At 40.4% G+C, this 144,179-nt stretch overlaps 1 protein-coding gene across 1 annotated transcript; it reads right to left on the bottom strand.

Annotated features, from left to right (window-relative positions):
* Nucleotides 1-27,355: 27,355 nt before the first annotated feature.
* Nucleotides 27,356-136,666, bottom strand: ELOVL6 (ELOVL fatty acid elongase 6). The gene is made up of 4 exons (XM_089527071.1): nt 136,327-136,666; nt 48,014-48,145; nt 34,138-34,289; nt 27,356-28,908 (listed from the first exon to the last, which is right to left on the bottom strand). Exons 1-4 carry the CDS (start codon nt 136,413-136,415, stop codon nt 28,484-28,486), a joined length of 798 nt encoding a protein of 265 aa, XP_089383197.1. The 5' UTR covers nt 136,416-136,666; the 3' UTR covers nt 27,356-28,483.
* Between the last annotated feature and the right edge of the window lie 7,513 nt (nt 136,667-144,179).

Here is a 144,179-nt window from a genome sequence, read left to right as displayed (position 1 = left end):
ACATATGTATATACAACATATATATATATATATCTATAAGAAACATGTGAAATATGTAATAAATAGAAAACATGTTATATATACACACACACACACACACACACACATATATAAATGACATCTATATAGATTAGTAATATCAATGTTTGTATATATAGATAACTGGCAATATATATGTATATTTATATATTATATCTATATTACATATATGTGTGTGTGTGTGTGTGTGTGTGTGTGTGTGTGTGTGTGTTTGTCTATATGTGTATATAAAAAATCAAGGCAGTGTTTGAAAACAATTTTTTTCTGGGAAATCCTTTCCTTCTGTACATGTGGTACTCATGGACAATAATACACTGTATGTCATCTTTATGTATGGTCATAAAGATGATTGTAGTAGTTTTTTTGCATTAATGATTAGTTGTCACAATACATGATGGATGAGGTAATAAATAAAACAATGTGGTTGAGGTATCATTTCAGTAACAATGGGCCAAAACTTAGTACTGCAGCAAATAGGTCCAATACGATCAAAAGCTGTATTACTGGTATGTTGTACGTGGTGCGTAAAATACGTAAAGTGTTGATGATTGTTGACTTCTTATCTTGCACCTTTCTTAGATTTTCATGTCATCCATAATATGTAACCTTATCTTAGTAGTTAAAAAGATCCTGACATGGAGCTTTTTGTTAGGAAAGTGAAATTAACTAAATTTATCACAACAATCCTCAAGATGAATTGTGTGTTAATGGATGGTCATGACCATGGTATTCCCTGATGACATGGATCAGAATACTATGCTTTCATTTGAAAAATGGAGTTTTTTGCATGTCGAGGAGGGAATATAATAATGTAAGGTTGAAAAAACATGAGCCAGCAGAGGCCGGTTATAACAAAATTGTATGGGGACGTTATATTTTGTGTCTTTTTAATTCTTTCTTCACATCCATAATGAAGCATTTTCTAGCATCGTGGAGTAGGAAGAGTCCACAAGGGCCATCCAGTCCAACACCATGCCATGCAGGAAATCACAATCAAAGCAACCCTGACACATGGCCATCCAGTCTCTGTGGGAAGAACTCTAAGGAGAGTCCACCACACTTCATGGGAGTATGACAGCCCTTATTGTCATGAAGTTACTCCCAATGTTTAGGTGGCCAGGTGGACATCCATGCGAGACAAGCGGTAATATTTACATTTCCACCGCCAGCTAAAATTAACAATTTTCTTAAAGCAGCTTTTCGTTGCTTCAAGAGAAATAGAGTTTTTGCAGTGTGACTTCTTCTCCTCCATCTTTGCTCTTCATCAATCTTTATAATACTGCACAGTAGCTCCAAAAACACTTCCTTAGACGCCATCTTTACACCCCACAAAAGGTCACCCGATTCAGTTCCGGGTGAAAAGGAACAGTAGAGTGATTACGTCATCATTACAAGGTCCTCCAAAATAAATACGCATGCGCGAATATTGAAACGTTCTCATACTTATCACGCTTCCTATAAGGACAAATGCGGTAAATTGTGTTCCCGTTACGTTCTCGGAACGCTTTACATTTTCGAATGCGATAATATCCGTTCCCATAACGTTACATCTTGAAACGTTTTGGGAACAGAATAGAAACGTTTCAGGCACTGGTGCGATAACCTTCAATGAGAACAAGAACAGGCACATCCTATAGGAAATGCATTCTCCATGCGTTGATCCTCATTTGGCTGAAATTGCAGTGTCTATGCACAAGAGGGAATATGTAAGCTTTGTAGAAACTGAAGATATGCCAAAATATAGAATAATATTTACGGGGGAAATTAAAGCATGGAGATAACTTCCAAAAAGTTCTGAAAAGACTGATTATTCTGACTAGGATAAGAACTGTTGGATCATAACCATAGCATTTTTATATGTTGCTGCCTTGCATCCCATGCTTGGAGAAAGGCATGATATAAATAAAGTAAATAAATAAGTACATGTTTGTTAATAGCAAGATAACTTTTGTCAACCATTTTGGGAAAAGGGCAATATGATCCATGCTCAAGTAGGATAGATTTAGGCTGGTTTCAAGAAATTCTTGGTAAAGCTAATTAAACAAAATTGCTGTGGGAAGGAACCCACCCAATAAGACAACAACACAGAATTGGAGGAAAAGGCCACAACTTTATTAACAAACAGCACAAAGGGTAGGTTTGGCCCAAAGCATAGGGTCTGGATCAGGAAACATCAATCAGCACCCCGGTTGATTGATGTAACGTTGCTTGATTATGACCAAGCATCAGGATGCTGTAGGGGCAACAGAAACACCCTCTTGCATATATGCAACCGGTCAGTCACATATTCCAATAAGCCCCAAGTCACCGAGAGATGTTCACTCAATGTGGCCCCCAGAATGGCCACACCGCTTGCCCTCAGTGCTCCCTGGTCTAATGGACTCCAGATCCAGTTCTACGGAGCCCTGGAAACCATGCCCACCAGAATCTAGCTGAAAACAAGATACTTGGGAATTGGTAGTACATGGGACTTTTATTTGTAACTACACTCATGTTTTGTTTCACAGAGGAGTGCTTTAGAAGCTGTAGGGAACAGTAAAATAGCACCTTGAAAAACTGATGTTTTATTGCCCAGGTTCTGAAGGTTTAAATATTAGGAGTGCTTTTTTTGCCTATAAGAAGCCTGATGAAGTGTGAATTCCTGATCTTTCTGAAATCTGCAAATACATACCATATGTGATGGAAGGAACACAGGCTGCTTTCTCAGGATGCTGTTTGGGGTCCAGATGCAACCTGCAGCAGGACTGCTTTACAGATCAATTTCTCAAGGTCATAAAAAAATAAATGTAAACATTCTTGCAAGAGTCTGTTAGCATTTGTACCAATGCATTATGCATTACTGTTTTCCTGTCAGGGCATGGATAAACTTTGCTAGAATCCATTAGGTTTTGCCACTTTATGTTGCTGAGAAACAGTTCGAAGTGGGAAGCGCTTATTGTTTCTCAGCCTTTTATAGGAAAGTTGTAACCAAATGTTCTTTCCAGACCATTTTGATGATGCAGTAAGAAGTGTAACTTTCCTTGGAGTCCCATTCCCAAACCACCCAAGGGCCAAACCAGGTTTACTGTGAGGAATCTGTGTTTGATTTGTAAGACAGCTTCTTTTAAAACTTTAAAATGGGCACAGTAGGCTACAAATTTGATTGGATCATTTCTCTTTGGTTATAGAAGCAGGCATTAAACTCCCTCCCTCTCATTTTGTTATGAAAGAAATAAGACCAAAAGAGACAAAAGAAGCAATACAAAAATAACATAACCTTTGGGCATCAGTTTCCAAAAACATAAATATAATATCCAGCAAGGTGATTCTTTAACCCAGTTTATCTTTCTAAAATTGATATTGTTATTGGAGGGGAACATAGGAATATATCTGTCTAGCTTTGCTCACATATGTAAAAAAAGAAGTCCGGCTCTAAAGGAAAATAGTCTTGTGATTGATCATTCCTTGCTACATTACCTGTTTCATAAGTTTTTTCCCCATTAACACCAGGTTCCATAAATTATTTCACAAACATTTAATTTTGGGGCATTCTTCTGAGTAACAGCTATGCATGGCAAATGTTCATGCAGAGTCACTTGCACAGATACCAAATATTCTTAACAACAAAAAGATATACAGAAGATCTTTGCATCTAAGGGTGCATCCAGACCAATTAAAAATACCAAAAATCTCCAGATTTTGTTCATGTTCTTTCCCATTTTTATTTGGGAGATCCGTGCACATTTTCTTTGGTTCCAAGACTCCATGTGGATATCAAAATCTGTGGAAGCTCAGGTCCCATTAAATACAATGACATAGTAAAATTGTGTCCCTTATATAAAATGCCAAAATCAAGGTTTGCTTTTTGGAATTTATATATTAAAAAAATATTTTTAAGCTGTATATGGTTGAATCCATGAATATGGAGGGCCAATTGTATGTTTTTCTAGCTCTCAGTACAGAGACTTTTCCCCAGATCAGTTTATTTTCACCCAATATAAATCAGAAGGTATCTAGTGTGGTGTACAGGTTTATGTGATGGACTAGGACTCTGGAGATCAGGTTTCAAGTTCTTGCCTAGCTATGGAAACTGACTGGGTGACCGTGGGCAAGTCACACTCAGTCTCAGAAGTGGCAAAGGCAAATTCCCTCTAAACAAATCCTGCCAAGAAAATTCTGTGATAGGCTTGCCTTAGGGGTGCCATAACTTGAAAATGACTTGAATGTGACCAACAACATAAAATCAGAAAGAACAGGGAAAAACTCGGGAACTTTTCAATCAGAACATATACATACCAGGTGAGATCACCCATTTGGTGTTGTTGTTCATATACTTCTGCTGTATGTGACCCTGGCCAAAGAGATTTTGAATGTCTTTGCACTCAACAATATAGCTATCAATCTCAGAGATATGTTTTCACAGTCACAGTTTTTCATGTTAGCACTTTCTAAAAGCAACATCTTTTTTGGCAGCAGGTAATGCAGAGAGATGGTACACACTTTAAAAAAATGCTACAAAAAACATTTCCCTACATAGTCTCAGAACAATTTCTGCAGTCAAGGGGAAGAAAGATTGCTTGTATACCCATAAATGTGGAGAATCTTTCAAATATACATTTATACCCTATATAAAATGGAGAAACTAAGGCGGGTTACAGACTGCCGAAAAGTGGCAGCCTGTACCCACCCCTTTCCCTGGTGTATTGGGGCCTCAGTGGCCAGAGCGGCAGCCGCTGAGGCCCCGATCCACCACTTTCCGGGCTGAGGGAAGCGGCAAAAGGCCCCTTCCCTGCAGCCTGGAAAGGGGTGTCCTTGGGGCTTCAAGCCCCAAGGACACCCCGCAGCGGCGAGGAGGAGGAGAAAGGGGCCGCTTGGCCCCTTTCTCCTCCGCTTTGCTGGCGCAGCCGTCTGAAGGCTGTGCCCAGTGACGCAAAGCCAAGAAGGAGCTCCAAAATGGAGCTCCTTCTTGCGCTGCGTAAAGGGCGCTCTAAGCGCCCTCGCGCAGCGCAAGGATGTCACGTCCACGCCACCTTGTTTGGAGGCGGCACGGTCGTGATGTTGTAATGGCGGCCCTTTCTAACCCTAGCATGTGCGGAGCGCACACTTTTAGGCCTGTTTGTAATGGGCCTAAGAATACTGATGTTGCATGGGAACAATGAGAGACAGCATGGTGTGGTGGTTTGAGCATTGGCTAGAGTTGTTAGGTGCCTTCATGTCATTTACCCTAAGGCAAACCTCCCTGTTTGGAAACACACTGGGTGACCTTGGACAAGCCACACTTTCTCAGCTTCAGAGGAAAACAAAGGCGAATTACATCCAGATGAACTACATCCAAGGGTATTAAAAGATCTGGTAACTATAATATCAAAACCATTGGCAATAATCTTTGAGAACTCCTGGAGAAAAGGAGAAGTCCCAGCAGACTGGAGGAGGGCAAACATTGTCCCCATCTTCAAAAAGGGGGAAAAGAGGATCCCAACAATTATCGTCCAGTTAGTCTGACATAAATGCCAGGAAAGATTCTAGAGCAGATCATTAAACAGAGAGTCTGTGAACATCTAGAAGGCGATTCCATAATCACAAAAAGTCAACATGGGTTTCAGAGAAATAAGTCATGCCAGACAAACCTGATATCTTTTTTTAAAATAAAATTACCAGCTTGGTAGATTAAGGGATGCAGTAGATATAGTATATTTTGATTTCAGTAAGGCCTTTGACAAAGTTCCCCATGACATTCTTGCAAACAAGCTTGTAGAATGTGGGCCTGACAAGGCAACTGTTACATGGATTTGTAATTGGTTGACCAATGCAATTTTAGGCTGCATCAATAGAAGTATAGTATCTAGATAAAGGGAAGTAATAGTGCCACTCTATTCTGCTTTGGTCAAGCCTCACCTGGAATACTGTGTCCAGTTCTGGGCACCACAATTCAAAAAGGATGTGGAGAAACTGGAGCGTGTCCAAAGGAGGGTGACTAAAATGGTGAAAGGTCTGGAAACCATGCCCTGTGAGGAACATCTTAGGTAGCTGGGGATGTTTAGCCTGGAGAAGAGAAGGTTAAGAGGTGATATGATAGCCCTGTTTAAATATTTGAAGGGATGTCATACTGAGGAGTGAGCAAGCTTGTTTTCTGCTGCTCCAGAGATTAGAACGTGGAACAATGGATGCAAACTGCCAGAAAAGAGATTCCACCTCAACATTAGGAGGAAATTCCTGACAGTAAGGGCTGTTTGACAGTGAAACACACTCCCCTGGAGTGTGGTGGAGTCTCCTTCCTTGGAGGTCTTTAAACAGAGGCTGTATGGTCATATGTCGGGAATGCTTTGATTGGGAGTTCCTGCATGGCAGGGGCGTTGGACTGGATGGCCCTTGTGGTCTCTTCCAACTCTATGATTCTATAAACCTGCTTTGAGCAAATCTTGCCAAGGAAATCCTGTGATGGGTTTTCCTTAGAGTTGCCATAAATTGGAAAGGATGTGAAGGCACCCAATAATAATGGGAACAGTGTTCTTTTAAAAATAATTAAGGAGTGCAACAAAATTTATTGAGTGTCATTAACTGAAAAAGAAAGAACAATAAAAAGAGAGAGAAAGAGACAGAGAAATGGTGCTCCTTCCCTTTTCCTCTAAGTTATACCACCAGAGGGAGTACATGCCCTCCTTTTAGAAGAAGGCTATAGCACATGGTATATCATTTATAGTGATCAATGATCAATGTCAGCAAAATGAACGTTTTGTCACCCTAAAGACTGAAAGGTTTTTTGTGACACTTGTCTTCAAGGTGTTCCAAGGCTCTTTGTTGTTCCTGCTGCTACAGCCAAATATCAGAAGATCGTAAGGTCAGAGGGTGTTTTAATAGTTCTTTCCTTTATTTCCAACTCCAAGGATGATGAGCAATGTTGATCATTTGTAGGGGAAGCAAAACAAACACTGTAACATCTTGAAAGCTAAGGCTGTAATACTATGTGTCTACTTAGAAGGAAGTCCAATGGAGTTCAATGGAAGTTGTTTTTTTAATGTTTTTAATCTGTGAGATGCCTTGGTCCCCTTCTGGGAGAGGAGCAGCATACAAATGAAATAAATAAATAAATAAACAGCTGACTGCAAGTCAATTTTTACTTATAGCAACTCTATGAATGAAAGCCCTCCAAATCACTCTGTCCTCACCAACCCTGCTCAAGTCCTGCAGACTCAGGGCCATGGTTTCCTTGATTGAGTCTATCCATCTGTAAGGCAATCTTCTTCTTTTCCAATTGTCTTCTACCTTGTTGTTGTTGTTGTTGTGTGTCTTTAAGTCACTTCTGACTTAGGGCAACCTTAAGGTGACCCTATCATGGGTTTTTTTTTTTTTGACAAGATTTGTTTGGAGGAAGTTTGCCTTTGCCCTCTCCTGAGGCTGAGAGTATATGACTTGCCTAAAGTCACCCAGTGAGTTAGTTTCATAGCTGATCTGGGAACTGAACCCTAGTCTCCAGCATTGTAGTCCAGCACTCAAAACACAATGGCTTTCTTCATTACCAAGCATTATTGACTTTTCTAGTGAGTCATACAGTATCTTCTCATATGTATGTATGTACGTATGACATCTCAGTTTAGTCATCTTGGATTCTCAGGTTTGATTTGCTGCAGGACCCATTTATTTGTTTTTTCAGAAGTCTGTGGTATCCACAGAACTTTTCTCCAGCACCAAATGAGTTGATTTTCTTCCTATCAGCTTTCTTTACTCTCCTGCTTTCACAACCAATTGGAAATACGTTGTGATTATAACCCTGTAACGTACCACCCAATTGTTCTGATTTGGCAGGGACAGTTCCAATTAATCTTCCATCGTCTCACTTTTTCAACTGCTTTTAAAATGGAGTGTATCTCATTGGCTTTGTTCCTGTGATAGATGCAGGATGTAACTTTAAGAAAGTGGATCTTATCATATTTCCCTGTCGCTGGGGCGTACGCAGCTTGTTTGCAACCTGGGCTTCTCCAGGCTCCTCCTGCATCTTTTCAAGAATTGTGGCCTAAGGTATTCTTGAAAAGATGCCTTATTAAAGTCACATCCCACATCTATTGCAGGAGCAAAGCCAATGCAATAAACTCCACAGTCCCAGTTTATCTCTCTTCCTCCCACCTTTCCTGTTTGTCCTTGTTTTACTTGCTGCAAAGTAAACACAAAGTGCAAAATTACCTTGCACTCATTTAACTCAGCAGGAGGGGGAGAGAAGAGAAAGGGCAGAGTCTTGTTCTTCCCATTAGACCCAGGTAAATGCAAACTGCTGAAGTATCTTGTGTGTTCTTCCTCATTAAGAGTTTTTCCCATCCTGACTGCAGTTTGGTGTTGTTTGACCACACACATCCTGGTTTTCAGCTGTGAAATGTTGTTTGATTTTGTAGTGTAGAAGAGCCCATGGTGTGAGGTTCTTCAAATTGTTGATGAATGGACATAAGTCCCAAACTGGAGAAGAATGGTCAGGAGCAACTTCAGATTCAGGTCTAGCTGCAGGGTACTCAAGTCCAGCTCCCCTTGCACATGCAGGGATGCACCTGAATGTTATCTAGCTTGTGTTGTATAGCCAAGAAAAAGAGTAGACTCTCATCTCTCTCAGGTCCTCCTGGTTGCTCAATGCCAGCTGGATGGCATCCAAATGCAGCTCTGCACTCTTGCCCCCAGTAAGCTGTACAGGTGTGTCTAAGACTTACCTGGCTTGTACTGTGCAGCTGGGAAAAGGAGCCTTCTTCCTCCTGTGTAAGTACACTAGTAGAGTTTTCTGTTCCAATAGTATCTTGGCCAATGTTTGCCTACTTCCTGTGTGAAGAAGTGGTTCCTTTTCACTGTTCTGAATCTCTTACCAGACAATCTGGGCTGACTATATTGTAATATTTACAAACTAGTCCTTGGATGGGTGGAATACAACAGGAAGCAGAGACCTAGATTTCTGAGATAATGGTGCTGGTAGGAAAAGGGGGAAAGACCGCCAAAATGAAACATTGAATGGCGAGGCTATGTTTGGGAAAGTTGCATGGCCATACTGCTGGGGAATCCTGGGGACTGTAGTCAAAAAATAATGCTTTTCTGGGCTCTGTAATGGCCTATATTAAAATAAAATGAAATGGTAACAACAATGAACAACAATAGTAGCAGCAATGAAATAAAATGAAGAGCAGAGAGGATCCTCTTGGAAATCTCAGGATTAATTGTGGATTCCCTGGAACTTGAAACAAAGGGCCTTTCCAATCCCCTCTCCCCCTTGGGAGATACCTTCCTGGTGGCTTGAAGGCTGCTTAATTATTGACACCTGCATTACCTTAGCAACTTGGGAGGGATTTCTTTGAAGGAACAACTGGCATTACAATGGCTGGAAGCTCAAGTGAGTTTTCAATTAGCCAGAGTGGTTCTTTGATACCAACGAAACCAGTTTTCCTCACACATGTTTGACAAGGAGGGCAGTAGCAAAAGAAAGAAAGGGGAAAGCTTTGTTCACTGCATAAACCCTTTTCAGGAAAAGTGACACTTTTGTAAAGAATTGTTTGTGAATCCAATTATTCCCAGTGGTAGAGTAATTCCTGTTTTGATGTGGATCAAAGTTAGGCCAAATTTGTGAGGTTCGTTTTTTGAAGGGAATTATAAGGAACATGAGATGCAGCAATTTTATTGCTGTTTAAAATTGGAGTTGTATGGATCAAGGTGAAAGACTTCTGTCTGAAAGATTTATTGGAATAAAGATAAATGATATACATATGTATGCACTCATATCTGTGCATGGATAGAGGCCTCACCAGGTCTATCAGTGAGGCAGTGGCTTCAGTGGGAGATATTTGAAGGAAAGGACAATGGTGAGGCTTTGAAAGACAGAACTGTTTTTGCAGCCTGTCCTGTTTCCACTAAGCCAGATCTTGGGAAAACAACTTTTTCTGACTGTAACTCACACAGAGAGGATTCTTGGAGCTATAATCCAAAAAGCTCTGGCTATGGCAGCTATTGGTCCCTTGTCAGTGAAAAGAGTACTCTAGGTTTTAATCTGAAATTTACAATATCTATCCAAAGGACCAAACCCCATCCCCAAATATGTTTGGCATCACAAATAGCCTCTTTACAGTTTGGACTAAAACACAGAGTTGATTCACTGGAGTTGATTCAATATGGAAACCACCAGCTGAACTGAGTTTAAAGCTCCTTTACCAGCCACTGAGACCTATGCATTACTGTGGAGTGGCTTTCCCTAAAAGACTGCAGTGGAGGATTCTGTTCCATCAACAACGTAGAAGCAAAATTAATCTGTCACTCTAGACAACCTGAAGGAGAGGCAGCTGCCACTTTCTCCTTGAATCTGGTATAATTAATCTCCCTCCTCACCCTGCTCCCTTTCTGCCTCCCCCACCTCTTTCTGCCTCCTCTTTTTGGAAGATACTAGCCCAGCCAAAAGTGATCTTGAGTGATCTCTGAGATCATATGTCATAAATGCTGGAAGAAGAGGTTTAAACCTACTCCTAATCCCTATAACTGGAGAATGCAAAATTATTGAAGGATTTTTTTGTGGGTTTTTTTGGGTTATGTGGTCGTGTTCTGGAAGGGTTTATTCCTGACATTTCATCATCATCTGTGGTTGACAACTTCAGAGAATGCTGGCATGGAAGTGAGTGGGATCTATATACTGTGTGAGCCTTGGTTGAGAGGAAGTGATTTACATGTTAATCTTTGTGTTGGTCTGTTGTTGAAAGGCAAGGCCTCAAGGTGTCTATTTAATTAGTGATCCATTGTCTGCTGGGAATCCCCCCTGACCCTAGATGGTTTTTATTTGCACTTGCTGGGTCTTGGTTTTGGTGTTTTTCAGGGCTGGTAGCCAAACTTTATTTACCTTAAGGGTTTCTTCTTTCCTGTTGAAATTGTCTGGGTGTTTGTGGATTGCCAAAGAAATGACAATATTTTCTGTCATTCTTAATGTAGCTGATTAAAATGATCAAGAGAAAGATCCAGATAGAAATATGGTCTGTAGTCCCAGTCTTTGTATAAGAGTACTTTGTTTCTGTTTGTCAAATGACAAACAGAATGAGGCAGTGAACTGAGTAAGAGTGTGCCATCTATCCCCAGGAGGACTGTCGTTTTGGATAAACATTACAGCAAATATTACAGCAAAGCATATATTGCTAGAGGCACTTTGTATCTCATACAATGACCTTGGAACTGAGCCTGCAAGGCATTTGATATGATTTTGGGATTGTTCATTTCAAACACTCATGGTAGAAAATTGTCAGAGCCAATTTCAGTGGGCAGAATATCCCTATTCTTCAGTTCTTCAGTTGTACCATTTTTTTTAAAAAAAAACCCACACATGTGCTCTATCACATTAGAAAAAAAACATGCATCCTTGTACAGGGAAAAGTAGCACGTCAGGGAGTGGACTGATCCAGCGGTGGTCTCTAGACTGGTGCCAATCTATGAACCATTGGCTGATGGTCTGCAGCAAGTTTCTATGAAAGAAACAAACTGTCAATGGGCACAAATATCGTGATAGCCTTTGCCCGACTGATTAGTAGAAGAAGATCTACTCCCAAAGCCTCACTGAATTTAGTGGGACATACTTTCAGGAAAGTATGTAAAGCCTTCCTTTACATACATCCCAGCATGATATGTACAGTGATTTGAGTCTTGACTATGACTCTACAGATCAAGGTTCAATTCCCTGCTCAGACATGGAAACCCATTGGGTGACAGAAATAAAGTCAGAACCATGAATGCAACTTAGGGACAAGGAGGGCTATTTTAATAATCAGTGCAGAGATCTGAAGATGAAAACAAAAAAAAGGAAGAACATTAATGCTTGATAAAGCAGAAGGCAGTAAAAGCACTGTTAAACCGTTGTTAAAACACATAAACATGACATATTAAAAATAATCTGACATAAATTAAAATATCTTAATTTAAAATTCATAGTTTAAAATTGCCTGGGTAGGCCTGTCAGAAGAGATAGGTCTTTAATACTCTTTTAAATTCAGACTGCATATTTAGCTGTCAAATCTCACTCAGCAGTTCATTCTACAGTCTAGGGGTGGCCAAAGAAAACTTCCTCTGGATGACAGTGGCCAGTCTAGTTCTGGCCACTTAAAGTAGATGTCTGCCAGATGACCTGAGGGTACAAAAGGAATTATATGGGAGGAGGGGATCCAATAGGTAACCAGGATCCGGACCAATTAGAGCTTTAAAGGTAATAATGAACACTTTGTACTTTGCTTGGCAGCCAGTGGAGTGATTTTAATGTTTTTGTGGTATGATCACTCCTAGATGTACCTGCAATCAATCTGGCTGCTGTCTTCTGAACTAAGTGAAGTTTAGCAACATGGCACAAAGGTAACTCAGTCATTGCAAAAGTCCAGCCTTGAGGTTACCAGTGCACTACTATCTTTAGGGCTTCCAATTTTAGGAAGTAGCTCAGTTGGCATATCATCCAAAGATGATAATAAGCACTCTTGGCCATCTCATCTATCTGGACGGACGTTTAGAGAGACACATTCAGCTGCAGACACAGTCTTTCAAGGGGAGTGTAACCCTATCTGGAACTGGTTGACACACCTCCAAACCAAGATTAGTAAGCACCCCCTAATAATAAATACCTCTGTCTCATCTGGATTCAGTTTAAATTTGATTTTCTTCATCCAGCTCATCACCTCCATTACTTTACGGATCACGTTACATTATTACCTACATTATGCTGAAGAAGTGTTACTTGCCCTTGCTGAAAAATGATCTGTTACTGATGTAAAAGGACAAGTCTGAAAAAAATAATAATAAGAAATGCTATTTAAATAAGGATCCTGTCCCTCATGGTTTTCAGAAAGAAGACACAGGCACAAAGTTTTTTTAAAAGAGTCTGAATTAAGGGGATACATTTAATTTCAAGGTAGTGACTATGTAGGTCCATGTTATTGCAGGAATTTGGTTTATCATTTTGTCAGTGTTAAAAGAAAATAATCTCATGGTGCTTCTCTTTATACAGATTGGCCTAGGTATTATTCCAGATACAGTCAATCCTTGAATCAGTTGTTGGATGATGAGTCATAGATCTACTAGTCAGATTAACTACCTAAAAATAGGATGCAAGCCATTGTTTCTTCTATTCAAGCTGTTTGTGAAGGGAATGACTTTGATCAGTTACAAGGTTTGAAAAAATACAGATGAATTTAGTGGCATGAGATGGTTGCCGGGGGTGGTGGTGAAGATGTAGTATCACCAGAGATGGACCCAAGGGACCACCAGAGATGATGCTAATTGTATGCTCTCTTTTTTTACCCAATGTGGAAGAGTGTTGGTGGTTAGATGGTTGTTGCCTCAGCTGCCCCAAACGCTGGGTGAATTATTGAAATATAGTCCAAGAAACAGGTGACAGCAAGAGAAAAAAAAGTGGAACACAAATTTGGCAGTGGCAGCGGTGGGAGAATATGTCTGTTGCCTGGAGGTCTGCTGACTGTAATAAAGGCTTTGATTGATTGATTGAATAAGTCTGCTTAGCTCTAATATTGGCGTCTGAAGGAAGGGGGGGGGGTATGGCACCAGTGCATGCTGGGAAGAATGGCTTGAACAATTTCTTGGAACCAGCAGTCTTCTCCTTCCATCACTGCTGTTTCTTGCTTCTCTGCATGAGTACTGAGTGAATAACAGTGTTCATTTAACAGACTGCTTTGTGAGGAGTGTGCCTGTCCACATAGATATCAACTTCAAAAAGGAACTGCCTCTACACTGCAGGATTGACAGTGTAATATATAAGTATATTCAGTAATCAACACCATTTTTAGTCCAGTGGGATGTCTGTTTGCTGGTAAATGAACTGCAGCTTGAGAATGATGTTGCTATAATCTTTTAGGGGGTGAGTTGAGGAGATCTTAGAGTAAATTAAAAGAGGAGAAAATATAGCTAGTTATATCTGTTGCATGATATTGGCATGAATCTATATTGGCTAGAATTCTGTAAGTGACACACATGCACATAATTTAGTATTAGGCATGTGCATCATCTTCTTTTATAGCTTTTGCAAGGATCAGTCACAGTTTTGCAAGGGTCTGTCCACTAGCTCCTTGTGCAGTACCTTCCATCCCAATCCCACAAGTATGCTATAGAGGGCAAGTGCATGCTCCTTGGGTCATTTAGTGGCTGGGTGGAAGGCCGTACCAGGATGCACCTGGGAGAAAAGAGCAATCATCATCCTCTTGAATCCCCAGTACTTCCTGGAAATCCAGGAGGGGAACAGCTGTTTTTTTTTGCTCATGGCTGCACAAGTCAGTCAGTTGTTGCTTGGATGCCCTGTGCCCCCTTCTGGCTACTTATTAAGCAGGCTGGTGTCCATGGGCATTGTAAAGGCATTAATGTGCTTTATTTATTGGATCTGTACACTGCTTTTCTAACCAGAACTAGAACGCAAAGTAATCCACATTAAATATGAACAAAAAACCCAGTTAAAAACACAGGACAGTTTCAAATATTTAAAAAACATTTGGATTAAAAATACTATTTCAAACACATAAAAAAAAAAAGAAAATACAGCCCTGTCAGATAAAAAGCTCATTCCTCATCAACTGGACATTTGCTAAAAGCCTCTTCAATAAAATGGTCCTTGACTGCTAGCAGAATGACAACAAGGATAGTGTCAGCAATGTGTGTATCTGCACTGCATGGTTGTAGTCATACCACTCAGTCATGGCTCCATCACACAGAATCCTGGGATTTTAAAGTTGACAAGGACTTAGAATTGTCCCTGTAGACAGACACTACAGCTTTCTAACAGAGAATTTAATTTCCTTCCCAAGTTGCAAATCCCAATATTCCATATGCTCCAGCCATCACACTTAAAGCAGCATAAAACTGATATAACTATTTAATGCAGGTACACCCCTAGTCTCCTTTGTAAAATACTGGGAAGCTGAGCAGCAAAGTATCTTGTGGCCCTTTTAAAAGAAGCACATTTATTCTGGCATTGTCTTTCATGTGCTAGAGGCCATAAGCTTCTAGTTAAAGTTAATGCCAAAATTTGTTCATCTTGAAGGTGCCACAAGATACAGGCATGAGTTGGTTATGGCTATAATGAATAATCTGTCTCAAATGGAATACCCATTCTTGTGATGAAATAATTATGTGAAGAAGATGCATACTAAAGGATGCTTACTTTGGAGTAACTCTGTTTAAACAGTGGGTTTTACTTCTCAGACACAAACAGGATTGTATTTGAGAGATTCAAACAGAATTAGTAGTATAAAGCAATTATTTAATACAGGGGTAGGCAACCTTTTTGAGCTGGGGGCCGGGTTGCTGTCCCTCAGACAACTGGGGGGCCGAAGCCAAAAAAAAAATAATTAAATAATTTTTTTTTTTGAGAATGAAATAAATAAATAAACCAGGACAAATGTAGGACAAAATTTTCAAATGGAGGACACTTTTTTTTTTAAAAAAATGGAGGACACGTGAAAAAAATAGCTGATTTTTAAATAAATGTTAATATAAATGCATATTTCTGAGGCTTCTATAGACAATTGCCCCCCTTGCCCACCGCTTGCCCCCCCTTGCCCGCCTCCTCCTGATAGGCCAAAGGCCCCATGCCCTCATGCGAGAGGCCAAAGGCTCCGGCGGCAATCGGCAGCAGGACCAGGCGGGGGCCGGTCCCAAGGCCTTGCCGGGCCGCATCTGGCCTGCGGGCCGCAGGTTGCCTACCCCTGATTTAATAGCTTGAGTATTGTTTGAGTGTCCCATTCAGGCATAGTGAAATTAAGTGCCCATTTTCCTTTCACTTCAGGACAGTAAAATTCAGGTTTCCCCCCTTTTCCTTGGCCTAAAATATATCTTGCCATGGAACTGTATTAGGAACCTGGAAGGATCATTATAGAATTCTGTTAATGAACTTTAATAATTTGAAGACCCAGGTTTACACTGATGGAGTTAATTTCTCTCACAGCTATTCCACATTATTCTTGCATTCATATTTTTGTGGTGGATTCATCTGGTGGTGAATGTTAATGGCATCTTTTGTTTCTCCCCCAACAATTTTTTCCTTAGTTGCAGTCTCCAGAGTACCTGGACACAAAAAAAACTTTCCTCAGCAACAATGTGTTCTTTGGAATTGTCCCTGCTTTAATCAAAGTAGTAAGGGTGGCCTTAGCTTCAAAATGAACAATAAATAAACACCTATTAGCTTTTCAATACAGCTGTTTGTGGCAGAGATGAAAACTGGTTTCTTGAAATGCAGCAACACATTTCCAAGTGTTTCTGGACTTTACTTGCAGATGTACCAATAACATACCCCCCACCACCACTTCATAGGTGAAAACATGTGGCTGAGCAACATTAGAGTGTGGTCAAGATGGCAAATATTATTAATGAGGAAGAACACACAAGCTAGGTAGGAGATGTTGCAGCAGTTTGCTTTTGCCAGACTCTGCTGTAAAAAGCAAGATTACACTCTCTCCTCTCCTCTTCCCACTGCTGAAATAAATGAATGCAGATTACTTTTGCACTTGGGAGTCAGTTTACAGCAATTGAAATAAACTGAGGACAAAGGGGAAACACGAAGGAGAAGAGAGGAAGGTGGGGCATTTTAAAAGCAGCTGAAAAACTGGGATAACAGAAGATTAACCAAGATAGTTCCTGCCAAACTGAGACAGTTGAAGGTTATGCTGTATGTCATCATGGACATGCACACTTCAGAAGTATACCAATTTCACTCTTGCTCCTTTTCTTGTTGTTGAGAACATAGAGACAGGATCAGTACAAGTTTAACTCAGGACTCTATAAAACTTAACACAAAGTCCTTCCTCCAATCCATGTGTATACATATGTGTATACACATATGCAGGCACAGGATGTAGAATGACCCAAAACCTTTCGTTCTCTTGCAGCACAATACTAAAATTCATTCTGTTCTGGTTGAAATGTGTATACCATATCAGTAGTCAGTTAAAGTAGCAGTGAATCATCAAACAACAGAGCTGTGTGCTACGTGCTTTTTGGTTTTGCAATGAGTACATTTGGTTTGCTGGCTGAAAAATGAAGGGAGATAATGAGTGCTCAGTGTTCTCTGAACTCATGTGAAGAGAATCTTTCAGCAGAGGGCAGCACTGCAACTAATCTTTATTTATTTACCAAATAAGCTGTTCAGCTCTAGCAATTAGTCCAATTTCCTCAGTTAATGGATGCAAACAGATCTTTTACTGGTGATCTCAGTTCATCAAAAAAGGAGGTGGGTGGGAATTGCTGGGGGAGTACCAAATACTGAAGGACTTTCAGTATTTCCCTTCTTGTTTGTTTATCAAACTGTATAATATGTCCTACCATTCATGTTTGGTGCTGGCAATAACATTCATCACCCTTCTAAAAAACACAAATAAATATGTGCTTCAATTTTCACCTGTAAAATGCCACTAAATGAGATTGATTCACAGTAGCTAAATACTTAGCCCAGATTGTTCTGAAGCCTTTGTATGTTATGTAGAGCCTCCAGAATCTATAAAATACTTTTCCATGTGCCTTCAGCAACCATTCTGACGGTCATGGTGGATATTTTAAATAATGTGTAGTTCCATATTTATAGTTTGCTGTGTTTTATTGAGATGCTTTAATAAGTTGCATACTGTCTTTTGCCCAAGAGGTGGCAGGACAGGAACTCATTCACTCAAGGATGGAAAATGTGGCTGTGACCCTCCTGATATTGGATCATAGGTTCCATCAACTATAGGCAGTGTAGCCAAGGATGAGGGATGATAGCAGCTTCAGTCCAGCCACATTTAAATAGTGACACATTAGTCCATTCCTGAGATATAGGAACAAATGTATTGATACAAAGAGCTGATGATAACTTCTAAAGGACTTCACAGCTCAGGCAGTATTGTCTGATTTGGGATCCTCCTCCATACATTTCCTTTAATGCCAAAAGTTGGTCATGGAAATGGCAAAACTATGGATTCTGTAGCCAGCACAGAGTAGTGACTTGATTGTTGGATTAAGACCCTGGGAGACCAAAGTTTGAATCCCTTACTCAGCTATGGAAACCCAATGGGTGACCTTAAACAAGTCATATTCTTTCAGCCCTTGGTGAAAGCAATAGCGAACCTCCTCTGAATGAATCTTGCCAATGTAATAGGGTTGCCATAAGTCGTTCTTGATTAGACAGTGCATAACAACACAATAACAACGGATAGAAACATGGAATTGGGACACAGGTGTTATCATCTAGTCCAACTGCCTGCCATGCAGGAATGCACAGCTAAAATACTCCTGAGAGACAATAATTCAATCTCTGTTTAAAGATTTCCAAAGAAATTCTGAGGCACTATATTCCACTGTTAAACAGCTCTTATCACCAATAATTTTTTTCCTAATGTTTAGGTAGATTCTCTTTTCTTATAAATTTGATCCCATTGATTCTTGTTCTAAAATTTGGAACAGCAGACAACAAACATGCTCCATCTTCTACATGACATCCCTTCAGATATTTAAAGATGGTTATCATGTCACCTCTCAGATTATGTGGCTTCAAGACTTCCCTTGATGCACCCCCCATCTTTCCCAGGGGAGAGTTTCTTGTGGGTTCACTTTGAACTCAGTTTGCAGCAGCTGAAGACAAAGTGGAAAACTGGGAGGAGGAGAGAGAACTGGGACATTTTAACAGCAACAAAAACTGGAATGACAAGGATTAATTAGGACAATTAAACTACTGACAAATATTATAAGCATTTGACAAAGCACACTTGATCTTTGGTATAGGAATTGCATATCTTTTTCACTGAGATGAATAATTAGATGTTCTGAAGAAACATAGTTGTATCAAGTCTTGTATCAAGAGAAATCTTGCTAAATTGGTTTATACACAGCTTTTGAATACAACACTCATGAACATCCATATATATATGTATATCATGAACATGTGTAATGAGATGACAGATTTATCATAATTCAAGTATTTGAGTTGATCGATGTGGAAAATTCACGTTATCCTCCTCCATGTTACTTGCTCTTCTGCTCCACTTAGGGTGTGGGCAGGGATGTTGAATAGACTGGCAATAGGGTGTTAGCACAGGGATCAGAAGTGCTTCACTGAGTTAATGTGTAAATCAGAAAGATACATAATTATGGCCCCATACAGACAGGCCAAAATAAAGCTGCTTCAGGTCACATTGGAGGTATGCTGTTTAAATGATGCATGCATCCTAAGAGTCCGGAAGCCGCACCAAAGGCACGCTCCAGTCCTTAGGACTGAAGCATGGCTTTGGCATGGTTTCCAGACTCTTAGGATGCATGCATCATTTAAACAGCATACCTCCAATGTGACCTGAAGCAGCTTTATTTTGGCTTGTCTGTACAGGACCAATGTTAGTAAATACCCTCTAAATATCCCAGTTTGGTAGAGGCAGTCCTGATTGTCATCCCACTTTTTTTTAGCTGCTCTTAAGATGTCTCAATTTCTCTCTCCTTCTCCCACTTTTCCCTTTGTCCTCAACAGTGGCTTCACTAGGGTTGGCATCACACAGTGTGGTAACTCATATTGTCACCCCCCCCCCCCACTTAATCCTCCCATACCACACCATACAGAATCCTTAAGTAATGTTCTTTGAAGCCTTCTACTTCACATTCTTTGTCCTGTTACTCACAAATTGTATTTCCTATATAGCACCGAATGTAATGGTAATAGTTGTGATATAAACAACCAGCAAAATTAAAACAATACCTTTAAATTACAATATAAAATGCATAGCCTAAATGTATTTAAATGTACATAGTTCCATGTGGTTAAAGTGAACTTTTGGTAAGATGTGATGCTTTTAAAGAAAATTTAAAAAACATTTTTTTTATTTCAAGTTTTAATTTAAAAAACAACAACAACAACACCTGGATCCTTTCTTCTCTCCTACCACTTGAGCCGCACCCCAGTCACACCATCTCTTCAGTATTTTAAAGTGATTTAGGCAAATGCCACTGCCTTCCTGCTTTGTCCTCAGGGAGCAAAGGTAGTTTGTGCTTTACTCAGCAGGGCAAAAGTACAGGAGGGGGCAGAATGTTGTCTTTTCCAGTAGGCTCCAGCAAAAGCAGCTTGTGCAGCCTCTCTTAGCTTGTGTGTTCTTTTTCACTGATACCATTTGCCATCTTGACCATACTTTGATGTTGCTTGGCCACACATGTCCTGGTTTTCATCTGTGAAATATTGGAGGATATGTTAATAAATTGCCTAGGCTCTCCAGGCACTGACAAAATGTTGTTTAGCATCACTTTATCACAGGATAGATGCATGGAGGTCACTTTTACAAAGCAGCACAATTTCTCCTTATTTCCAACAGTGTACATTTATAACAGGTGGCTGTTGATGGATTCCCAACTCTGTCTTTTCCGACATAATCAATTATTTATTCGATTTATATTCTATGTTTCCCCCCAAAAATTAGACTCAAATGATGATAGCAAAGGGGTCAGCAACTATAGTGGAGGTAGGGGACAATTTCTTTTAACTTTGTGTGGTGGTGAAATGTTGTTAGTCCTACATCAGCTGGATGTGTGCCTAAAAATGAATTCTTGGTTTGTACTTCCTGGGTTTTTTCCCCACCAGAATTTTTTTTTTGCCTTTTTATTTTATGTGGGGTAGGGATTGATTTAAAGGTAACTGCTGTTCTACAGTAAGAGTGTTGATTTGCCATCTGGAGGGTGCTTTTTTGCCTAAAAAATTAAAAAGAGGGGTATGGGAGTTGTTGGAGGGCTCCAAAAGGGGTGTGTATGTACTTTTTCCATCCTTGTCATAAAAGATGGAATGCAACAATATTTATAGAGCCACACATTGCCCATTATGGAAGTCCTTTCACAATGCATAATTATAGCACTATGATTCCACTGTAACTGTCATGGCTGAATCCTATGGAAATCTGGGATATTATTTGAGGCACTAGAGGAGATCTCTGGCTGAGAATTCTAAAACACAGCTTCCTAAACTTCAAATCCCAGGATTCCATAGGGTGGAACAATGACAAGTGGAATCATAATGCTATAACAGTGTCATGTGAAAGGCCCCTAGGTGTATCACAACCACATTCGTGCAGACATTAATTTTACATAGCAACAATAATAAAAGAGCAGTTCCACTCTGAGATGAAAAAGACACAGAATGTTTGTGTAATTTTAAAACCAAAATTTGACATTTTATTTAGAATAATTCATATACCAAAAATAAAATTAAAATCATTTCCCCTCTTTTTTGGGTCATGAAATATCCATATTTGAAAGCAATAAAATAAAACTATCCCCAGGCATTACCTCGTAGCTATTTTACAGAACTACTTGAATCTGAATGAATATCTAGCTCAAGCTTTAAGACACTGATGAGCCTAAAGCACCAAATGGTTCCAGAGAAAGCAGATAACTGAGGACAAGAAGGTTTGTATGTTGCTATCCAATAATGTACTTGTAATAAATATGGCATTGAAAGAATTAAATGGTACCCGTAGTTCCCTCTTTGATACCTGGCTATAGACTCTAAATGAAATCAGTCATATCAGAATTTACATATGCTACTGATTTTTTGAGTTGTGGGGGGAACTGACGAAGAACATAGTGTGCAGAAGGTCAAACCTAGTGAGAGTTCCAGTGCAAACATTTGCAGAACCCTCCTGGTGCTGTAAATAACAGAGTTGGGGAAAATCTTCTGAACTACATCCCCCCTCAATCCTGCCTGTTTGTTGGTGGTGAAGGAAGGTAGGAGTTGCAGTCCAGCAACCTTTGAAGGAGCGCATGACCTCCCAGCACTGCTTCAAACCAAGTTTGGAAAAGATACTTTTTGGAATACAGTACCCAGCATCGCCTCAACCAGCATGGTTAGTGGCTGTCCCAATTATAGGATCGTGGGGCATCCAGTACAAAAAGTATTTTTTTCTAAACTCTCTGAAGACAACATTTATACAGGTTAATAGACCTATCTGAGAGTTTGTATTGAGTAAGACTGGGAGATATCAAAGGGGAAATGAATGACAAGTGAAGCCCATGACTTTCTTCTGCCCAAGCTGGTTGTGAAAACATGTAGCTGCTTTGGTACAAAATATTTTTTGTGCTTCAGTTGCTAAAACTAATCCAAAGGATTGGTATGCATTTCTTCCCTCTGCAGGGAATAAAAAAATCTAAGTGGTACTGAAAATACACTCGTCCCCCCTGATTCATTGAGGATCTGTTCCGGACCCCCCCCCCCCCCCGGTGAATCAGAAATATTGTGTATATAGCCATTGGCTATAATGGTGGCACGCCACTGTGTGCCACCATGCATGTGCCATGTCACATGCATCATTTTGTCTTTCTGCGCTTGCCATCCATGGAGGACCAAAACCGTGGATTCCAAGACCACGAACGGGGAGGGATGAGTGTACTAGTATTCATTATTTCTCTCTCCCTCTTCTCTTGCTTTTACACACACAGAAACACCACACATACTGTATATTCAAAAACATGAACTGGCTTCCTGTAAAACACTTAGATGGATCTGATTCTTGTGAAATCTGAATGCCAAGAAAAATAGGGTGCTCATCTTACTGACCTGTACTTTTTAGCCCCCCAGAACTAGTGATTTGGTAGTATCAATTCTGAAAACTGTTCACACCAGATTCTAAAGAAAAGGGCATTTTACTTATACATTGTTCCACCACTTACCCCATGAATTCTACAGGTGATGTAACAGCTAATGCAGGGAGATGTTAAAATAAAATGTAATTTTTGAAAACAAAAGGGCAAGTTAGATGGCCTATTGCTGACTGTGTGTCTTCACATTGCTTCTGATAAGGTGAAACTATCACAGGGTTTTCTTTATGAAGAGGAGGATTGTTATTGTTTTCCTCTGAGACTAGGAAAGTTTGACTTGCTTGCTGCTGCTTAGTGGGTTTCCACGGCTGGACTCTGCTCTCTTGGAGTCTTGATCCTACATTCAAAATTATGTGCTACATTGGCTTTCTATAAACAGCCAAGTTTTTGTTAACATGTAATTACTCCTTAGAACAGGTGTGGGCAGCTGTGGAAGGCTAGGGGGTGCATTGGTTCCCCAGACGACCTTGGAGGGCTGCAACCCTCCTAAACCCACTGGTGAAAAAAATCAAAATATTTTTTGCCCCTAAATGCACTCAAAGGAATATGTGAGGATGTGTTCACCATGTAAACAACAGGAAACCAGTAGAAGTCACTTCCTGTTCATATCCCATTTTAAAAAGTTTCCCCTGGAATATAAATTTGTCCAGGGGGCCTGAAAATGTGGCAAAATGCCCTCCATTGCCCACATTTGGGGGTAATTTTTGGGGAAATGGCAAAATGTCTTTTTGACCCCTGGGGTAAAGGGTCTCCAAATGTGGTGCAACTGTCCTCTACATCTCCAGGAGGCAGCAAGGATGATGATGATGAGGAGGAGGATGATACCACCACCGCCTGTGGGGCGGCTGACGGGGACCATAAATCAGCCCAAGGGTCCATGGGCTGTCTTTTGCCCATACCTTCTCTAGAAAGTTTGTAAGTGTGATGTTTTTGCTTACTTCAGCTCATTGAATTCAACATACATAAGCATGCCTCTCTGTTGTAGTTCTTGGGTTTCTGTCACATTGTTGCTCCTCAGCTTGAAATCTCTAAATGTATTCTAGTTTGTATAAAATGATGTTTCTGTACCAGGAGGAAAACTCCAGTTACCACATGCTGTGTTACTTGGTATGATACACTATAAAACAACAACAACAAAACAACATATAGATGGATGTACTATCTATCATGAGAGCAAATACTATTATTGTGTGCTGTTTCAGATGTAACAGTATTGGTTGGCACTATTATTTATTTTTGTTTTCAGAGAAATGATATTTGGAATATGATTTTGAGATGTGGTGCTTCATTCATTTTTCTAGTATCTCTGAATGAAGAGATGAACACATTTACTCTTAATGGTGTGGTGACAGAGCCATTAGGGCAAGAGTAAACTGCTGCACCCATTCCTTGAGAAGTCAGATCTGGCTAGGGGAACATATGCCTTTATTACATCCCATTTGGACTATTGTAATGTACTGGATGTGGGGATGCCTTTGAAAACTGTTCGGAAACTTCAGTTGGTCCAAACTGCTGTGGCCAGAATGCTGTCTGAAGCCAGGTATAGGAAGCATATAACTTCCTTGTTAAAACAGCTTCACTGGCTACTGGTTTGTTTCTGGGCACAATTCAAAGTGCTGGTTATAATCTATAAAGCCCTAGAGGCCGTGCTTAAGTCCAGACTACTTGAAAGACCTTCTCTCCCTATATAAACCTACCAGAATATTAAGATCCTTGAGAAGGCTTACTCTTGGTCCCACAAACATCACAGGTCCATCTGCTGAGAACACAGGAGAGTGCTTTTCAGTGGCTGTTCCCATCCTGTGAAATTGGCTTCCATGGGAGGCTAGGTTGACCCCTTCCCCACTCTACTTTTATTTAAGTAGGCTTTTAATGACCAATTGTTTCTAGAGAACCTTCTTATGAGGGGCCTGGGGTACTCTAGTTTTAACTTTTGTTATGTTTTTTAATGATTTTATATTTTAATATTTGTTTAATGCATATGTAATGCATGATTTTTTTTTAAAAAAATGGGGATATTTTAATTGTATTACCATATACTTTTTAAAGCTAATTTCATTTTATTGTTTGTGAGTGGCAATGAGTCCCACATTGGGTCAAAGGTGGTACATAAATGCAATAAATATATATCAACTCTATGGCTCTCAAGATGTTGCTGGATTGCAACTCCTATTACTTATAGCCAACATAGTCAATGGTAATGAATGCTGGGAGCTGTAGTCCAGCATTTCGAGGGTTGGATACTGTTGCTACTAATTTTGCAATGATGCATTTTCCAGAAAATCATTTCCAGAAAAATGAATGAGGTTATATTCCTGTAACACTTTCCTTGGAGGTGGATTCAGTCTTTCTGAGCAAATCAGGGTTCTGTTTCTGAGTAGACCTGTGTAAGAACAGTTTCACAAGTTATAATAATAGCACTTTTCTTTTGGTCACTTTTCAGTTATTGGTGCAAAAGTCAAACCTGCAAGAGGGAAAACATCTATAGATCAGCAGTGCTAACCTATTTATGAAGTTGCTTGAAAACCAAGTTCCAGAACATCAAGCAGGACTACTACTAAGTAAATATAAACAGGGCTTCAGTCCCAGGGCATGTCCTGCTCAACACAGCCTGCCACTCTTCTTTTCAGAGAGAAGAAATTATAACACAATTCTTCAGTTCCCTTGCCATTTTCATTTATTTCAAGAGAGGTGGGAGAAAGAGAAAGCTGATCTGAAAGAAATCTGAGAGACCAACTTGCACAAAATTAAAAAGAAATGGGAGACACAAAATAAATGGCACAACTGAGAATGTTCCCCAATAATTTTGCATTTCTATAATCACTGATTTTGGCTTGTTCCAAATAATGTAGGTTGGACGAGGGAGGAAGATGTTTAAGAGGATTTTTTTAAAAAAGAAAGGTTTACTGTAGAGTATAATCTACTCCCCAAACAGTAAAATAACATCATTAACATTTTAATTGATATTTCCATTCATACAAGAGTTCTATAATTTAAGGTCATGTCATATGTTCCACTGAATATAACATTTTTTCCTGTTATTCTTGTACCATATAACATTGGCGGAACATCTATAACTTAAATGAGACAAATATAAACTCTTCCATTTTTTCCCCACAGTCATGACTTAAGCCCCAGAGAGCTTTTTGATTTGGTTCCCCTCATTGTTAAGAACACCACTCACACAATACAGAATGTAGCAGTTTTACTGCACATAGTGAGACACTTAAGCCCTTGTTATGTCTAAAAGGATATTACATCCGCTCTGTGCTATGAATGACAGACAACAGAGTTGAAGCTAAAGTGAGGGGGGACGGGGACACTTTGTATTGTACAGTCTCAGATTTAAGCAAGGAAGTTGATGATATTTTACATTAGCCAGAACAAAAAGAGTGAATCTGCCCCTCAGCTTAAATTTTGGACAACTCACAAAACAGGTGTTATGGGTGTAGTTTATAGGCATGTATGATTTTCTATGTAAAACAGCAGTTCTTAATTGGTTCCTCTAGCTCTTCTAACTGTTTAAACTACCAAACTGATACAATTGAGAGTACTATTATGTTAACACAGTTATAACATCAAGTTTACATACTTGTTTCTTTGAAGTACTAGGAACGGTTACACATTTTATTTGGCTTTGTAAGGACTGAAATCTTACAGATAATACAATCTACTTTTCCTTGTAGAAAATATGGCTCTTTTCAGCTAATTCTCTGAGGTTCAGAGTGAAATATTTTGTCCTTATATCTGCAGCTGACCGAAGAACCAGATGTCTCTTTAAGCGATCAAGAATGCTACAGTGTATTTTTTTCTACAGATTCAGTTTCTAATGTAACAATAGTTCTCTCTGGACATTAGAGTTAATTTGTTGCAGCACAATTACTCTAGTCAAGCTTCCCCCCATTTAAAACTTCCAATATGATGATGCCAGGTTATATCTTCTATTGTAGTATCTCCAAGTGACCAGAGGAGGGCACTTTAAACATCTTTGCATTGCTTGTGAGGCAAACGCAGAAGCACAGTGTTACCTAAAGTCACATAAAGTCCTGCAGAATGCTATTAAGGTTGCAAATATCTATTCTTTGAAGTTCATAAAAAATATAAAATATCTTCCACTCCACAGGGTTTTTTTCCCTCCCCTGGAGTTTCTATCCAATACTAAAACCTCTCTAAAGATACTTAGATTTTCTGTTTAATCTTTGCACCTTTCACTCAAATTGCACTTAATGCTGTAACTTCAGGGCTGTGTTGTGCTTAGGGCAGTTTATTGTTTTCTTCTGTCTGAGATGGCTCCTTGGAGTTTTGCTTGCATTCATTTGTTAGGAACAGAACCTGAAATTTTGCACACACCCTTCCTTGCAGACAAACTGGGTTGTATGATAGACTTACACACGCGTGCACTCATGCACGCACACCACAGGTTCTTGATGACAATAATTTATTGGTCTTGAATTGAGAGCTATGGGATGGGGGAAACAGGCAGAAGAAAAAGGGAAGCCACCCCAAGCACAGAGTCCTTGTGCACTCGTATTTGTTCCAAAGGCCAGTCCCTACTGTAATATTTGCATTTATGAGATGGCTTTGGATTGATTGCTGTAGATTTCTACTCAGAATCTGTCCAGCTTGTCAGTAGAGACTGCATAAGCAGGACCTCCCTAACTCATGCAACTGACTTTGGACCAGTGTTGTTGAGAACACATTACAGCTCAAATTAACCCACAGCAATCATATTTAGTGATACCTTGCACACCCCCCCCCCCCAAAAAAAAAAACAACATGCTAGAACTGATCTTTGGAACAACAGTGCCCCTCAGGAGGGCCTTAGAGCACTTTGAGAACTGGTGTGCTCTGATATATTGTCTATAACTTAAACCCTTCATTCCTTTACCCTGCTCTCATTTATTATTAACCCCAAGCAAGACTTGTCGATTGCATATTAAACTGTTCTCTGTCTTGCTTTTGACAAGAAAATGCACTTGAACCAATTCTCTGATATGCATCTCAACAGTATCTAATCTCAGATCAGTATCTTGTATAAGATCTTTAGCTGACAAATCAGATCTTCTCACAGCAGAGTATACAGAACACGCAAACAAAATATCAACCATTTCCTCTCCATTTATTCTTTCAATGGAGTAATGGCTATCTAAAACAGACACTCCAGATTAACCTTTCAATTTCATGTTGGGGCTTTTTAGTGTACAGCTCTTTTGAGAAGAAAGGGTTTTGTTTTTGTTTTTTTACTTTGCAAAAAACACTGAGGAGCCACAGCTCAGCAAAAGATCAGGGAGGTTACATGCAGAAGATGTCAGTTTTCATCTCTGGGCTCTCCGGTTTTTAAAAATGAGATCTCAGGTTGCAGGGCATTTGCCTGAGATTTTGGAGAACTGCCACCAGTCAGAATAGAAAATAAGGGACCAGATCCTCTGACAGGTACAAGGCAGCTTCAAATGGCATACAAAACAAACTTTATGTTTCCTCCACTTAAAATTTGTTCAAGTTCTGTATCTCAAAAACAAAAGTTAGAAAGGATATATAAATAATTACTTATTTTTAATAAAAGTCATCTATGCTCAGGGAAACAATGTGTTTTAATCTTTTATTTTGCAAAAATCCTCATCTTCTTTTACTTTGCTTTCTTTCTTTTTTAAAAATGTGTGTTTTAAGAGCAGACAGATGCAAGAAGGAAGATATCTTACAGCAGCCTTTTGAGATCACGCAGTGAGCCCTCACCATGGCAGGATCATAAACTTACTGGTTTGAACAAACCTAGCTGTTCCTTGGCTGCTGGGTTTTAGTTGCACCACATAAAACGTTTCCTTGTGCCATTTTTTTCCTTTGTGTTTGTTGGTTTTGTGGATGACCTGAGCGGTGGCTTCTTTCTTCTATTCTAGCTTTACTCAGCCTTCCTTGCTTTTCTGGCTTTGCCAATGTATGCCTCAAAAAAGAAATGGCAGAAGAGCACAAAGTAGCTGAGGTACATGAGAGAACACCAGACAATGTTTGAAACATGAGAGTGGCACTGGCCTTGTTGCATCCAGGCGAAGACTAGGTAGTTGATGATGCAGCCCATGAACATCTGGGTGATCTGCGACAAAGTGATAAACATGGCAAACTTGCGTGACACTCTGAAGCCAGCAGCCCGCAAGGCATAGTATGTGTACATGACTGCATGGACACCATAGTTCATGGTCATAAACCAGCCACCACCAGCCACCATGTCCTTATAAGAGTACCAGGAATAAAGCAGTACAGTAATGTGGTGGTACCAATGGAGGAAGATAAGCTTCTGTTTCCTAAGAATAATAAATATTGTATCTCCTGGCAAGAAAACAAATGAGAAGAACATTAGAAGTGAAACAAATTTGTGCATTAAACAATAATATAACACATAGGATGGAAACCTGTTGGCCAATTCCAACTAGAGTAGACCCATTTGATGAATAGTTAAATGGTGAGTCCACAAATAGGTAAATCCAATTTATCCAATGGCTCTACTCTAGTTGGAGTTAACAGCAAGATTTAGGGCACAAGTGAACACTTCAGCTCATGATGTGTCACAATGTCAAAACCCATCCACAATTAGGATCTATTCTCTAACTACCTTTTGGTCTATTGTGGAATGAAGGCACTAGAGATATTGTAAGGAAAATACCTGTTAGTGTCAGGGGAAAATGGAAGCGATATTCTAATAACCTATTATATATCTAAGCACAGAGAATGGCTATTCATCTAGTGTTAGCACAAGTGAAATGGTAGCTAAATATAGATGAAGACCATGCATATTGATCCAATGCTCTCTGAGATCATTAAATTTAATCTTGCCTATATGTTCCAACACAGATGACCTTTACATTTACAACCTATGGCCGAGACCCTGCATTAGAGAGGAAGCTACAGTATTGTAGCTATGTACCATCTCTTGATCCAAAAACCCACCTTAAAAGCCATCTGGCCATCCATAGCAATGGAATTCTGCAGTGCTGACAATTGGGCACTGCAGGATGTCATGACCAGCCCCATCTTGCTAGTGAGCAACAGTATGTCAAAGCACTGTCACTGGTATTTGGGAGAAGACTGGTCATGACATTGTGTACTGGCCCTCTTGCCAGTCCTGCAGAACTCCATTGCTCAAGATGAATGACTGGCTCTCAAAGTAGATTTTGTTGGGTACTTAGATTTTGGCAAGGGTATCCCAATCATAAATGTGAATAGGAAACAGTTATGTATGTGGTTTAGGTCTAACTTACAGCAATATAACTGACTGACAGGATGCCTGCTATCATATTATTTTTTTATTATTCATTTTATTTATATCCCATCTTTCCCTCCTTCAGGGGACCTATAACCTATAGAGATACAAATACATGTACAAAAGGAATCAAACCGTTGACCCTTATGTGTGAACAACCTATTCCTTTGTGAAGAGGATGAGTAAAGAGGGCAATCCCTGTGCATCGTAGTTCTGAATGTTAGTCCCACTGATTTCAATGGAACATGGAACATTAGACTAATGGCAAAGGTGGTGCAGCCTTTTCACAGGCATGAAACACCTCACTTGGGAGATGCTCCTTTGAATTGGCTTGACTATGTGAAAACTGTGTCCATACCTAAGGACACCAAACTGTAGGGAAAGACTGACAATTAAGAAGACTGCCTTTAACACTGATTCTATTATTCTTTCTATGGTTCTATGTTGTAATGTTGTTGTTAACTGCCTTCAAGTTGACCTCTTGATTCTGTGAATGAAACATCCCCAAGACAAGCTACAGTATTCTCTGCTTAGGTCCTGTCCTCCATGTCAATCTATCTGGTATGTGATCTTCCTCTCTTGCCCCTGCCTTCTACTTTCCCAAGCATTATTGTCTTTCCTAGTGAGTTAAGCCTTCTCATGATCTGGTTGAAGTATGTCAGCCTTAATTTAGTCAACTTGACTTCTAGGGAGAATTCAGGCTTGATTTGTTTGTTGGAATATAAATCCCAATTTTAAAAGAAAGGATTTTTCAAAGAAGATTCATCCTATGGGTATACTGATGCAGTAAGGTCCAGTAATGGGCTAAAATACCCAAGACAATACAGTGGGTCCCTGTTATCCACTGACGTTTGGTTCCAGGATCCCCCATGGATAACAAAATCCATGGATGCTCAAGTTCCATTAAACATAATGGCATAGTAAAATGGAGTCCCTTATATAAAATGGAAAATCAAGGTTGGCTCGAATCCGTGGATAAAAAAATCTGTGGATAAGGAGGGCCAACTGTAAAAACATAAATTTTCAAATCACTCCCTGTGAGGCAAAGATCCAAGCATTTACATTTTCACTCAAGTTATTATCTGACAGTTTTTAATCACAGTTTTCAATTGACACTTAAAATACTGTGGATTTAATATAAAGATTTTTTGGAAAGAACATACTTCAAAACACAAAGCACAATCGGACTAGATAAGATACAAGCTGTCTCTTCATTATTCATACCCCAATTTCAATCACATGTTTATGTGCAAATCTGTTTGGTGCATTTCCAGCTAAGTGTTGAGTGCTTAGCTTTGTAGCCCAGATCAGCAATAAGGCTTCTTGCTTCTTCATTAGCAGCAGAAATGCTAAGTTACATTTCCATATACAATTGCAAAGAAGTACAGCTAAAGCAGTAGGTTATCACACATTTCAAGCAGCAGGAAGTCAGAGACTCTTGACATATAAAAGCTAGAGATATATTATTTCCTCCTGGCTTGGGCTACAAACCAGTAATTCATTGAAAAAACACATCCTTAAAATTCATCATTATTTTGAACTGGCAACCCTGCACAGTTTTCTCAGAAATGAGCTCTGGAAATTCTGTCAAATCATTATTTCTTATTTCCAGATAGAATCATCCTAATAATCTGAGGATAAACATAAATCTGTATGCAAATTACTAGAGAAAAGGATGGGTTTGTTACTGAGAAACTTTCTAAAAGTGCTAGAGAAGAAACTCTTTAGGCAAAACTTTATAAAATGCATGATGACAATTAAGGTCTGCTGAGTTGCATTCATCTTGTAGAATTCAATATTATATGTCTACCAAATGTTTTATTGGGGCAAAGTGAAGGAGACAGAAAACAGATTCCTGGAAAAATCTGTGTTACCATGGCCCCATACAGACAGGCCAAAATAAAGCTGCTTCGGGTCACTTTGAAGGTATGCTTTTTAAATTATGCATACGTCCTAAGAGTCTGGACAATGCGCCAAAGCTGTGGTCCAGTCCTTAGGACTGGAGCGTGGCTTTGGTGTGGCTTTTGGACACTTAGGACGCATGTGCCATTTAAACAGCATACCTCCAAAGTGACCCAAAGCAGCTTTATTTTGGCCTGTTTGTATGGAGTCCATGTTTATTTTCCATTTTTGAGGGATAAGATAAAAACAGCAAAAAATTCTCTTCTGCATATATGGAAATAAACAATAGCTACAGCAACTATTTAATTCATTAGTTTGCACAGGGCAAACAATAATTATTTCCAGGTGAGTAGATTGTTTGAACTATAGACTGGCTTGTCCTCTGCTGCAGGCTTATGAGTGGACAAGTAATTTTTTTTTAGAACTGAATTAAGTAAACATAAGTGTGACATTTCATTAAAACAATAAGTGTTACAGATGGCATGAAGCTTTGCTAGTGACTTCATGAGTTTCAATTAAGTTTATGTGAATTTACTTCATGAAAACAAGCACTGTATCAAAATTTTTAGCTACATCTCCCAACTGTGTTTGGCCTTTATACGTGAATGCAGATATCAGGAGGTAACATAGCACAGTGTGCATGTAATTATTGGTAACTCATATTCATTAGGAATGATCTGAACTGGTGAGAACTGTACCACACTTCTACACAAGTGGCCCTATGATTCCACTTAATTGCCATGGCAATATCTCATGAAATCCTGGAGTCTGTAGTTTGGTGAGGCACTAAACTCTGGGTTTGAGAATTCTAAAAACTTCTTCCTAAACAGCAAAACCCAATATTCCGTGGTAGTTAAAATACATTCTTAATTATGCTATAATTGTGTAGTGTGAAAGCAGAGGCATCACTAGGGGGTTGTGGGGACTGTGAAACGCATCGAGTGACATTCAGACACCCTGCAGCAGTGTGTGTGTGTGTGTGTGTGTGTGTGTATGTATGTGCTATGTAGAAATGTCCACCATAAATGGATAAATATGCTGTTCTGTTATAGCATTGATGCTGGCAGCACCCACCTCTTGTCTGCTGCTGTTACTCTCGCAGGTGAGCACATACCCCTCCCAGTTTCTCCACTGCCCTGGCCAAGGGAGCCAAGGCAGTGGAAAAGAAGGATTGGTGGTATGCCCCTTTTGGCTTCTCTGTTGCCCTGGCTGTCTCTGTGCAGTGCAAAAAAAGGGAAGCGCATATACCTCTACATTTCCCTGGATTTCTTCACCAAGGGAACCAAGGCAGTGGAGAAAAAGGAGTAACATGTGCCCCTTCTGCTCCCTCCCACTGCCTTGCTTGTCTGGTTGTCCATTTGTGTCCTGGCAGTGCTTTTTGGGTTTGGGCAAGTGGAAGCCAGCCAAGTGGCTGGCAGAGAAGTGAAACTGCAGTAGGGGAGGAAGGGAGGGCAGGGCTGACCTTTCTGGGTCTGACCGAAGAGCTGTGGGAGGCAAGCAGGAGGACAGCCCCTTTCGGGCACCCATACCAGTTGACACCAAGTCTACTTAGGCCCTTGGTGAAAAAGCCCCTTATCAGAGCTCCCATGAGGCTGCATACTGATAAAATTCTCATCAAAGATGTTCTAACGCATTTTACACATAGTTCCATGGACAGAATGGTATATCTTTATAAAAAGGGCAGGGGAAGTCATTGCACCTGATGCTCAGCAACCACAGTCCACAATGAAATGAAATTGCCAGATATTTTAGTGTTTGTTTTCAATGAGATTAAGTTCCTAACATGTATTTCTAGAAGTAAAAACCCATATACCATGGTAAAATGCTGGAGCTCCAGTTGAATTATGTGAAAGGATCCTGATACACATAATATTCTCAACAGTTAGTTTCTGGGGCTTTTCCCTACAGTCCCCAGTGCCATAAGATCTTACTGGGAAGGCTGTGTTTGTTATCTATGCAATTCTGATTGAACTACTCCAGAATAATAAATAACAATACAGCATCACCATGAGAGATAAAATAGTATAGCACTAAAGATTTTGCCTGTATTGACCATTCACTGGACTGGTGAATAGTTTTTTGTGTTATTAATGAACTGTCACTTTCTAACTTGGGGAAGTCTGAATACTTTAAATCAAAACAGCATGGGTTAAGGATAAATATTTCCAAAGGGTTTTGGTTGTCATCTTGCTTGCTAATATTTTACCATTTTGTTCAGGTGAGAAAAATCCTTTGGGATCACAAATATGAGAGGGATGGGGATGGTTAGTTGATTAATGTACTGGCTGGCTGCAAAATTTAAAACACATTTTTGATCGCTAAGCAGAAAGATTTTTCTGACTGTGCTCTTTTGCTTCAAATGTACACATGAAGTGAAAAAAAGAGAAGGCACTCACCTAGTTCTGGTGCTTTGCTTAGCACAAATGCATAAGCCCAGAATTTGCTGACAGGTCCATTGTAAAAACTCTGGTCGCAAACTGACTGCTTCAGTCCTTTGGTCATCAAAATGTACACCATATAAGCACCCGTTCGAACAGCACCAAATATACTTCATGAAGAGAAAACAAAGAACAATGAGTTATCATCAGAAAAGAGAAAGCTAAAATTTACAGAGGCCAAGTTAGCAAACTTGGTCAGAATTTTTGCCCCCTTTCTTGTTTATTTTAAAGCTTACATATAGAGGTGAAGGGGGGGGGGGACCCACAACACTCATTGTTACTCTACATATTCTGTGAACTATCTAGCTTGTTACCAATAGAAGGAAGGAAGGAAGGAAGGAAGGAAGGAAGGAAGGAAGGAAGGAAGGAAGGAAGGAAGGAACACAGGCCTCATGAGCTGAACTTATCTCCTCTTTTTCTCTGCTTGCTAATATGCAAATATCTGTATTTATATCTGTACAAATATCTCACTATCTGTTTGTTATGTTACACCTGGCCATCTTTTGAGGGCAAATGCTAAAGCCATAGACCCATAAACAATTTTATTGTCAAACTACTGTCTTAAAGAGATCCATAGTTATTAATGGATGCATTTGGATTGATCACTTTGAAAAAGATGTGATTTCTTGTGTCAATATTGTACATTTTAAGCACAGCACTGACTGTCTTGCTACCGGCAAGGGAAGATAACAACACTTAGAATCATAGAATAATAGAGTTGGAAGAGACCGCAAGGGCCATCCAATCCAACCCCCCTGCCATGCAGGAATCCAAATCAAATCATCTCCGACAGATGGCCATCTAGCCTCTGTTTAAAGACCTCCAAGGAAGGAGACTCCACTAAACTCCGAGGGAGTTTGTTCCACTGTCGGACAGCCCTTACTGTCAGGAAGTTCTTCCTAATGTTGAGGTGGAATCTCTTTTCTTGTAGCTTGCATCCATTGCTCCGGGTCCTAGTCTCTGGAGCAAGTGAAAACAAGTCAGCTCCCTCCTCAGTATGGCATCCCTTCAAGTATTTAAACAGGGCTATCATATCACCTCTTAACCTTCTCTTCTCCAGGCTAAACATCCCCAGCTCCTTAAGTCGTTCCTCATAGGACATGGTTTCTAGACCTTTCACCATTTTACTTGCCCTCCTTTGGACACGTTCCAGTTTTTCAACATCCTTTTTGAATTGTGGTGCCCAGAACTGGACACAATATTCCAGGTGGGGCCTGACCAAAGCAGAATAGAGTGGCACTATTACTTCCCTTGATCTAGATACGATACTCTTACTGATGCAGCCTAAAATTGCATTGGCCTTCTTAGCTGCTGCATCACACTGTTCACTCATGTTCAGCTTGTGGTCTACTTGGACTCCCAGATCCCTTTGACACGTAGTTTCATTCAGCCATTAGTCTCCCATCCTATATCTGTGCATTTTATTTTTCCACCCTAAGTGCAGTACCTTGCATTTCTCCCTGTTGAAGTTCATTTTGTTAGCTGTGGCCCAATTTTCTAGTTTATTCAGGTCATCTTGAATGTTGATCCTGTCCTCTGGAGTGTTAGCTACTCCTCCTAATTTGGTGTCATCTGCAAATTTGATAATAATGCTTCCAATTCTGTCATCCAAGTCGTTGATAAAGATGTTGAATAGCACTGGGCCCAGGACAGAGCCCTGTGGGACCCCACTGGTCACTTCTCTCCAGTTTTTTTTAAGTGGCCCATTAAAATCCAGTATTAGAGTTAACAGTGTGGTGTATGTGGGGAACTATGGACACTGTGATTAAGGGACAGTTAATATTTGGAGAAGAAGCTATCTGCCTACCAGGGCAGTCTGGAAAGAAGAAGCCTTCTCTCTGTGGTTAAGGTGACAGCCAGACTAACTGGCTACAAATGTGTAACTACCATGTAAAACAAGCACCAAGGGTTTCTTTCACAAAAAGCCATGTCAATCCTTGATGGAAGCCAGAGAAGACCTCTGAATTTGTATTACAAAAATGGAGAGAATGTTCACATTGGCCCTGGGAGACCTGGTTTGAAATCCTTGCTTATGCATAAAGCTCAGTAGTTAACCTTATACAGGTTTCTTGATAATTGTGGGGTGGGGTGGGAAATAAGGTAACATCATCAAGCTGTTTTGAACTCCTTACAAGAAAGATAAAATATAAATTAATAAATAAACAAGACAACTGGAAACAGAAAATGAAACTGTGATTTTTAAAGAAAATCAAAACACTTCATTTAAAATTGTAAGCTCCCACACAATTAGAATAATAGAATCATAGAGTTGGAAGAGAGCTCAAGGGCCATCGTCAAATCCCCTGCCATGCAGGAATACACAATCAAATGACTCTCAACAGATGGCCATCCAGCTTCTGTTTAAAAACCCAAGGAGACTCCACCACTCTTTGAGAGAGTATGTTTCCATTGTTGAACAGCTCTCACTGTCAGAAAGTTCCTCCTAATGCTGAGGTGGAATCTCTTTCTCTGTAACTTGCATCCATTGTTCTGTGTCCTAGTCTCTGGAGCAGCAGAAAACAAGCTTGACCATCTTCAACATAACATCTCTTCAAATATTAAACAGAGCTATCATATCACCTCTTAACCTTCTCTTCTCTGGACTAAACATACCCAGCTCCCTAAGTCACTCTTCATAGGACAAATGGTTTCCAGACTCTTCACCATTTTGGTTGCCCTCATTCAGCTTGTCAACTTCCTTTTTGAATTGTGGTGCCCAGAACTGGACACAGTATTCCTGTACTAAGTTCCACTTCACTCAACTGGGCTTAATTCCTAGCAAGAATTTACAGAAGTACATGACATGAGACTGATAATGAAGACTTAACCATTTTCTGTATGTCACATCCCCCAAAATAAGACAACACAATGTAAAATCAGAACATATTCCTATATGAAGGGATGTAAAATCCAGGAACCAATGATATGTAAAACAAAACAAATGAGAAGATGAGCATTAGAAGAAGCTGAAAAGACAAGAAGGATATTCCTCCTCATCATTTGTTTAAAGATCCCCTCTACTCCCTCCCTTCCTTTCCAGTCCAATTTACTTTCTCTACAATTTGCTTTCTTCCCAGCAGGGAAATATTTCCTTTACTACAGTAGAGAAATTCTCAAATACTTGTCTTTTCTTAACTCGGGCTGTTACAGTTTTTTGGGTGTTTGAGATTTCCTAATAGCGTTACAGCCTTTAGCTGAGGAAAATCCACTTCTAACAAGCTACTCACCTAGAAATAATTATTATTTGCCATCACAATCCTTACAGTCGACCAGGTATAACTATCAGGTTCATAGCAAATGTAGGCCCTACCAAGATAATATGCATGACTTAGAAGTTCTTAATGCCTTCCTCTTATTAAATGAAACTGAAAGATCTGCTTAGATTTCAGCTGCTAAGAGAAAGGGAAAATTATCTACTTGGAATATTCAAAGAGGACTGAATGTTTAGTTTTTAAGAAACTCAGGGCTCTACCAGTTAGTTTCAGTAAACATCAGGCTCTTTTGTTTCTGGATTTGACATCCTATGACAGGTTACCACTTCTGCATCCAGTTATGCCCTAGATATATACCAGGGTATCCTCCACTATTTTCTTCCTGCTTGAGATGTGGTTAACTTTGATGTGGAATAGCTTTCCTTCTCCCTCTTCATCACCTCCCATGAATCCCCCCCCCCAATGCTCCTCCACCAGTATCCACATTCCCTATCTTTCATATGTAATTTTAATAAATGTTTTGCTCCAGTCATAATGTTAAAGTGTCATGCTACCTGTAAAAGAAAAAGAAGCAAAAGCAGAAGGGGAAAGGGGGAAATAGCACAACATTCTGTCTGGTAACTGGAAATGTAGTGAGGTAAGGAAGGCCAGAGGAAAACCTACATGTCAAAGACCACACCTCCATTCAACATGTCAACATGCTCAGGAATATAAAAGGAATTGAGACAAAAGGATACAGGCATGGGAACCTAGCCCTGTTTGTGCTGGAATTTCTCAGGACAGAAAACAACAACAACAGCAACAACCAGCCCTTGCCCTGGATTTAGGCCTGGGTTTAAAAAGTCATGGCTAGTCATAGACATTCATGAGAAATAAACCAGGGGAGGAGGCACATTATATGCATTTATTTTATTTTTTTAAAAAAAATCTCAATAAGGACCCATTCAGCTTCTGCCTGAATCCTGAGACCTTTAGTGAGCCTGAATGAACATAGACTGTAAAAGTGAAGTGGCTATTTTCAGTGTTTCTGAACGTTTCTCTATCTGCTGCATTTAATCAGAGCTTTGAAAATTGTTTTTGGCCTAAAACTCCAAGGAAACCCTCCTGGCCAGGAGATTCTAGAAGCTGAAGGCCAAAAAGTAACTTTTCCAAGTTAATTTGTAAGATACAGGTTCAATATTTAACGTGGGTGTCTCCATCCAGGTAACCTACGGATGTGGCCATGTCACCGAGGGTAGCAACTGGTTCTTCAACAAGGCTCGGGTTCATCTAAGGTTATTGGCTTGAGAGGAGTTTTCTTATCTGCAATTTCCAAGCTCACTTATTTATGAATGAGAAGAGTCTTTGTATCAGACTGAAGTCACAACTGCCTTTGCTATGAAACAGGGATTATCCTACAGCAAGGTCAGCCAAGATATTTTTTTCTGCTTCAGTTGAAAAATAAGGGCTACCATTTCACCTAGAGAAGTTGACTAGTCTGGCATCACTGATTAATCTCACATCAACTTGGTGATGGGATACCATCCTCCACCACACCAGACAGTATTAAGGTAGCTTCAGGGCCCCAGCAGGCTGTCTTTACCAATAAAGAAAAAGGCCAGTGAACTATTGCCAAAGTCTCCGACACATTATACATCATATCTGCTACCTGAGGCAACCAACTCACTCTTTCTGAATATAGGACCAGTTCTGCATTCCAAGAAGCAAGACAAGACAACAGCAATTAGGGATCGATGACAAAGACTTGCCTGCACAGGCCAAATAAAACAGCTTTTCGCTATCCTCTCAGCAAGGAGACTGGATGATGCAGGGCCCAAATCCTGGTTCTGGTGCAAACAGACATCTGGTTCATTCAGCACCAGAACAGGATATAGCCCTATTAAAGTGTAAAGTCCATTCCAAGACCATTCTGGGCATCTGTTTAAAACACATCCTGCTCTATCATCTGGTGCTGCTGTGCATCACTCACTCTGAGGTCAGAATAAGGTTTCCACCTATGGGATTTTCACTGGGCCCCTTGTTCTGACCTCTGAGCAAAGCAACACTTTGCAGTTGTAGTCATACCATGCAGCACTACGAGATGCACATATGAACAGCTGCCCAGTTTCAGAACAGAGGGCCGAGGTAAAAGTAGGTCAGAGCAGCTCTGGGGCCAGGATACTTCGGGTTGCCTCAGAGTATCCTGTCCAGTGCAGACAGGACCAAAGACAGAGATATGAACCATGAGACAAAATTGATTAGGATATCCTCCCAAGCATTTTGCATTCATAGCGACAAAATCTGAACCAGACAATGTTCTATTAATACCCTTTGAAGTTCCCAGCTTTAACTGTGAACTAATTTTCCAGGATAAATGAGCCCATGAAGATTTGCTGAAGATCTTAATACATGCAGACAAGTGTCATGGACACCCAACACAAAGCTCCAGCTTAGGTTCAAAGGAAAAAGTGGAGAACAGGAGATTATCATTTCAAAATAGGAAAAGGTTTTTTCTTAGTCCAGATGCCAGCCTACTTTCACATACAGCATTCACATATTTTTCTCCACCCAAGTTGCTTGATATCATACCTACACACAATGGGATGGTGTGTAAAGGGACTCTTATCATTAGCCACTTTATCCGTGATCCAAACGATTGGGATGGAGGACTTTTTACCCAAATTCTCTCGTGGGAAGAGACATTTGTTGGCCTGGGATTCATCTTTAGCAGGGGCAATATTAAAATGGCCTCTTTATTCATAAATACATTTTTTGTTTGCTGGTTTTTGCTGTCACTGCCTGTCCACCAACTACAGTGCCCTGGACCTTATAGTGTCCTGAGGCATTGTGTGTGTGGGATGGGGATTTAAATGGTCACTTGAAACTCTCAGTGAGTACTGAGAGAAACCTCTGTCAAATGGCTATCTTTGAGGAGACAGGAAACATAAATATCTCAGAACACCTTCCAAGGAATTTCAGCTTCACTCTAGAGCTGATATACAGATCTACACTTAATGTAAATCCAAGGCAATCACTTGTTGAATGACCACCTGTTGCACCTGTTTCTTGAGGCACTTATTTCAGTTTGTACTGTCTCTTAGTGCCAGACATCTACTTTTTAGTACTAATTCCAGCTAGAAGCAATGCTCTAAAATGTCCAAGGAATATTTAGGGGGAGACCCATTATCAGTAATCTGTTCTTAAGGTTACCATGTGATGGATAATCATGTCCAAGAGCTCTCTGTCAAGTCTTAGATGGTAAAAAGTGTTGTATGCTCCAGAGGCGAGTCATCCCGGGGGGGGGGGGGGGTCAATGAACTGCATGCATACAACATTTATGTAAACACTCAAATACACCCTAACCTCTCTTTTTATTTACAGTATGTGAAAAAAGATTATATAGTTATACTGTTGTCTTCTACATTTGGTTTAATACCAAATTGTAGCACAATGCTTTGGCAATATCAGATTGTTGAATATATTCTTTCCTTCACAAAAAAAGAATATTGAGAAAGTGACAATTCTTCACTGGGAAGAAAACCAGTGAAGTGAATTTTATTTGTTTAAAGCAAAATTGACATAAAACAAATTTAAAGAAGAAAAATGCAATACAGACTTTCTTTTACAGCTGCCTGAGAATGCCAAATATCCAAATCCAGTGTAGCATAAAGTAGTTTGGGTGCTAATTAATTAATCTATTCCTTTTAAGGTGTTCATTCTTCCATGCATCTATTGTTTTTAGGAAAGATGAAACGCTAATGTGAACTGATTATTTTGTATAGTGCAGTTGAGAGTCATTGTCATTCTTCATGAAAAAATAGTTCAGTTGTGAAACAGGGAGAAATTTAGGGACTACATTTCTCATTCACCATTTTGGGTTTGGATTTCATGGAAGTCCAGATGGTATCCTCTGCCTGTGTAAATTAAAGAGTTTCTAAATTATTAGACCTACTGAACAATATTTACCTAGGGCACATATAGTTTAACAATGAAAGAAAGGAAGTTTAATTATTTAAATACTATATACCACCTATATAGTAACATATTATTTGGCTTTCAGGTATATATAGCTAGTTTTCTTGGTCAGAGGTGGTCTTATGTAACCCTAAACAATCTATAACAACTATTATCCTGTCACAAATTCCCCCTTTGGGTCAAGGGACTTGAGAAGGTACTGCCAATTGAACTCCAGAAAATTCTAAAATGAAATTAAATCTTAACCATTTCAATCCAGCTCTAATGTGTGGTTTGGCACTAAGATCACTTTGGTTGACCTGATGGGTGACCTCTGTTGTGAGAAAGATAGGGTACATGAACATCTGTTGGTTTTTCTTCACCTCCAGGAGGTTTTTCTACTACTGTCCATTGCATTTTCCTGGACAGTCTTTGCAGGCTGGGGGCCACCTCTGCAGTTTATGAGTAGTATTCATTTCGACCCCATGGCATCTGGTCTGTAGAATTGTGCAGTGTTCCATTTTACCTCCCCCCCCCCCATGATCTTTAACATCTATCATATAATTTGTTGTTGTTGTTGTGTGCCTTCAAGTGGCAACCGTAAGCTGACCCTTGCAATGTCTTCAGAGGAGGATTTCCATTGCCTACCCCTGAGATTGAGAGAGTGTGACTTGCTCAAGGAGATTCGATATGAAAACTAAGAATGTAAGTTTTCATTTATTAAAGTACTGGTTTTTGTACAAATGGAATCTTCACAGGAAGTACTGAAATCATCAGGAAATGTACAAAGGCTTATAATATTGCCTGACAGGGGAGATTATGAAATTCATATAAGGATGAAATAAGTGAAGATTTGCATTCCTAGTTTTGAGAACAGTTTCCTGTTATGAGCTCAAGTTTCCTTCTTGGTCCATTGCAAGAAGAAAGGAACACATATTGAGACTGATTAGTTACATAGGATTAATGTCTGTTAACCTGAAATGCATCTGATACTTATTTTACTTATACTTATCTAATATAATATATACTTATCTAATACAATATATTTATTGTATTCATTACACTTATTTCTTAGGATTGTGGAAAGAAGCTTATTTGTTTTTCAGGGACAAACTGTCTACATGTTTTTATTTTGAACTGCTCCTTTTGAAGCAGCAGCAATGCAATTACAAAATAATACTGGAAACCCAGGATAGGCATTTAAAAATATGCATGTTAACAATACAGGATTCATCATAGTTTACATTCTTCTAAGGGATTCAAGTGGAATTAAGTGTGATCAGGCTGTTATTTTTAACTAACTTGTACCCCAGCAAACCACTTAACAACTTTAAGAATCGGATTAAAATAAATAGAATGAAGACATGTATTTACATTTGCTTCCTTTCTCGTTCCAGAGACTCAGCATAAAAACATTGCTTTAAAATGCACACACAAACACACAAATCCAAGAATATCCCTCAACTATTGGCCTATCCTTATGATTGCCTGAGAGGATAGCCATACAACTTATCTTTATTCAGTTTTGGATACCAAAAAACTGATGGTGAATTTAGTATCTATTTAGTATCAAATCAAACATAAATTAAAACAAGACCTATTAAACTGCTGGAGAGGTCACTCACAGTGGAGACCTCCATGTGTGCTCCAGTGCACCTACAAAAAAAAATCATTGATCAGGACATTTGTCCCTGTCATCTCAAATTACAAAACCCAGGATTCCAGAAGATGCAGGTAAGGTAGTTAAAGTGGAATCATAATGTTATAACTGTGCAGTGTGAAGGTGCCCCAGGCATTCCATTGCAAATATGTTCAAAGGATTGGTAGGCACTGAATCACTAACAACAATCCCTATCCAAAGAAGACATTAATCTCCTGCCTGTGGCAAGTGTAACCAAGATCTAATTTGCACTAATTTCTAATTTCTGCACTGCAGAAATAATGCAGTTTGACACTGCTTTAACTGCCATGGCTCAATGCAATGGAATCCTGGGAGCTGTAGTTTCATGAGATATTTAGCCTTCTCTGTCAGTCTGGTGCCACAACAAACTACAAATCCCAGGATTCCATAGCATTGAGTCATAGCCATAAACTGCAGTACAGATTAGATTTATATTGCCTGCCTATGGCCTGATCCGCAAGATGGGGATACTTCTGCTCTCACTCACTAGTTTATGACCAACCAAGGCCTGCGTGTTGTAGGTGCCGATGACTGCGACTTCTCATGTTTATTTCACTGCTTTACTGCTTCACTCAAAACAGTAGTTTACAAAATTGAATCTCCAGCTGTTTTGGACTGCAACTCCTGTCATGCCAACCAGCATGACTAATGGTCGGGAACAATGGAGACAGCCAGTGTGGTATAGGGGTTTGAGCATTGTACCATGATGAGGAAGATCAGGATTCAAATCCCCACTCGGTCATGGAAACCTACTGGGTGACCTTAGGCAAGTCATACTCTCTTGGCCTCAGTGGGAGGCACACCCTCAAAACAATTCTTGACAAGAAAACCCACTGGTAGATTCAGCTTGGAGTTGCCATATGTTAGAAATGACTTGAAGGCACACAACAAGAATAACAACAGTCCAACAATGGGCTATGTAGGACTGAGAACCATTATCTTAAGAAGATTCTGAACAACAGAACTCCAAAATTAAAATGCAGCACCATATCTTTTCTTCTGCATTTCCCATCTACCAAATAACTCCTAGAAATTAATCAATACTGAGTTTCACTTTGTCTTGTTATATAAGACAGAGCATGCTTACTTTGCATCATTCCTATCTTTTGAAATTGCTTATCCGGTCTGTTACACTTGGGTGAGTAAATTCAGCACTTACAAATAAATATATCAAAGCTTCTACTTATGTCAAGATCTGCATAAGGCCACAGTGAGACTTGAGAATAAGAAACAATTGATTTAATTAACAGATGTCTTACTTCCACCATTATCTGCCCAGAAGACTGGACAGCATCCAGATTTTGTACATAAAGAGAATGTTCAATTTTTTGTTTAAATTCTATATTTGGCAAGAAATCTCCCAGGACCTAAGGGAGCACTCAGGAATCTCTAATGTGGCCCAAGAGGAATTAATAAGCATGGCATAACATTTAAATAGTCCTTAATGAATTCTTTGGGGACATAGTCCTGTGATAAAATGGGAGGGGGTAGTATTGCCAGACTAACTGAAGTAATCTGGAGATTTGAAGAGTAATCCAAACAGACATAATGCTTGTTTCTTAAGGATACTTACAAGATCAAAGGTATCCAGTTGTTATAGCAACTGGAAGACTTAGCAGTGAAAGGTATATATCTATTCAGATACAAAAAATTATCCTAGACAAATCATGTGAAAGGAAAGCAGTAGGGCAAATCAATTAACCCAGTAAGCCTAACTTTAAAAAAAAATCTTCAGAAAATAGTTTAAGAAGATTACAAATGACAAAAAAATTACTAGAAATAAGCTTAAGAGTTGTAAGAAAACTAAATGATGGGAGTTGGGGTAGATATTCTCTGGTCCTCAGTGTGCTGGAATCCATCCTGCCAAATGTTCCAGGTCCTCAAGACTTCCAGGAACAATCTGCCCCTGTTATCCCTGCTCTCATTGGGACCTGATGATGTTGGGGTTTAGGCACCCTCCCTGCCATTTGACTTTGGACCTTATCGCACTCACAATTTTCAACATTTTGGGGAAGGAAGAAGGATGCTCGTGTGCGCATGCGTCTTGCAAAAAACGGAGTTTATTGCACACGAAGGCGTCCTCCAAGAGGCCCCGTTCCGCCCCCCGGCGCGCACCCATTCGCGTCCAGTCCTGACGGGTGTGATTTTTGCCTGACGGATTACTTTCCATTGGCAAAAAATGGCGCCCATCAGGCCTGGACGCGAACGGGTGCACACCAGGGGGCGGAACAGGGCCTCTTGGAGGACGCCTTCGTGTGTGATAAACTCCGTTTTTTGCAGGACGCGCGCGCACACGAGCATCCTCCTTCCATCCCCAAAATGTTGAAAATTGTGAGTGCGATAAGATCCTTACTCACACCAGGACCATAAGGTGCCACAATTGCATTAGTGTAGGAAAAGCAAACATGCCAGGTTGGGGACAGTCATTATTGCACCTCTCTTCCAAATCACTATGGTGCTGCTTCTGTCTTCTACATGACAGCCTCCACAGCCCTGCCTCCCTGTCTTATGCCCTTCCCAGGATGCCTTTTGGTCTGTATTTATTTTATGTATTCTTATTTTCAGTGCAATTGCATGATTATGTAATCCAATCAGTAAAAAAGAAAGGGGGGTGGAGGAGAAAGAAATTTTTTTAAAAGAAAAGAATATCATAATTCTGCAGTGTAAATGTGCCCCAGATGATAGACAGCAAGGTGGAGTGGGGAGATGAGCATAATCATGCCACACACATCATGTGATTGCCCATATCTCAGAACTGCTTCAAAAGGAAATTATCCCACTACAACAGTAGAAAAGCAGTGCAATTGGGAGGCATTGGCAGGCTTTGCCCCATCAATGAGAAGGAGCGCTCCATCAACAGATGAACCACAGATTAGCTATTGGACAGACACAGCATCGTATGATATAAAACATGACCACAGATGCTACTATCTTGCTCTAATTCCACTTTTTAAGCCATGTGTGATAAAGTCTATCATCTGGGGCCCATTTACACTGCAGAATTATGATGCTATCATTACACTTTTTTTTGCACTCTTGAGTTTGTCCGAACCTCATGCATTCTTTCTTTATTTTAAATATTCATATACTGAATATATGAATAACTGTATTCACAACGTGAGTTCACAATGTAATTATAATGCACTACATAATCCCAGCTAAAGTAGATCCCAATCCACTCTACTTGCTTATGTCTAGTCAGATTTAGGCCAATGGAGGTATTATAAATTGCAAAAGAAGTATCAAAACTTCAAAGAAAATCACTCTACAATTAACAGTAAAAAAGAATAAAATGAGCATGAGCAACATTTTAGTGTGAGGGAAAATCTGACCAACACATTACAGCTGATCTGTAAGCAGACTTCAAATCTAACAAGTATCCCCAGTGAGAGAGAAAAATATAAAATAAAGTTCTGAATTCTGAGCCAGCTTGGGATTTATGAGAGGGGTTTATGTGGTTAATTAATTATCCTATCTTTCTACCTGCACAGGATCCAAAGCCAATCCTGCTATTAGGCAGAGGTGAGGCAGCTGCCCCAGGCAGTAAAATTTGGGCCTCAGGAAAAGATAGCAAACTTGTAAGTTACCAGTTCACTGCTGCTGTGTTTTTACTTCTAGAGAGATAGATGTTTATGGGAGATTTTGTGCTCGGATGCCAAAATAATTTGGTTGGCTTTTAAGCTCAGAAATAGCTTGTTGAAAGTAATGATGTTACTGGTTATTTTTTCAAGCAAGAACTGGCAGCACTGTTACTTTTAAAGACAACAAAGCAAATATTAGATACTTTTTCTTTAATGGGTGATGTTTATTATTTAGGACTTTTGAATACTTTTTTTTGGTAAAAATAAGTTGCAACGTGTTATCAGTGTCTTACGTTGCACACTACTCATAAATGTTAATAACTAATAAGAAACAGTGGTTTCTAAAGCAATTACTGGATTCCAAGCCCTGGTTGACCTTGAAAAATAATACACAGTTGGCCCTCCTTATACACAGATTTTTTAATACACAGATTCAAGCATCCACAGCTTGAAAATATTCCAAAAAAGTATAAATTTCAAGTATCAAACCTTGATTTTTCCATTTTATATAAGAGACACCATTTTGCTATGTCATTGTATTTAATGGGACTTGAGCATACATGGATTTTGTTATTCATGGGGATTCCTGGAACCAAACCCCAGCGGATAACAAGGGCCCACTATATACTATGACTGCTGCTCCATCTCAGGGGGAAAAATGTCCTGGATCCACTCTGCCTTTGGCCGTATTCTCTGATGGCCACATCTACACTCTGTAGCCTTCTGTAACAGATGGCAGCAGTGCACTCTGTTCAACACAGGATGCCCTGCAACTGCCATTTCAATTTCTCATAATGCTTATGAGGTGAGACTGCTGTGGACTGTGGGGAAATTGTAGCTTTTGGTCCACTTTTAGTGGGAGCTCCTGGGCAGAAAGAGCAATATACCCTAATGAGCTCCAGTTAAGAGTCCAAGATTGCTATAGTATGATGTATCTAATGAAAGTGTTCTTTTAAAATTACTCATTATGTCTTAGTACAATAGTCATCAGGTTTGATGTAAAAATAAACCAGCATTTTAGACTTTGAGGGAGAGGTGTCCAACCATCTGGAATGTTTATCAGGTGCTTTTCCCTATGTGGGACATACAGGTGCACATTTCCTCCTCATTTGAACTGAGCATGTTCCCAGTGGAATCTTTCCACTGTGGGTAACAACAGAATAGTGAAATCTTCAATGTTGGGAAATTTGTGCAGTACAATGCAATTTTCTCCTTTATATTTTACTTGCCCTCAAGATAGTTGCTTTCCTTGCTGTTATGATTCTAGTGATATGATGGGAAAAGCAATTGGAATATAAATTGGATAAGAAACTTCAAATTCCTAAAGGGTAACATAAACGAAAGGGCATTCTTACTGAAGCCTGCTAATCATGTTTTTTTTAAAAATAAAAATGATTATATTAAAAACAACAACAACAACAGCTTACCTGAAGACTGCAAGGCTCAGAGACCAGAGCACTAGTGGTTTCCTTAATTCAAATTTTGCTCGTTTGTTCATTAGATGCCGACCACCAAATATAAAGGCAGCATATAGAGCAGAAAACAGAAAAGATTTTTTCCTGCAAAAGAAAAAGAAAACAGTTAAATAATATCCAGGCATTCTTTGTGCTGAATAACCCATGCCCCCCCACATACACACTTTATGTGCATATGCAGATTAAGTACACAAACATACTACTATATTTTCAAGGCTTTTGCTCCGAAATAGTTTGGAAGAACACTGCCTTAGGGTTGATGTATACCATATGATTTTTTATCTTTGAAAGCTGTCCAGTATATATCTCCGGTTCATGTCAAAATCAATGGCCATTTCAGATGTCATGATCTCCATTTGATAAAGCCCAACAATAATCTTGGCATGCAAACTGGAATAAAACTCTGGTCTGCAATCCTTGTGTATAGTGAAATCGTTAATAAAAGACTCACTGTTTGGACTTAATAGAAAACTTGAATAGCCTAAGAATTAAGACACACACAAAAAGAGAGGAGCATGATCATTCTCAGGCATATAGCATCCTGTTGGTGGTATACAGTATTTGCAGTTTGGGGACGTGTATTTAGAATTCTCAGCTAGAAATCTCCTTTAGTGGCTCACAAAACTACAAACCCCAAGTTTCCATAGCTTGAAGCCATTAGCAATTAAAGTGGACTCATACTATTAAAATTCTTCAGTGTGAAAGGCATCTGGTCATTTTAATTAAAAAAGGTAACATTTTCAGACTCTGGTCATTATAGTGACTGTCCTTAAAAATAATTTACATCAAACGAGGGCCAATATTTCTGCTTGAGAGTGTAAATATATTATGAGTAGAAATATTTTAATTACAGGAGACATTTTTTAAAAGGCATTTGGATCCAAACCACACAGGCTGTACAAATGATTCTTGGGAGTCACATGTAAGAAAGAGACCATATGTTGTTTAAATCTGCTCTGTGAATTATATTTCACCAGAGACTTGTAGTCATCATACCAAACTCAATCTAAACCTAGTGATATCTATTCAGCAAAGCACTGGAAGCATATGCATTCAGTGTACCTATTGTTTGGGGTGGGGCAGGCTAGCAAAGGGATGGCAATGGAATTTTGTATGTCTTTTTGGATCTCCTTTCCTATGCACCATGACATTCCTCTTCCATGAATCTATGTTTTTACATTATATGTAAATATGTTACATTACCATCTACTGCAAAGCATATCTTACTTGCTTCTTCTAGGAGCATGTTACAGTGGGCAATTGATGTCTGCAGAGGTTTTGTTCCAGGACCCCCTGTGGATACCAAAATCCATGGATGTTGAAGCCCCATTAAATATAGTGGCCTAATCCAAAATCCATGGATACTGAGGGATGATGGTATTAATATGGATGTTCAAGAAACATTAAGACTGTAATCCTATTGGTGACAAACACGGGTAGAACATTCTGATTATACAAAAGTGAACAACTTTTTGGACCAGTTGGCAATGGCAGCAGGGGGATGGAAAAGAGAGCCATCTCCATCACCAGAGAAAGCTGCCCTGCTGACTCTTGAGCTCAGCAACCATTTGGACAGTTTTCTCTCTTGACAAAGACATTTTCCTATGCAATTCCCATCCTCCCTTCCATCACGATTGTGCCTGCAGCCATTTTACTCCTGGTTGCTTACACTGCTACTACTACAACCTGCATTTATGTTAAGAGGACTGCAACCCAAGTGTTCTGATAAAATGACATCAACAACAGTGTAATATAGCCATGTATATGGAGTAATCAGTTATAAATAGCTGATATCATAAAAATAAAGCCAAACATAGTGATACAAGCGCACTTTACCTTGATCCACTTGGAAACTGGTCTAGTTAACACTGCAGAAGTAATGCAGTTTGACACTACTTTAACTACCATGTCTCCATCCTATGGAATTCTGGGATCTGTAGTTTGTTGTAAATTGGATAAATCTGGATAAATGTTGTAAAATGGGTAAATTCTTTTGGCACCAGAGCTCTTAGACAGAGAAGGCTAAATACCTCACAAAACCAAAAATCCCAGAATTCCATAGCACTGAGCCATGGTACATAAAGCAGTATCAAGCTGCATTGTTTCTGCAGTGTAGATTAGACCACTAACTGTATTAGAAAAGAGCCCACATCCTCTTAAACCCTGTTATACACCAATATCTTTCTGGCAAATTATTCAACCAGCAATAATTAGGATGTTGTCCGAACCTACATGGGATATTCCTCTTCGTTCCAGATACTGCTAAAAATATTATACAGTAATTTGGTCTAGCAGATAGACTAAAAGAGCAAAACATCATAGATTTTTTAGCGACAAACAACAGCAAAAAAGAAAAAGAAAAAAATCATTTATCTGGAAGGATCTGTAGTAACCTAAAGAGAAAGCCATTGTGATTCAGACACAAGAATAAAAATACATTTCTAGGTCACTCTGCCCTCAAACTAGATCTTAACTAGAATCACACAGTAATGCAGCTTGCAGAGTTGCAGTGCAGGAATTCCAATTACATGTTTCCAAAACAGCATGTATAATGCAGATTCAGGACAAAATCCACCCTGAGCATTGGAGTTACAGAAAAATAGGTTTGCAGCCTGAACAACATAATCTAGTTAGTCAAAATGTTAAATTAGATCCAGTGTTGGCTAGTATGTCTCTTGATGAGCTCTGAAGCTATATTTTTAATCTCCTTGCTTCTTCATGCCACATCAGGTGCAGCACACACAAAGGACCCATTGTAAGCATGTGCAGTCCTATAGCTTATCTATTTTTTTTAAACCCTCTTTGATTCACACTGTATGGATAGAGTTATTCTAAAAGACTGGGCATGACTTCTAGTCACAGCTGAACACAGTAACAGAAATTAGGCCATACCACGGTTACGAAGTTCTTAAATCTACATTGTTTTTAATGTGGATAAATTGTAATTGTACAGGTTATATAAAGAAGAGGAATGCAACAAATTTATTCAAAAGGGCAGAGGCTTCCACTGTATTATCACAGAACCAAAATATAGCCAAATGAAATTCTAAAAAGTTAAGATTATTAAAGACATACACCAAGCAACAATAGCTAACCTTCTAGACTATGGGTGGGAATCAAACAGGCCTTCAAATACAGCTGGAATGCAACTCCCAGCATTGTTCACCAGTAGTTAAGCTGGCCAGGATTGTGGGAGTTAGGTTATAGCATCTAGAGAACCTCACAGTTTCTATTCCTATTCAAGGCACAGGGAAATATACAAATTCTCAGTTCTTTGCAGTAGTATAGAGTGCCTAAAAGCAGGAATGGGCAACAGTGGCAGGGCAGGGGGCTGCATTAGCTTCCCAGGAAACCTTGGAAGGCCACATCCCAGCTGCACTCACTTCTGCAAAAAACAAAACAAACAAAAAAACCCAACCAAATATTTTAAGTATGATTGATTGATTGGCCTTCCCTCTAGGAGAGAAGGAAGGCCTGTTCATCATGTCTTTGAGCCTTTCAGGGCCATTTTAGGCTCAGAGAGGCCTTTCTTTTTAACAAGTGGAAGTCACTTCCGCATTACTGCCTGTCTCACAAAAGGCTTTGCTTGGACCTGAACTGGTTCAGGTGGGCCCAAAATGTGGTGGAAATGCCTCCCACATCTCTAGAAGGTTTTTGTGGACAAAAAATGTTTTTGAAAATTTTTGGAAATTCCTCAGTTGTATGGTTTCTCAATTTTTTTAAAAGTGTGGCTGTTCATGTTTATCAATATTTGTGCATTATTATTCATTCCAATAATTGTCAAAAATAACCCACTATGAGATGCATGCAGATTGATTGAAAAATCCCTGCTTCTGTTCTTGTTCTTTCCGATTTTGTACAGGGTTAAAAATCAACCAACCTGGGGAGCTGGCGTAAAAGTCTCTGACCCTACTGGAAGCTGACAGACAATATCCTGAGATGAACAAAATATGTATGGGTCACTAAAATAAAATCCAAAAGAGCAGGAACAAAATCTGGGATTTTCTAGTCTTTTTAATCATGGTGTGTGCCCCAATATACCAAGGAGCCCTGATGGCACAGTGGTTAAATGCTGGTACTGCAGCCACAAGGTTGTGAGTTCCGTCCCAGGGGCTCCAGGGTTCCATCCTTCCATCCTTCCATAGGTCAGTAAAATAAGTACCCAGCTTGTTGGGAGCAATTAGCTTACAGATTGTAAACTAATTAGAGAGTGCTGAGTTCACTGATAAATGGTATAGAAATATACATGCTATATTGCCATTCTTAAACTTAAATAAAAATGAAAAGAGGGGATAAGAAGCTGCCTGCATAAAAGGACATAAAAAAAGTCAAAGCATTTATTTCATGGAGTGGATAATCTTTGCTGTATGAGTAACCTAGGTCCTGTCTGCAGCAGCCAAATACAATGGTCTCCACCTGTTCCCTCAGTAGAGAAACTGGACGAAGCATATCCCAAAGCCCAGTTCTGGTATGAACATACCAAACAACATCCAGGCCACTTAGCACCAGAATTGGGGTTCACCCCTCTTACCCTGGATTTTAATAATGCATCTATCACTCCAGAACTTTGGGAACATCCGGAGCATTCCGTTCTGAAGCAGGGCAGCTGTTTGAAACATATCCTCCTGAGATGCTCAGCAAGTCTGCTGCTGCTGGTTGCTCACTCTGTGGTCAGAATGAGATGCTTGGCCATTAGGCTATTACTGGGCATCTTGTTCTGACCTCAATGCAAAGTGATCCATGGCAGCAGCGAATACACCAGGCAGCTTGGCTTCATAATGGTAGACTTTGCAATGGAAGAGGATCAGGCAGCTCTGGAGACAGGATACTCCAAGCTACTTCACTCCAGGGTAGACAGAGCCCTAATTAATTATTACATCAATGCTGTATTTTATCTTGTTGTTGTTGTGTGCCTTCCATTCGGTCCCAACTTATGACAATCCTAACGTGATGCTATCATAGGATTTTCTTTGCAAGTTTCTTCAGAGATGGGTTTGCCATCGTCATCCTCTGTGGCTGAGGGAATGTGACTTGCCCAAGGTCACTCAGTGGGTTTACATGGCTGAGTCAGTATTTGAATCCTGGTATCCATAGCTGTAGTCCAATGCTCAAACCAGCTGGCTCTCGTAGGTTTTATCTTATATTTCCTGAAATCACAGGGTCATATGATCAACATTTGCTTCTCAAATAGCCCCTTAATGCACTTAGGCATAGGAGCCTCTTGTACCTCCTAGCCCATGGATTGTTTTAAAATTCTGTCTCTCAGTAGGTTTGCTTTTTCTCTTCTAGTCTAAGGCACCGTTGCATTTGGATTTGAGGGGGAGAGGTTCGCTCTAAACTCGTGGACAGATGTCATGATGTGGAGTAGTTTTCAGCCACAGTAGCCAGTTAAAAGCACAGATTTGTTTACAGCCAATGCTACTCCACTGTTAATTATATACAATTTATATACCCATCAGTAATATTACTTAAATTTGATCAGGAGGGCTTTAAACTGAGTTTTGTAGCGGGGGGAGACAATATTAAAGAAGGCAAAAGGGCTGGAGAAAATAGTCAAACTGACATAGAGGAAACAAGACAAATAGTGCAAGGATCCAACAGTGGGAGGCAAAAAAAAAAAAAAAAAAAAAAAAAAAAAAACCTGCATAGGCAGCAAGTAAAGGGGACCCATGGTCTGCGATGTCTCTACACTAATGCACAGAGGATGGGAAATAAGCAAGATGAACTCGAACTCCTAGTACAAAAAAGCAAATATGATATAATAGGCATCACTGAAACCTGGTGGGATGAGTCACATAAGTGGAATGTAGAAATAGAGGGGTATAACCTATTTAAGAGAAATAGGCCAAACAGGAAAGGAGGAGAAATAGCACTATATGTCAGAGATATTTACACCAGTGAAGAGATCCAGGACATCAATACTGGCAGCCAGGTGGAGAGCATCTGGATAAAAATTAAAGGGAAGGGAAACAACAAGGATGTTATGGTGGGAGTCTACTACAGAGCCCCCAGTCAGATGGAGGAATTGGATTATGGCTTTCTAGAACAGATGACCACACACCCAGAAAGGAGAGATGTAGTAGTGATGGGTGACTTCAACTATCCTGATAGTTGCTGGAATTCAAACTCAGCAAAATCCTCAAGGTCTAGCAAATTCCTCACTTGCCTTGAAGACAATTTCATTGTCCAAAAGGTGGAAGAAGCAACAAGGGGGTCAGCTATTTTAGATCTGATCCTAACCAGCAAGGCAAGTGGTGGGATCATTAGGTGGAAGTGACCATGTTCTCCTGGAGTTTGTTATACAATGGAAAGGAGAAGCCAGGCATGGTCAGACACACATTCTAGGCTTTAGGAGAGCAGATTTCAGTAAACTTAGAGAAGTATTGAGGGTGATCCCATGGTCAGAAATACTAAAAGAGAAGGGAGTTCAGAACAGATGAGAGTTACTCAAAAGGGAGATATTGAAGGCACAATTTCAAACAGTTCCAGTGAGAAAGAAAAATGGGAGGTGTCTCAAGAAACCAAGATGGATGACTAAGGCATGTTACAGACCACCAAGAAGCGGCAGTCTGCCACCGCCGCCAGTTGCAGCGTCCGGGAACCGCAGCAGCCAAACCGCGCAGTTCTCGGACACTGCACAGAAGGAGCGTGAAAATCGCGCTCCTTTCTGTGCCCTGGAAGAGACACCACAAGGCGCTAGTCGCATACTCATGGCGTCACTTCCGGGGCAGGATGTGCGGACGCAGAGCGTCTGTTACATCAAGATGGTGGCGGCCGTGTGGAACGGCCGCCGCCATTTGTTACAGACTCAGTCCATGCTAGGGTTAGGGGCATCTGGAAGAGACGCCCCTTTCTAACCCTAGCACAGACTGAGTCCGTCCTAGGGTGCCCGTCTGTAATGGGCCAACGGAACTTTCAACTGAGCTAAGTTTTAAATGGAACATGTATAAGAAATGGAAAAAGGGGGAAATCATGAAAAAGGATTTCAAAGAAATAGCAGGCATGTGTAGGGGTAAGGTCAGAAAAGCTAAAGCGCAGAATGAACTCAGGCTTGCTAGAGAGGTTAAAAACAATAAAAAGGGCTTTTTTGGATATGTCCACAGCAAAAGGAAGAAGAAGGAAATGGTAGGGCCACTACGTGGAAAAGATGGCAAAATGCTAACAGGGGACAGAGAAAAGACAGAATTACTCAACACTATCTTTGCCTCAGTCTTCTCAGAAAAGGAAAAGGGTGCTCAACCTGAGTATAATGGAGCAGAGGACAGAATAGGGGAAATACAGCAGAGAATAAGTAAAGATAGTACAGGAATATCTGGTTAATCTAAATGAATATAGGTCTCCAGGACCTGATGAACTACAACCAAGAGTATTAAAAGACCTGGGAAATGTAATATCGGAGCCATTGGCAATAATCTTTGAAAACTCCTGGAGAACAGGAAAACTCCCAGCAGACTGGAGGAGGGCAAATGTTGTTCCCATCTTTGAGAAGGGAAAAAAAAGAGGATCCTAACAATTATCGTCCAGTTAGTCTGACATCAATTCCAGGAAAGATTCTAGAGCAGATCATTGAACAGAGAGTCTGTGTACATCTAGAAAGCAATGCCATAATCACAAAAAGCGAACATGAGTTTCAGAGAAACATGTCACGCCAGACAAATCTGATCTCTTTCTTTGATAAAATTACCAGCTTGGTAGATGAAGGGAATGCTGTGGATGTAGTATATCTTGATTTCAGTAAGGCATTTGACAATGTTTCCCATGACATTCTTGCAAACAAGCTTATAAAATGTGGGCTAGACAAGGTAACTGTAACATGGATTTGTAATTGGTTGACCAGCTGAACCCAAAGGGTGCTCAATAATAGCTTCTTTTAATCCTGGAGAGAAGTGACCAGTGGGGTCCCACAGGGCTCTGTTCTGAGGCCAGGGTTATTCAACATCTTTATCAATGACTTGGATGACAGAATTGGAGGCATACTCATCACATTTGCAGATGACACCAAATTAGGAGAAATAGCTAATACTCCAGAGGTCAAAATTCAAAATGACCTGAATAGACTAGAAAGCTGGACCAAAGCTAACAAAATAAAATTCAACATGGAGAAATGTAAGGTACTGCACTTAGGGTGAAAAATAAAATGCAGAGATATAGGATGGGGGACACCTGGATTAAGGAGACAACATGTGAAAGGGATCTAGGAGTCCAAGTAGACCACAAGTTGAACATGAGTGAACAGTGTGATATGGCAGCTAAAAAGGCCAATGCAATTTTAGGCTGCATAAATAAACATACAGTGTCTGGATCAAGAGAAGTAATAGTGCCACTATATTCTGCTCTGGTCAGACCCCACCTGGAATATTGTGTCCAGTTCTGGGCACCACAATTCAAAAAGGACATTGAGAAACTGGAGAGTGTCTAAAGGAAGGTGACTAAAATGGTGAAGGGTCTGGAAACCATGTCCTATGAGGAACGACTTAGGGAGCTGGGTATGTTTAGCCTGAAGAAGAGAAGGTTAAGAGGTGATATGATAGCCCTGTTTAAATATTTGAAGGGATGTTATACTGAGGAGGGAGCAAGCTTGTTTTCTGTTGCTCCAGAGACTTGGACCCAGAACAATGGATGAAAGCTACAGGAAAAGAGATTCCTCAATATTAGGAGGAACTAAGTGACAATAAGGGCTGTTCAATAGTGGAGTGTGGTGGATTCTCCCTCCTTGGAGGTCTTTAAGCAAAGGCTGGATGGCCATTTGTCAGGGATGCTTTGATTGAGATTTCCTGCATGGCAGGGGGTTACACTGGATGGCCCTTGTGGTCTCTTCCAACTCTATGATTCTATGATTCCAAAGGTTACCTAATTATCTACAAGGTAGGTTATATTTAAATATAGGTAATATTTAAAATACCCATGTAACTGTCTGGATCTTTATCTCTGTGTATCAAATTCAAGCGATAACCCAAACAAAATTGTTCAATATGCTCCAGTTTCAGGTAACTGAATTAACCCAAGTTAATGCACAAATGCACTTTACTTAAGAAAAATGGCATCTGAATTATTCCTGACATGACTCCTGTGCTCAAACTACTTTAAGTGGGTCAGAAAGTATATTTATATACATATATCAGGTCACTACACTGCTTTGTAATTAGCTCTTTGTTTCTGACTTTTGAAGGTCACAATTTATCCATACTATATTAGTAAGATGTTACAGCATTGGTTCTCAAATGGTAAGGCAGGACCCCCGGGGACGTGGGGAATGCACAAGACTCAGAGGCTCTGATCCCTCCTCTTCCTCCTCCCAACATTTTTATTTTATGTGTAAAACTTACACATGCATTGAGTTAAATATTGAATTTACTTAAATAAACAGTTGTAACTTGAACAATGTTATTTTTTATAAAATGCTAAAATATGAATATATATGAATGTGCATGAATGTGTGACTGAAAATACACAAACACACATACACTAAATACTGTGTTTAGTGAGGTGTGTGTGCTGTCCACATATGGATGTAAATGTCTCAAGAGTAAAAAGTTTGAGAATCACTGTGTCACAGTTTGCTAACATTTTGAAGTAATCTGACATCACTACAGTATCTGTCTATCTAACATCATTTGTGCAAGAGTCTTCACGTCACTGGCAATATATTTTAATAGCTGAACAAATGAATGGACCATAACAAACTAAAATGAGTTACAACATGACATTCTGTATTTTTTTTTAAATGAGGGCATTTCAAAAGCAACAAAGAAACAAACCCCACAATAATTATGCTGAATACAGATGAATGGTTATCAATAGGTAGATGTATAGTAGCTAGCAATCTTCTCATGTATTTTGTCATCCATTGGCGATAATGACAAGAGAAACCAAAAGAAGACAAAAGCACGATAAATGGGCACAGAGACTAAATGAAGAAAGAGGACAGCTCTCCAAGCCCTCCCATGAGACACAGTCTCTTGGGATGGAATATGCTCATTCTAGGAAAACCAAAAAGCAGTTCAGAAAGAGTGGATCACTTGGGGAAGGTAGCAGAATGATATGAAATAAAATAAAAACCCAAGAGGAATAAGAAAAATAAAGAGAGAGCAAGAAAAAGTGAGACCAAAATAAAGATAAAGACAGAGGCTGAAAAAGTTACTTTTTCATTCTACGACTTGCAGAAGCTGCCATCCACCCTGGTTACTGACCACAGAATTCTGGGAACTGGTCCAAAAAATAACTTTCCAAGCTCATGGATAAAGAACTAAATAAAAGATTGTTACAGTTTATATAGTAGTATCAGTTGAATGGTGCTTTACAGAGTACAAAGAAGACAGATCATGCCCCAGGGTGTTTACAGTCTAAAACTGAACACTGAAGAAACGAGAGAGAAATGGAAGAAAAGCAGAGGAAGGGGAAATTTCTGGCTGCAATCCTACATGGCTCAGCACAGCATAGTTGTCTATGTGTAGATCTGCAATAGGCTGAGCAATATCACATCCCTTGATTTACTGAACAGCCTCAGAAGCCCCCCTCTCCATGGACATTCCCCACTTTGTGAAGAGAGAGCATGATTGTATAAGTGTCTGGCTATGTTTCCTAACCAGATAACAAAGTGATGACAATAGAACTGAGAGCTCCAGATGACTTTCTTTCTTTCTTTCAAGGATTTATATCCCAGCTTTCTCCCTCAATGGGATTCTAGTATATGCTGGTGCTATCATTTCATGTCTACCTGTGGGATATACTTCTGTAATCTTGCAAGCCTCCCATGAAATAGGGAATGACCATGTTGGGGACTTCACAGGGGGAGGGAATCCATGGGCACTGTGGAGGGAGGAAGGAAATACCAACTGCTGCAGCTCCCAAAAAAGGGCATATGCATGTGTCAGAGAAGGTACCTATGTCCTAACAGGATGCTAATCAATGTCTTATTTCTGCTTTTGGAAAAACATTGAGAAAATCTATGCATCATGTCATTGGTCACTCATGAAATATAACTCCCATTGGTTCTCCAGGCATTCACAGTGTCTCTGTGTATCTACTCTTACACCAGTTTAACTGAACTGAATAGGATTTTCTCTCAAAATAAGTGTATTAAAGTCTGTGGCCCTTATGGCTGTCTCTTCTCCCTTGGAAACAAATACTGGGGAGCATTCAATAAAATAAGCAGAACACAAGAAATGTGTCCCAAAGTACTTAACGAATGAAAGAGTTATTAATAAGAAGCCCAACACATTTCAGCCTGCATACACTCTCAAAGACCTTCTTCAAGGACTTTCTGAAACTGAACTTCAGAAATTTTTGGAATGGCTGTTTTTACACCATTTGCTGGACAAAATGAAAAAACAACTGAGCTTCACAACCCGCTAACCTAAGAGTGACAGGTGGATCCTATAGCTTCTACAGGGTGTTTGGGTGTCCTGACCTCTCTGAGACCATTCACACCACACAGTTATAGCGCTACATCCCTCTATAACGGCCATAGCAGCATCTTATGGAATCTGGGTTGTAGTTTGGGGAGGCACTAGAGCTCTCTGGTGGAGAATTCTAAAATCCCTCCCCTGCATTGCCAGTCCCAGGACACCATAGTATGTTGCCATGTTATTTAAAGTGAAATATTGCCCTATAACTGTGTAGTGTTAATGAGCCCTCAATCAGCAAATTCATGCCTGCCATCCCACCTATTACTTTCCCCATCCATTTCATACAGGTCACTCTATCCCTGAGAAAAGAGAGATTAGGATTGCTGGGGTGAGGGGGTGGAGAGAGGTTTCTCCATTTTCTCCTCCAGAGATCTTTATAAGATCTCCTCCTACATGCAATGAGGCAAAGCAGCAAGCAGAGCAGAAATGCTCAGACATGATGAGCCAGATTTGTGCTCTGGGGGAAGGGGAGTGCAATATCATCTGATCTGAGCCATTGTCAAAGCAAATCCTTCTTTTATTCTACAAGTAACACGACGAAATCCCTCAAAGGAGATTTCATGTGTGTAAATTAGACAGCTCTGGCAATATGTAAGCTAACAATGACATAGGATATAAGCAGATTTTTTAAAAAAAACCCTTTCATCTGTTTGACAACTAATTTAAGAATAGCAAGAGATGCAAAAAAGAAAGGGCAAGAAAAGCATTGATTTAATACGTGTGAACAGCAGCAAGCTGGTTTCCTTCTATAAATGAATATCCTTTGACTTTTATATTTAGAGCATGAGCGATGTGATCACGCATACTGGTAAGTGCCCCCATTAATACATTTCTCAATATGCTAGAGCAAAGCATGTGTTTAATAGCGCAGACAAATGTGCACAACCTTGAGGCAACCCTCCAGAATATTACTATTAATTGCTGTGGATTACCCTAGACATGGATATGGCATTAAATGTTTTTCTACAGCTTTCTGGACCAAAAGAATGGGTCAGGGATGAATTTAGAGGTATTACTTGGAATTAAATTCTAGCTATCTAAGAAGTGGCTCTAGGCTCATTGGTCATGACCACACTGTGAATTATGCAGGGATATTTTAAAAATCCTAGATCCAATTAAAAGATAATGGTCAGGATTCTGATTCTCTGCCTGTGAACATAATAGAAATGTGTTCTTGAGATAATCTCCCCTGCTTTCCGGTTCACTCTGCAACTCCCAGGATCCATAGGTACTTAGCTGAGTACAAGTGAACCAGGAGTTGAGTGAAGATAGAAATTCCAAGTAAAATAAGGGTCTGCAAGTAATGTATGAAAGAAATGGGAAAGTAGAAGTTGTTGTAGAGATAAATCCTCTGGCAACAGATGAAGGCCTGAATCAGACTGAGAGAGGTCACATTAGACCAGTTATGCAGGCAATAGAAGGTGATACAAATTGGCTTGTGATGAGATGTCTGGATCAGGAGAAATGGGAAAACAATAAAATATCAATTGACCCAATATGTCTGCAGGCAGATTTCATTTGTCCTCTGACAGCTAATGTTAGTAAAATGAACTCTGTTATAGATGAGGTGGTATGTTCTGATTCAGGAAATGAATATTCTTCTTCCCAGACAGACTTGTTCAATGGGATGGAACTTTTTGAAAGGAATTTTCCTCTGCCAGGCTCCTTTATCTTGCCTCAATTTCCCTATGGTGATACTACAGCACTGAATTTAGGCTTCTGGGTTGAGTGGAAGATCTTTGAACAGTACCTGGAAAAATTACTTTTTCGGTTTTCTTATCCAAGGAATACTCAGAGGAGGTTTTGCAAGTTCTTTCCTTTACAACATCAACTATTTATTGACAATCTCCCATTTAAGTACTAGCCAGAGCTGACCCCACTTAGCTTCCCAGTTCAGGCAGGATGTGATGCCTCTAAGGTATTTAGGTCATATACAGAAGATGAGACCTGGTTAAATAAATAAACACTACTGTTGCTTATTTCTTTATTTGTTATATTTCAGTATAACATATGCTTAAAAATAAATCTATAAAATTATCAAGAAGAGCTTGCAACAATATTAAACTAGTCTTTCCTACCTGTTTAAAAGTGTGAGGTAATGAGGCCTAAGTGAGTGTACCTCACTTGGGAGGCTGTTCCAGATCTTGGGTGCTACAAACAAAAAGCCCACCTGCTTTACCTTCAACAACAGGAGGGCAAATGAATGAATGCAATATAAATAGCACAGTGTAAAGCAGGGGTAGGGCAACTGTGGAACAGTCTGTTATTATTAACTACCTTCAAGTTGACCTCAACTCATGGTGATCCTGTGAATGAGACATCTCCAGGACCCCCTATTCTCTACTGCTCTGATGCAGGTTCAGGATCACAATTTTCCTGATTGAGTTTAGCTATCTGGCATGCAGTCTTCCTCTCTTTCTACTCGCATTATTGTCTTTTCTAGTGAATCTGACCATGATGTGGCCAAAGTAAAACAATCTCAGTTTCGTCATCTTCGTTTCCAGAGAGAGTTCAGGCTTAATTTGTTCTAGGACACATTTGTTTGTCTTTTTGGTAGTCCATGGTTTCCTCAGCACTCTTCTCCAGCACCACATTTGAAATGACTTGAGTTTCTTTCTGTCTGCTTTCTTTACTGTCCAGCTCTCACATTCATACATGGTGATGGGGAATACCATAGCTTGGATTATTCTGGCTTTAGTGTTCAGTGGTATACCTTTATACTTCAGGATCCTGTCTAACTTTTTCATAGGTGCCGTTCCCATCCTTAGTCTTCTTCTGATTTCATGACCGCAGCCTCCATTCTCATCAATGTTTGATCCAAGGTATGGGAAATCTTTAACTATTGTGGAAGGGTAGGCCCTCCCACCCCCGGGAGAACCTTGGAGGACCACACTCTCCCACCGCACACCATAAAATAAAATTAAAAAAATGAAATATCCCCCACCCACTTTCTAGGGGACATGGGGGCATTATCACCATGTTTTGGGGCATTCTGGGCCATGTCAGGTACAAGAAAAGCCTTTTTTTTAAACAACAGTAAGTGAACAAAAGTTATTTCCTGATAACTTTTTTAAAGGCCTTACCTGGATATAAATTGGCCCCAGGGACCTCAAAACATATCTGAAATGCCTCCACATCCCCAAGACAGCATTTGAGGAAACAGCATTTTTTAAAAAAAAATATTTGCAAAAATTTGCAATTTTTTTAATTGGCTTCCAAATGTGGATGAAATGTACTCTATACCCTCTAAATGTCATTTTGGGTTATTTCTGAACTTTTTAAAATCTCAGAGCTACCAAAACTGCCCTGAAGCAGTCAGATGTGGCCCATGGGCTGCACTGTCCCCATCACTGGTGTAAAGGGATTTAGTACAAAACAGGTCCAGAAACTGCAAAATGCACCAACCAGCACCTTCTGTTACTAAATGTTAACACACACACACACACACACACACACAACAAAACCAAAAGGACAGTTTAAGACTCCTTTTCTCCTCTTTTTCTTTTTTCTCTTTCGGTCCCTATGTCAGAATCAATACATTTTTTAGTAGAAATTTCTGCTTCAAGTATCGCTGAAACATCATTTCAGCAAATTCAAGCTATGCTGCTGGTTGTATTGCTGCCAGTTCAACAAATGCACACTGAGCTGCTAGAGTGAACATTAACTCCATGAACACGACAAAAACTGGACTTTAAATGTAAGGGCTTTCAGTGCAACAGAGGACTCCATTAACCAACTGCTAGCAATAAATTAGCTAGGCAACATATAAGCTACATTGTTCAATCTTTACATTCAGCTAATAAATTTCCAATTGCTCAGGAAATATAATTATGGATTAGGGCATCAGTGAAAGATGTATGGCTCTCCAGATGGAAATTTGATTGCAATTCCCAGAAGTCAGCCTAGACAATCCAGCATCATCTGGATGGTCAAAGAGCTTTTACCATGGACTAGTGATAAAATTTGGCATTAATAACAAATTCTCTCCCATGTATCCCCCCCAAGCCACTTATTTGTCTTGGAGAATAGGAGAGTATTTTAGGAAAATGCATTTGGCTTTGGATAGGCAACTGTTCTCAGAGGTTGTCATGTGTGGTTAACCTCTGAAATTAAATAATAAAGGAGAACTGAAACAGTAGTACCACAGAACAAGACAGAGCTTTGAGAAGTTTCCTTTTTGGTCTTGCTCCAGCTAGCATATTATCTGGCCACGGAGGATTTCTGGGAGCTGTAACTTTTCCAAACTCTTGAACAAGCCTACATGATTTGTGATTCAACAAACTGGATATGATACCCAACAAGAGCGTGATAAAGTTCTATTTTTGTTGCCTTACTGAGGGCCAAAACAATATATCAATCCTCAGGGAATTTTCAAACTAACTAGTCAAGAGCATATTTTTGGCAGGCTGTGTTTGGTGGATCACACAAGTTGTAAAAGTCTAGGTTCAAGAAAGAAAACTCAGGTCATAAGATAAAGACACTAATGTTATCAATCAAGCCATGAAATGGAAACTTTAGGGTATACAGTTAAAGTGTAACTTTGAAAGAAGCAGTGAAAAAAGAGCATTCTTTAAATAAAGGGTAACACGATCTAAGATGTGGTCAATGGAAAAGACAAAGGCAAACTAATTAATTCTTGACCATAGGAGAGACTTGCCAAGATGTTTTTATTATTCAGGAAAACAGCATTTCCACAAAAGGTTAAATATATGACCTGCATTGCAAAAACAATCATATCAAAAACTGGATTAACTCCAGTACTGAAAATGAAGAATAATATTTTCAGAACAGCCTACACTCTTTTTATTGTTGTGTGCCTTCAAGTCATTTCTGATTTATGGCAATCCTAAGGTGACCCTTTCATTCCCATCTGCCCCAGCCACTAGTCTAATATTCAAACCACTACACTTACACTAACTCTACAGCACAGTAGTACAGTACTACAGGTGTAGTCTTCCTTATCTGAAATGTTTGGGACCTGAAGTGTTTTGGATTTCAGTGGAGTTCCCCCCCCCCCCCCCCCCGGAAGACCTATATTTGCATGTATGTACATAATGAGACATTTCGGAGAGGGGACCCAAGTCTAAGCACAAAACTCTTTTATGTTTCCAAGGAAAAATTAATTAATTCCTGATCAGAGAGACTTGCCAAGATGAGATATTTTTAGGAAAACAGAATTTCCACAAAAGGTTAAATATATGAGCTGCATTACAAAAGCAATCATACCAAAAACCAGGTTAACTTCAGCACTGAAAATGAGGAATAATATTTTTACAGGAATTATATTTTACATTCTTATTGTTGTTGAATACCTTAAAGTGTACCTAATGAGGAAAAACAGATTGAAACTGAATCCAGACAAGACGGAGGTGCTCATGGTAGCGGCCCCGAAACCAAGAATTGGGTTGCAACCTCCAGCCCTGGATGGGGTCACACTCTCCTCCAGTGACTGTGTTCGCAGTCTGGGGGTGCTCCTTGACTCGTCGCTCCTGATGACAAATCAGGTAAATGCGACGGTCAGGAGTGCCTGTTATCAGCTTCGGCTGATACACCAGCTGCGCCCTTTTCTGGAAGTAAGGGATCTCGAGACGGTTGTGCACGCGCTAGTAACCTCACGCCTTGACTTCTGTAATGCGCTCTACATGGGGCTACCCCTGTGCTTGACTCGGAAATTACAGCTGGTTCAAAACATGGCAGCCAGGCTTGTCTCAGGAACATCTAGGAGGGACCACATTACTCCGGTTTTGAGGTCCCTCCACTGGCTGCCTATCATCTTCCGGGCCCAGTACAAGGTGTTGGTTATCACCTTTAAAGCCCTAAATGGCTTGGGTCCAAGCTATCTCAGGGACCGCCTCCTCCCGTACAATCCTCCCCACGCTCTCCGGTCCTCTGGGAAGAACTTATTGCAGCCTCTAAAATCTAGGCTTGCGGCGACCTCCCAGAGGGCATTCTCTGCTGTCGCCCCCAAACTCTGGAACGACCTGCCAGATGAGATCCGTCAGTTGACATCATTAGACAGCTTTAAAAAAGCTGTCAAGACGGATCTCTTCCGGCAGGCCTTTCCAGATTAACCATCCCGGCCCAGGTTCCCTGATTCCCTCATTCCTCCCGTGGCCCCATCTTAGTGATGGTTGAGGATCAACAGAGGGCTATCAGGGGTTTTAGTTTTTAATTGTTGTTTTTATGCTTTGATATTGTGTTTTTAATATGTTATACTGTTTAATACTGTCTTAAGAGGGGGAGGGATAAAGTGTTTTTAATTGTTGTATTTTATATTTTACTGTTGTCAACCACCCGGATTGGTTTCCCATAGGGCGGTACACAAATAAATATTATTATAATATTATTATTAGTCATTTCCAACTAATGGCAACTCTAAGCGAATCTATTATGGAGTTTTCTTGGAATTTTTGTTCAGAGGAGGTTTGCCTCTGCTTCTGCCTTCTTTCGAGGCTGACAGAGTGTGATTTACCCAAGGTCACCAGTGGGTATTCATGGGGATTTGCACTCTGGTCTTCCAGATTTTTAGTCCAGAACCTAGTCCAAGTCAAATCATTGCACCACAATTTTAAGAAAATTAGTAACATTGAGATATAGTACTGGAGTACTGTAGTTCAACCTTTGAAAGTTTTGTGTTGCACTTTTGGTTTGGTAGACAACTGGATTCAGGCTGACTTTTTATGATTGTCAATACTAAAAAAACAACAGTAGGCATACAACTGTTTAACAATTTTAAAAAAGCACCCATAACTCCTGCTGCAGTCAAAGTATGAGAGAAATGTGACAGGCACCAATTACACCAGACCTTAGCTTTCAAACACGGTTGGGGGTATTGCTTCAATCTGTTGATGAAAAAAAATATTTCATGTCCAAACAAACATGTTGTTATTGCAGATCACCTACATATACACACTAAAGCAGTGCTTCTCAATTATTTTCTGTCATGCCCCCCCCAGGAAGAAGAAAACATTTCGCGCCCCCCGCACGACTGTAAATAGTATCATTTGTCTATAAAATGTCCCCCTTTACGGAGCCTCGCGCCCCCCCTGGGGGGCCCGCCCCACTATTTGAGAAGCACTGCACTAAAGCAACATTTCCTAGGTTTTTAAAATTTGAGTTAAACTGGATTTATGGAGTGTCTGAGGCTAGTTCTGGACCAGCCAGAATACTCTGTGCTGTGCCTGGAGTATTCTGGCCCAGAATCTGCCTCAGAATCCCCCCATTGCTTCTGCATTCCTGACAGTGGGTGGCTGTCTACATACACCTGGGGCTGCCAATGCTGGTCTAAGTGGCTTCCTTTGGGTCGAAAAATGAGGTGTCCAGCTTTGATCACATGACTAAGTACCTTGTGACCTCAGGAGTGACTCGTACCAGTGGCAGTGGCGTCAGGTGGCACAGTGGGACACTATGCAAACAGCTGCTCGGTGTTGCTCTGGAATACTCTGGATTTTCTTGGAAGATCCAGAACAAACGATAAGTCTTTTCAATGTGATTTAAAACAGGGATGGCCTGGATTCAATAGCCTCATGTTGTGAAGTTTGTTCACAGTTGAATTGTGCTTTGGCCTTGTATCATATAGACAAGATACGGTGAGGGCAGAACTTAACTGGTTCATATGACCCATGTAGAGATGCCCTGAGATTCCCTGATTCAATTGGTTTTTCCTCTTTATATGATTGTTGGTTGTCCTAGGAATAGTAATATTGAAAGTCAAAGGAGAATATTTAAAAAAATAAATAAATTCATATTTCCAAATATTTCTTTACCTATTTCTTGAGACTACAGATCATACTCGTTTTACATCATGGGCACTCCTACCCTGGTCTCTTATTAGTATAGGGTATTTTACCCTTTTACATACTGAGTGCAATTTATCTCCTAGCAGTTGCTGATACGGCTATATTTGTCATCTGGCTCCTCAGCAGGGTTCTGTCCTGGGCCCAGTGCTATTCAACATCTTTATTAATGACTTGGATGACAGAACTGGGGGTATACTTATCAAATTTGCAGATGACACCAAACTAGGAGGAGTAGCTAATACCCCAGATGACAGGATCAAAATTCAGAATGAGCTTAACAGGTTAGAAAGCTGGGCCAAAGCTAACAAAATGAATTTCAACATGGAGAAATGTAAGGTACTGCACTTAGGGAGGAAAAATGAAATGAACAGATATAGGATGGGTGACCCCTGGCTGAATGAGACTATGTGTGAAAGGGATCTGGGAGTCCAAGTAGACCACAAATTGAACATGAGTCAACAGTGCGATCTGGCAGCTAACAAGGCCAATGTGATTTTAGGCTGCATCAATAGAAGTATAGTGTCTAGATCAAGAGAAGTAATAGTGCCACTCTATTCTGCTCTGGTAGGCCCCACCTGGAATACTGTGTCCAGTTCTGGGCACCACAATTTAAAAAGGATGTTGAGAAACTGGAACATGTCCAAAGGAGGGCGACCAAAATGGTGAAGGGTCTGGAAACTATGCCCTATGAGGAACGACTTAGGAAGCTGGGGATGTTTAGCCTGGAGAAGAGAAGGTTAAGAGGTAATATAAAAGCCCTGTTTAAATACTTGAAGGGATGTCATATTGAGGAGGGAACAAGGTTGTTTTCTGCTGCTCCAGAGATTAGGACCCAGAACAATGGATGCAAGCTGCAGGAAAAGAGATTCCACCTTGACATTAGGAAGAACTTCCTGACAATAAGGGCTGTTTGACAGTGGAACACACTCCGACAGAGTGTAGTGGAGTCTCCTTCTTTGTAGGTCTCTAAACAGAGGCTGGATGGCCATCTGTAGGGGTGTTAGTGTATATTTGTGGTGAAAATGTTCAGATGTGACAATGGTTGCTAAAGTTTAAAATTGGTTACAGCTGAAGGCCAAAAGCCTTGGCCGCAGACAGAATGTCCAAGGACAACGGAACAAGATGAAATGTAAACAATATATGTTTTTCTGCTTGTACTATGATTGGTTCCTATGTTGCATGGCAACTTGTGGGAAGGAGATTGGACTAAGTGGGAATGTTTTACATATGAGAAAAAAGACTGTTCTAGTGAATTCTGGGAAAATGGACTCTGTAAGAGTAAGACATGTTGTACAGTATTAGCTATTAGCTTGTGTATATAGCTACAAGACAATAAAGCCCTCTTTAATGAGTGAACCTGCTAGAGTTTGTTTCTTTAATTAAGCAGCTGTTTCACTAGGCATTGTTCCAGCAAGCTGAAAAGCCTGTGTTGGAGTTTGCTTTGATCCTGAGTTCCAGTGGAGACTGCATCTACATCCGGTTGGCACCAGACCGGGATCACGGGCAAGAGACATCGCCCAAAACATTTCAACACAGGGATGCTTTGAGATTTCCTGCATGGCAGGGGGTTGGACTAGATGGCCCTTGTGGTCTCTTCCAACTCTACGATGCTATGATTCTATGACTCTTGATGAAAGTACGACTGGGAAATGAGAAAAATGATTCTGAAGTGGGGGAATTTGTGGGAAGGAATTCAAACTCATTTCTTTATTGTCATGTAGGCCACTTTTGACAGTGAGTAGCCATTTTAAATTTCTTCTCCAATACGTACTGTCGAATAGTAATGTACTAAATTCTAAATAATTAAATACTTTTTAATACTTAAATATTATTAAATACTATTTAATATTTAAATACTATTTAAATTTAGTATGCAAACCCAAATACTAAAATGGTCTTAGCATTTAGTACAGAACAAGAAATGCGAAAGATCGCAGTGTAATCGATTTTCCATTGTTGTTATGAAACTGAAACAGATGAAATAAAATCGTTAAACTATGCCATTTTCTAGTCTCATTTGTATGCCATTCTGTGACTGAAACAGAAAAAATGTTTACCTAATTTTTATCTTGGTCAGCTATAGGTATTTATATACACAACATATTAGATAGTAAGATTCAGGAGCAGACATTTACCTGGCATATAATTTCAACACTTTTTACATGAGACTTAAGTAATTAGTTTAGTTACAAATCCAATGTAAAATGTGAACTGTTTTTTATTTCTCAGGTGCCCTTTCTAATTGCTAGTCTTAAAAATTTATAATTGGTTGTTAAAGCTGACAAGTTTCTGTCAAATTGTCTGAAAGCCCAAGCAAAGATTTTGGCATACAATTAGATTAACAATGCTGTAATAGTACATAGAATCATGGTCCACAAATTCCAATCAACGTCAAAACTCAGACTAACTGTTGTTGAACTCTATAGCGTGTAGTACCTCACATTCAGAAGAACTGGTGTGAATAAAACCAGCTGCAAAGACACTGTTTATTTTTAAAATGTCAACTTGGGGGGGTAGGGGGCTTAGAAGAATAATTATTTTGTAATATACAAAATATAATTCAGAGAGCAATGCAAAATCATAATCACCATCATTGGCCTAAATTTATTTTCTAGTCCTAATTAGAGCATATCAATTGAATCACTAACATTTATGTAATTGTTTGTACCATTCAGCAATTGATTCAATGGGTCTACTCTTTTGGGACTAATAATTGGATTTAGATCATGATCATAATCTGGGTGAGTTTCTGCCACATATTTTCTATATACAGTTCTACAGTTTGTACACTATCATTTTCTTCCTGTGTTATTTTGTAAGCATTTTTATAGTTGACAGAATTTGGGATTAGGGTCACCTTAGGGTTGCTATAAATCAGAAGTGGCTTGAAGGCACACAACAACAACAACAACAACAACACGAAGTCACATAAACTGTAGCCATCATTGCCAATGACTGGGAATACTGGGAAGCTGTAGCCTAACAACATCTGGAGACCTTCTCAAATCTAAGTAGTTTGAACAAGTGAATTAACTACCTTGTAAAAGTGATGAACATATTTTATAGTATCCAGTACTTTTGTGTGTATAAAAATGAACTGCATCCAACATCTCTGGTTTCTACTTTTGTGTCTCTAGTGAATAAAAGCAGCTTGTCAAATGCAATAGCTTCAGCCAAAGAAATACATTCTGCAAATACATTCCTCTCTTTCCTGAACTTGAACATACTTATGTTCCACTCTTGGTTTATCAATTAATCATGCTAAACTAAAAAAGAGAACAAGAAGTTCAAAGAACAACTTGGATACTATTGCAGCTATCTTTCCTGATGCTGTAAATTAATTACAGAATCAATTTGACATTGGGCACTGCTTATGACTAAATGCAGATGTGGATCAATGTTTCAGTAAAATACCAAATGCTAATGCAGACTCAAATAAAATAAGGTATTTTTTAAAGGTGGTCATGTGCCAATCAGATGTGATGGTAAGACCAAGGCAATGAGAATTTTAACATTTCTTCCAAAAAGAGTTGGACTCAATGTTCACTTCTCCCAAACCAGGAAACCCTGAGAGCGGACTTATACACAGAACACCCCCTCTTCTGGAAGAGTAGAAAGATCTTCATATGGTTTTCTTGGCTGCATCTACACTGCAGAACTAATGTAGTTTGACACCACTTCATCTGCCATGGTTCAATGCTGTGGAATTCTAGGATTTGAAGTTTTCTAAGATAGTTAACCTTCTCTGTCAGGGAGCTCTGGTGCTACAACAAAGTACAAATCCCAGGATTCCACAGGATGAAGCTATGGCAGTTAAAGCAGTGTCAGACTGCATTAATTCTGCACTCTGGTAGCAACCTTAGTCTTCCCACAGCTGCTTTGGATGGTTCCTCATCTTTCCAGACCAGATTTGGGGGCATAGGGGGCTGCGGGGGAAGGGAATCCACACAATTCACTTTTCTCTAATTTTATCAATAGAAATGTGCCAATGGATCATATGTTTTCTTTAGAAAAAACACTTCCATTTATAGACAAAAGCTGTAATTCAATTAAAATTTGTCTTTCTATTATGAATAACATTACAAGAGACCTTCAGACAACATGTCTGAAGTACAGTGATGACTGGTACCCACTACCAGTGGCACATAGGAGAGGATCACCATAAGAGGAGATAATAGGTGACCCCAGGTAGAACTGGCTTTTGAATCTGCAATCACCAGGAATACAGATCAGAGAAAGGAAGAAAAAAACAACACATGAACTAGAAGATTCTCAGTACAAAGTAAAGGGAGAGGAAGCTATATGGCTCAGGTCCAGGCTATTTGGCAGACTGTATCTCCCTATACGAGCTGGCCCAGGCTCTGAGATCCTCAGGGGAGGCGCTTCTCTCCATCCCATCACCATCACAAGCACAGTTGGTGGGGACACAAGAGAGGGCCATTTCCACAGTTGCCCCAAGACTTTGGATGTGCCTGCACAGGGAGATCACAATGGGTCCTTTCTTGATGGCCTTTCACCGACAGGTGAAGACCTTCCTCTTCAGACAGGCTTTCAAAACAGAAAGCTTTTAAAGAATGGCCTGTTTTGCTATATTGTTTTTAATGTACTTTAAAGATTTTTATCTTTTTAAAGTATTTGATATTCTAATATGTAATTTGTTTTAATCATTGTAGAAATTTCATTATATTTTAATGTACAATTTTTGTATGTTTTAATTGTTTTTTTTAATATTGTAAGGTGCCCTGAGTCCCAATCTTGGGAGGAGGGTGGGATATAAATATAACAACAACAACAACAACAAAACAACAATAGATTGCACAAGACATACTAACACATTCCTTTGGAATTATGTATTTCTGCCTCAAAAATGACACACATCACTCTGAAAAGTTGAGTGACTTTACAATCACAGGTGCAAAGCAGGAGAGAAATCTAGAAAGCAACAGAAAAGCACTCCTTTTTTATGTCCTCACTATTTCTTCTTTCCCTGATCCCCTGAAAAAGTCTAGGGCACATCTTCCCTGGAAAACAACAGCTATGCATCTCTCCCCCCGCCACCTGAACGATATTGTGCTTTGGAGACAACAGAGGCCCACCTAGTACTACAACTAGGTGGTAACTGTTACTGGCTCAAAGAATATGCAGTTAGCCAAGCTATCTTTGGTAAGATAGGGGCTCAACAGACTACCCCGAAAAGGCAGGCTGGAGCTGCCTGTTTTTGCTCCTCAGGGAGCCTGCAGCAACCAAACCGCATGGGCTTCCTTCGTCGCAAAAAGAACCCACTGAAAGCGGGTTCTTTTTTGTAGCATGTGGCTGCTGCCATGAATGTGCCATTGGCGCACTGTGGTGCATCGATGATGCAAGCACGGCGCTGCAATGTGCGGACGCTGCGCCGCGCTTGCATCATCATGGCAGCCCCTATGCGGGGCTGCACTGCCACCACATGCTAGGGTTCAGTAGTGTGAGGATGCTGCGTGCTCCCGAACCCTAGAATCAGCACCAGGGTGGCACTTTCCACCCGTCTGTCTTGGGCCATAGAAACTTTTAAGACAGAAATGGATCTTAGGTACAAAGAAAGCAGACAGGTGTCAATAGCATTAGCTCAGACATGCTTCAAAGTTGTGGAAGGGATGTGGGGATGAGCCTTAGGCTTGGGCACCACTTGGGAAGAGGGTGGTGGTGGAAGGGAAGCATGATTTTGAGTTGGCTTCTAGACATGTATGTTATCAGTTCCATGCAGGTGCACAGTTTCTTACAATAAAAACAAAAGTGACTGACTGTGTTCTAACTCTGTGGATGCAACATTTTCCTTTTAACAGCTGTTAGACCTGAAAAACTTTGGAAAATAGGTCAAGCCAAGAATGGAATTTATCCCTTGGATATTCTGCTTAAAAGAAAGGGGAAAGGAGCGTGTGTAATATACACAGATATTTGAAAATGCACAGGGACCAAATATGCATGTGTGTAATGGAGCCATTGAAGCAAAGGAAGGCTCAGCCTGTAGCGAAGCAGCATACAAATAAGCTCATTAGTACTATGGGTTTAGAGAGTTTGGGTGGGTTTACGTGCCACATCAGGGATGAGAAAAATTAAGGTGGGTCTCTGTCCCCTCCAGTTATACTGACACTCCACTTTTTTATTGGAACCACTGAAATACTACAAGAGCTACTTTATTAAGATGTCATTAAGCACTCATTATATTTGAAAGAGAAAATAAATTGACATGCTTCTTTAGTATTTATTGAGTTAACACACAACAGCACTTTTAAGAAGAGTATCCTCTGAAGAATAATTTCCTAATTTCCAGGTGTGGTTGGTCCCCCAGGGCAAGGTATTGCTTTCCTCAGCTAGTTCCTGGGAAGAAGGTATAATATTTCTGTTCCCACAGCTGGAAAAATTTAACATGCACCTGAATCAGGTGAAGAAAGATAAGGCCCATGGCATGGAATGCTGAGTTGGTGGTTATGTGCTAACAAACAATATAAAACTGTTGATCTTTAAAGCTATCTGTAATTCACAGCCTTGAATGTAAGATGAAGTGTTTGCTGGTGCTGAGCACAAGGACTGTATGTGATGCATAAATGAGTTTTGATATGTGACACAATTGTGGTGTGATTTTTTTTTATTACCCTTCTCCCCTATTGCCCCACCTTAGCAGCAACAAGAACAAACCAACTCTGGATAGGATGTTCTTTTCTGGATTTTAGAGTAACATGTTAACTGAGCCATGCAGCAATTACTTTCCACATAGTTGATGGGTAGAGAAGGTTCTAGAGAGGCAGTGAGGTAGTGCTTAGAAACTGAAATTAAAACTGTGGAGAACCACAGATCTGAATTTATTATTCAGCACAGCCACCTCTATGCTTGAGGATGCTTTTAATAAAAAAAGCTATGTGTTTGGCCTGCCTACGCCAGTGCAGAACTTAAAGGACTCTACACTTCAGGCAAAAGATAAAACCTCAAAATTAAACAGAGAGAGTATTTCTTTCTGGAAAGGACATCACAGTATTTTCAGATGGGACTCTTTTGAATGGAGCTGCCATTCTGAGTGGAAGTCTAGGGTAGTATTGCATAGGTAGAGCACTGTAATGGAACTTTGGAGATTCAAGTCTCCATCAAACCATGAAATTCACTGGGTAATCTTGGGCCAGTCACTCTTTCTCCTCTTGATCAAACACATTGGATTATTTTGAAGACATAGTAGGGAGGTAGACTGCCATGTATACAATTCTGAATGCCAGAAAGAATATATACATAAAGTTAAGATGAGCTAATAAATAAACAATTAGGATTGGGAATGGCAAATCTATTTGAGCAGCAGTCTAGGAAGCCCAGGTGCTGGAAACCAATCGAGACCTTGGCACTGTGATTGAATTTGAGCCTGACCATTGGAAAGTGGAGCCTTGGTTCATGGACCTGCCTTAATCCATGTCCATAGGGCCTGTGTCCCAGAAGGAATTGATTATGCTCCCACATCAAAATCCATACCTTCCATGTCAGCCCATTAGCTCAGGCAAGAGAATAGTATCAAGGTGGATACTGGGATTATAGCTGCCCCACATGCTCTCACAACGAACCCTTGCAGGGCACCCTTCCAGTTTTTAATTAAACCAGAAATGATCAAAAATGCTTTTTATGTGAACTTAATGGTTTGCAAGCCCCCTCCCCCATTTTCAAATGTGAGTTATTTTTATGTAGCAGTGTAGCAGGCCCTTGAGGAGATTTTTGGAAAAGTACTATATAAATTAACTCAAGGGTAGAAAAATTGCAAGCACTGTACTGAAAAGGTGAGTTAAGAGCCATCCAGAAGAGCAAGAGTTAAAACCTCAGTCTTGGTGTGTTACAGAACCAAACTGTAATCCATTAAAACTAAAAGTAAAGTGATTGCTCAAGCAGCATTCCTTTAATCAAATGACAGACCTAGTCTGAATCAAGATTTGCACTCAGTAATAGTAATCTATTTAGAAAGTTAAAGTAGGATGGAAACCTGTCTGACTCTTCCTATCTGTTTGTGCATATATTTCATATACTCTGCAACATGCTGAAACCCATGTCTCCCAGGATATTGCATTATGAGCAGGGCAAGTTTGAAGACTCAGAATTCTCCAGCTGTCGCAAGGCATGCTTTTCTGTTGCAATTCTGCTTAAAGCATGCAACAAGTATGATGGTGCTATCTAAGCACTGGAAAGGGATACTTCCAAAGCATTGAATTTCTTCTCTGGGGAGACAGATGTTCATTGTGTTCCTTGAAAAATCACACCAACCAAGCTCCAATTACCTGTAGGCCACCTGCCAGGAATGAGTTGGCATCTACCTCTAAACCAGATATTGTTCAGTCTCCAAAGGAGGCTACATCAGGGAGGGATTTCCCTTGTTTTTTACATATACCTCTCCTCTTTCCCTCCCTGCTTTTCCCTCAAACACAAACATCTTTTGAAACTGAGAGGATGTTAAAAAAAAGTTTGTACTGATATTTCAACCATGAAGCTTTAGTGATTTTATTTTCAGGCTAGATATCCTGCGTCAGAACTGATTCACCCACAGCACATGTTAGACAAGAGTGATTCACCCAGTAGTTTTGGTTTGTTTACTTTACCCCATTATGTTTCTCTCTGCCTTAATTTATGATGACTGGCAAGTTTCAGATAGTGAAGATGTCATGCAACAACTATCAACCAATCAGTCAGGAATGAATTTAAAATCTGGTCCAAGTCTTATCAGCATAAATTTCTTTGCTATTCATTAATCCATGTCCACATAATAAACTTATACAGTAACTAAGTACTTGGCTGCAGTAACTGTTTCTTGGACATGCTAAATATTTTTTTAAAAGAAAGCATCTTTTGAAGCAAAAGTGAGGAACTGCATATTTTAGCTTAGGGATTTTGCTGCCAGTGACTAAGGGTACTTTCACACTACCCATTATAGTACCATGATTCTACTTTAACTGCCATAGTGCTAACCTATGGAATCTTAGAATTTGCAGTTTAGGGAGGGATACTTAGAATTTTCAGCCAGATAGTGCTAGTGCCATGGGATGCAGCAATGGAGATTGAAGTGGAATCATAGGAGATTATCATATGGAGGCTTACCATTGATAGAACGTGGCTAAAATGGAAGTTCCCATTTTTGGAGAAATGGCTGATGTGTGAACGCTTTGATGACAGGAGAGAAGCGGGATACCTCCCTGATGAGTTAATCACGGGAAACAAGCGTGACTGGCAATCACACCATTGTGGTTTTCAGATGATTTCACCATGTTTTCGCTATGGTAAGCCTCTGTGTGATAATCTCCATAGTGCTATCACTGGATACTGTGAAAGGTACCCCTGCCTTAACAGAATCATTTCAACCTTTTGGTTCGGAGGGCCATGCATACAAAAACTGGGAAACCATTCAACAACAGTATCATGGGAAACTGCTGCTGCCACTGGGAAAGGTAGAAGGCCAGATTGAAATCCCAAAAGAGGCAGAACCTGAAGTTTCCCCTCTTTTTGAAGAATATACAGTAACTGCAGTGGCTACTATAGTGAGCTGTATTTAGCAACATACAGTATGTACAGTATTCTACCCATAAAAATTTTCCTTCATATCTCATGCAAGCTAATAGATTCTCTTCTACTGTTTGGACCACTATTCTGCAGTTGGCAGGATACAGGGAAAGAATAGACTATTAGACTAATTTTAGTGATTTGCTCAAACTTTCTATTCCCTCCACACCTGACTTAATGCAAGTAACAAAACAGATTGGCAAGTTTAAACTTTGTACTCCAGTCAGTGAGCACTGTGCTCCACTTTGGTCTAATCTGCACTGCAGAAATAATGCAGTTTGACTCTGCTTTAACTGTCATGGCTCAATGCTATGGAACTCTGAATGTAACAATGTAATTAAAAACAGTGTGTGTGTGTGTGTGTGTGTGTGTGTGTGTGTGTGTGTGTTATGTGCATTCAAGTCATCTTTTACTTATGGCAACCTTAAGGCAAACCTACCATGTTTTTTTCTTGGCAAGATTTGTTAAGAAGTTTTGCCATTGCGGTTGCCTTCCCCTGAAGTTGACAGACCGTGACTTGCCCAAGGTTATCCATTGCATTTCCTTGGCTGAGCTTGGATTCAAACCCTGGTTTCCAATGGTCAAACCACCACACCATGCTGGCTTGTGTTGTTAAAAACAATACAGATTGAAAACTATATAAAAATGTGAATAACAGCATAAATATACAAGTTATTAAAAATGATTAAACAACTGATGTTAAAAACAAGAATTCATTTAAAAAACCTATATACAAACCACAAACCATTAAAAGGCCATCCCAGTCAGTTTCTACAAGCCTGGTGGCATAAGGAGGTTTTGATTTGCTGCTAGAAGGAGAATAAAGAAAGAGCCCCTCGAGGAGTGGGGACAGAGTTCTAAAGTCTGGGAGCAGCCACCAAGAAGACCTTCTCTCTTGTTCTCAGCAAACAATCCTGAGAAGATACTGGGAAAGGAGAAGGTCCTCTCCAGATTATTTTAAGGCTCATGATCTTAGTGCTCTAATGGGCTCACAAAGGGAGATAACAGTCTTCAAATAGCCCGGAACCAAGCTAGATAGAGTTTTATAGGTCATCATAAGCAATTGTTTAACTAAATATTTCTAGATTGTTTATTAAACAAGCTCATATTTATTTATGCTGCATTTCTTACATGTTTGCTTAACTGAACTCATAGCTTTCACACTTGTCCTGTGTATAGATAAATAAGATCCAAGAATGTATATGGCCAGAGTATCTCAGTGTTTTACGTTTCATATTATGTTATTATGATTTTAATGTTTTGTGCATTCGTATGTTGCCAGCATGGTGTAGTGGTCTGAGCAATGGACTATGACTCTGGAGACCAGGGTTTGAATCCCTGCTTTGCCATGAAACCCACTGGGTGATCTTGAGTAAATCACAGTCTCTCAGTCTCAGAGGAAAGCAAAGATACCCCTTGTCCTGAATAAATTTTGTGAAGAAAACCCTGTGACAGGTTTGCCTTAGAGTCATCATAAGACAGAAAGGACTTGAAGGCACAACGAACAAACAACATGTTGCAAGATGCCTAGCAGGTGAAACTGTAAAAGGTGGGTTATGCATAGTGAAATAAACACATGCATAAATATACATTTTCATTATCATATGAATCATTCTAAAACAAGTATGAAAAAAAGAAAGCAAAAGAGTGTTCTTATTTCCCTTAGGCGGGTTACACACCGCTATTAAAGTACGCGCAGAGCGCATACTAGGGTTAGGGAGGTGCGGTGCTTCCGCACCTCCCTAACCCTAATACACGCTCTGCGCGTAAAAAACGTCAGCGGCCGTTCCAGACGGCCGCTGCCATGAGGAAGTCACGGCCGCACTGCCTCTATATGGGGTGGTGCGGACGTGACGTCCTCGCTCCATGCCAGGGCGCCTAGTGCGCCCTTAGCGCGGACCAGGAAGGAGCTCCATTTCGGAGCACCTTCCTGGTTTGCGTCGCTGCTTTGTGTTGCTGGGCGCAGCCTTCAGACGGCTGCGCCCAGTGAAGCAAGGAAGAAAGGGGCCAAGCGGCCCCTTTCTCCTCCTCCCTGCCGCCGCGGGGTGTCCTTGGGGCTTGAAGCCCCAAGGACACCCCTTTTCAGGCTGCGGGGAAGCGGCATTTTGCCGCTTCCCCACAGCCTGAAAAGCGGTGGATCGGGGCCTCAGCGGCTGCTGTTCTGGCAGCTGAGGCCCTGATACACCGGGGAAAGGGGCGGGTACAACCCACCCCAAATGGGCAGTCTGTAACCCACCTTACTCTTTATCAATGTACCATCTGTAGATATCCTTTGTTACAGAACTACTATATGGATAATGAGGTGTGGTCTGTGTAACAAAGCTTGGACATTTTATTTTTGTATTACAACTACCCATGCTGGTGGGGCATTCTGAGAACTGTATTCAAAAGGTATTGTTAATCAGCTTGCTTAGTCAGACACTTTCTCATTATTTCATTAAATGATTGCATTCAAAGCAATCAGAACTTGGCAGTCTATATTTAGGATGTAACATCAGCATGATGTTGAAATGAGTCTTGTCTGTTTAATGATCAACCATTCTTGGGGGCAGAGTAGGTTACCTCAGTCTGTTGCATAAAGGTAGAGTCATGTTGCACCCTAAAAAGTAATAGCAACTTTTCTTTGGCTAAAGCATTGCTATCTGTCTGTCTCTCTCCCCTTTTCTAACTGCCTAACAAAGACCTTATTTATTTTGCAAACAAAAAGTCAGCTGCCTTTGCTACTAACTGTAATTAGTTTCATGACTATTAATGAAATAAACCATTTGAGCTTCTACCACTCAAATGTTAATGAGAGGGACAGAATGGTGGCTTCGTAATGGGATCTAGATCCATTTCTTGATGGTTCATTAGTTCAAATCTGTTCACAGGCTAAAGTGAGCATGGGTGACTTTTGCCTGAAGAATATTTAAGTTGTGCACTTCTACTGTTGTCCACTTCTTATTACACTTAAACTTCATTTAGAAAACAAACACCATTTTTGGCTATCTGTATCTCTCTTCAAGAGCCACTTTCAGCCCCACTGCACAATTCATAACCTCATGAAAGATTCTTTTAACAGCTGAAACAAGAATGATGCTTATCATGCATGCATAAATTGCACTTCCTCCAATATAAGACAATTGGAGCACAGAGGGGGATCTGAAATAGTCTTCTGTTCCAGCACTGGGTTTCCATGTTCATATGAATGATCTTTTCACTTCTGTTTTAATAACTGGATAAAAGTGTGAATGCATGTGTGTGTGTGCATAAAGGTGCCTGTCCAGACTATTTGGACCACTATATCTCCCCTTATGATCCCATTAGAGCTCTAAGGTCATATGGGGAGGCCCTTTTATCTGCCCTACCACATTCTCAGGCTTGTATGGTGGGAAAAAGGGAGAGGGCCTTCTTGGTGGCTGTGCCCAGACTTTGAAACTCCCTACATAAGGATGTCAGGATGACTCCATCTTTGTTTTCCTTCCACTGGCAAGTTAAATTATTTTTAGAATGATTTTTAGAAATTGACTAAGATGGGCTTTTAATGTTGTATAGGTTGTGTGTGTGTAGTTCATGAAGTTCATAAACTTTATCAATTGCTTAATTGTTTTATAACTTTTATATTTATGCTTTTATTAAAGTTTTGTATAGTTCGTTTATCTGTAATGTTTTAAACTTTGTTGTTAGCCATCTTGAATCCGATTACTGGGAGAAAGACAGGATAGAAAGGAATAAGCTGTTATCAGCTTTGACTGATATGCCAGCTGTGACCCTTCCTGGAGCCAGGCGACCTAGAAACAGTGGTTCATGTGCTGGTAACTTCTCCACTTGACTTCTGCAATGCGCTCTACATGGGGCTATCCTTGTGCCAAGTTTGGAAACTCCAACTGTTACAAAATATGGCAGCCGGACTAGAGCCGACCATATAACACCTGTCTTGAAATCTCTTCACTGACTGCCAATTAGTTTCTGGGCGTGGTACATGGTGTTGGTTATAACCTTTAAAACCCTACATGGCTTGGGTCCAGACTACTTGTGGGAGTGCCTTCTTCCACATAATCCTACCGCACATTAAGGTCCTTTGGGGAGAATTTGCTGCAGCCCAAAAAGACCAGACTGGCTGCAGTAACCCAGAGGGCCTTCTCATCCTAGGTTATGGAACAACCTGCCGAAGGAGAGCCATCATACTACCACTCTAGAAGCCTTTAAAAAGACTGTTAAGACAGATCTCTTTCAGCAGGCCTTTCCAGATTAGCCTCCCCTTTATTGATACTGATAGCCCTTGACTATCCTGTGAAGACAGATGTTCTCACCTCAGTTTTTCTCTACCTTTAATTTTTAGCTAATTTTTCATGTTTAAATTTTATTTTATATTGTCATTTTATTTTATATTGTTTACTGCTTTTTATGGTTGGGAGGGGGGCTAGGGTAGGGGATAACTTTTAAATCTAAATTATATTGAATATTGGATATTGTATTTTATTGCTATTTGTTTTGCAACTGCCTTGATTCCTTCAGGAAAAGGTAGGATACAAATAAATTGTTAATGTTGTTGTTGTTATTATTATTATTTATAAAATAACAGGAGAGATGGCAGGAACAGTAGCAACAGCAACAGCTTATTGCAACTCCATGAATTTCATAGAGTTTTCTAAGACAAGTAATACTTAGCGGTGATTTTGTCATTTCCTATACAACATAGCCTGTGCAGTCTCTGATATTCCTTGGTGGTCCTCCATCCAAGAACTAACAAGGGCTAACCCTGATTAGCTTTTAGGATAAGATGGGATGAAGGTATTTAGGGTGTGAAGAGGTATTAAAAATTATGGACCTTACATTGGAAAAAAGTGAAATTAGTAGTCAGGTTCAAGAAACATACAGAATTAGACAAGAGATGGCTTCTTCCAAGTACATTTTACAATATATGGCAATGTTTCTTATTAAGGTTTCTTATGATACTCAGTTATATCCCAGTTATGTTTGACTAATTAATTTAGTAGCCCTCTATTAAAAAGCTCAAACACAGTGTTCTGATCACATCCACATCATTACACAATATTGCTTATTTCAGGTGTGTGGCTTAGTAACTACTTCAGTTCAAAATGCTAGCATATTCCAAGGGGTATATGGATGAATCCAGCAAATGTGAAATGTGTCATCTGATGCCAAACATAAGAAGTGACAATAAGAAGATACCCAAATGATTTCTGGATTTACTTTAAAGAGTAAAGAGGTTCACAAGGTATACACATATCCAATGTAGGTCTCTTGCACATGATTTCTTCTCAGATTACATGTATAGCGCAGTTAACCAAGTAGATGTGATCTCAGGCATTACATCTTTAACCAAAAATTTGGTACTAGAAGCCAAATAACCATGGAAAGAATACGGAAAGTTTCCTACACCACAACGAAGAACAGTTCAATCTGTTTCAGAAATGTTTTCTTCAGAACTAACAAAATGCACAGGTGAAATAAAACAACAGGTTCAGATAAACATTTTGAACATTTTCTAGGGAGTACTTGAAGATGTCTTACATAATGTATTCAGGGATTACTTTTTATTTCACCAGCCTCCACTTTTCTTATGACAACCATTTTGATGGCCAGGCATATAGATCTATTGTTCTTTTTGAAAAAAATATTGGGTGTAGTTGGTGAGGCAACCTCTCCAATATTCTCTCTTTTGCTTTTCATTCATGCTCAGGAAGTGATACTGGATGCATCTGCTGTCTACCTTGCCTGTTGTAGGTAGACACACACGGATACAGGAGAATCAGCTAAACTACAATCCTACTCTTTTGCAGCTCAGGCTTTTTTCATTAATTATATTGCTTACTGCAGACAAGCTGTTGCAAGCCGACACCAGAAGTCTTTTTCTCAACCCATCCTTCACAAACCTGCCAAAGCTGTTGTTGCTTAAAAAAATCCATCTAGACAGATCCCCAGAGTAAAGGGTGGAGCTAGGTGGATGTAAAAAAGCCTGCGTGAAAAGGGACATCTTTATTAGGGGCTTTGTTAAGTGAAAAATGCCTGTACTCCTTTGAGTGTGGATGGTGCTAGAGCTTTTGGTAGATCTATATTTTTATTTTTTGGTTTTCAACCAAACACAGAAACAGCATATGCTGTTTCCTACTGAGTTTATTGAACAATATATTTTGTTGTTCATCATTTATTTGCATTTTCACTAAGCAAGCCTTCCATTGCAAGGAGACTGCCTTTACCAATATTCAAACCCGCAAAATTATATCGAGGGAAACCATAGTTGTCACTTGTATGAACTTGTCCAAACTCAGGCAGAAAAAAAGGGCCGGCAATCTAAGTGAAGTGTTAAAAAAAAGAAAGAAAGAAACTCCATGTGGGATAACAGCAAAGATAAAAGTGTATATCAACATGCATCAGCTGTGATAGCTGTAATTTATTATTGTTATTAATATTATTAAATTAAAAGCACAGCCACATAAGCCAACAGGCCTTTGCAACATTAAAACTGCAGTTTTGTAACTTGCACAGAAAGGGACTTAACTTTTGAATAAACGTGTAGAAGATTGCACTATAAATCTATGACAGTATCCTTTCTTACCAGTCTTGGAACCTTACTTAAGAGAGAGCAAAGGGAAAGATAAATAGGGACAGTTTCTAGGAGGAGCTGAAAACCTTGCTAATTGTAGTCTTTTTGAATTTTGCACTTTACACCTGGGGAAATATAATCTTTTTTATTCATTGTCTAATGAAGTTTCTAATGAAGGACAGGGTTGTACACTTGGAGATGTTCTAGCTTGTTAATACCCATTTTCTTCTGAATGTTTAGCACGAAACACAATAAGGAGTCAACGCTCACAATGTACCTTCCAATGACATTCCTGAAATAACTGTGGAGAGGGAATAATGACTCTTCTCTTTACTTTATAGCTTCTCTAATGCAAGGTAAGCAGCTTTACAAGGCTTAGCTCATCTCTGCTTACCTAACTGCATACTTTCCTTCTATGACAAGCTACCATGAACTATTTTCCCAGGGCAATATAGTTAAACACACATTTTCTCTGGGGGAGGTAAGGCATGCATATGCACAGCCCCCTCAGATCATAAAAAACCATGCCGTTTATTTATTACAGGTACACTTCCCTCTCATCTAAAAAGAAAATAATTATTCCAGCTAAGCTGCAAGGCATGTTGGTAGTTTGGATGCTGGCATTATTCTTACAACTGTTTTGTATTTTGCCTGCCTTTTGATGAAAAAGCCATCAGGCACAGACATTGCATCTGATGCACTGCCAGCCACTAGCATTTCCTGGTGGCTGGCAGTGCATCAGAATGAGAGCATTCAGCACTGCTGTGTTTTCATAGGATCAACCTGCAGCAGAGGAGTACAGCCTGTTTGGAGAGCATAAGGTCATTGGCTGAACAGAGCAATCCCACTGTGGGTGTACTCAGAATCAAAACAGAGCAAGCCTTTGACATTCTGTGCATTGTTTGGAAGAAAAATGTTGCCAGCTTAGCAAGCTGGTGCTTGCCAGATTACATATTGTGAATTAGTTATAGAAGATTTTCACACCAGCATTTACCATGGAGTAAGTGCTGGTAAAATGCTGGTAAAACATCAGGGACGTGCACATGTGTGAAAGCCTGACATGCTTCTGAAATGTCAGGGAATCATCCCCTCATCTCTAGCGTCTTTGAATTGTGCACAGAGCAGAAATTTTCTATGAACACAAAGTTTCTGATCATAAGAAATTGCTGCTTCATGAATGATTCAAGGATGCTAGAGGTTAGGGATGATTCCCTGACGTTTCAGAAGCATGTCAGGCTTTCACACATGCAGACTTCCCTGATGTTTTACCAGCATTTTTCCAGCGCTTACCTCTCTTTTTGCTTGACATATGTTTATCTTTAAAGTACTACTAAGACTAATTCTGTGGGTGAGTGAGTGGGGGTTTCATATGTATATGTACATATACACACCTATGGATCAGAAAGTTGGTAGAAAAAAGTATTTTTAGATCACCCTCCGCCATTTCATTCTGGGATTTATAATCCAAAAAGTAAATTCTCACATCAGCCATCAGAGAAGTCTTAGCACTAATGTGCATATATGTATATACATATGACCTTGGTTCTAAAAGACTTTGAACATAAAGCACTGCAACTCCACTTTGACTGGCTGGTTTGAAGCATTTAAAAGGGGCACATGTTGGTAGTTGAATAGAACATATTGGCACTGGGTGGGAAGGGATTGGAACAGTAGTAGCAGCTTTTGAAAGTCTGTGAAAAAATGTTTGACATTGTTAATGTAAAGAAATCCCTTTGCTCTTGAATTCCACACCCACATGACCAACATACAACAATCAAATTCTTCTGAGTAGCTTGGGCAAGATCCAAAGCACACAGACAATGAAAGGTCTGGATAACTAGAAGGCTTTTTTAAAAAAATGCCCAGCCTTTAAAAATACAGTCGTCGACAGCAGCGTTGAGAGCCTCCATAGTGTAGTGGTTTTAGCATTAGAATAGGACTCCGGGGATAAGGATTTGAATCACTGCTTAGCCATGAAAACCCACTGGGTAACTTAGGGCAAGTCACACTTCTAAGCCTCTGAGGAAGGCAAAGAGAAAACCCCTGTGAACGAATTTTGTCAAGAAAACCCCATGATGGGTTTGTGTTACGATCACCACAGGCAGGAAACGAAGGCACACAACAACAACAACAACAACAACAGTTTTGCTTCCCTTCTCACAGGGCTATATAGCAACGAAACCTACCCAAGGGAATGACCATCCTTTCGTCCATGTGTAGTCTCTTAGGGGCCATTAACAGAAGTTAAAAAGTAAAGCTGAGAGTAACAGGTTTTTCAAAAACATATATTAGAATATTAAATGCAAAAACAGATGTCTTATTTGCTTGAAAAATGGTATTTTGTAATTTAATTGTGATGTACAAATTAAACATTTAATTATAATTTCTTTAAAAACAAAGTGGGGGGGGGGCACTGGGATCCACCAATTGAATCAAGAGGTCCAGAGCTCTCCTGTGAGTCCTTGACTCACATCCACATGTACTAAAGAGGCTGCTCTTTCTTATAATGTGCTCCACTAACAGTTGCAGAATTACCCCCCCCCCCACTGCTCCAAACTGTGAACTTGACAAGGAGCCCACTGACTCAGGTAAAAATATTTTTGCATAGCTGCTGACCAGAGTGGGCTCCTTCCTCCCACTCCACACAATGGTAAGCCAATGCCCATGGGGCTTCTTAGCTAACTAAAGCAGCGCCTGTTAATATGCACAGAGCTGCAGGCATTGCTTGAACTTTTTTCCCCTCCAGTACACATCACCATTTAGCCTGATGCTTCTTCTTCATCTCCCCTTTTTAGATACTGGCCTGTCAGTGTTCCAAAGAAGTGAAAAACACTGACCTTTATCTAAAGGGCATTCTTTTGTGACATGTCATGGGACAAGCATGGGGGGCTGTTCAGCCTATTTTTACATGTACTGTAATTTCGGATTATGGTGCATATCCATGTGTCTTATTTCTCCTTTGCAGAGATTTTGTTCACGTGGTCTATTTTGGAAACAAGTTTCAGCACCTTGGATAGCTCCTATAAACCATGTATGTAAAACTCCTGAAATGCTCAGTGTGCATTCACAGCTCTAAAGCAACTGAGTCATCAACTGCCTCTCCTTCAAAGAAATACTGTCTTTTTTCTTCTTTGCAGTAGTTCCCCTTCACAGTCCAGTCATATGTCAGTGCATAAGAGTATTTTACAGTGCAATTCTATGCATGTATACCCAAAAACATTACTTTACATTACAGATGGATTGATTCAATATAGGAAAACATGGCCCTGAGTTTGCAAGACTTGAGCAGGGCTATTTATCACTGTGGCTCTTAGAGGTTTCTTATTCAAAGATTTACCATAAATTGAAACTGACTTGATAGGCAAATAAAAACAAATACTCAGAAGTAAACTACACTCTGTTCAGTAGGGCTTATTTCCAAGGGTTTATGTGTGTGTTTGTATGTGTCTTCAAGTTGCCTACTGACTTGAAATGACTCCATAAATTTCATAGGGGTTTCCTGGGCAAAGAATACCCAGATATGGTTTTGCCAGTTCTTCCTTGGAAATATGGTTATCTCTTGGCACTCCCATCCAAGCACTAATCGGAGCTGATCCTGCTTAGCTTCAAGGTCAGAAGGGATATGGTGCTTTTAGAGCATGTAGGCATCTTTATTTCCAGGTATACATGAATGTATATACCATATTTTCTGATGTATAAGCCAACTGGGCGTATAAGACGACCTCCAACTTTTCCAGTTAAAATATAGTTTGGGATATACTCACCGTATAAGACTACCCCTCTTCCAACGCACACCAAATAAAAATAAAAATAAAAAATCAGATTTGATTTCAATATGGTAATTTTAATTAAAAACTTATGACATGCAGGTATTTAGCAGGAAATCTTGTTGTATACAAAGCCTGCTTGGATTGGTCAGCTCTCCCTGCCTGCCCAGCGCTCCCTGTCTGCAAGACTATCAGAGCGGTAGATGCTTTCATATGATCGCCACATACGGTGGGGATGTGGCCGCGGCTGTTTTTGAGTTCCTCCCACCATATGCAGCGACTGCAGATTCTCCAGTCTGGCTCGGAAGTTTCAGCACCTGCCCTATAAGATGACACCCGGCGTATAAGATGACCCCCGAATTTTGAGAAGATTTTTCTGGGTTAAAAAGTAGTCTTATATGCCAGAAAATACAGTACAGTGGTACCCCGGGTTACGAAATTAATTCGTTCCGCCGCCGCTTTCATAACCCGGAAACTTTCGCTAGCCGAAATGCCCTTAGGCGCTAATAGCGAAAGCCGCGATTCCGTGTGAAATCGCGCCGAAAAGCACCAAATTTTTTTTCGTAACCCGAAATAACCTTCGTAACCCGGAAAAATGTTTTTAAATGGATTTTTTTCGTAACCCGGAAATTTCGTAAGGCGGCGCATTCGTATCCCGGGGTACCACTGTATATGTATGTATGTGTGTGTACACACAGATGCTTTTGGTTTGCTTTTTGATCACCTATACATATAAATATATAAATGTATATGAACAAGTATGTAAATATATGCATTTATGTAAATTATGTATGTAAATATAAATGCATATAAATGTATGAAAGATTATAATTGTGGACAATATAGTTCTAGGTTCAGTCCTTGTTACTGCAGTCATGATCTCTCCTAGGATTTCCTTCCCACTCATATGCATTTCACCCACTATGTTGAATGGAGTTTACTCCTTTTTCTTTCTCTTCTCTCCCTCCTCCTTTTATTTACAGCTAGAGGCTCCAAGGCTAAGCTCTTTGTTCAAGTGGGAGGGGGAGACTGTGGCAGCTGTACAGATGGCAGAGGTCACCCACCTTTCCTGCCAGCATAGAACCAAGTGCTCTACTCCAAAGACACTTATTATTCTTGTTGTTGCTCACAGCACTTTTTGAAGGGTGACCTTCATTCAGGTCAAACTCCTTTGTGTACAAAGTTGGATGGCTCTTACCAAGAAAAGTGTGAGAATACCTAGCTCTTCTGAACTGAGGCTGAATTAATTAGAAAGCAATGCTTAAGACTATGCAAGTGAGGTGACTCGATAGCCAACTAGATGTATTTGTCTCTCCCTTTAGCAATCCTTGTACTGTCATCTCTGGTGATCCTGCTCTTCTCCTCAGTGGGTACTAGTGTGCTTACCAAGTATTTTGGAAGGAATATGGGGAAACAAAAGAGACTGTGAGGAGAAAGCAAGTTTTGTATGTGGCATGTGCTTCTCTGGTGAAGGCTGCAGAGAAATTGAAAATAGTATGGCAATATTGTCCTCCAACCTATCAATCGAGTTTTCATCAGAAAGAGGTGAAGAGGAGGGAAAATGCTTTCTGGTACCTATGAGAACTTGAGAACACAGGATTCTTTTAAAAAAAAAAACCTGCCCTGGATTTTTCCCTTTGTGAGAGCTCTTGCTGACCAACATTTCCTCAACCCAGGAGCAGTGGTGGATATGTTTAATACTGACTGCCACCTCACTAAAACAATTATCAAAACAAAAACTAAATTTACAAAAGCATTAGCACCTAAGTTGATACCGAATGTTTCTACAACACCCAAGTTAGATATAACTTGGATGTTGCAACATTAACTTGTTGCAACAAGTTAAAACATTATAATTTGTTGAAATGGCTGTTTTGCTACAGCAAAAGGCAAACATGGAAATATTTGGCATGAGTATTTCATTTTGAACCCAGCTGCATTTGCACATGGTATGCAGACAAAGTCTATAAAATTGGTGATGTCCTGGACTTTTCAGCTTTATAAGCTGAATTCCAAAATTAAACAACAATGTTGCTGACTACCAGCACCACCCTACAATATCACCATCAGCCTATGCAAACCAAAAGCTCACAGTCCACTTCATTACTTGCAGGGCAGTAGCCATCCCATAGCTCAGTGGGAGAACACATACTTTGTGTACAGAAGATCCTAGAGCAAACCCCTGGCACCATGAAGTAGGGCTCCTGAAGACCTCTGACTGGACCCCTGGTGAACTGCAGCCAGTCAGTGTAGACCGCTGGTAGGCAAATGCAGCCCACCTTGAGGCTATTTTTACTGCCTTCACCCCCTCTGGACTCCTCAGATTGCCCTCTCTAGAACAAAATAAATGTGAATTGTCTCTCCAAGAAGCTTTATCTAAAGTGCTTTCCTGGAAGCTTTGCCTTTTAAAAGGTTGCAAACCCTCCCTATACTGTTTAACATTTCCCTCTCTAAACCAAAAATGGATTTCCAACTATCTTTGTTGTCTTTTTGTTTTGAGGGGCATTTTTGGTAGTTCCTGCAAGCCTTTGATGGTCCCACAGGCAGAAAAAGTAGCCCCTGGACCCACCACATTGCCTGTTCCAGCTCTGGACAAGGCTCAGTTACCTAACTTTCTTTATGAAACAGCTAAGACAGAAAGTCTGTAATCACCATGGAACTTCTTGATTGAGTAGTGCTAGGTCTTGCCGGTCAAAGTCCAATATAGGTTTCACTTTGTACCTTGGTGACTTTGCCTTTGGCATACATACTGAGTACATAGTTACCATCTGATGATTTGTAACAACAGTCACTCTCTATCCCAGCAAGCTGGCCAGAGTCTTGGGTGTTCCTGAGAAATAATTACACAACGTTGGAACCACAATGGAGTGGCACTGGCAACCATCCCACTACAGTAGTAGTGATCAGCAAATAGTACTCATTTGTTCCAAGTTGGCTTCTCAAGAGTGGGACATTTCTCTATGCCACTGCCAAGTTTTAATGATTTTCAGGCCTTCTTTCTGAGCAGACTTTTTTTGTACTACGAGGCCTAATCTTCTATATACTGTATACAAAAGCATAAATCTTTCAAAAATCCAGTGCTGCATATAAAGATGGAAAACTGTACAGTAGCATTGCTGACTGTCTGAACAGACCTGCAGCTACCAAGGAGGTTTGAAAAAACCCAGATAGTATTATTTACTTCTGCAGAGGAATACTGGGATGCACATAGGACAGATTGGGCCAAAGTAATTCATGGTTAAATGCTGCTGGTATTAAGTCAGACCACTAGATTTCAACACCTGATGGTACAATAATGATAACAGGCATTCCTAAATGGATTGTGCCATTCAGTAAAGATATATGTTCACTGAGCATTTTATAATGTTACACCAAATTATATACACATCTCACTTGAGGAATAGGTAAACTAGGCAACTGTAACATACACTACTGTGTAAGATTCATCTACACATGGATATGATACTTCTCTTTTCATGTGGGAACAAAGCACATGTCTTGTGAGATTTTATTATTCTCGGCCACTTTCTTCTTGCTCTGCTCTCTGCATAAAGACAGGTATGTGTGGCATTGTACCAAGGCAATTTGGATTACACAAACATTTTCATATCTCTATATGGTCATCTCTCTGCAGTTCTATCAAGTTATATAAATTCCATAGTGAGGAAATATCTTACCCAAGATTTTCTTTAAAAATAATAAAAATAAAAATACTGCATGCTGCACCACTAGGAAGGCAAAAGACTATTCTCTATTAGTCATTGCATGGAGAACCTCATATCAATTCAACGTTTTAATGTATCACACGGAGACATGAATTTCACATGGACACATTTTTGTATATTTTCATCTTTTCTAGCCATATATGCATAAATAGTTTTCACTGGTGCATTTTCAATTTATTATCTCTCTGCTTGTTCTTTTTAATTTGGGTTTGCTTTTTAAAAGAATAAATAAAATAAAACCCCACAAATAACATACATATGTTATTTAAAGGAACTCAGAGCTTGGAAATGTTCCTCTTTTAGACTAAAACTCCAGTGGTCATGTTGGCTGGGGGGTTCTGGGAATTGTAGTCCAAAAAGTAACTTACTCGTGTTCTGAAGAAGCTGTCTTTCTAACTTACATGAGAATTTCCTTAAGTCTTTAAGCTACAGAAATGAAATTGTACTGATAATCCCATCAACCTGTACAAGAAGCAGTTTATTTCTCCAAAGTATGTACAGAATGTAATTTCCCCTTATTAAGTTTGTTTTGCATGTAATAATTAAGACAGCACCAATGGAGGACTACTTCATTGATTCTCATTTTCCAGTTGCCTGATAGTCAGATCTGGAAAATTTTCCAATGTAGTAGAATGGGATCCCTTATATGAAATGGCAAAATCAAGGTTTGTTTAATTGGGGGGGGGGGGGGGGGAAATGGGGAAGGGAATATTTTCAAGTTCTGGATGGTTGAATTCATAGATGCAGAATCTATGGATACAGAGGGCTGACAGTGTAAGTAAAGCATATACTTTTCTCTTTACATTATTACAATATTCAAGCAAAATAATTGGGACATAAGGAGAAGGATGTTTCCACCTCCATCCCACTAGCAAGTGAGGCTGCATCAAAAAAAAAAAAAAAAAAAAAAAAAAAAAAAAAAAAAAAAAGTAGGATCTCTGTCACAGGTCCTTGTTCCAGCCTCACTCACTGGCAGGAAAGGGGTGAAAATGTCATCCTCCTTGCACCCTGATTGGAAACTGGATGAAGACTTTGCCTACCTATTTGAGAACAGAGTAATCATACATATTTCATATAAAGAATCTCATACGCAACAGCTCCCCTAACTAACTATGATCCCTCCTTCTGTTTCTATCTGAAAACAAACCCAGTCATTTGATTGTTAATTTCTGCATGGTAGGGGGTTGCTTTGGATGGCCTTTGGGGATATCTTCCAACTCTATGATTCTAGGATTGCCATTCTGTCTTCTGGGCATCTCATTTTGCCCAGTCCTTTGGGACCAGACTATTAAATATATAATGGAAGAAACCAAAGCAAACTATTGGCTTATCAGCCCAGCGGTTCCTGTCTCTGTGAACAAGGAAGACACATTACTGGTATAGGTGTGTGTGTCCCTTTAAGTCACTTCCTAAGGCAAACCTATTACAGGATTTTCTTGGCAAGATTTGTTCAGAGAAGGTTTGCCATTGCCTTCCCCTGAGGCTGAGAGCATGGGATTTGCCCAAGGGCACCCAGTGGGTTTCCTGGACAAGCTGGGAATTGAACCCTAGTCTCCAGAGTCTTAATCTAACACCTAACCCAGTATGCCATGCTGGCTCTCTCCTGGTATAAATATCACCCACCTAATCTTGCCTGTTACCAACCCAGCATCAGGGCTCATGACTTTGCTTTTCTCTTTGAAAGCAGAGTAATTATACGTATCTCATATTAACAATCTCATAAACAACAACACTGTGAAGTCGAAGGCTTTCATGGCCAGCATCCAGAGTTTTTTGTGCTTTTTTCAGGCTATGTGGCCATGTTCTAGATTTTCTTCCTGACGTTTTGTCAGCATCTATGGCTGGCATCTTCTCTGAAGATGCCAGCCACAGATGCTGGCAAAACGTCAGGAAGAAAATCTTCTAGAACATGGCCACATAGCCTGAAAAACCCACAAAAAAACTAACACCACCACCTCTAACCAACTAACTTCCTAGCCCTGCTCTTTTTTCTATCTGTGAACAAAGCCAGTCCTGGTATAAGTTATATTCTTCCAAGTTTATCCAGTGCCAGCTTGGTTTCCCAGTGCCTCCTCCTTTGGGATCATAATAATTATATGGACCCTACAGTAACCATTTAATTACTAACCAACAACCACCCAATCAACTAATCTTCCAGCTTGCTTGACCTCCTGCTACTGACTTTGCCTGTGATCAATGACACTTCTAATACCATCCTCACAGGTATGTTTGGAGAAAATATGGGAGTGGGTCTTCTTGGTGGCTGCTTCCAGCCTCGGGAACTCCCTTCCTAGAGAGGCTAGACTGGCACCTCAGGCCTTTGAGGGCTCTTTGCTTATGGGAAATGGCTTTCAGTAATGGACTTTGTTGTCTGTATTTGCTATCCTGCTCTTTAATTTTATTGATAGTTCAATTACATTTTAACTTTTTAACGTGTCCTTTAAATGCCACTGTTTTAATTTCTGTAAGCTGTCTTGAATCCCAGGGCTGCAAAAAGGGAAACAAATAAATGAATGGGTGAATAAGATAATAATATTTGATTGTGCCTTCATCTTTGGGCCCAGAAAAATATTTCTGATTGACTTGTACAAAGAAACAAACAAACAGAAACCAGACAATCTGCCTTCTCAGACAGCCTCCTCTTGTCTCTCTGTGAGCAAAGACACTTCTACTACCAGCCTGCCTACTGCCAGACTTGACTTTGCCTCCCCCTTTGGGACAAGAATAATTATATGTATATATATATCATTTATTAATAATTAAATGAACAAAACAAAAACAAGGAGGAATCTACCCCTCCTTTTGGCCTTCTGCTCCCATTATGTCTCTGTCTGTTAGCAAAGACATACCTCTGATACAAGTTTCATCCCTCTAGTCTTGCCTAGACCTAGCCCAGCTTCCAGGTGCTTGATTCTGCCTTGCACCTTTAAAAATGCAATATACAGTATAAATAAAACATACATAAAATAAAATACATAAAATGAAATTATTAAAAAATAAAGAGAAAGAACAGAAACAAAAAGAAATCTATACTAAGTACCTTTTTTCCCTTCCTGGACTCCCCTGTATTTTGATGTGATTTCTTTCGCATTTCCGATCCTGATCATGTAATGCTTCCCACACTAACAATCCACCCCTCCCAGCATAATGGTACTTTTAGACACTTTTTCCCTGAACAATTCTGCTTTGCCTCAATTCTGGCTTCTCACGCTGACTCCACATGCCCATATGCACTTGCACCCTTTGTTGCTAACTTCAGCCTTTCAGGGAAAACCTCTTCCCCTATGGGAATAGAAAACATTTACAAACAAAAGAAAAACAGCAAAATCATTCTAAGCGTGCCCACTGCCACCTTGGCCTCTGGGCAAACTGTGCATTCCTTTTCAAAGCTGATAAAAAAGTGAACCATAGAAGGAAAAGGTAATCTGAATTTCCTACCTCATTTCTATCCTGTTGCTGCTATGTGATTTCAAGTCAACTCTAACTTACAGTGACTATATCATAGGGTTTTCTGGGCAAAATTTATTCAGAGAAGTTTGCCATTCCTTTCCTCTAAGGCTGAGACAATGAGAGTGACTAGCCTACGGTCACTCAGTGGTTTCCCCACAGGTGAGTGGTAATTATCCTAACCTAAATTTCAGAGTAATTCACCATTACTAGTATTCCCTCTTGGCTGCTGCTAGCTGGGCTCTCATGTTTATCTCTGGATCAATTATCCTTTTCCTTTTGAAGTGGAATGAATATTGAAAATATTGAAAATAATACTATGCTCCATCTTTCCTTTCCCCTCAGAATCATCACAATAGCATCCTATCTCAGTTACTCCACATTCATATACTGATGGGAAGTTTCTTTTGACTGGAGCACTAACCCTTGAATCATTGCTCTCTGCACAAATGATCAGTGTCTTCTACAGTCAACTCCCTCTCATTTCAGCACCAGCAGGAAGTTACATTAGACAGTCTCCATGTGACCCTGCCTTGCCACAGGGCACTAATGTACTTCTTTGATGTTCCCTAGTGAGAAGCAAAAGAAGTCAGGCAGGACCTCCTGAGATGTGTTCCTGTCATCACCTGGAGGGCAAGCTTGGAAAGACTTTCAAGTCATAGTGTCGTGACATACTCAACGGTCTCTCTATCATTTTGTAGCAGCTAGGAACCATTTCCTCATGAGTCAGAAAAATGTTATTGTTCTTCAAATACATCATGAAGTCTATTACTTTCTCTACACACACACACACACACACACACACACACACACGATTCCTAAGAACCTTCAGTGTGGGGCAGATCAGAGCTTCAGGGAATGTTGTTTATTTAAGCTCCCACATACAAGAAGGAGAGGTACGGTCTTTTTTTCTCCTAGGGAGCACTAACAAGCAATACCTTATTGGTTGTTATGTGGGGGATGGAGAAGAAGGAAGTGAAGCTGACAGCAAAAAGGCTAAACTCTGTAGAGTGAACTTCTAGCTCTCTTGTTCTGCAATACTTCTGCTGAACTCAGAAAGTCCGAATGGCTCTCCTGGTTAACAGTCATAAACCAATCTCTTTGCATTTATCCATAAAATATTAATCCTACTGAGCCATCACCTCTGAGGTTGCCACTAACCAATCAACAAAATGGCTTATGGTACTTTAAGTGACTGCTAATGTGTAGTGGCATCACTAGCACAGAGCTGGGGAAGAGGTCTTCCCTTTGGGAAGATATGGGTTGTGGCATTCGCCTGCATCCCTTTAAAATGCTGAAGAGATCAAGTGAGTGGAACAAGGCTCAGTGATAATTGTGAATTACGGTTTATGAGTAACATTAGCACAAAAACATTACTAAGGATTCTGTATGGTGTGGTTTGGGAGGAGGTCAATGGGGGGGGGGGTAGCATCAAGAGTTACCGCACCAGGTGACACCAACCCTATTGACACCAATGCCAACATGTACCTAATCAGCCAACAAAGATCCTGGACTGCTAAGAAGTATAAACAGGAACCTCTCTGGTTGGAAAACATTGCTGTAGTGACATCCTGTGAGGCACAAATGGCTATAATTGGGGAAAGACTATCATAGTTTCACTCTCTATGTGTACAAAGAAACATTTTTTTGTTCACGAGTTTGTGCATTTGCAGCTAAAATGCTATTCGGTTTCTTTTATTTTGCACTGAGTTAAACAACTGTACCATGAATAATTTATTGTACAGCAGCAGCAAAGAAGATGTACACCCATCCACACAAACTGACATAGACAGGTGGTACAGAATATAGGGAGAAGGGGGACACAAAGGTTTCATCATCTTCCCCATTCCACAGTGACTGCTAAATTTTGGGAAGAAAGAATTTTGTTGTTTTTAAACTACATCATTGAGCCCCCCCCCCCCCAAAAAAAAAAAAAAAGTAATTTCCCATTTCAGGTTTCCTAGACCTGTTTTAAAACGCTTGATTTCTGTCCTGCAAGAGCTTCAAGATTATTCTGAGCCTGGAAAAGAAGTGGAACATGCATTACCTACTCCATTCCTTTCAAAGGAAGTGGCTGACAATTTGCATTTGTTATCAGAGAATTCAAATGCAGGAGGTTAGGGCAAAATTTATTATATAACAATAAACTCTCGTTGCAGTTTCAGTGTGCAAATCATGCTATGCTTTGCATTTCTGGCAAATGGAAACTGACAAGAAGAAGGAGCTGAGACAGTGTAAAGACAACCTTAAGGAATGTGCTGACAACAGATCTTCTGCTAAACTGGGCACTATTCAGACTCAGCCCTATAGCAAGTACATTTCTATACTGCTTACCAATGTACTAAGTGGTTTATAAAGCTGGGTACTCATTTTAGCGACCTATGGAATAATGCCATGTTGAGTCAACCCAGAGCCCCTGGCTGGTATTGAACTTACAACCTTGTGAGGGGCTGCAGTACAGGCATTTAACCACTGCACCACCAGGGCTCCCCTATCTCTAGGGCTTTAAAAGTTTAAATTTTGGACTTCTATTCCCACAATCCCCCAGCAAGAGATAGTATTTAAAGGATTCTTGGATATCATTAGAATTAATTTTTGGACTACAGCTCCCATAATTTCCCCAGTCAGCATGATCCAGCTAGCAATCTCGCTTTTCCAAACTCTGTCTGCATCAAATGGTGTCCCCTTTTGTACAGAAAGCAGCCACAACTCAGTGAAAGAGGAAATGCTTTGCATGCAGAAGGCCCATGCCATGTTCAGTTAAAAGAAAATTGATAATAGGAAAGACCAGTCACTCAGAATAGACAAAATTGGCTCTGGCTGGGAATAAAGTAGCTTCCTATGAAGCACTTGGACAGCTGTGATACTTTTGCCAATCCCCTCCGCTGATGGAGCACCTGCTGTCATGAAGACCTTTTTGTTTAGGCCAGCTGTACTTTAGTTTTTTAAAAAATATATTATTAATATATGTTTTAAATATAAAATCATAGAATAATAGACTTGGAAGAGACCACAAGGGCCATCCAGTCCAACCCCCTGCCATCCAGGAAGTCTCAATCAAAGCATCCCCGAGAGATGGCCATCCAGCCTCTGCTTAAAGACCTCCAAAGAAGGAGACTACACTACACTCTGAGGGAGTCTGTTCTACTGTCGAACAGCCCTTACTGTCAGGAAGTTCCTCCTAATGTTGAGGTGGAATCTCTTTTCCTGTAGCTTGCATCCATTTTTCTGGATCTTGTTCTCTGGAGCAGCAGAAAACAAGCTTGCTCCCTCCTCAATATGACATCCCTTCAAATATTTAAACAGAACCTCTTAACCTTCTTTTCTCCAGGCTAAACATCCCCAGCTCCCTAAGTCGTTCCTCATAGGACATATGTTTTAATTGTTCTAATCAAAGGCTTTAATAACACTGGTATTTAAAACATTTGTAGAGTAGAATTTTTAATGTAATATTGGCGCAGTACAGACTGCTGAGTATGACTGTTTTCCTAGTCTGAGAATACACTGAATGAGTTAAAATTATTTGGCTCTGATGAATTCTGAGCTGACTCGATTTGGAGATGTTCTGAAATTGCTAGCTCTGTCTCTGTGCTTCCTTCTATAACCCAGCAGACACCTGTTCGTGTTGTCTATAGGCAAATAAAGAATGCAAAAATGCATAAACCTCCAATGAACTTTCTCCCCCTAAAAATTAACTCTGCAAAGGCTGCTGTGAACCTCCTACAGCTTAGGAAACATGATGGAATGATACTTTTTTGGAATGGTGGATAAATTATTACTCCCAGCCTACCTAACCTATGCATGCTAGCAGGGGTTCTGAAAATTAGTATCTGGAGGAGCCCTGCTTTACAGTAATCAGAATGAAAATATCTTCAAATTGGTACTTCCCTGATGTGCTAGACAACAGGCCTCATCATCCCCAACCAGCTGATTGTGACTGGAGATTATGGGAGTTATCATTTTTATACTTCTGTGGGTGCCAGTTTGGATTCAGGATGGGAATTTTTAATACTATAAATCTCTGTCAATTGGAACAAAAATATCTCATCTTCCAACTCCCAGTTTGCAGATACATCTCAACCCAATTTCTCAACTGTGGGGACTGTGGGAGGGGGGTATGGAAGAAACTCTAACTTCTTCATGTTATTTGACAATAGGCAAGCTCACAGCCATATTGGAAGGGGATGGCGGCAACTGAAAGTTGGAGTCTACAAGGTGAGGGAGATTAGTTACCATCATCCCCCTGATGAGCTTATGGGACATCATTCTGCTTCAAGATCTTTTAAGGATTAAAGTTACAGGAGCCCTTTCTTGGATCCATCCTGGGAATGAATCAATGCCAGTTTTTTGTCTGCAAAAATTTGGATTAGAAAACAAGGGAGGAGAGAGAAATTATGAAACCGATTGTCCTTTGCACTGACAGATTGTCACAGGTGCTTATTCCCGTGATCTTCAACCCCAGTGACATTCTCTCCTCCCTTCAAACAAGGATTTTTCAGAAGTGGTTTTGGGCAATCCTGGAACATATAATCCTTGGAAACATCATGTCAGCATGCAACCATAGTCTAGGACAGCGGTTCTCAACTTTTCACAGGAGTCACCTAAGACCATCGGAAAACATAAATTTCCGATGGTCTTAGGAACTGAGACACCGCTCCTCTATTCATCTTTTCTGGTTGGGGGTCACCAAAACATGAGGTACTGTATTAAAGGTTTAGGCATTAGGAAGGTTGAGAACCATTGGTCTAGGATCTGTTTCCAGCCACTAGAGGATGATACCTTTCACTTAGGGAGAGGCAAAATTGTTAACTGTGAATCCAGTATAGGCAGCTCTGGCAACCTCCAGATGTTTCTGGCCTACAACTCCCATAAGTTCTAGCTAGCAAAGTCAATAATGAGGGTTTATGGGAGTTGCTGATCAGAAACAACTAGAGAGCCAATGTTGCACATGCTGCTGTAAATGTATCCATATGAAATTAATCACAGCCAGAGAATTTTTTAGAGCTGGATTTGAAGCATTCTGCTGCTCTGGGAAGGCTGATGAAAGTTCAGTGAACCATTTTTTGAGTGTGGTTGGAATCTGTCTCCCTTATGATCTGATTCTAAACTTATAAATAATAATTCCAAAAGCATAATAAGACTCAAGTGTTCTCTCTTAGCCAAAGAAAACCTGTAGCACTGTCACTTCTTGGCAAAGCCTGAAATAAGTAGCAGTACTCTAATTTAAATTTCTGATCTTTTGCCCTACCAATTTGCATTGGCTGAGAACTGAAAATACTATTTCTGTGTAAGCCAGTAGTCTCTTCCTTAGCTGTGAATTCAACTTCACACAGTAGAATGAGGTATGGAAGAACAGTTTTGTGCTCATATCTTAATCTCAGAGCCCTGAAAGGTAAGGAAGAAGCAAAAAAAGAGAAGTTGGTTCTTTCATATAATACTGCCAAAACTGTCTATTTTTGCAGAATAGATTTTTCTGAAGAAAGGCCATCCACAATCTCTCCAATGTAGTGCATGATGATTGTCTGCAGAATAGCAATGAAAGGAAAATATTAAGTTATCTGCAAAGCAAAAACCAAATCATTACACTGCAATTTACAATAAGCTCAGGTGCCCCAGTCTGCAAATGTAGAGGTGAAGCAGCTTAAGAAATAACCTGTACAACTGGGAGTTTTGTACCCTTCCAAAAAGGTCAGTGTGTCTGTCTGCTTTGGTACCCTCCAAAATGACACCAACACGCCATTCTTAACAGCTAAACAATTGTATCCAAATCATAGAACTAAAGTATTTCCTTTTTCTTAGTATTTTCAGCACAGGTATTCCCCTCAAGCCTACTATTTCAATTAATGTTGACAGGTTTTACTTTGAAATCCTCACTCCAGAGCCTAAATGCTTAGTATGTATTCAGAACTTTATCATACAAAAGATGGGGAAGGAAAACGTCACCTGTTGCAACATCCTGTATTCTTAACAACATCTCAGATATGTACCCCAAAAGAACTTGTGATGTTTCATGTGTTCATTTACTTGAAATACTCACATCTCACCTTTATAGCTCAAAAAAGCTATCAATACAACCTACAAACTATTTGCTCAACAACACATATTCTATTATAGCAGGGACCAGAATAAAGTGGTGCCTTTATGGTGCCAATGTTTTTAAGGCAGAATTCTTGGTTTCATCATTCGACTTCATTGAGTTGTCCTTCAGACGCCCCTGAATATACAGCACTCCTGAGATTCCTCTGAAGCAAGAGAGCGCAGCTGAGCAAAATGTATCTGGCTCATACCATGAAGGAAGCAGTTCCTTCCTTGCTTGCACTTGCTAGGCATGAGTTCTCTTTGATAATCTACTTCCTGAGGCAAGGAACTCACTCAGCCTATCCTGGAGGCAAGTCTTTCTTTGCTTTTCTTTGGTGATTTCTTTTCTCACTTCAGGCACATCAACTGTCCCTCACATATAAGCTAGATGAAATAACAAAACAAAGGGTCTTGCACTGGCAACTTAAAAGACTGAGGCCAAAATACAATATAGAGTTAGGCCTATCAAATTTATTGTGGCAGAAGCTTTCCAGGACCAGAATCCATTTCTTCAGATGCAAGTGGATTCCTTTCCATTAAAGTTTATACCTTAATACACTTGTTAGTAAGGTGCCACAAAACTCTTCCATTTGCACTGAAGCACCAACAAATACAAAATACTATAGAAATAGATTCAAGAAGTGCAGAAATCTCCAAATCTTCTCCCCTTTCTTTGTTGAAAGTGGATATTTACATTAGTGCTTTTTTCCATAGAATTGGGAGTAGAGAGATAACTTCCTTGTTGTCTGCCATGTTTATCTTTCTATGCTCCTTTGGTCATTGTGATTGCAGAGGTCACTTCCTATCGCCTTCCTTTATCTATTAAAGGTTACAACTTATTTATGACTCTTTGTTCTTTCTTCTCCTTCCTGTCCTGAGCAGAGATGGATGCAACCTCAGAGATTTTTCTTCTTCTTACTTTCATGTATAGGAGTCAGATTTAGGGACTCCTCTACTAAAGTACAGTAGTACCTTCTTACTGATGAGGGATCCATGCTGGACCTCTTTCAATGGATAACAAAAAACATGTGATCTCAAGTTCTGCTCTTTCCTATGGCCAGATGTTGTATATGTGGCCGTGCCAACAGGAATATGCATGTGAATCCATTTAAAGCAATGGGGCTTGCTGTCTGTGGGAGCTCAAATTCGCAGAGGGCACACCCATGGATAAGAGCCCACTGTATAGATTTTTCTACTGATGGTCAACTTTCCTAAATGCCAGATAGATTTTGTGTAACGATATAGTAGGTCTTATGTGAAGTTGAAGGCTTTCACGGCTGGCATCCATAGTTCAGATAAAGATGCCAACCACAGCTGCTGGCGAAATGTCAGGCTAAAGTCTTCTAGAAGATGGCCTCATAGCCCCAAAAATCCAGAAAAAAATAAAGTAGGTCTTGTTTTTTTAACTTACCAGAGTATCCTTTTTATTACCAGAAGCTCAGATACACACCTTTGGGCACACATTTCTACTCTGCTTAATATATAAAATACCAGTTTTACTAAATTCCAACATCCTTCCCCCACCCCAGCATCAACCACAGGAATTGCTAGTTTACATATTAAACCATCCCTTACAGAGGCGATCACAGCAGTACACAAAAATTAAAATGTAGCTCTCCTTCTGTCTTCCCTGCATACTTGTACATACTTTTAAACAACTGAAGCTCTGTGTTAGAGCAAAACTGAGCAACTACTAAATGTGTGTATGAGGATGCAAAAAGGAGGATTCATACAAAAGCCCTTGATTCTTCTAGATGTGCATGTGTCAATACAAAAGAAGACACATAATCAGGTTTCTGTGCTAGATCCTGGGTAAGATAAAGGAACAAATCCATACACAATTTTGCAACATTGGATGGTGTGCCTAAAACGCCTCTGTACAGACCCTTTTAAATGAAGCATAGGGCTGCCCAGTGCTTGTCAGAGTTAGCTGGTTGTAAAGAAGGCCTGCAAATGGAACCAACTATGTATAGGAACCTATTAGGAGATTGCTAAGTGATCTGTGTTTTCCTTGCCAGGGTCTACATAACAGAGGAATCGTCAAGTACTTAGCCAGGCCAAAATACAAAGGAGGATGTTTAGTGGCTCACAGGTTGTGCAATGGAGGCTTGAGGCAAAGAGGCACTTTGAGACTGGCAGTGTAACCCCTTAACTCTCCCACTATATAAGAAGATGGCCATAGCTCATGGGCAGAGCTCATGCTTTGCACATAGGATCGGTCCCTACCCAGCATTTGCAGGTTAGCTTTGGGAACACTCCTTCTGAAAACCCTGCAGATATCTGCAATTGATGCGGAGAACAAAGAGCTAAATGGATTAATGGTATGAGCTGGAAAGGGATACTTCCTATGATCCAAATTTACTGTCCTTCAAAACCACTTTCTCTAGTAAGATTGCGGCAATATGGCCAAGCCTGGGTTAATTTTCCAAGCTTAAACTCACCACATCATCCCCAAATTATGAAACAAGAAGTGGTTAGAATTCTACTGCTGGTTTTGTAGGAGGGCAAAGGAGGAAATAAGGTGTGTGTGTGTGTCTGGGGGGCAGGGGGGAGGCTGTTTCTTGTTTCGAAAGAGAACGGCTATTTTCCAGCAATGGAAATTCTCCTCTTCTGGTAATTCCCAGACCCTGCTCACTTTTTGGAGGCCATGGAGAGTTTCATGTTGCCCACTTTCAATTTGACATTTAAAAAATCTTTGAACAAGTCATTTTTGTGCAATAATTTATATAAAATATCTTCTCTGCAAGTAACATAACACCAAAAAACAAAACAAAACAAAAAAAACACCAAACCAGGAGATGGTACAATAAATTAATAACAAAACTGAGCCAGGTCCTTCCAACAAGTATTTGCTGTAGTACAGTATATACACAAAGAGGGGGCTCTTTGTGCCTGACTCTGAGCAGCCTGCAGATAATTTTAAATACATACTTTGACAACTCTGACCAGCATGCAGGCCAAATGGGAGCATCTTTGGATTCAGTGCCTAGTGTACTGTCAGAGCCAATTACATTTTAAAATAGTCACAGAAGCAGCAGTTAGCTTCTGAAAAAAATCCCACCATCAAAGTAGAGATAAAAATAAAATCATGAAAGGGGGACAGTGGTGTGACTCAGCAGATTAAGGCAATCTCTTAGATTGACAAGCGTTTCTATTAAAATCAATAAGTGTAATCAGATCTTCATCTGCTGGTGCTGGATTAGAAATACATCAGCCTCTAATTAAGATTTCCTTTTCTACAGTACAATTTATTTGTTTCCCTATTTTCTTGTAAGGCAGTTTTCTTTGTAGCCTCTTAAAGCCAATGGCAGAAAATGTAGACAACATTTGGAAAGACTGTAGAGATGGCTGCATACAGATATGTTTTCTGTGATCAACCTGCTTTGGAAGAGTACTTTCAACCCAATTTTGGATGGTCGTGCTTAACCTTCTCCACTTCTCCTGGAAACCTGTGCTTCTGGTTTGTACCAGAAACCAGATTTGTACTGACTGGCCAGTCCTTGAATCTTTCAGAAGCAGAGGGACTGTGCACAGTGATGGTTTGATGAATTCTGTGCTCATCGCAAAGCTATATGAATCAGATTTTAAAGAGGAAAAATCAATAAGGGTCTGTGTACACTTTAGCTATCTGGCCAAACTGCCATAGTAAGATGTTTCAGAATTGTCCAGTTCAGTTTCCTTACTATACTGATTAGCTGTGATCCAAAGGTCTTCCTGATTCTCCCTTCTGGTGATGATGAAAACTGCTGTCTAATTTTTGGAGGTGGGATGGAATTGTATTTATGATCTTTTCTCTGCATACACTCTATCACTGAGCTACAGACATTCTGCAAAAGTAAAGTCTTAATAGAAGACAACAATTTATATACAAGTTCTCTCCCTCTAGACTCAAAAGAGAGCAAACAGGATTCTGTAGGTGGCCTACGCCATTCTTTAAAGGGCCTTAAAAAGCCTGGAACAAAAGAAGATCAGTAACCAGATAACAGCATTTGCATTTTACTAAGAGAGGGAAAAAAAAGAACTGTCCCCCCATTCTAAGGCCTTAATTCTATAGTTAATATTCTGTTAAGACTGGGATGTTTTTTGTCAACATCTTGGGCAGCATAGGTACCAATTAGTTAATCCATTAAAAGATTTGCATTTGTAATACATGTCTAAGAATGCTTGGGCAATAATGTATTGAATAAGCTTGGTAATATATCGTGATGGTACAATTAAATGCGGATATTATATAGATTCATACATTAGGGCTGAGGCTGACTTCTTGCTCACCACTATGCCTACATTATGAGTCATATTTTGTAAAAAGTAGGGTTCCAGTGCCTTTACCAATTATATGCCAGGTTTGACAGATGCAAGCTTTGGCCAACATTGCATCTTGGTGCAGAGGTCAACCCCAATTTGTTGATTTTCTGTTCATCAAGGCAATAGGAAAGAGACACAGCACCTCAGGAACCAAAGAAGGGATGAAAGGTCAGTAACCAAATTCTGTATTTGCATAGTCTTAAACAATGTGATTTTTCCCAGTAGGAGTTTCACTGATAGGTTTGCTCCTCTCATGTAAAGCACAACCAGGTAAACATGCCAACTTTTAAAGAAAATTTAAATTCTGGTGGCTTTGCTAGGAAACAAAACATCATTTTTTAAAATAAAGGCAAAATATTCTAATACTGGGATGGTAGAACTGTAAGGATATTTTGTATCCTAGATGAGTCTAGCATACTTTTTTGTTGCTGTTGGCTGCTATCAAAATAACCTCTACTTATGGTGACCTGATGAATGAGAAACATGCAAATCTACCTGCTTGGGGATTCCTCCCTATCATCAACATCCCTTCTCAGAATCAAGGCTGTGGTTTCCTTGATTGAATCTAATCATCTGTAATATGGTCTTTCTCTTTTATTCCTGCCTTCTTCTTTACCAATCATTATTGTCTTTTCAAGGGAGTATGTCTTCTTGTCATAGGTCCAATGTACAATAGTCTCAGTTTAGTCATTCTGGCTTCTAGGAACAGTGCAGGCTTGCTTTGCTGTAGGACCTATTTATTGGTCCATTGAACTCTTCTCTAGCACCTCATTTAAGATGAGTTGATTTTCTTCCTATCTACTGCTGAGTTTATGGCTACTGAACAGAGGTAACCACTCAATATGTTCATAATAAGGTAAAAATGTGTACCTCTACAGCACTATATAAATAAAGCATAATAATAATAATAATAATAATAATAATAATAATAAGAAGAAGAAGAAGAAGAAGAAGAATTGGGGTATGTTTAGTCTTTCACTAAATCTGTTCAGGGATAGTATCAGTTACAGAAGCTCGTAATATTGGCTTTGAGGCATGTGCATGAAGTAGAGCTTAAAACCATTACTTTTGACTATAATTTCCAGAATCCATGCTAGCTGGGAGATTATGCTATGAAGGTATGCCATGAGTGTCGCTATTTCCCACTAATAAAGGCAAAAAACTAACAACTGTTAAATTGATTTCTTGAAGAAATAAGAAACAAGCAATTGGAACATTAACTGTTCACTTAGAATAAGTCAAGAGGAGAGGAGATGCACAAGCCCAGGTGTGAGTAGTGTACCTATGTGCCACAGGACAATGAATCCACACTCGGTGTTATAGTCAGTCCCCCTATGGCCCCTTTGAGGTGGATGGGTGCTCTCCTGATGCCAGAATTCTGATCGGGGGGGGGGGGGGGGAGATCCAGAACTAAACAACAAGTTCCCAAACAACTTAGAACAGAGGCTAGAAGAGCAGCTATAAACCTGACAGCAGATTTGCTTTTCATCCACAATGGATCCACTGGCTTCCTCTGCATCTATTGCTCTCACCATCGTTACTGATTCTATGCACTGTTGCCTTTTTAATTCTCACATGGGTGGCATCTAGCTTGTTCCATCTCAGCCCTGACAACTGAAGTATAGCAAGTAGTTACAGCAGCTAGACAAGCTTTTTTCCAAAGTACTACTCCACTTATGGGACACTTCTCTTTCTCTGCCAGAAAAAGGGAACAAAACATAGATTTCATTTCAGACAATTATTTGGTTCAGGCTTTAACAGGTGTTTTTTCTTATTAGTTCTCTGCTAGTTATTGGACATGGCATTTTAATTTAATTGCTTGCTTTGTTTCACTTTTGAACATTGTGTGTGTTGTGTTCCTTCAAGTCATTTCTGACTTATGGCGACCCTAAGACTCATGGGGTCTTCTTGCAAGATTTGTTCAGCAGAGCTCTGGCATTGCCTTCCCCTGAGGCTGAGAGAATGTGACTTGGCCAAAGTCATCCAGTGGGTTTCATGATTGAGCTGGGAATCAAACCCTGGTCTCCAGAGCTGTAGTCCAACACTCAAATCACTATGCTATGCTGGCTCACTGTGAACCATATCCAGTTGCTAGCTCCAACTAGAGAAGACCTATTGAATCCATGGGATTTATGTAAGTGTTGATTTACCATTCAACAATTGAACCAGTGTGTCTATCTGAACTGAGACTAGCAGGTAAATGTAGGTCAGTTTGCCATGATGTTGTACAATGAGCAAGCAAATAAGACAAATACTTGATGTTGTGTCATAACCTCATGCCAACCCCAACCTTATTATAGGCTTAATGAAAAGATGGTAGCCCTACGTCTTGAAGAAACAGAAGCTACCTGGCTATTTCAGTAATGTCTAGTAGGAAGTGACTTAACAAGACATGACAGGCTGGGAATCCCCCTGCATAGAGATCATGACTGTCACCTCTAAGCATGATCTCTGAAACAAAAGCACATCTGACATTTACAAGCACTCAAAGGCTGACTGGCAAAAGATTTAGGAGACAGAAAAAGAAAAGGACATTTCTTCACTAAGAGCAAAATTAACTTATGGAATTCATTGCCAAATCAAGAAAATGTGACAGCCACCAGCTTCAGTGAGATTTTAAAATGATAAAAGCAAATCCACAGAGTATGAAAAAGGAAGGTATTTTACACTAAACCTCCTAGAATACTCTTTCCATTACAGATTAGGTAATTGAAAGAATATCCATTAGGTACTCCAAATCCAAAAAAGGAACTTTTCAAAGTTTTGCAAATCTTTGAATAGCAGGTATATTAGCAACTATTAGCCACAACAAAACACATAAAGTCTCCATGTAAATAGAAAGTATATCTATGAATATCAAATGCCAGAGATAAGAAAACTGGGAAGGAAGGGAGGACTCTTCATGTAATATTCTTCCCAAAGAGGACCTGACTGGTTACTTTAGGAAGGAGCAACATTAATTCATTCAGAGTATTTATGGCCCACTCTTTCACCAGAGTGGCTTACAAATTTTTAATTAGATAGTTTCCTGCCCTCAGGCTTACAATCTAAAAAATGATGCAAAAGGAGAAAGAAATGGCAGTGGGGAAGGGGATCAAGTCCAGCAGATACTGTCAGTTCTTCTCTCCCTCCAAGGAGAGTGACAGTTGGAATGGACTAGATGGACCTGTAGCAGATTCGGCAGTGCTGCTCTCCTATAACCAGTAATAGGATCAAGGGAAGGTGTTGTGTGTCTTCAATTTGTTTCTGACTTATGGAAACTATCATGGGGTTTACTTGACAAGATTTCTTCAGGGAAGGTTTGCCATTGCTTTCCCCTGAGACTGAGAGAGTATAACTTGCCCAAGATCACCCAGTGGGTTTCATGACCAAGCTGGGAATTGAACCCTGGTCTCCAGAGTTGTAGTCCAACACCCAAACCATTACATCACACTGGCTCTCTAGGGAAGATGGATACATAGGCAAAGAGGAAAATCCACAGTGGGCCAACAGGGATTGTTTGATCTGCTCTGAGAGGATTAGGGCTGCTCAACCTGGGAAAAACCATGAATGATTCAAAGACAGAGTTCTGCTTGTTTGTGGGTTTTGCTTTTTGTTTGAGCATATGGCTCCTTCCTTCACCTTGCCCTACCACCATCAAAAGTCCACAGGACTCCATCAGTCTTTTTGGACATTTTTTTCCATAGCCAAGTGCCGTTATATTTAATGGCTGCATATAAAAAGATAAGAGGCCTAAATACCCTAAAGGCACCAGATCCTGTCTGATCAGTGTCAGTCAGCCCTGGTGAGTACTTGGATGGGAGACTGCCAATGATTACCAAGTGCTGTAGGTTATATTTCAGAGGCAAGAACTGGCAAAACCACCTCTGAGTATTTCTTGCTTAAGAAAACCCATAAAATTCATGAGGTCACTGTAACTCAACACACACATACGGATAAGAGCAAGATTGTACATTGCATAAAATTAATGTTCACCCAAAGTGAACATTTTTAGGCAGATCAAGAGTCCATTGACTTTGGCATTCACTCTGTTCTGTCTAGATAGATAATCCTAGTCAAAATATTTTTTAGGAGCTGTAATCTTTCATCAATAATTTAGAGAAGATTCTGAACCAGCAAAATATATTTTCTCATTCCTCATGACCAGCTCATTGAAGCAGCAAGTGAACAGGAAAACAGAAGATATACACCACAGTTTTTCATGGCACTGCAAATCAAGTCAGAATGGTAAGCACTGTAGGCATACTTAATATTTATATTAAGCAGAGTGCAGCAGGACTAGTGTAATATGAGCCTGTGGTTGCTACAACTATAATCCCTCCAGATATATGTTTATTGTTTATTGTCTCAAGAACCATAGAATTAAAGAGGTGGAAGAGACCTTAAGGCTGTCAAGTCGAATCCCCTACCATGTAGGAATACACAGTCAAGTCACCCTGACAGATGATCATCTAGTCTCTGTTTAAAAACTTCCAAAGAATGATACTCCACACTCTGAGGGAGTATATTCCATTGTCAAAGAGCTCTTAATGTCAGGAAGTTCTTCCTAATGTTGAGGTGGAATGTCTTTTTCTGTAAAAATGCATCTTGGAATAGGAAAGGAGACAGACAAAAGAACTGCTAGAAGAAGGGGGAAATGATATCCAAAAAGTATGCCTTATCAAAAGTGACCTCAACAGGTAAGAAGGAAACAGAAGAGCTTGAATACAAAGACTAAAGAAAGGTACAGAGTGGTGAAACAAAAGCCAAGCATTATCTGGATTGCCTTTTCTTAATAATTACTTTTACAAGCATTGATGCCTTTCTGCATCAACAAGCACAAGGCTCCAGAGTATGGTTTGGAAGCAGCACTAACATTCACTCTATGGTTTGGAGCAGAGGTCGGAAAGGTTGGCATAGAATTCCCAGAATCCCTCAGCCAGCATGGCTAGTGGTTGTAATACAAAAGTTGTTGTAAAAAAAGGTAACTTTTCCAAGTTGTAATTTGGAGTTAGAACTAATCATGAACTGTTAGTTTGAATGTCATGCCAAATTATGAGACAGTGTGATGTAGTGGTTAGAGGGGTGGACTTGAAGTTGGAAAGTCCTAATTCAGTTCCACACTGAGTAATGAAATTGAATATGGTGACCCTGGATCAGTCACTCTCTTTCAGTCTGGTCTACCTCAGCTGGAAACACCTCTGGCCCCAAGAATTACTTGCAAACAAGTCTAAATAGTGGTAATAGCTTTAATAATAGAAGGGTGTTATTAAAAAAGAAAGGGCTTTCAAGAGTATGTCCTACTGTTTTACTTGTACTGTTTTTAACCTGTTTTTGAACATTTTAATGGTGTGTTTTGAATTATGTTTAATGTTGCTAATAGTTTGATCCCATTTCAGTGATACATTTTAAAAAATCTTTTAACTATATGGTACTTGTTTTAATATGCACACTGTCTTGTAAGTCCCAGTTTGTGGCAAAAAGCAGGGTATAAAATGAAGTTGAGAACAACTCCAAAACAGGGGTGGGGATTTTGCATCTCCCATTTCCTTTGGTGTGGACTGTTTAAAAGCTTGAAAAATTACCGGTATTAGTATTGAAAGGGAAATCTATTACAATTAGTGGGCCCTTGGTATCCTCTTGGGTTTGGTTCCAGAACCTATGGGGATAACAAAAGCCGTGGATGCTCAAGTCCCATTAAATACAATGGCATAGCAAAATGGTGTCTCTTATATAAAATGGAAAAACAAGCTTTGCTATTTGGAATTTATAATTTTTGGGGAATATTTTCAAGCTATGGATGCTTGAATCCGTGGATAAAAATTCCATAGAGAAGAAGAGCTGATGATACAAGAGAGCAGAGTGGTGTGCTGGATTAGGACCCTGAAAGACCCCCACTCAGTATGGAAACTCACTCACTGGCCTTGGGCATGTCATATTCTCTCAGCCCTGGAAAAAGAACACAGTGGCAAACCCTTCTGAACAAATCTTGCCAGGAAAACCCTGTGATAGCTTTACCTTAGGTCACTGTAAGTCAGAAATGACTAGAAGGCACACAACAAGATCACAATAAAGTATAGGAAAAACCAGTGCAAAGAAGTGAAGTCGAAGGCTTTCATAGCCAGTATCCATAGTTTTTTGTGGGTTTTTCAGGCTATTTGGCCATGTTCTAGAAAAGCTTATTCCTGATGTTTTGCCAGCATCTGTGGCTGGCATCTTCAGCCAGCCACAGATGTTGTGAAACATCAGGAATAAACTCTTCTAGAACTTGGCCACATAGCCTGAAAAACCCTCAAAAAATTAATGCAAATAAGTACTTTAAAACACTATTTAATACACTGATTTAATTATTTTATCTTTTTAAAGCCCTCCCTTCATCCACCATCTTGAGGAAGAGAGAGGCAGGCTAGCTCCACCAGGCCTGCCTGGAAGAAGACAAGCCCTCCCTCCAGTCCATCTGCCTTGGTCCAGGCCTCAGAGGGAGAGAAGAACTGCTGGACCTGATCCCCTCCCCCCCCCTCACCATTCTCTTCTCCTGTGTCTTTTAGATTGTAAGCCTGAGGGCAGGAAACCGTCTGTTATCCCCTCTGTTGTAAACCACTCGGATTCCCAGTGATTGGGCGGTATATAAATAAATCCTATTATTATTATTATTATTATTATTATTATTGTAATGTGATGTTTTTCATTGTTTTTAAAATTACATTGCTTTGTAAAGATTTTTTGTGAGCCACCTTTGATCCAATTTAGGAGAAAGGCGGCATATTAAAAAAAAACCTCTTAGTTTTATGTATCCTCCATCTAAGCATTTAAAAACAAGCAAATTGCCTATTGTTTTTAAACATATATACCCTTCTTTTATATTAAATTTGGAAAGTGATAATAATTCACAATGGTCAGATTTTAAAAACTGAATTTCTTCCTGGTTAAGAGGGCCACATACAGTATATAAAAATAAAACATCATAAAAGCAGCATATGACTGTGTCTGTATATACATGCTTTTCCTAAAGAACAATAGAGCCACACTGCTGTTTATAAACTAGAATAAACTTTGAATCAAGTGTTTTGGCATAAATATTGCTTCTTAGAAAGAAATGCCTAGAAAAAAGACTGTAACGTGAATCGTTTTATTTAAAGCAACAGATGGAAAACACATTGTATCTTGCATCATTTTATTTAAAGCATGTTTTTTTCTAAAAATCCTATGTATAGACTGTTTCTTCTCCATAACACCTCTGTTTTTAGTTTAAATATAAGAAGAAATAGGGGGGCGGGCAGAGAACAAGCAAGCCAACTGGGGACACTTTCCAAACAGGCAGAAATAGACTAAGCCAAAAAGAAACTAGTTTCAAGCTATTCTGAATGCTGAATGGTGGTTCCAAGAACAGGCGAGTCAAGTTTCGATGGCATTTCAAGCGTGCATGAACAACACACACACACACCACGGACCCTTGTGATGACATAACCTCACATTCTCTAACAGTCAGCACAGGCTTCCTGATTTCCTATTGGTGTGCCCCATATCAGCAGACATCAGAAGATAACTATTATTGGCTGGGCCATTGCAAGTAGAGTAACTGTCATTTATTGCTGATGGCACATACTGACAGTCTGTGCTAATGAAAGGAAAAGAGAAAGTAAGGTTTTGCCTCTTGCTTCAGTGGGTTTTTTTAAAACCCAAGCAAATAAATTTTACAGTCACTAACCAATTTTTGGTGCAGGAGCAGCAACACAAGACCTTATTTTGCAGTCACATCCAATAATGACTGCAAGTTTTCCGTATGCAGACTATGCATAGCTAACTTTTGACAGAAGGAACTGTCAGCTCTAATGCACATCTAAATGAAGAAATGGTAAATGATGCAGCTTATTAGTCAGTGCAAGGATGCTATGCAAACAAATGTGCTGTTCTGAATGTTTAATTTAAAGCATTTGTTTTTAAAAGGTGTGGTGTTCCGTACTTTTGAAATCACAATCCCAACATATAGTAAAACTAATCTGATTACAGGCCAACTACGAAGAGCTGAACATATAGAGGAGGAAGGCTGGCATAATAAGTAGCATAAGATTGTCTCTATAAATTGCCTACCCACCTGTTTCTCAATACTCAGCCTCCAGTCTGCTTCTACATGCCAACTCATTAAGTAGCTACAGTCTTGCTGAAGCCTCCTTCTTGTGTACGGATGGCAATGTTTTGGCTACTTAAGGACAAGCACTCAAGAGAATGAGTTTGCTTAACTATAAAATCAAGTGGTGCACTATGGAGGAGTGTGCAGCCAAAACATATCAGCACTCTTTTAAGTTTGTAGAAATGCAAAAAGTATTTGCAGGGACGGAACCACATTTTGAAACTTGATTTAAAAAACAAACAAACCCCCCCCCCCCAAAAAAAAACTTTCTTCTCCCACTGAGCCTCACCCCACTCCACACTATCTCTAGTGTTTTAAGAGATACTGGCAAATGCTACAGCTCCTTTCTGCCACAATGTAGATGTTTGAGGAGCAGTGGTGTAACCCCCCCCCTCCGTCACCTGGTGCAGTCTACACTGGAGTAAAACATCCTCCCCTCTTAATAAACAGCCAATGAGGAGCAAACATGCTCAGTGACTAGACTGACAAGCAATTGTTGGGAGTGGTGCAGGTGGGATGAATAACAGAAATAGAACAGAGTATCCTGAAGGAAAGTATCACTGGCTTGAAGCCTGGAAAGGAATCCTTCAATACTGCAACATCTTGTTGCTGTTAACATCTGTTAGTATACAGAGGGTGGAAACTACAATGTTGCCCTCTCTTTCTATAGTATCTGCTATTAACTAATACAGTGGACCCTTGCTATACACTGGGGTTTGGTTCCAAGATCCCCTGTGGATAACAAAAACTGTCGATGCTCAAATCCCATTAAATATAATGAACTTTATTGCACAGGCCCTGGAACGAGCCTGTCGCGTTCTAAAAGGGAATGTGATGGAGATGGGAGGTGGCAAAGAACACATCTTACTGCACAGGGAGAACGCTGCTCCCACAGCCCGATGTTCCCACCACGTTCCAGATGTGCTCCCTGGGGGCGATTTTCAGGAACGCTGCTCAAGTGTTCCTGAAAATCGCCCCCACTAGGACACATCCAGAACAAGAGCTGGCACATGAGGTTGTCAGAGGCCAACTCTGTTATGATCAATTTGGTAACCAGACCTTGTTGTTGTCAGATCTACCAGAACAGACAAGACAACAGACTCTGACATTTGGGTTTTTTTCTCCAAACATATGAAACTAGACACAATGTTCAGTGGTGGCAGAGGAAGCACAGTTCCAAAGGAGCATTTCTACAGTTGAAAATTCAAGTAATGGTTGCCATCCTCTTAGTGACACACAAGTATTAACACTGACCTGTGTGTGTGTGTGTGTGTGTAGAGAGAGAGAGAGAGAGAGAGAGAGAGAGAGAGAGAGAGAGAGTTGTGGAGGGTGAGATTTACTATGGCCCGTTACAGATGGGCCTTAAAGTGTGCGCTCTGCGCGTGCTAGGGTTAGAAAGGGGCGTCTTTTCCGGCCACCCCCAACCCTAGCACGCGCAGAGCATGCACAAAATGGCGGCAGCCGTTCCACACGGCCACTGCCATTACAACGTCATGACCGCGCCGCCTCTATACGGGGCGGCGCAGACATGACATCGTCACGCCGCACCAGGGCGAATAGTGCACCCCTTCCCCGGCCGCAAAAGGAGCTCTGAAATGGAGCTCCTTTTCCATTTGCGTCGCTGGGCGCAGCCTTCAGACGGCTGTGCCCAGCGATGCAGAGGAGAAAGGGGCCAAGCGGCCCCTTTCTCCTCCTCCCCGCCGCCGCGGGGTATCCTTGGGGCTTGAAGCCCCAAGGACACCCCTTTCCAGGCTGTGGGGAAGGGGCCTTTTGCTGCTTCCCCGCAGCCTGGAAAGTGGCAGATCGGGGCCTCAGCGGCTGCCGCTCTGGCCACTGAAGCCCCGATCCGGCGGGGAAAGGGGCGGGTGCAGGCTGCCGCTTTTCGGCGGTCTGTAACCCGCCTATATTCCTCAAATATAAACCCCACCCCTTCAAAATTCATCTGTCTCTCTCTGCCTGCCCCCAGCATTCCCATACTGTGGCTGGTAGAGAGCACGAGCCAGCTGAGAATCATCTACCTTTGTCCCTAAAGCCACATGCATGACAAAGGCATTCTCTAGGACCTCTTGAAGTCCATGAAGATGACCTTTTCATTTTGCATCTAGCTCTGGGTACAGAGCCAGCTGCTCCTTGCCCATGGTTGCCACCACCACCACTGTTCTCCACCAGTCATTACACAGCTGTGTCAAATGGGCAGTAAGAGAGAAGTGAGAAGGAAGGTGGGACATAGGGCCTGAAGAGACAGGCCAAAATAAAGCTGCTTCGGGTCACTTTGGAGGCAACCTGTTTAAATGACATACACATGTTAAGAGGCCAGAAACTGTGCCAAAGCTGCACTCCAGTCCTTATGACTGGAGCGTGACTTTGGTATGGCTTCTGGCCTCTTAGGACACATGCATCATTTAAACAGCATTCCTCCAAAGAAATCCGAAGCAGCTTTATTTTGCCCTGTCTCTTTGGGCCCACAGTTCTGCCTGGATGGGACTATAAGAGCCATTTCCCAATGCAAGTTTGCAGCCAGTGTGAAAGTTGTACAATGTTAGCCAATATAAAAATTGGTTCTAACAGTGTTAATGAACAACTTTGACTAATAAACAATTAAGAAAAGTAAGTAGGCAATGCTCTTTTAGACCGTAAATAAAGAATATCAATTTCTACTCCCACACTGAAAAGAATCCCTTCAGACTCCATTGCTGTTCCCCACTGTTTCCAAAATGAAGGTGGTCGGAATCATGTGGTCCCCAAATATTGTTGGACTACAAGCCTCAGCAGCCCTAGTAAGCTAGAATGGGACAAGAATGCTGGAAATTGCAGGCCAAAAACATCTGTAGAGCCACATAATTGCCACCTGATTTACAACAGATGGACATCTTAGAAGCTGTCAATATTCCATTACCAGCAGTGATCCCAGAAAAGTGGTGCCACTAAATACTTTGTCTAGTTTACTGTTAATCCATACTCCTTGCATCACTGTTTAGTTTTCTTAAGTCATGCATACAGTTATTTCTAAAAAATGTATTTGAGTTGTGGATTGCAAATGCCTACTACAATGAGGATTTTAATGTATGGCAGATATTGGTTAGAGTTAGGATTAGGGTAGAAATATGTATCTCTTGACCCTAGTGGCAATCCCACTGCTGTTATCCCCCATGTCAACCTATAGACAAGCAGAGGCTGTCACTTCTGCTTCACTTATTCACAGTTCAGCAAATAAAATATATAAAATAGCATGGAACTTCTTTTTTTAAAAAAACAAAAAAGCAATATATTATAGTGACTTGGAAGTAAGAATCCCAATGACAAACTGCAATAGATTTATTGAGATAATATTATGCCTGCCTGTCGGATGTTTTTCACTTGTAAAAACAAAACTATCCATGGCAAGATGTTAAAATATATATTTATATATATTCAGGTGACAATGCCATCACCTTCTTTGCCTCAGTCTTCTCAGAAAAGGCAAAGGATGCTCAATCTGAGGATAATGGAGCAGAAGACAGAAAGGGGAATTTCAGCACAGAATAAGCAAAGAGATAGTATAGGAATACCTTGTTAATCTAAATGAATATAAGGCGGGTTACAGGCCTGCATCTGCCCCTTTCCCAGCCGGATCGGGGCCTCAGTGGTCAGAGCAGCAGCCGCTGAGGGCCCGATCCGCTGCTTTCCAGGCTGCGGGGAAGCGGCAAAAGGCCCCTTCCCCGCAGCCTGGAAAGGGGTGTCCTTGGGGCTTCAAGCCCCAAGGACACCGCGCGGTGGCGGGGAGGAGGAGAAAGGGGCCACTTGGCCCCTTTCTCCTCTGCATCGCTGGGCGCAGCCATCTGAACGCTGTGCCCAGCGATGCAAACGGCAAAAGGAGCTCCATTTCGGAGCTCCTTTTGTGGCCGGGGAAGGGGCGCACTATGCGCCCTGGCGCAGCATGACGATGTCATGTCTGTGCTGCCCCGTATAGAGGTGGCGTGGTCGTGATGTCGTAATGGCGGCAGCCGTGTGGAACGGCCGCCACCATTTTGTGTGCACTCCAGGCGTGCTAGGGTTGGGGGCATCCAGAAAGGACGCCCCTTTCTAACCCTAGCATGCGCGGAGCACGCACTTTTAGGCCCATTTGTAACGGGCCTAAGTCTCCAGGACCAGATGAACTACATCCGAGAGTATTAAAAAACCTGGCAAATGTAATATCGGAGCCATTGGCAATAATCTTTGAGAACTCCTGGGGAACAGGAGAACCGCCTGCAGACTGGAGGAAGGCAAACGTTGTCCCCATCTTCAAAAAGGGGGAAAAAGAGGATCCAAACAATTATCGTCTAGTTAGTCTGACATCAATAACAGGAAAGATTCTAGAGCAGATCATTAAACACAGAGTGTGAGAACATCTAGAAAGCAATGCCATAATCAGAGTCAACATGGATTTCAGAGAAACATGTCATGCCAGACAAATCTGATCTCTTTTTCTGATAAAATTACCAGTTTGGTAGATGAAGGGAATGCTGTGGATATAGTATATCTTGATTTCAGTAAGGCCTTTGACAAGGTTTCCCATAACATTCTTGCAAACAAGCTTGTAAAATGTGGGCTAGACAAGGTAACTGTCACATGGATTTGTAATTGGTTGACTGGCCAAACCCAAAGGGTGCTCAGCAATGGCTCCTTTTCATCCTGGAGAGAAGTGACCAGTGGGGTCCCACAGGGCTCTGTCCTGGGCCCAGTGCTATTCAACATCTTTATCAATGACTTGGATGACAGAATTGGGGGCATACTTATCAAATTTGCAGATGACACCAAATTAGGGGGAATAGCTAATACCCCAGAGGACAGGATCAAGACTCAAAATGACCTGAATAGACTAGAAAGCTGGGCCAAAGCTAACAAAATGAAATTCAACACAGAGAAATGTAAGGTATTGCACTTAGGGCGGAAAAATAAAATGCACAGATATAGGATGGGTGACACCTGGCTGAATGAAACTACGTGTGAAAGGGATCTAGGAGTCCAAGTAGACCACAAGTTGAACATGAGTAAACAGTGTGATGCGGCAGCTAAAAAGGCCAATGCTATTTTAGGCTGCATCAATAGAAGTATAGTGTCTAGATCAAGAGAAGTAATAGTGCCACTGTATTCTGCTTTGGTCAGGCCCCACCTAGAATATTGTGTCCAGTTCTGGGCGCCACAATTCAGAAAGGACATTGAGAAACTGGAGCGTGTCCAAAGGAGGGCGACAAAAATGGTGAAGGGTCTGGAGACCATGCCCTATGAGGAACGACTTAGGGAGCTGGGGATGTTTAGCCTGGAGAAAAGAAGGTTAAGAGGTAATATGATAGCCCTGTTTAAATATTTGAAAGGATGTCATATTGAGGAGGGAGCAAGCTTGTTTTCTGCTGCTCCAGAGAACAGGACCCGGAACAATGGATGCAAGCTACAGGAAAAGAGATTCCACCTGAACATTAGGAGGAACTTCCTGACAGTAAGGGCTGTTCGACAGTGGAATGCACTTCCTCAGAAGGTGATAGTCTCCTTCCTTGGAGGTCTTTAAACAGAGGCTGGATGGCCATCTCTCAGGGATGCTTTGATTTGGATTTCCTGCATGGCAGGGGGTTGGACTGGATGGCCCTGGTGGTCTCTTCCAACTCTACGATTCTACGATTCTATGATTCTATTATTGGCAGAGAGAGGGAGATCTCAGAACAGGAAGAGATAAGAATGTTGATGGTATTTTGAAAAATGGAATAAGATAGACAAGTTTTCACATCTGTGACTTCCTAACTCAGGTTAAAGTTCTTTCTGACCAAACAATCTGAACAAAATTAGAAGAAATATGCTACAAAGTGGGCCCTTGGTATCGCTGGGGTTTGGTTCTAGATGTCCCGGTGGATAACAAAATCCATGGATGCTCAAGTCCCATTAAATACAATGACATAGCAAAATGGTGTTCCTTCTATGAAATGGAAAATCAAGGTTTGCTATATGGAATTTATACTTTCTTTGAATATTTCAAGCCATGGATGCTTGAATCCGTGGATAAAAAATCCATGGATAAGAAGGGCTGATTCTACCTCCTTTCAGGAAGTAAAAAATGGAATATATATATATATATATATATATATGATTTTAGCTGTCACACTTCAATTTTTAGAAATGTGATTTATATGGTCATAGGCATCTACTGACATGAAATGGTATAGTTTGTATTGGTGTGATTTATGCTCTAAAAGTGTGGGAGCTAGTAAGGGGGGGGGGGGCAAAAGGCATGGTGGATTCATATTTCTGTTTGGCAATCATCACAATTATTATCTGATAACACTAAGTGTGTGAAATTTTCCCAGCATATCTCAGTAGCACTCTAGTAAGCATGCAACTTTTGAGCTGCACAACACTTTGCCTGCTGAAAAGTGTGTGATACATTGTTAAATAAAGTTTTGTTGTAACATGCCCTATTGAAGTGAATACAGGTTGGGCTGGCTGAGAATATATTAGCATAAAAATCTTCTCTGTCTCCCTGTTATTGTTTTCTATTGAAACAACATAAGGAGTTAATGTAGTAATTTGATCCAATTAGAATTAACATGGGTGGTGTCCACAGGAATTTTCTAGAGAGGCTGGGGCCACACATGAAAGTGAATTTCTCCTACATTTTGTACACTACAACATTTTCCTTCTTGTGTATTGTGTTGCTTGGAGCCAATTTCATCTATTTGCTGAGTCTTCCCAGCAGAAAATGTGTAGCAGAAAATTTGACATGGAAAAAAGGAGCTGAGAGTCAGGCATCTCATGAGAGGTATGATGAAGGATAACAAAACTTTCAGTGAGAGATGTTAACCCTTGAAGACAAGACATTTTTGTCCCCAGAGTCATATTTTGTTACACAGTCCACACAAAACTAGACCTACAAGATAGAATTTCATAGAATTGTAGAGTTGGAAGAGACCACAAGGGCCATCCTTTCCATTCCCCTGTCACGCAGGAAAATTCAATCAAAGCATTCCCGACAGATGGCCATACAACTTCTTTTTAAAGACCTCCAAGGAAGGAGACTCCACTACACTCCGAAGGAGTTTGTTCCACTGTCGAACAGCCCTTACTGTCAGGAAGTTCCTCCTAATGTTCAGGTGGAATCTCTTTTCCTGTGGCTTGCATCCATTGCTCCGAGTCCTGTTCTCTGGAGCAGCAGAAAACAAGCTTGCTCCCTCCTGAATATAACATCCCTTCAAGTATTTAAACAGGGCTATCATATCACTTCTTAACCTCTTCTCCAGGCTAAACATCCCCAGCTCCCTAAGTCATTCCTCATAGGACATGGTTTCTAGACCCTTCACCATTTTAGTCGCCCTCCTATGGACATGCTCCAGTTTCTCAATGTCCCTTTTGAATTGTGGTGCCCAGAACTGGACACAATATTCCAGGTGGGGCCTGACCAGAGCAGAATACAGTGGCACTATTACTTCTTTTGATCTAGACACAATACAGTGGTGCCCCGGGTTACGAAATTAATTCGTTCCGGGGCGCCGTTCGTAACCCGAAAAGCCTTCGCAAGCCGAATCGCCATAGGCGCTAATGGGGAAAAGCCGCGATTCCGTGTGAAATCGCGCAGAAAAGCACCAAAAGTTTTTTCGTAACCCGAAAAAACTTTCGCAACCCGGAACAATAATTTCCTATGGGTTTTTTTCGTATCCTGAAAATTTCGTAACCTGGGTATTTCGTATCCCGAGGTACCACTGTACTTTTATTGTATTGGCCTTTTTAGCTGCCACATCACACTGTTGACTCATGTTCAACTTGTGGTCTACTTGGACTCCTAGATCCCTTTCACATGTAGTTTCATTCAGCCAGGTGTCCCCGATCCTATATCTCTGCATTTTATTTTTCTGCCCTAAGTGCAGTACCGTAATTTCTCTGTGTTGAATTTCATTTTGTTAGCCTTGGCCCAGCTTTCTAATCTATTAAGGTCATTTTGAATTTTGATCCTGTCCTCTGGAGTATTAGCTATTCTTCCTAATTTGGTGTTATCTGCAAATTTGATAAGTATGCCCCCAATTCTGTCATCCAAGTCATTGATAAAGATGTTGAATAGCACTGGGCCCAGGACAGAGCCCTGTGGGACCCCACTGGTCACTTCTCTCCAGGATGAAAAGGAGCCATTGCTGAGCACCCTTTGGGTTTGGCCAGTCAACCAATTACAAATCCATGTGACAGTTACCTTGTCTAGCCCACATTTTACAAGCTTGTTTGCAAGAATGTTATGGGAAACCTTGTCAAAGGCCTTACTGAAATCAAGATATACTATATCCACAGCATTCCCTTCATCTACCAAACTGGTAATTTTATCAGAAAAAGAGATCAGATTTGTCTGGCATGACATGTTTCTCTGAAATCCATGTTGACTCTGATTATGGCATTGCTTTCTAGATGTTCACAGACTCTCTGTTTAATGAATTGCTCCAGAATCTTTTCTAGAACTGATGTCAGACTAACTGGACGATAATTGTTGGGATCCTCTTTTTTCCCCTTTTTGAAGATGGGGATAATAATAATAATAATAATAATAATAATTATTATTTGTGGCTTTTCCACAGAATGTATGTGTTTGGGATGCCTTCCCCTAAGATAGGAGTCTGTGTGCCTGTTTTATACAGACTAAAGCCCCTTTGTGGGCATTTTTCACATATATGCATTTTTATATCTTGTACATTTTTCACACATAATTTTGTGGTAGTGATACAATCCCTCCACCCACTCACATTTCAGGCTTTGTTTGTGTATGAATTTCCAAAGCAAAATGAGTTCCACCCCACTGCCAGTCTCAGGCAATGCAAACTCTACAAATGTCTTTCCCACCCCTAGAGCAGTATCAAGTGCAAATCTCAAGTCAGCTATGACTCTCACTGGGTGATTTGGGTGGATCTTGAAAAGGGAGAGCATTTTTTGGACCACATCTCACAGAATCCCCCTCCAGCATGGCATTATGCAAACTGTACTCCCTTAAAATTAACTTTTGTAAGCTATTTTGAGCTAGACATCAGTTTTTAACTGGGACCCTTTCACACTACAGAGTTAAAGTACTATGATTCTATAGTTTTTTGTGGGTTTTTCAGGCTATGTGGCCATGTTCTAGAAGAGTTTATTCTTGACATTTGAATTCACACTATGATTCTACTTTAACTGCTATGACTACATCCTATGGCATCCTGGAGTTTGTAGTTTGGTGAAGCACTAGAGCTCTCTGACTGAAAATTCTAAACACCTCTCCTTGGACTGCAAATCCCAGAGTTCCATATGATGGAGCCATGCCTGTTAAATTGGAATCATGAGACAATAACCATGGAATGTAAATGGGTACCTGATCTCCACCATTGGTTTCTTGTGAGGATAATGTATGTATGGAGGACAGAAAATCATACATGCTATTTTGAGTTTCCTAAATGAAAATAAGGATATAAAAATCATCGTGGTCAGCTACTAGGAGGTGGTTTGGGAGACAAGTTTAGAGACAACTCAGGGATAGGGATAGTGATAGTGATTAAGAAACAAAAGGTTAGTAATTGCACAATCTTTTGCTACAAATAAATACAAGTATTACAAAGAAGATCAGCTGTAATAACTGTAACTACTGCAATAAGAACTTGGGGGGAGGGTTGGGAAAAAGAATAGTATGACGTTTTTGACAAAGCAAATCTTTTATTTGTATATATTGTAAAATTTCAATAAAGATTTTTTTTTAAGAGACAACTCAGGGATAGGACTAGCTGTTATGGTTTGTGGTCTGAAGAAAAGAAAGGGTTCAGAAGGCTCTGCAGGCAAGGGTCAACAAAAAAAGGGGAAGAAGAAAAAGCTTCTCACCTTTTGGAAAAAGGAAAAAAAATCATGCTAAATTTATCACATAAGGAAACAAAAAAAATCACATGTAGAACAGAAAGATAAATAATAAAAGTCATATTAATTAGGCAAACAAGCAAATATTCCCAAAGCTGTTTGCCACTTCTGTAATATGGATACATGGAAGCTCTAGTGCAGGGGTAGGCAACCTGCGGCCCGCGGGCCGGATGTGGCCCGGCAAGGCCTTGGGACTGGCCCCAGCCTGGTCCTGCCACCGATTGCCACCGGGGCCTTTGGGGGGCAATTGCCTATAGAAGCCTCAGAAACATGCATTTATATTAACATTTTTAAAAAAATCAGCAAATTTTTTTGCGTGTCCTCCATTTTTTAAAAAAAAGTTTCTTCCATTTGAAAATTTTGTCCTACATTTGTCCTGGTTTATTTATATATTTAATTTTTTTTTAAAAAATAATTTAATTATTTATTTTTTGGCTTCGGCCCCCCCAGTTGTCTGAGGGACAGCAACCCGGCCCCCGGCTCAAAAAGGTTGCCTAGTGCAAAGCTCAAGCATTCAAAGTTATTCTTTGGGGAACAGTATTCCTAAAAGGTAACTTCTGCCTAAGCTCCAGTCACCTAAATGTCATGTGCCTGATCTAGACAAACTTGGATAGGGACAAAATCTGTGTCTCGCTCAACTCACAAGGAGAGCTGGACTAGTCTGTGTGAGGAAATAAGATCCCTGCTCCTCTGAAGCCACAGCAAAGACAACTCTAATGTCTGATCTTGAGCAGGTATAAGAGTGGGAAGAATTTACTCTTCTTTCATCTAAGCGCGACTGTCTACCTTAACTGCTTTAGTGTTAATTGGCCAAAATCCAGGTAGGGTGATGGTGCAAAGGCAGGGAACAGGGCAGGTACTTTTTCAAGTCACCCAAGACTGAGGCAGACAGATGGAATATGTGGTTCTACATTGCTAAAATGAAATGCCCAGCATTCTTCACCATTGCCTATGCTGGTTAGGGAAGTCAAGCATCTAGAGAGCCATACATTTCTCATTTTTGGCCTATGGCCATCACTACATGTCCAATGGTCCATGTGACCCCTTTGCAAGGACAGTAACATGGATTAAAGGAAGAGGCAGGTTGCCGATAGCTTTTTTCACTACACTTCCATGTTCTTTAAAACTGTACACAAATGCAATTGGACACGTATACTGACGATTCAGTAGTCTGAAAGCATACAGTACTGCAGCTTGCTTGGAATACTCCTTCCACACCAACATATTCACTGAAGGCCTTTTCTGGGTACCTTCCCAATTGGAAGCTAGCTATGTGGAAATATTACGCAAGGTCTTCTCATTGGTAGCATCTTGTTCATGCCATTCTTTCCCCAAGCAGGCTCATTCTTTAGAAGCTGGCAATGAACCGAGTTGATCTCTGGGATTAACAAACTGAGAATCTTTCTGGAAAGTAAAGAAAGCCCTTCTCAGAGCCATAGCATGCAAAATATCCTTTCTCTCAGCCTCTGTAAAACAGAGGATTCCTGGATTATAAGGACTGTAAATTAGACAAAGTTATTATCTACACTATCAGAGGTTTCATTGCATTATCCATCATTCTCCACCTCCCATGGAGAAAAAATGTTGCAAACAAAAGCCTAAGTGCGCAATACTACTTAAAGTAAGTCCATTGAAATTAACAGGATTTATTCCTGTGAATACATTGGCAGAGGATTGGGTTATACAATTACTGTTACAACAGTTTTCTTCTAGGATGGCTTGTCACTCTCTGGAAAGCCAGACGGATTTCAGAAGATGGATTTGGTGTATAGGCTGTCAGATGGCAAATAATGAACTTTATTGCACAGGCCCTGGAATGGGCCTGTTGCATACTAAAAAGGGATCATTCTGGGGACGGAATGGGCCCCAGAACGCATTTTATCTCCACTGCTACCGGACGTTCCAATCGCGGCCCACATCCATTCCAGGGGGCACGATTTCAGAGAACTGTTCCAAAGCGTTCTCGAAAATCGCGTCCCCTGGAACGGATGTGGGCTGCGAATGGAGCCTCACGGAGGCCTCAGCATTTGTGTGCTGCAGCCTCCATCCGGAGCAGGAAGGGGCAGCATCTGGCTGCCATTTTCTGCCTGTCTGTATCTCCCCTTATTAAAAAACTTATTCGATAATTAAGAAAACTTATTCATTAATTATATTAAAACAAACGGATAGCCAACAGCTCTCCACCCTTAATGCAGACTTCATAACGAACAAGTGAAATGAAACTGAAGCTTCCTGGGTGCTTTCCTAGATCTCTCCAGTACTTTCAAGAAATTCAGTGAATATCTTCAGAGCTTTGACTCTGTTTTGTTCTCTATACTCTCCTAGAGCAATGTAACATTAAAACCTGAGGTGGTTCCACAAAAAATGTGGTGGTCCCTTAACCAAAACATACAGTTCTAAATTGATTAAAAAAAGATGAGGCTGCTCTAATATCTGAAGCTGGAAAATCTAATATTTGAAGCTAGAAGCAAGCAATTGCAAAAACATCAATTTAATGTTAAGCAACAGCTTAACATTTCTGGGATTCCAGCAGGTAAATGCCTTCTGCAAAATAAACCACACAGGGGATTTTATAATGAACATCAAGGTTTCCTGTTATTAATTCCCAGTATTACGTCTTACATCTTCCCACAGGTTTTGAGAAATGTTTTTTTTAAAAAATCCTCTTTAAGTAAGTCTTATTTTATATTACAGCTAGAGAAACAGTGGCACCCATAGCAAGGTGATTCATTAAATATGCATTGCATAGTCAAATTGAAAATGTGTGTGAGAGAGAGAACATTCAAGTCGCCTGTCAATTTATGGAGATCCCATGAATTTCATAGAACAAGGAGTACTCAGAGATAGTCTAGTCAGTTCCTTCCTCTGAAATATAACCTGCAGCACCTGGTGTTTGTTGGCGATTTCCCATCCAGGTACTAACCAGAGCTGACCCTGCTTAGCTTCCAAGATCAAATGGGATCTGGTGTCTTTAGGGTATTTAATATAATAATAATAATAATAATAATAATAATATATTTATAGCCCACCTCTCCCCAAAGGATTGAGGCAGATAACAATTTAGGCACTTGAACTGAAAATGCAGAAAAACTAAAAATACAGGGTTATAAATTGGACAAATCATAACCTTGGACAAATCATAACCTATCATCCTAATTGACTCAGTTTAGTTGCTACTCAATAATTATACTGAAAAATATTTCCATGTTGACATATTCTGTTCAATGGAGCATAACATGTACTGCACAGTACCTATAGTTATAGTATATATTTCACTCCCTGAAATGTAGCATTTCCTGTCATGATAGTTAATGACTTAATTTTCAATAAAGTAATTTCATGTTTTTTTTTAAAAAAAATTGGGCAGTTAACATCAGAGTTAAAAAAACAAAACGAATCTACCTATTCAGGTCTGCTACATGATAGCAATCAGGAACATTTGCTATGAACCACATACATAATGTAACTGCAGGCTTCTTTCCTAAGACCACGTATGTCTGGGTTTTACCAGTACATCTAACATATAGGAATCTAAGCAAAATCTTACTGGAGGAAGTGGGAGGATACCATTTATAATATAAACAATCAAATTATGTGAATGGATTAGAAACAAAGGGCAGGCAATGTCACACTATGCAGATGTTTAGAGTTCAAATCCCATGATTCCTATTAATCTTGATTTCTGGAGCTTATGGGAGTTGTAGTCCAAAACATCTAGAGAATGCCAGGTTGTGTATTCCTAAAGAGAAATTTCCACTGTATCAGAGGGGGGGAAATGATGCACAAGCTTGAAAATTTTTGAATTGTCTCCTTCACATAACAGCATCATGCACTGCTCCTAGACTTACAATGATGCAAGAATTTAAAGAAATCAACAGCATCAGAACCAGACACCTGAGCAACCTGACATAGCTAAGCTTCCTCAATAATCCAGACCACTGGATGACACTCAGGTGTGGTCTCCTTCTGTTGTTTTCCATAAAATCTCAAGTCATTCAAGGAGGTCACCAGATTATTTAGTATGGGGAACCTGAAATGAGCACTGGATAGGAATAGTTTGCCAACTCTAAACCATGGTTCTACCAATACTTGGGATAAATGAAGAAAACTGCTCGCTGTCAGTATAAGAAAAAAGTAGATCAGGACAGAGCTTGATGGGTAAAGAAATGATGCAACAAATAGAGCATTTGCTGGTGCAACAAACAAGAGTGCAGAGGCAGAAAAAATGGCAACAGGTCACATGGAAAGAGGTGTAGAAGGATATTTAACAAAAGGTGTCAGGGAGGAAGATGGGAGAGTCCATAGAACAGAATCCATGTTAAAATAAAGTACAAAAAACACAGAAATAATTATGTGAAAGTGCAAGCTAAGGACACGTGGTGAACAGTGAAAATGATAGCAAATAAGATACAAGTTATGAACAAAGATGTGTATGGTAAAGGACAATGGCAATAGGTGAGGTACAGAAGATCTGGGAAAGACAGAAGGGTGGCATCCTAGCTAGAAGCATGGATGAAATTATGCAATAGAGCAGTGATGGTGAACCTTTTAGAGACAGAGAGCCCAAACTCAGTGGTGTTCCCACACTGGGTGTCATGGCATGGGACTTCTGGGAGGGAGGGACTTCGGGGGCAGGGCTTCCAGGGAAAAAAAAACTAAGGCACACTCTCTCAGCCTCAAGCTAGCAATAGCAGCCCCCCCATGATAGTTTCAACTTAGAGTTGCCAGGAACAGTTTGAAAGCACACAAACATCCAACGCACACTCTCTCAGCTTCAGGCCAGCAATACCAATCCCTTCCCCCACAAAACTTGCCAAGAAAACTCCATGATAGTTTCACCGTAGGGTCGCCAGGGATGACTTGGAAGCACGTAAACACACACACACACACACACATTCAAGGCATACTCTCTCAGCCTTAGGCTAGCAACAGCAAACCCCCCTCTGATGAAACAACACACTGCCACTGCCAGTGTTTCCTCTTCCTCCTGTCTCTTACTCCTCCTCCTGTCCTTCCCTCCCTCCTCTCACTGGCAGCGGATGGGTCGCTGGAGGCATGGGGCCACCACCGCTTCCTCTTCCTCCTCCTCTTCCTCCTGCCTCCTCTTCCTCCCTCCCTCCCAGCTCTCATTGGCAGCAAGAGCCTCACATGCCCACAGAGAGGGCTACACATGTCATCTCTGGCATGTGTGCCATGGGTTTTCCACAGCTGCAATAAAGTGAAGATAATGATGCAATTGAGTAACTGACAGTATTGAGTAACAAGATCTGGAGGTGATACTTTGACATTTGGAATGGATTACATATGTGAAGCAAGGGCTGAGAGCTTAATTTCAGCAAAAATGCACCTACATTTTCAACAGTGCATGGCAGGATCTGATGTATATCAATGACATTTTTAAATATAAAGGTCTTTCCTGCTTAAAGGCAAGTACATTCTTGTCTCCTTTTCTTGAAACTCCTTCAATGGGGATACTTAAATGAAATGAATAAAATGTATCTGTTTGACAGACTAATAGTACTCTATCCAGGCAGCTAGTAGAGGGCTTAGAGCAGTGATTCTCAGATTTTGGTCCTCCAGATGTTTTGGACTTCAGCTCCCAGAATCTGAGCATTAGCAATGATGGCTGGGACTTCTGGGAAGTCTGAAACATCTGAAGGACCAAAAGCTGAGAAACACTGTACTTGAGATATGAGGGTTCGGGTCCCCAATCTCCACTGAACCATGGAAGTCAGTGGATGATTTTTGAACAGTCACTGTCTCTCAAATGAGACCCATCTCAAACAGCTGTTGTGCAAAAAAGTATGAAGCCCTATGTACACTGCCTTGAGTACAAGAAAACTTCAGTAAAATAACAACAACATAGTAATTTTCATATGGGTATGTGAAACCAGGACATGTTCAACACTAGAACATAAGATCCAGATTTTAGTTTAGCTAAAAGTTGTTATCAGGCCCAGTTTCAGAAGTAAGGATTAGGGTTAGGATAACCCTCTGGCAACCATATCGTTTTGCTGTGGAACTGCTTTTTGTTCCTATCTACAAGGTGGCCAAGTCTTTATGATTATCTTTTTCTCTTTAGTGCACAACGTGTAGAATTCAAAGACACAGCCAAATTTGCCTGGAATAGCAGTATGCAAGGGGATCTTGTACCACCTTTGAGATTAATTCAAAGAAAGAAGTTGATAGCATGATCTTTTGTAGACTTGAGCCTAAATCCTCAGGTGTATGCTGCAAAGATGCTACAAGCTTCCTTTGCTTAGAGGACAACAGCCAATGCGCCTCTGAACTTGGTCAAGAGAGTTAGCCTCCACCCATTTTTAAATGTCCAGGCTCTTTTTATCTTTTTAAACTGTTTATTTGTCACATGGATTCTATTTTCTTTTTAATATATTAAGTGAAACACATCTAAAACAGGTTAATAGGGCCGAATGAACTGAAGTTATTTAAAATGGCCAGTTTTTACTTTTGAAAAAAAAAATTAAAGGCCACTTTTTAAAAAATGGACAAGAGAGGTTTATGTCTTTAATAGCTACATAGAAGCCAGAAAAGAAATAAAAGAAATCAGGAGAAATATGGCTGATGCAGAAGAGCATAACCTGTTGATTTCAGTATGCAAAGAGATCTTGTAGCATACCTTTTGCATACTGATTTTCCAGACTAACATGGCTATACCTTTTTATTTCCTGTTTATTTCAGTCCTGCATCTATTAAAGCTTTCCTTCAATTAGGTAACCGAGCTTCTATGCAAGGTGATGCACTGGCATGTCCGAATGAAAAGTATATGGTAAAATATGCTGCAGGCTATGCTTTACTGCTTATTATGCCTGAAACAAAGGTAAAGATACATTCTGAAGGCCAATCAATATCTATTTTTTTCGGGTTACCCCCCCCCCCCCCCCACTATTTTTATAAAAGGCCAGAAAGAACTGGTGTTATTTGTTTAGATTGGTTTTTTGTTTGATTTTTGATCATCTGTCTCAGTTTATTTTGGTTAAGGAAAGGGAAAATACTGCTCATGAGGTGTGGGACGACTGCAGTTCTCAACTTTCCTCAAGACTGACTCTGCTAACCAGGCCAAAGGGAGATGCAATCAAACATCCTTTGGAAGACTACATATTGCCAATCCTAATCTAGGTGATCAGATTTTCACAGGGGAGAAGAATGGGAGCAAAGGGGGCTGAGAGTTGGGATTTTGTGGAAAGTGAAGTCCCGCTACACGACAACTTTATATGCAAAGGCAAATGATATTTAGTGCATGAAAAACAATTAACCAGATAATTGCAGCACAAGCTTTTACAGAGCTCAGTGTTTCGTCAGAGGCATGAAACATTATTCTATGTTTTCAGGTTAGGCTGTGTGAGAACTAGAAGCAGTAAGGTTGGCAGGGACTTTTTCCCTAATTACAGTACAGTAAACACTGTACACACTGCTACAGTTACATTACAACTTAAAACGCAATAACAGTTATAAAAACATTACACTTGGTATACTTGTGTGAAGTTTCTTCTACCTGAAAGAGAAGCAGCAACAGTAAACAAGATGAAGTTCCTTCCCAGACACAAGCACACAGGGTGTCTCTGTGTGGAAATAAGTGAAGCCAAGCAGAAGATAATTTTTAATCTCCCAGACTGAAAGTGCCAGATTTTTTTTAAACTTACATTTTCCCCACCCTGTGCTTTGGTAGCTTTTGACTGTTGGACTATGACTCTGGAGACCAGGGTTTGATTCTTCCTCAGCCATGAAACCCACTGGATGACCTTGGGTGAATGACACACTCTCAGCCTAAGGGGAAGGCAAAGGCAAACCTCCTCTGAACAAATCTTGCCAGGAAAACCTTATGATAGGTTTGCCTTAGGGTTGCCCTGAGTTGGAAATGACTTGAAGGCACACAAGACACATGCACACAGGTTTGCTTTAGGGTCACCATATGTCAGAAACAACTTGAAAGGCACACAACAACAACAACGATGGTGTCTACTAACCCAGCCTGTGAAGCTTCTGTGGGAGACAAACAGAAAGAGAGAGAGAGAGAGAGAAACAAGTCAAGGTGTCCTTTCTCCACACCTCCTTCCCTGCCCAGTTGGCCATCAATCGGAGAGGATGGATCTCTACCAGCCTTTTCCAGTAGGGTCAGAGCCAGTGTGGTGGAGTGATTTGAGCATTGGACTATGACTCCTGGAGAACAGGATTCAGGACTCAGCCATAAAACCCACTGGGCGACCATGGCCAAGTCATGCTCTGCCTCAGAGGACGGCAATGGCAAACCTCCTCTGGAGAAGAGTGCTAAGAAAACCTCATGACAGGGTCAGGAACATCTTGAAAGGACACAACAAGAACAAAGCTCAAGCAAGCCTGGAAGTCAAGGGTCTAAAAGGGATCATTCGCTGAGTAAAACAGGCCTGCTTGAGAGCAGTTTGGTACCCACATCTAGGGAGAGCTGCCCCACCAGAGAGCAGGGCAACCAAACCATGGCCTGGGGACATGTTGCACCCATGGGGAGACCAATCCCACACATGCCTCCAACTTTGTCCACAAGCTTGCACCAGAAAGTGGCATGGCCCAAGAGGGATGTGGTGCACATGCAGCCCAAGAGAAAGAAAAGCAGAGGAGATGTAAAACTTAAACCTGAGCAGGGTAACCAGATGTCCTCCTTTCCCAGGAAATGCCCTACATTTCCACCTTCTGTCCGGAAGGAATTTCAAAATGCCCTCCATATTCGAGCACGACAAAGAAGCACACATTTATATTGCAATGAGTGTTTGTAGAGTTTCCTTTGGAAGGTCGTCCATTTTTCTGGAATGTGCCTTGTCCTCCTTTGTGGTGAGGACATCTGGTCACCCTGAACCCGAAGGAGCCTGAACTGGTTGGACATGGATATGGTTTGGACTTAAAAAAGGAGCAAAGGATGGTGACATTCCACCATTCCGGGAGACCCAAGGAGGCCAAAAAGCCTAGCAGAAGCATGCAGACCCATCCAGGCCTCAGCCATTCTATCCACGGGTCAGGGTCCTCTCTCAAGCATCCTTGTTTTCTTCCCAAGGTTCAACTCTTTCAGGGGAAAAAAAGGCAAGACATCTCCCAATCCCCTTTTAAAACCCAAAGGAGGCCAAACAGACTAACAGAGACCCATGCAAGACTGAGCCACTCCATCCATCTTGTGCATCCTTTTTTTGCCCCCTAAGGCTCAAATCCTCTGGGAAAAACAAACCCTAACCATCTCCCAGTCCCCTTTAAAATGCAGATTCTGTGCCAACAGCGTGGTTACAATGGCCTGGAAGGGGGTGGGAGGCAGGGAAAAGGCACTCTGCTCATGTGCAGAGGCAAGGGTTGCTCTTCCTATTCATTGACAGGTTCAAAAATAGGTTCTGGGATTGAGGCCCCCCTTTTCCTCTACCCTCCTCCTCCGCCGCCGGCAGCTGGGCATTAAGTCCTGGAGCACGCAGCTGCCCTTGCCTCACCTCATTTTCCCTCACAGTCTGCCACTGACTTGTCCAGAATGGAGGGCTTCGGAAAGGCAGACAAAGGCTGCATCCACATGGCAGAAATAATCCGCTTTGACACTACTTTAACTCCCAGGACTCCATGCTATGGAATGCTAGTTTGTTGGGGCACCAGAACAAGGCTAAATGTCTCCCACAAACTACAAACCCTAGGATTCCTTAGCATGGAGCCCTGGCAGTGAAAGCGGTGTGAAATTGCAATTATTTCTGCAGTGTAGATTGAGTCCCTAGGAAAAACCAATTCAGCCACCTTAAACAACCTGGGCTGCATCCAACTGCAGAAATAATCCACTTTGACAACACTTTGATAATCTAATTTGATACTATTTTAGCTGGAGGGCTTCATGTTATGAAATGCTGGGATTTGTAGTTTCTTGTGGCACCAGAGCTCTCTGACAGAAAAGGCTATAAATGTATCCTACACAAACTACAAACCTCAGGATTCCTTAGCATGGCACATGGCAGTTAAAGCAGTGTGAAACTGCTTTATTTCTGCAGTGTAGATGAGGGTCTAAGAGAAATCAAGTTGGCCACCTAAAATGCCCTGCACCCTGTTTCATCCACACTGCAGAAATAATCCAGTTTAACCCCATTTTAAGTGCTCTAGCAGCCTAGCTCAATGCTATGGAATTCTGAGATTTGTAGTTTTGTGAGACATTGAGCCTTCTTTGTCAGAGTTCTTGTGCCACAACAAACTACAATTCCCAGGATTCCATAGCACTGAACCCTGGCAGTTAAAGTGTGGTAAAACCAGATTGTTTCTACAATGTGGATGGGCTCTTCCTGGATCCCATTAGGGTTTTATCCGGGGGGGGGGGGGGGGAGAAAAATACAGCCATTGCTGCTGCTAAACGTGGTCCACAACAGTTTTCTCCCTTCTCTTCCTGCCACACTCCCCTGTGGATCAATTTAAAACCAGCATTCTCAACCTTACAGAAGTCTGTGGCAAGCCTCCTCACCTGCCTTGAACCCAGGTCTGACAAAGGAGTTTGTAGCTTCACAAAGAGCCAGCATGGTGTAATGGTTTGAGTGTTGGACTCTGGAGACCAGGGTTTGAGTCCTCGCTTGGTGCATGAAACCCACTGGGTGACCCTATCCAAGTCACATTCTCTCAGCCTCAGGGGAAGCCTCAATAGCAAACCTCTGAACAAATCTTGCCAAGAAAACCCCATGATAGTTTCACTTTAGGGTCACCAGAAGTTGGAAGCAACTTGAAGGCACACAACAACAATAGCAACAATAACAAAACTTCCCAAAGGGGGGAGACAACTCAAATCTGAAGAGGAAGATTTTTTTTTCTGGTCTTGCTAAGGAAGAAAAGGCCTGCCTGAACGAATGTCTCTCCAATACCCCTTGAACAGAGAACAGGTACATCTTGACAAAATGCAAGGGTGGGAGTAGCATAGCTCTTTTTCCTCCTGTATGATTTCTAACCCCTTTGATGAAGAAGCCGGTGGAGCTTTGAAAGCTTGCAACATGTCCTTTGTGCATTTCAGTTGGCCCTATAAATGGCATCACCATTTTGGATGTGACTGTACTTTGCTAACAGGGCTACCTTGGGATAGCATGTCCAGTAGATATGAACTATCATAAATGTGGCCAAGATTGCATTGTCATTCAAGGGGGAAATAGAAACTACACAATGTATTACTAGGCTGCATCCACACTGCAGAAGTAATCCGGTTTGATCCCACTTTCACTGCCATGGCTCCATGGTCTGGAATTCTGGGAATGGGCATTTGTTGTGGCACCAGACAAACACCCATTCCCAGTATTCCAGAGCATGGAGCCATGACAGTTAAAGTGAGATCAAACCAGATTAATTCAGCAGTGTGGACGCAGCCCATGGCAGGGAATGGGGAAAGAGGAGGTCACCACACACTGAAGGGCACTTAACTATTCTGGGCGGAGTAAAACAACCTTGTTATCCCTTGTTGGCAAGCTAAAATGCACACATACACACATAATTGTGTACTTTTTGCTTCTCTCTCTGAATGAGAAGACTGAATCCAGCTAACCTGACTTCCAAGTTCCTGGCCCATCCTTGCCTCCAAGCAAGGATCCCTCCCTTTTTATTCCCTGCTAGTTCATCCTTAAACATCCCAGTCCTTAACCCTTCCTGAGTGAAAGAAGGGGAATGAAACAGGCCCACCAGGAGGAGGAGGAGAAGGTCAACTGCTTGGGCAGAAGGGCTGAAATCAGCCCCTTTAAATCCCAATTTTGAGAGGAAAGCAGGAATTAAAATGCACATACAGTCAGCCCTCTATATCCATGCATTCTCCATCCTTGGATTCCACCATCCACGGCTTGAGAACATTCCAAAATTACTCCAACCTTGATTTTGCTATTGGATACAAGGGACACCATTTCACTACATCATGGGATTTAATGGGACTTGAGCATCCAGTGATGCTGGCATCCCTGTGATTTGGATTTATGGTGACTCCCACTGATCTGGCAGTCCACCTGTCATTGTCTGATGTTGGCATCTCATTGATCCCAGGATTGTGGGATCCATGAAGGATCATGGAACCAAACCTCATCAGATACCAAAGGCCCATTGCAGTAGTAGTAGTAGCAGCAGCAGCATCAATAATAATAATAATAATAATAATAATAATAAAATTAATTTTTGATGCTGATTTTACTATCCCATTGATTTTGGTATCCCATTGTTCCCAGGATTATGGTATCCATGAGGGATCCAGGAATCAAACCTCATCAGATACCAAGGGCCCATTGTAATTGTAGCAGTAGTAGCAGCAGCAGCAGCAGCAGTAATAATAATAATACATTTAAATTTATGGTATTCCATTGATCCCAGGATTTTGGCATCCACTTCTGGAACCAAATCTCATTCGATACCAAGGGCCCACTGTAGCAGAGCAGCAGCAGCAGCAGCAATAATAATATATTTATTAGTTTTTGATTTTGGGATCCAATTGATCCCAGGATTTTGGTATCCACGAGGAACTCTGGAACCAAATCTCATCAGATACCAAGGGCCCACTGTAGCAGCAGCAGCAGCAGCAGCAGCAATAATAATAATAATAATAATAATAATAATTGATTAGTTTTTGATTTTGGGATCCCATTGATCCCAGGACTTTGGTTATCAGTGAAGGATCCTGGAACCAAACCTCACCGGATACCAAGGGCCCATTATAGTAGTACTAGTAGTAATAGTAATAATCATCATAACAAATTTAAATTTTGATTTTGGGATCCCATTGATCCCTGGATTTTAATATCCACTCCTGGAACCAAACCCTAGTGGATGCCAAGAGCCCACTGTAGCATTATTATTATTATTATTATTATTATTATTATTATTAAATTAATTAGCTTTTGATTGTGGGATCCCATTGATTGTGAGATCCCATTGATGCTGGGATCCTACTGATCCCAGGATTTAGATCTTTAGCAGCAGCAGCAGCAGCAGCAATAATAATAATAATATATGAATTAGCTTTTGAATGTGGGATCCCATCCACTGATGCAGGGATCCCAGTGATCCCAGGATTTAGATCTCCGCGGGGGATCCAAGAACCAAACCCCGGCGGATACTAAGGGCCTACTACTAAGTAGTACTACTAGTAGTAGTAGCAGTAGTAATAATAATAGTATTAAGAATAATGATAATAATGCATCCATCCATCCCCATCCCCCTCATCCTAACCAGCCGCTCCTTCGAAGCTGCTCTCCGGAAAACCCTTGCAATCCCATTCATCCAGAAAGATGGAGAGCAAGAGAAACGCTTTGCAAGGAAGAAGGCATGCTCTCTCCTTATATAATTTTTCTCTCTTTCTCTGGGTCTCTCTCCTTTCCTTCCAGAGACAGACAGCGGGGCCCTTGTTTCGGCCTCCTTGGGCCAGCTTTCCCAACACTGGACCCATTCAGGTCAAGGAAGGAAGGAGGGGAGGGGGAAATAAAATAACTGTAATCAAACGAAATCCATCACCTACCTAGGGGAGATCTGCAGACCCCCCTCCCCCCACACACACACAGAGAGATTTGGGCAGGGCGTCTGCGCGCGCATCGAGGCACACTCTCTGGCCCAGAGGCACACTCTCTCAGACCCACAGCCCCGATCCCCTAGACACACACACACCCCAGACACACACACCCAGCCCGATCCCTCCTTCCCCATCCCCTCGTACCAGTTCTCTTGCATCCACTGGATGGCTTCATTCTCGTTGAACTGCTTCTCGAATTCGTATTCTTGCAAAGTCAACACTGACATGTTCATTGGACCGATCGGGAGGGAGAGGCAGCAAAGGCAGGAGGAGCTGGGAGGAGATCGTCTCCTTTGAATGGAATATATATATATTGGAATGGATGCTTGGCCAGAGGTTGCCTCCTCCTCCTCCTCCTCCTCTTCTTCTTCTCCTCCTCCCACGATCTGCTTAGCTCTCTCTCTCTCTCAGCTATAGCCTCGTTGGAGCATTGCTTTTTCTATTTTCCCCTTCCTTTTTTCCCCTCCTCTCTCTGTCTGCTGTTCCTATAACCTCCTCTCGTGTTCTGGAGATCTCTCCTCCTCCTTCTTTCAGCTTCTGCAATCCACTCTTGGGCGGGGAAGGGAGTCGAGGCGGTCCTAGTGTCCCTGTCTCCAAGTCCTGGGCCTCTCCCACAGCCATTCATGCCAAGGACTTGGGGCTGGGGCTGTGTGAACCTGCCTCCCATGAGCCTATCATCATCATCATCATCATCATCATCATCATCATCATCATCATCATCATCATCATCATCATCATCTTATATTCTTATATCCCGCCTTTTTCCCAACATAGGGACTCAAGGCGGCGAACCACAACTCTAAAACCATGCAACTGAAAAACAGTCCAAGACTATTAAAATCGATAAATAGATCGAGACTAAATTGAAAGGAAATAATCAGGAGGAAAATATCCAGCGAGCTGTATAAAGGTTTATCACGTCAGAGGTACATGGGAAGTTAAAGTGTGAGAAGGATGAATGGACAAAGTTTGGCTACCAATCCTGGAAAATAGCAAAATCAGGACTCAGCAATCGCAAATGAAAAAACAGCCAGTCAGTGGTTTTCCCAGCAAACAATGATCATTAATTAAACAGACACTAATCATCCTCTTTGCATATCCTCCCACCCAGAGGCCTTGCCATCAATAACAAAGCAATACACAGATTAACATGAGAATCACTCCTCCTTACCCAGGGTCACACAGTATATATATATATATACCCCAGTCACATCCATGCCAGCATTCCCTGAAGATGCCAGCCACAGATGCTGGCGAAACATCAGGAATAAACTCTTCTAGAACATGGCCACATAGCCCAAAAAACCCACAAAAAGCTATGGATGCTGGCCATGAAAGCCTTTGACTTAATGATGAATGGAATGTAACATAAATAATCAAGTGTGGTAAAGCCGAAGTACGTGTGTTCCTCCACATTCGGGGCTTTGATTTTTGTGGCTGTGATTATGCACAGGTTTTATTAATGTGTTCTCTCTAAGAATATCTTGATCCTCGAGTGCAACTCTATGGTCAGCTTTAACCAAACGTTGCACTGAAGGACCTAGAGATTCCTAGAGAGAACACTCCACTGGGCATTTGTAGCTCCTCCAGTGCAATTCTATGCTGAATGTCTGGCAGATGTTGACCACAGAGGTCCACTGGAAGACCTACAGATTCCCAGAGAGGTGTTCTCTCAGGTAGAAACATTGAATTTTTGTTAATTGCATTTTTCCCCACATTCACAGGGCTCCTGTGCCCCTAACCCCAGCAAAAGTGTAGGGATGAGTGTATAAGGATGTTGGAAGTTGTATAGTATGTCTGGAAAGATGGGAAAAGGAAGTTGAAGAAGGTGAGAGTAGGTGATAGATGATTGGAGTAAGTGAAAGATGAATGGGAAAGGGGTTTTTTAAGAGGAGATTATGAAAGAAGGGAAAGAAATGAAAGAGAAGTGGGAAAGGAAGAATGAAGTGGAAGATAGAAGAGGAAAAAGAATGGATGACAAATTTGGAAGCAAATTTATGGGACTTATGGGAAGATTGTAACTGAATAAGAAATCTGTAAATTTTATTTGAATGATGTTAATTTAGTGTTTTAATAAATAAACTATGGGAAAAATAAATAAATAAAATAAAATAGATAAATATAAAATTTAAAAAACAATTAAACAATTTTAAGAGTTAAAACAGTTATAAATTAAAATATAACATGTTAAAATAAAAACCATTAAAATTTATAACATGACACAATGTTAAAAACCCAGTCCTTCTCAGTTCACAAAGACCTGCCAGCACAAGAATGTCTTCTTTCTTCACTGTCCAGCTCTTGCATCCATACATGGTGAAGGGGAATATAATGGCTTGGACAATTCTTAATTTAATGCTCAGTTTTATACATCTGCTCTTTAGGATCTTCTTTAGTTCTTTCATAGCAGTCCTTCCCATTTCTAGTCTTCTGGTTTCTTGACTGTAGTCTCCTTCCTGATTGATGTTTGATCCAAGGTACAGGAACTCTTTTACTATTTGGATTTCCTTCTTGTCAAGGTTGAATATATTGAGGTCCTCTGTGGTCATTATCTTTGTTTTCTTTATGTTCTGCATTAAGCTTGCCTTTGCACTTTATTCTTTGTACTTTCATAGGTCTTGCAAATCCATGCCTGTGGCCTCCTTGACTGAGTCTAGCCATCTGGTGAGCAGTCTTCCTCTCTTTCTGCTACCTTCTACCTTTCCTAGCATTATGGTCTTTTTTTAGTGAGTCATCTCTTCTCATGATCTGTCCAAAGTATAACAACCTCAGTTTCATCATCTTGGCTTCCAGGGAGAGTTCTGGGACTTGTTGGTCTGTCCTATTGTCTGTCCGCAATATCTCCAGCACCACATCTCAAATGAGTTGATTTTCTTTCTTTCTGCTTTCTTCACTATGAGGTGAGTTAATTTTTGATTATGCTGAAAGAAATCAACCAACTAAATAACCTCAGTTAAGGACTTGCAATACTCTGCAGGAAATTGCCCCACTCTTGTACAAGGCTTGAAAGTGATGCTGACAGTGCCCAGTTTGAAGCCTGGGACTTAATGGTTGTATTGCCCTTCAAGGAGGTTTATCACACGGGAGGAATTTCTCTTAATTTCGAATGAAAAGAAAGTGGGGCCAGTCATGTGAATTCGCTAGTTCAGCGAGTTTACGTGAATTCAAATTTCATTCAAACTGACTTCCCATTGCCCGAAAATATCTTGCCATTGCCCGAAATTGCATGTGGTAGTTTATCACGCAATAATGTTAAACCCCATGATTGCGTTCAGATTGCCATTGGATTATACTTCCAATTTCCCTTGTCTGATAAACTCCAAGCAGACTTCAAAACAAAACATTCCCCTCTTCCCCTTACCAACAATTTGTTTCAGGCTTTTGAACTGCTTTTACATTCCTTATACAGTATATTGATGAGGTAGGGTGGGGATTTTTTTACCTTAGAAAAAGGAATACTCTGAGCATATGCAGTTTTGTTCAAAACTATATCACCAAAATCACTACAGAAATAAAGAGATGGGTTTTCTTTCTACTACATTTACTCTAAACACCTTTAACTGGATATCAGCACACTTAAGCACTGTGGTGGACATGGTCAATATCAGTAGGCTCCAGCAAGCCCATGCTGGCCCAGTTGCTGATGGCAGACCTGTTTGTCGCTGCTGCTCATTTGTCCTGGAGGCTTCTGGCGACTTTGGCTCCAAAGGCCTACCTTAGCTGCACCTCTGAAATACAGAGAATAATACAAGTGCTATTATTATCAGAACAAGATGTAAACATTCCTTTCTATTTGCCTTCTTTTGCTCTCTCTGCTTCTGCCCTGTGCAAGTGTAGTAGGAATTTTTCAATGATGATGATGATTTAATGGAACAGTTTGTACCATCATTATTCTATGAAAGAAATACGTGACCAACCAATCTTTTTCTCTTTCTCTCTCTCTAAAGATTGGGAAGCTACTTTCCAAAAGCAAGCAGTTCCCTTTATAGTTCCAGAACAACCTATACGTATTTACCACTCCAACTTAATGTTTTTAAAAGTAACTAGTTATTGTCCTGTTTCTTCAAGGTAACAAATTGTTACCTGTTAGTCACTGTCATGTAGAAAAACAACAACAACCTTGAATGCTGTCTTACAAATCACAAAATGCCGGTTCACAAATCTGACTGTCCATCTCAGCATCACTGCAAAAGGCACAACACAGGACAAGACATAGCATGAGCCATTACCTGAACCGTGTTATATTACTCCATTTTCTGAAACACAACTCCAATTATAAAATTAACTCAAAAAGTTTTTAAAAATGCATGCGTCCATGTAAAAGATAAATCTCATTGAAGTCAATAGACATATATTGCTTTGTGCTATAGTCCAGGCTCAGTGGCATTAAGCATTAAGTATTAAGCAGAGGATGCTAATGGCTACAGATCAACAGAAGGGCAGAGGAATCCAAAGACAGCCAGCATGCTTCAATGTAGGGGTTTTCATCCTTTGGGTCTCCAGATGTTTATGCTTCAGCTCTCAGAATCCATTGCCATAAGCTATGTTGATTTCTAGGAACTAAAGTTCAAAGCAGCTGGAGGACGAAAGGATGAGAACTAATGGTGCTCTGGCTTGAGTGCTGCCAGGATTCTAGGGTTCAAACCCAAGTTCAGGCATAGAAATTGAGTGGGTTACCTTGAGCTTTCTCATACTTTCTCAACCTAGGAGAGGAAGGTAATGACAAACCTTCTCTGAGTAGATCTTGCCAAGAAAATTCTAGGGTAGGATTGCCATAATTTGTAGTTGACTTGAAGGCACACAACAACAAAGAGGAATCCAAAGATACTACAACACCATTGTCTTGTTGAGATGGGGTAGAAGGTAATCAACTGCTGTACTGTAGGCCATGATTGCTGATACCCACCAGGACTGGTAGGAAAGGATGGCTAATGGAAGTGAATGCAGATTCAACAGTAGATAGTAACTAATCACGATTTTGCTTTCTTCATGCTTTGCTGGGATGGGGTCTGCTCTGTCTCCCACCAGTTAGGTCAATAAACTGTGTGAGTAAATGAGAGAGAGCCTTCTCAGTTGTGTCTGAGTGGATGCCCACTCCTTGGAGGCCCAATTGGTACCAATGCTGGTTTCACCTAGACACCAAATAAAAACCTGTTTGTTGAAGCCTTTGAGCCTGATTTACCTCAAAATGATTTGCACATGTTTTTAAATTGTTTGAACCTTTTAAACTTCTTTTAATGTGTTGGCATGTTTATTATGCTTTTAGTCTATTTAAATTATTTTTATTGTTTAAAATTGTTTTAACCTGTATACAGTATATTGATATTACTTGTATACTGCCCTGAGATCTTGTGATACGGGGTGGGAAATATGTTAATAAACAAATGTTTTTGGGTTGCTTTTTTTTTTTCCAATAACACTGCAGTACAGCTCCTTAAAGTTTCATATCTGAGCTGAAGAATATTACTGTATTTTATTTAGCTTCAGTTGGCTTTTGTATGAACATACATGATTCTTGCTGGGGGAAAAGGGTAGCATCTATTACATTTTCTAAGCTACCTTTATAGGTTGGAAAAAGGTCCATTTAGAGATAATGTCCTGGTGTGGAGACAATATTTCTATCTTCTTCACACAGAGCTTGGAAATTGACTTTTAAAATACTGAATATAATGACATGCTGAAGCTATCCAGAGCTAGGTTCTGTTACTGTGTAGCTGTGAATGCATGCATCCATGAATGGTTAATATATATATATATATATATATATATATATATATATATATATAGTTGGACATGTTGATTTCATTTCTATTTAAATAGAAAAGGAAGTCTTATCAACTACTCAAAATAGATTTTATACCTCACATGAACACATGTTTTCTGGCTCTGGGTTTTTGGGTAAATGTGAAGTAGCCGTCAGTCTAAATTCACAAACCTTTTTATGGACCTGGAGCATTTTTATCCCTTGAAATACAGTGGAATGCCAGTGGACTGAGAAAATACTCCAAAAGTCACTTGATGCAAGTTTTTAAATGTCTGTTTGAATGAGTGTGGCCCACTTATGTGAAACCTCTAATTTATTTCTTGTTGAATGGATCTTTGATGCTGGTATGATGCAAGTTTGATAATAAATTACTGGGTGTAGCTCATCTATCTGTTAAGCTATTTGACACAATTGAATATGAAGAATGCTGTCTCATTCTAGGATTTTATTGGATTGTTTCTTTTTCTTCTCAGCCCACACAATGTCACACCATTATTCTTACATCTGGAAGATTTACCTCCACTTCCGTTTTTCAAAAGGCAGTGGAGGTGGTGTGTGGAATTGACTCAACCCATTGTTTTGGATAATCATTCTCAAAAGGTACTCAGGGTTGGTTTTGGTTCCCATACTTTCCAACATTTCAGAGATTAAAACTGAGACATTTGTGGCCAAGCTGCATGAGAGTGTGATCATCATGACACCAAAAGGTTATTAATGAAGAACACACAAACCAGGAGATGCTGCAACAGGTTGCTTTGGGCTGTGCCTACTGGGAAGGGCAAGATTCCATCTCCTCCTCTCTTCTCCTCTTCCCCTTACTGAGTTGAGTCCAACTACTTTTGTATACTGAACTCAGTTTGGATCAACTGAAGTAAGTGGGAGAATAAGAGAGAAACTGGGACATTTTAAAAGCATCTGAAAAAAGTGGGATGACAGAGGATTAATCAGGACTGTCCCTGCCAAATCAGAACAGATGGAGTATATGGGTTCCTTCCCATGGCATTTACTGCTGCCTTTTCTTATATTGCTACCTTTTCTTAAGAGGACTGGTGGCCATGTAACCAAAGTTGGCTTTTCTCATACAAGAGGCAGGAGTGTTTGCTGTCAACTCGGTCTTGTTTACCAGCTGCAGCAGGAGGTCCTAGTTCAGTTTAACAATGCATTACTTATCTTCACACTAGCTTATCTCAATGCACCTCATGAGTGGTTGATGCCATAGTTCATGTGGTACAAAATATAGTAGATGATTGCACTACGCTCTTATAGTGCTGCTATTCCAATTTTCTGATCTGGTGCCTCCTGTAGCATTCTGGGGTTTGTAGTTCAGTGAGGTCTAAGAGCTCTCTGGCTGAGAATTCTAAATGCCCCTCCCTCAACTGCAAATCCCAGAATGCAATAGGAGGCAGCCAGAGCAGTAAAAGTGGAATAGTAGCACTATAAGAGTGTAGTGCAGTAATCTCTATAGCTATCTATATAATAAAAGGCACACATAGTAAAAGCCAAGATAGACTGACCATGCACAACTACTTTTGCATCAATTGCAGTGGCTACTAGTATTTTTAAAAGGCTCAGTTCAGTGCCCTTGTGCTAATTTTTAAAGCCCAAATGGTTTGAGAGCAGGTTCTTTAAGGATCATCTTCACCCCAGTGACCTTGTCCATGGTCTACCTTCTCTAATAAGAAGTCCTGCGTTTGATCCACTCCAAGAAAATTGGTTAAGTCGGTGAATATAAGTAATAGGCACATCTCACAGGTGTACCCACAATTGTAAACATTCCTCTGGCAACTGTTAGCTTCTTTTAATCAGTTAATATTGTTCTGACTCAAGAGAGTCCTTAAAACATTTTTAACCTCTGACTTTCTTAAGAGAATTTATGTTTGTCCCATACATCTCTGTAGATGTAAATAACCTTCTTAATATACCAATCTGTCATTCATGGAGCAAAGATAGGATATATACATAACCAATAAATAATAAATTTATGCTGCTGTGCAATGGCTTGGCTCCAAAATCTGATTTCATTAGTTCAGGTAGTCCTTTTCTGATGCAGCTCAGAAATAGTTCACATTTGTCATTTATATTTCACACTTGTCAGCTTACTTCAATTTGAGATAGCCAATTTGGTGAAGAACTGGTGATGAAGAGCCTCGTTGTGTTTAGCTAGGCTAGTTCTTAGATAGCATCACTGGGCTCTGTTCAAAAGGCTTCCCAGTTTAGTAGGGCCTATGAGAGC

Source organism: Sceloporus occidentalis, unplaced genomic scaffold, assembly GCF_023333645.1.
Source record: "Sceloporus occidentalis isolate IW3139 unplaced genomic scaffold, rSceOcc1.0.p SCAF_5, whole genome shotgun sequence".
NCBI classification, from domain to species: Eukaryota; Metazoa; Chordata; class Lepidosauria; order Squamata; family Phrynosomatidae; genus Sceloporus; species Sceloporus occidentalis.
This window is presented reverse-complemented; position numbering and strand designations above follow the sequence as displayed.

Bases quoted from the DNA above. Each gene is read 5' to 3' on its own strand.
- ELOVL6 (XM_089527071.1), bottom strand. From the start codon at position 136,415: ATGAACATGTCAGTGTTGACTTTGCAAGAATACGAATTCGAGAAGCAG. The intron at 48,146-136,326 runs GTACGAGGGGAT...TTTCTTTTGCAG, and splicing joins CAGTGGATGCAAGAGAACTG to GAAAAAATCTTTTCTGTTTT. The intron at 28,909-34,137 runs GTGAGTGCCTTC...TTTTCTTGCCAG, and splicing joins AAGCAAAGCACCAGAACTAG to GAGATACAATATTTATTATT.